The sequence below is a fragment of the Equus asinus genome, chromosome 10 (assembly GCF_041296235.1).
Source record: "Equus asinus isolate D_3611 breed Donkey chromosome 10, EquAss-T2T_v2, whole genome shotgun sequence".
Taxonomy (NCBI): domain Eukaryota; kingdom Metazoa; phylum Chordata; class Mammalia; order Perissodactyla; family Equidae; genus Equus; species Equus asinus.
Window position 1 is genome coordinate 37519159 of NC_091799.1, and position 144179 is coordinate 37663337.

Consider the following 144179-nt stretch of genomic DNA (forward strand, 5'->3'; position numbering starts at 1 on the left):
TGGGGGCCCAAGGGTCAGAGGTCAAACACTCAGGAGCCAAGAGATGCTAGACCTGGTTCTGGAAGGTCCCAGGCAATGGTCAGGGGCCTGGCATATTCCATCCCCCGGAGGAGAGGGAAGTACCAACGGGCATTAAGTACAGTACCTGGGTTCTAACCAAATTGACTGAGGTTCAGGGAGAGGCTTCCCTCCAAAGGTGGGACTGAAGAATTAAGAAGGGCAACTAGTAAAGTACAAGACAAAGAACTAAGGCAGAAACTAGTCCCGTGGATGGAGGCCAAAGGGCTGGTTATGTGCAGAGACTCAGTTCCATGAGTTTGCTTCCCAGGAAATGTTGCCCTCAGCTGCCCTCTCCTCTCTGCTCAGCCCCTGACTGCATTAAAATCTCTTCTTTGTTTTCATAGAATTCTGCGCTTCCCTCTAGTTTAGCCTTTATTATATGATAATGTAATTGTTCCCTTACTTTTTCATCTCCTTCAGAGGGCTTGGGAGACAGCCATTCTGAGAGCAAGGTTTTAGTAAATGTTCATGAGTGAAGGAGTGAATGAGTGAATGAAGAGCTGCGTAGGTCCCTTGAACTAGCTCCTGGTGGTGTGTAGGTCCAAAACAGGGTTAGCACCAAACAGACATTAGCAGGCGGGTTGGGAGATGGGTCAAGACGAGACAAAGAATGGTGGCTAGCTGGTGGAGCCTGCTTCTGGGGTAGAGGCTGAATTCCTTTTAAGAACTGTGTGGTTAAGGGAAAGGAGTACAGGAGCTTTCTCAATCATGATAAGCTCAGGACTTGAGGAAGGAGAGATCTTCTAGGTAGAAGATGTCAGGGAAACCAGTGGGAAGTTGCTGAGGAAGGTAGAGCTCAGGGAAACAAGATGGCATCTGATATTGTGGTCTTTCTAGAGTGTTTCACAACTGACCCTAGAGTGTTTGCAGTATAGGGGCCATAACAATGCCACTACATCTTCGGTATTAAATAACACAAGGATAACCATTTGTCAATGGTGCCCGGCACTGTGGCACTACATCTTGTAGGTAGAGGAATCACATCCAAGGGGCAATGATCCAGTTTCTACTGAATCCAGTTCCCACTGAATTACAGCGACAGAAGAATAATGTCATTTGGGAACATATGCTAAGAACACCTTCCCAATAAAATTCTTTAAATTAAGAGGCAGTGTTTAAATCAGAGCGAGCATATCAATATCAATGAGATGCTATTGAGTCCCACATTAAAATCCATATTACCATGTGCATCCATATCACCGTAGAAAGCAAAGCTGGACAGAAAAGGGGAGAATGGTCAGACATCACACCCAACATAATTTCAGATCTCTGAGCCCCATGCCAAGATTCTGCCAAACCTTATGGCTTCCAAGAGATGGGAGTTAGATAGAAAAAGCATATGGCTAGGGTGGGAGGGGGCTGGGAGGAATTGCACAAGAAACAGACTTGCTTTTCCAGAGGAGGTCTGCTTTAGCATCAGACTGTTGAGATGAAAATATGCTGTTTGAAACAAAAAAAAATGTCCTTGGTATTGCCTTTGGACACCAGGAATTGTGTCCTAGGGGGTAGGCTGTATCCGACCTATACCTTGCACACACACAAAGTGCAGACATGTGGGCGGGTGTACACAGAGAGCATAATTCCCAGGAATCTAGACCTTCTTGGGTGCTGTCAGAGGCATCTGGCAGACATAACTTGATTATTTGATTCAAGACCCACACTGTATGTTTTGCAAGTATAATTTTTTTTATTATTTCTTAGGGGGTAAAAAAAAGTACACACAAAATTAAGTTTTGGCATATTTTTAGTGTTTTTGCCAACTGTTACATGGGGGAAGGGTGTCAGCTTTGGTTCTTTAAATTATGTATAAAAAACAAGTGGTCATAAGTAATTTGAAAAGAAAAAAGGGGAAAAAAAAACCTACCACAGAAAGCCGAAAGGCAATTATTACTGGGTAAGGAAAAGCCATTCTAGGAATTTCAAAAGTAGATGAATATGGGGCTCAGAGAGAACTGGGTCAAGCATAGCATAGCCAAGCAGCAGCCTGTCCTTCCGTATTTAACACGAGAGTGGGCCATAAACCTAACAATAGTTAGACACTGTGCCCAAAGGCATTCCTTGATTTGATAAGATATGTGACATTGAGCAAGTCACCCTCTCTCAAAAGTAATTAAGAGTTCTGGAGGCCCTACAATATGTCCACTACTATGCTAAATTTCATAATCATGCCCTTTTTAAAATCCTCACCACAACCTTGAGGATGTAGTCATGGTTATTCCCGACTTCCAAGTGAGAAAACTCAGAAAGAAAAACTTTATAACCTTCCCAATGTCTCACAGCATCCCAGCACATCAGATCGGCCAGGGGATGGAGTGTCTGAATTGGGAAGAGTAGTGCCAAGCCAGGAAACGAGCAGAGATAAGAGAGGAATCAGGGCAGGTGAACAGCAAAGACATGTACTGTTCTGCCCAATCTGGCCTCATTTTCACCTCATCCACCTGTTCAGCTGACTTCCTCCAAGGTAACTTGAGAATTCTGAAAAGCTTCTGACACTCAGGAAAGCTGATTCAGGATTCAAATGCAGGTAGGGATGATGATGGTGGTGATGACGAGGATGAAGACTGATGATGATATTATAATGATGGTAATGATCAATTATGAGGATGATGAGGATGGTGATGATACATAAAGCATTACCATCTATTGATGTACTAGGCATTGTTAGGTACTTTAAATCCTTTATCTCATCTTATTCTCACTATCACCTTGTGAGATAGAGATGATCATTATCCTCCAAGTTATAGATGAAGAAACTGAGGCTCAGATGGAAATGAGCTCCCCAAGGTAACACAGCTAGTAGGTGGGTAGTAAAGCTAAAATCCAAACTCAGGCCTAGAGACTCAGAAGGCCGTGCCCTTAACCAGTCCACTTGAGGGCCTACCCATAGCAAGTCAGCCACAAGGCCAGTAGGGATCCAATGTCCCACGCTGCGCCTCAACAGAAATTTACCCAAAGTAATTCCTAAGGTTCCACGCAGAAATGAAATGCTATGACCATGACTTTATCATTATCATTACAAATACATTCAAAGTACGTTTGCCTTTTAAATTTTGGTTATTTTTGTTCTTGGCCAGAAGTTTTTTATTTGATGAGCCAAAACTTGGAACTCTTTCTCTTATGATTATTTTTCCATGACTTCAATGCTTAGTAAGGTATTCTGCTGTAGGAAAAAAAAAATAACGACTCTATTTTACTTTAGTCTGTTTTCTGGCTGGACATTCCTTTAAGTCTTGAATCCATCTGGAATTCATTTTGATGTATGGGAGTAATCAAATTTTAGATCCACTGGTCTAGCTAACACTATTTCTGACAAAAGCCTCTTTATTGCCTCTTCCGGCAATTACCATCACAAGATAAGGCATTCTTCTCTCAAAGCTAAAGTTTTCCAAATGCTTTCCAATTATTTGAACTCCTATGGATACATCTATGAGTCTCAATCTTCCTACACTACGTATAGGTAATTCAACATTAAACATTTTAGCAAATCAATTTGAACAGAAAGTGTTCTGAGGTGGTGACATTGATAGCAGACATTTGATGTCCCCACTCCCAAATTTCCATGAAAATGGCAAACAAACTTTAGTTAACACTCCATTAGTAATTTGTAGATTGATGGGCACTGTAGACCACTATGATTAGCATTACCCCAGGGCATGTAGGATTTAGCAAACAGCTGATTGGTGCTAAGTCACGGAGGTGCGAATATCCCAAGGGAAGAAATGGAGTAAAATCACCACATCTATGAAATAAGAAATAAAGCTACAGATCAGAGGAAGAAAAGGAAATCCTAAAAAAAGAAAGAAATGCTTTTATGAAATAGATTCATCCCAAGAAGAAAGAGAAATTTGGAAGCATTTATGAGTCATATTCCCAGCAAGATTTATGGATATATTGCATCTATGAAACCAAAGCAAAGAGTCATGAAGAAATAACAATTTAACGTCAAGAAAGATTGGAGAAAGATGAAAATCTGTAGTGCTAAAGCTGTAATGGAAGCACAGACCAAAGAAAATCAGATTACCAAAGTGCAAGAGAAACAAGGGATGTAAAACTCTAAGTAGAAAAATAAACCTTTTTTTAAACATAAGACTACATAGTGGGGCCAGCCTGGTGGTGTAATGGTTAAGATGGGCTTGCTCAGCTTTGGCAGCCTGGGTTCACAGGTTCAGATCCCAGGTGTGGACCTACACCACTCATCAGCCATGCTGTGGCAGCAACCCACATATAAAATGGAGGAAGACCAGCACAGATGTTAGCTCAGGGCCAATCTTCCTCAGAAAAAAAAAAGAGTACATGGAGGATTTATTGAGGAGATTCAGGCTATCTATGACACCAGTGTCCACAATACTTTAGCCTTTATAACAGTTTATTGAGATATAATTCACAAGCCACATAATTCACCTATTAAAGGGTATAATTCAATGATTTTTAATATATGTAGAGATGTGCAACCATTATCAAAATCAATTTTAGAATATTTTCATCACCCCAAAGAGAAATTCCATACCTCTAAATTCCTTATCCTCCACCAACCACTAGTATAGGCAACCCATAGCATGCTTTCTGTCTCTATGGATTTGCCTGTTCCAGACTTTTCATATAAATGGAACCATACAATATGTGGTCTTTTGTGTCTGGTTTCTTTCACATAGCATAATATTTTTGAGATTCATTCGTGTAGCATGTACATGTATCAATACTGCATTCCTTTTCATGACCAAATAATGCACATTTGAGTTGTTTTCACCTTTTGGCTATAATGAATAATGCTGCTTGAACATTCATGTACAAGTTTGGCTTTTTGTTTGTTTGTCTTTGGCAGACACGTGTTCATTTATCTTGGGTATGTACCAGGAGTGGAATTGCTGGGTCATATGGTAACTCTATGTTTAACTTTCTAAGGAACTGACAAACTGTTGTCCAAAGCAACTGTATCATTTCACATTCCCACCAGCAGTATATGAGTGTTCTAATTTCTCCACATCCTTGCCAATAATTGTTACTATCTTTTTAATTATAGCCCTCCCAGTGGTATAAATAAATTTCTCTGATGATTGATGATGTTGAGTATCTTTTCATATGCTTATTGGCAATTTATATATCTTTTTTGGAGAAATATTCAGATCCTTTGCCCTTTTTTCTTTTTTTTTTTTGGTGAGCAAGATTGGCCCTGAGTTACATCTGTTGCCAATCTTCCTCATTTTGCTTGAGGAAGACTGTCACAGAGCTAACATCTATGCCAATCTTCCTCCATTTTGCATGTGGGATGCTACCACAGCATGGCGTGATGAGCGGTGTGCAGGTCTGTGCCTGGGATCTGGAACTGCAAACCCTGGGCCGCTGAAGTGGAGCACACAAACTCAACCACTATGCCACTGGGCCTGCCCCTTGACCATTTTTAATTGTGTTGTCTTTTTACTATTGAATTGTAAGAGTTCTTTAAATATTCTAGATATAACTCCTTTGTCAGATACAGGATTTGCAAATATTTTCTTCCATCCTGTGGATTCTCTTTTCACTTTATTGATGGCGTCCTTTGAAAACTTTTGAAGCACAAAAGTTTTGAACTCTGATGAAGTCCAATTTACCTATTTTTTCTTTGGTTCTTGTGCTTCTGTTGCCGCATTTAAGAAACATTGCCAAATCTGAGATCATGAAGATTTATGCCCATGTTTTCTTTAAGAATCCTATTATAGTACCTCTTACATTTAGGTCATTAATCCATCTTGAGTTAATTTTCTTATGCTGTGTACAATAGGGGTTCAATTTCATTCCTCTGCATTTGGATATCCAGTTGTCCCAACACCACTTCTCACCTTTTGAGTCACTGTGTTCTTTAATAGCCAAGAGAAATAACTCAAAACTTCAACCTACATAGCTGTGGGAAGTTTGGAGCCCTCACCACTATTTTTAAGCATTCCTGAAAGGAGAAATGTGTCAGGCTCCACCATCTTTCCTTCTGGACTCTTGCTCCTGGTTTTTTTCTATCACAGATGCTGTATGGCTCAGAAAGTAGATGCCTATGAACTGCACATATTGTGAAAGAAGTCCAAGGAATGCCTTCCAGTGCACTTTCCTCCCGAGAAAAGGGATCCCAAGCAAGTCTTTCCCACAAGCATGCCCCGGCTGGAGCTATAGGTGTCACCTGTACAACCTTGCCACTCAAGCTATGGCTGATGGCACCAGGAAGAAGTTGCAAAGGTACGAAGAAGACCAGGAACTTTCAAGATGGCTTTCTAAAGACACTGCTTAAGAGGGATGCTCCATATAAGTGGGGGCAAACTGATCCAGTCGAATTCTCTATTTTGGGAAGTGTAAATGCTCCCACCAATGTTGAGAGATAAATGGGAACTCTAGATTACGGTAGTTGATCACCACCAAGGATGATTTTGGCTTAAACGGATACCCTTAGTATAATGCTAAGTTTTATAGTAAATGGGTGTATTACTTTATCTTTTTTTAGGGATCTCACTGTGTCTCTATGGATATGATGTCTTACTATATTAAATTCCTAAAAATAATCCTTTCCTTTGTCCTATTTGTTTCTGTTGTGTCGTTTTTCCACTGACTTTTTTTTTTTTTAAGATTTAAGATTCTTAAGAATGGTCTATAGATTTCCTTTTCATCCATCTTTGTTGAGAATATTTAAATGAGACTATTTTTCGATTGGCTTTAAACTCATCAGGTTCCATGTTCTAGAACAGTACAAACGATACAGAAATTTTCCAATTCTTACCAGTTGGGGAAGAATAATCCATAATTACCTCTAGCATAGAGTGTGTTTTTGGTTTTTTTCCTTGAGATTTAATAATTGTATTTCTCTTTTTTTCCTTGATTATCATTCCATTCAGCCTTTCTATTTCTTAGAATCAATTTTGATCTTTTTTTTTCCCAGGAGACCATCCATTTCTAAGTTACTCTGCTGCATTCCTTCATATTATTGACTTTTGATTTTTTAATATTCTGCATGTCTATCATTATATTACCGTCCTGCACTATACTTTTATTTACATATTTTCTCCACTGCCATCTTGATTAAAATTTCCAGAAGTTTGTATTTTTCTAGAGAACCAGTCTGATAATTATTTATACATTCTACTGTTTTCTATTTTTAAGTGTATTTCTTTATAATTGCCCCACTTTTGGGCAATTATAACTTTCTTAAATTTAGCTTTTTATTTTTTTCTAGCTCCTTGGTGTAAAAAAATTAATATTTTTTTCCAAAAACTTTTATCATATATTTTTTCTACCTTGATCTTTATAAATGGATATTTAAAGTCTGTAAACTTATACTAATCTGTGGTTAAATGTAAATATCCCATGGACACTTGAAAGGATATGTTTTCTACTTGTATAGTATTAATATAATGATAATTAAAATATTTAGATAATTTTATCCTTTTTAAAATTACTTCCGTTTAAGATTCATAATCTTGAAATTTGTTATTCTCTTATCTTCTTAATTTCCAATGGCTTTTTGCTGTGTATATTTTGCTGCTTCTCCACAGCACGTAAATTTTCATTACTATTAAATCTCTACTCTCCATTGGTGTTTCTCAGTGACCCGCAGCATCATTCTCACCTGGGAATTTGTTAGATATGCAAATCCGCATGGCCCATCCCAGACTCAAGGAATCAGAAACTCCGTGGGTGGGGCCCAGGGATCTATTTGCTAACAGACCCTCCAGGTGGTTCTGATGCATCTGACGGAGAGGCTGATCTACAGCAGCACTTCCGGCAGGATCAAATGATTCTAAACGACTCCTTTAACAATTACTATAACCAGTCTGCTTTCTTGTTTCTTTGTTTCCCTAACATACGTTGGCCTTTTATCTTATCATTGAACATAGCAAACCACTGAATTTTATTTTATGATCAAATTGGAGAAAGTTTAACTTTTCTTAAACAGGCAATTTTGAACTTTATTCTCATACTTGTTATGCTTGGTCTTTCTAATACCATTTTATGCTTTCTGGTTTTTGTTTCTTTGATTTTCCTTTCTGTTCTAGTTTTCTTTGAGGTTAAACTTATTTTACTCTTCTACAAATATGTGGATTTCTAGTAGTAAATGACATGTAAAGCTTTCAAAAGCACTCTAAAATCTATATTTATTCATCAAATATGAAAACTAATTTTTACTATCTATTGAAAAATATTAAAATTAACACTTGCATTTTTTTATTGCCCTCTATTCTTTCTGCTTTCTTTTATTTCGAGTTCAGATAATATTATTTTCTCTTTTGAATATATATAATATGTATAATTTCTTTAGTCTTTTGCCTTCTGTACATTTATCACTATTACTTGAATTATGTCTATATGTGGAATGTATTCAGTGCTCACAGCAGTGTAATTCACGTCTCAGTGATCTGGAGTGCCTAAGACTAACCTGTTAAGCAGTGTTATATAAGTGGTGTATTCCTTCAGACACCAAACATATCCGACAGAGTTGTCCCATTCTCTTCTCATAGGAACCACAAACTTTCCCAGCAAGTTCTCCATACATCACTGCATTGTCTTCTGGCATTTAGTGTTGCCAAGAATTCTAGCATCAATCTGCTTTTTGCTTATCTGTCAGAAATGAGTTTTTTCCTTTCTTTTCAGGATGCTTGCAGAATTATTTCTTTTTCTTTGAAATCCAAGTTTTTAAATTTGTTGAGACTATTTTAAATCCAGAAATCCTTCTTTCATTTTTTCTTTTGTTTATTGCCTCTACTCCATTGGTTCTGGATTCTTTTTCTAGAGTGGTTGTTACCCATGAAGTTAATTTTTGCTTTCTATCGCTTAATTACAGCTGCCACCTTCTTTGACATTGCTTTAATATCTTTGCCCTTTTCCTCTGCATTCTGAGGATATCTAAAGTTTGTCTTCTATCTCGCTTAATTATTTTTTATGGTATCCTGTCTCCACTTTCTTGATTCCTATATGGATTTTACTTTAGCTACTATATTTGTCATTTCTATGCATTCTTTTTATTTTCTTACTCCCTTCCCTCCCCATGACAGCCTGGTCAGTTTAATAGAAACAAATATCCTTGTGTGTCTTGTTAGGAATTGATATTTTATTTTTTTTAAATGTGTTTTCAGTTTTTCACAGGAAACCTATTTCAGACGAAACTGAATTTGCTTAGTCACAGTACATTATCATGCTTCTCTTGTGCTACAGAATTTTCCCATAAAACCTTACATTGATTTTTCTGTTCTCGTCTTTATGAAGGAGATACACACTCGTCCTGGATTGAAGCATTACCAAGAAAGAATTGCTTTGGGACTAGTCAGAATTTGGGTGAGGGGGTTGTGGAAGAGGGAGCCCTCCCAACTCCTTATTCCAAGGTTCAGATCCAAAGGAGATTGCAAAGGCTATAAATGCAGACATTAAATGGCCTAGAGAGGGGCAGGGCCACCTGGGGAGTCTCTTAACATCTGTAGGAACCACAGACAGGAAAAGGCCTCCTACTGTGCCTTCATGGAAAACATTCCCGGTCCCACAATATTTTAGGGCCAGAAGGAAACTAAGGCCCAGAGAAGTCAAGCCGTCTCCACACCTGTGACATAGTCTACACTTGAATCCAGGTGCCTGACCTCCAACCTCAAGCCATCACCTGCAGCCACACAGGCTGTGCACTGCACATCCAGAGAGTGCCACTTACAGAGCTACACCCCTGGAGTTGCACATTGGGGCAGCCATGATGTAGGAATCATATTTCCAAATCTCATTGCCTCCCCACTTGGTTCCCCTGCTCCTCCAGGGAAAGCTTCATATCTTAGGATTGCTCTTGCCAAGCCTGAAGTACCATGGCTGGAAGGTGGCTTTTTTCTCTCCAGGAAGGAACTTCTGCCTCTTCCACCACAGTCAGCACTGTCCCTTGTTGTGTGTGTGTGTTTTTTTAATCCAGATTTCAGTTCTCTCTCAGGGGTTATTGTTCTAAGAGTAGTTGTAAATTTGTTGTGTCTGTGGGAGGAGGTGAATTCAAAGTCCACCTACGCTGCTATCTTGACGCCATTTCCTATAGTTTTTTTAAAATAAAGAATTTTAAATAGTTTATATGGAAACATGAATTATAAATATATGATATCTATATAAATGTAATTTATAAAATTTTAGAACTTATAGAATATACAATCATATAGAATTTTTATAGATTCTTTATAGAATTAGAACATATAAATATTGATAAAGTGACTGAAGGGTATTGTCAGCTCTCTCAGGATTGTAGCTGAGTGGGGCCAGCCGCAGGCATGGGAACACCTAATTGTTTCAGGCTTTGGAGGGTGGGGCCAATCGCCTATGTGGCTGTTTGATAAGCACAAGTCTGCTGCAGCTGAGCATTACAACCAGCCAGCCAGGGGGACAACCTAGCCTCTCTGGGCACCTGCAGCAAAAGCAAACCTGCCACAACAGAAGGACACATGAAGCCCACACAGGGGCACTTTTGGAACATTTGGAACTGGTGACAAGAAGGAAGCACACTGCTGGGCCTTACTAGGCATCTCTTATATAAGGTTACCTCTCCAAGATCAAGAGATATAGCTGACCTATCTGATACGTATATATAAGCACAGAGAAAGAGGCAAAATGAGGAGACACAGGATTACAGTCCACATAAGGGAACAGGATAAAACTCCATAAAAAGAACTAAATGAAACAGAGATAAACAATCCACCTGACAAAAAATACAAGCTAATAGTCATAAGGATGCTCACTGATCTTAGGAAAAGAATGGATGAACTCAGTGAGAACTTCAACAAAGAACTGGAAAATATAAAAAAGAACCAATCAGAAATCAAGACTGCAATACTGGAAATGAAAAATTCACTAGAGGGACTCAATAGCAGAGTAGATGATACAGAAGAACAGATCAGCAAGCTGGATGAAAGACTAAAGGAAATCACCCAAGCTGAACAGATAAAAGAGAAAAGAATTAAAAAGAATGAGGACCATCTAGGGGCCTCTGGGACAACATCAAGTGCACTAAGATCCGTATTACAGGTGACAAGAAGGAGAAGAGAGAGAGAAAGGGACAGAGAATCTATCTGAAGAAGTAATAGCCAAAAACTCCCCTAACCTAAGGAAGGAAACAGACGTCCAGGTACAGGAAGCATAGAGATCACCACACAAGGAGAACTCAAAGAGGCCAACACCAAGATAGATTATAATTAAAATGTCAAGAGTTAAAGATAAAGAGAATCCTAAAAACTGCAAAAGAAAGGCAACAACTTACATACAAAGGAAACCCCATAAGGCTATCAGCTGACATCTCAGCAGAAACCTTACAGGCTAGGAAGAAATGGCATGATCTATTTAAAGTGCTGAAAGGAAAAAACCTACAGCCAAGAATACTCTACCTAGCAAAGTTATCCTGCAGAATGGAAGGAGAGATAAAGAGTTTCCCAGACAAGCAAAAACTAAAGGAGTTTATCACCAAGAAACCAGGCATACAAGAAATGCTAAAGGGACTTATTTAAGTGGAAAAGAGAAGACCACAAATAGGAATAAGAAAATTATGGGAAAAAAAGGAATAAAATCATGGTAAAGGCAAATATACAGTAAAAGTAGCAGATCAACCACCTATGAAGCTTATATGAAGGTCAAAAGACCAAAATACTAAAATTATCTATTTCCATGATAAAAGGGTAATGGATACACATGCACAAAAAAAGAGGTTAGGTATGATACCAAAAACATAAAATGTGAGAGGAGGGGAGTAAAAGACTAAAACTTTTAGCAAGAAGTCAAACTAAAGAGACTATCAACTTAAGATAGATGTCTATAAACATAGGTTATTATATATGAACCTCATGGTAATCACAAACCAGAAGCCTATAACAAATACACAAAAAATTAGGAGAAAGGAAACCAAACCTAAAACTAAAGAAAGCCGTTAAACCACAAGGAAGACGGAACAGAGAAGAACTACTAAAACTTCCAGAAAAAAGGGGAAAAAACGGCAATAAGAACATTCTTATCAACAGCTACATTAAATGTCAATGGACTAAATGCTCCAATCAAAAGGCATAGGGTGGCTGATTGGATTAAAAACCAAGACCCATATATATGCTACATACAAGAGACACACTTCAGACCTAAAAACACTCACCAACTGAAAGTGAAGGGATGGGAAAAGATACTCCATGAAAATTGTCGTGAGAAGAAAGCTGGGGTAGCAATACTTATATCAGACAAAATAGACTTTAAAACAAAAACTGTAACAACGAACAAAGAAGGGCACCACATAATGATAAAGGGAACAATCCAACAAGAGGATATAACACTTGTAAATATCTATGCACCCAACACAGGAGCACCTAAATATATAAAGCAATTATTAACAGACATAAAAGGAAAAACAGACAGTAACACAATAATAGTAGGGGACTTTAACACTCCACCTACGCCAATAGATAGATCATCCAAATAGAAAACAATAAGGAAACGTTGGCCTTAAATGGCACATTAGATCAGATGAACGAAGTAGATATATACAGAACATTCCATCCGAAAACTACAGAATACATTCTTTTCAAATGCTCATGGAACATTCTCCAAGATTGATCACATATTAGGCCACAAAACAAGTCTCAATAAATTTAAGAAGACTGAAATAATACCAAGCATCTTTTGTGACTACAGTGGCATGAAACTAGAAATCCACCACAGGAACAGAATCAGAAAAGCTGCAAATATGTGGCGATTAAACAAAATGTTACTGAACAATGATTGGGTCAACGAAGAAATCAAAAGAGAAATCAACAAATACCTGGGGACAAATGAAAATGAAAATATGACATGTCAAAATTTATGGGATACAGCAAAAGTGGTCATAAGAGGAAAGTTTATAGCAATATAGGCCTACCTCAACAAACTAGAGAAATCTCAAATAGACAATCAAAGAGTGCATCTAAAGGAACTGGAAAAAGAAGAATAAACAAAGCCCCAAATCAGTAGAAGAAAAGAAATAATAAAAATCAGAGCAGAAATAAATGAAATAGAGACTAAAAAAAAGAAAAAATTAATGAAATTAAGAGCTGGCTCTTTGAAAAGATAAACAAAATTGACAAACTTTTAGCTAGATGCACCAAGAAAAAAGAGAGAAGGCTCAAATAAATAAAATCAGAAATGAAAGAAGAGGAATTACAATGGATACCTCAGAAATACAAAAGATTATGGGCCAGCCTGGTGGTGCAGTGGTTAAGTTCGCACATTCCGCTTCTTGGCAGCCCAGGATTTGCTGGTTCAGATCCCAGGTGCAGACATGGCACCACTTGGCAAAAGCCATGCTGTGGTAGGCATCCCACGTATAAAATAGTGGAAGATGGGCATGGATGTTAGCTCAGGGCCAGTCTTCCTCAGCAAAAAGAGGAAGATTGGCAGTAGTTAGCTCAGGGCTAATCTTCCTCAAAAGAGAAAAAAAGAAATACAAAAGATTATAAAAGGATACTGTGAAAAGCTGTACACCAACAACTTGGATAATCTAGAAGAAATGGTTACATTCTTAGAATCATACAACCTTCCAAAACTGAATGAAGAAGAAATAGAGAATTTGAACAGACCAATCACCAGTAAGGAGATTGAAACAGTAATCAAAAACCTCCCAAAAAATAAAATTCTGGGACCAGATGGCTTCCTTGGTGAATTCTACCAAATATTCAAAGAAGACTTAATACCTATCCTTCTCAAACTCTTCGAAAAAATTGAACAGGAGGGGAAGATTCCTAACTCATTCTATGAAGCCAACATTACCCTGATACCAAAACCAGACAAGGACAACACAAAAAAGAAAATTACAGGCCAATATCACTGATGAACTTCAATGCAAAAATCAATAAAATACTGGAGCTGGCCCCGTGGCCAAGTGGTTAAGTTTGCGCGCTCTGTTGCAGGCAGCCCAGTGTTTCGTTGGTTCGAATCCCGGGCAGGGACATGGCACTGCTCATCAAGCCACGCTGAGGCAGCATCCCACATGCCACAATTAGAAGGACCCACAACAAAAGAATATACAACTATGTACCGGGGGGCTTTGGGAAGAAAAAGGAAAAAATAAAGTCTTTAAAAAAAAAAAGCTATGGTAATCAAAACAATATGGTACTGGCACAAAAACAGACACACAGATCAATGGAACAGAACCGAGAGCCCAGAAATAAACACATACTTCTATGGACAGCTAATTTTCAACAAGGGAGCCACAAACATACAGTGGAGAAAGGAAAAGTCTCTTCAATAAACGATGTTGGGAAAACTGGACAGCCACATGCAAAAGAATGAAAGTAGAACATTATCTTACACCATACACAAAAATCTACTCAAAATGGACTAAGGACTTGATTGTAAGACCTGAAATCGTGAAACTTCTAGGAGAAAACATAAGCTGTACACTCTACACCACTGGTCTTAGCAGCATATTTTCAAGTACCATGTATGACCAGGCAAGGGAAACAATAGAAAAATAAACAAATGGGACTACATCAAACTATAAACTTTCTGCATAGCAAAGGAAACCATCAACAAAATGAAAAGATAACATAAGAATTGGAAAAACATAAAGGGTTAATATATCTGATAAGGGGTTAATATCCAAAATATATAGAGAACTCTCACGTCTCAACAACAAAAACACTAACAACTCAATTAAAAACTGAGCAAAAGATCTGAACAGACATTTTTCCAAAGAAGATATACAGATGGCCAACAGGCACATGAAAAGATATTCAACATCACTAATTATCAGGGAAATGCAAATCAAAACTACAATGAGATATCACCTCATGCCCGTCAGAATGGGTATAATTGAGAAGACAGGAAATAACAAATGTTGGAGAGGATGTGGAGAAAAGAGAACTCTCATACACTGCTGGTGAGAGTGCAAACTGGTGCAGCCACTATGAAAAACCATATGGAGATTCCTCAAAAAATTAAGAACAGAACTACCATACAATCTAGCTATTTCACTGCTGGGTATTTACCCAAAGAACATGAAGACACAAATGCATAAAGATACATGCACCTCTATGTTCACTGCAGCATTATTCACATAGCCAAGACTTGGAAGCAACTTAGGTGCCCATCAAAGGACAAACGGATCAAGAAGATGTGGTATACATACACAACGGAATACTACTCAGCCATAAGAAATGATGAAATCCGGCCATTTGTGACAACATGGATGGACCTTGAGAGTATTATGCTGAGTGAAATAAGTCAGAGGGAGAAAGTCAAATACCATATGACCTCACTCATAAATAGAAGATAAAAACAACAATAAACACATAGAAACAAAGATTGGATTGGTGGTTACCAGGGGGGAAAGGGAGAGGGAGGAAGACGAAAGGGGTAATTAGGCTCATGTGTGTGGTCATGGATTATAATTAGTGTTTAGGTGGTGAACATAATGTAATCTACACAGAAATTGAAATATAATGATGTATACCCGAAATTTATGTAATGTTACAAATCAATAGTATCACAATAAAAATAATTACAAAATAAAAAAAGTACTATATACTATTTCATAATGATAAAAGAATGTTTTAAGAGGGTGTTGGAAAAATATACTTATCAGAACAGCACTTTATAACTCTGTCCCAAAAATTCTGTGACTATGTATGGTGATTGGTGTTAGTTAGACTTACTGCCGTGATCATTTTGCAAGATATACAGATCAAATCGTTATGTCGTACACCTGAAACTAATATAATCTCGTATGTCAATTATGCCTCAATGAAAAAATACATTTTTAAAAATAATAATTAAAAAACTGAAACTCTGTCCCAGGAAGACCTGAGGTTTAGCAGAGGTGGCTCAAGGATAAAAGAGGAGGATGAGGGAACAGCCTCCCAGTGTCCCTGCCCTACTTCAGAAAGAGTACTGCCACTTTTATCTATTTCATATGTTTGGGGTTTTATATAAGATTTCATCTGGAAAATGATCACCACTGCCTAAAAAACTGAAACACATTGTATTAGAGGCTTTATATTTGGTTTAGTCAGGGCTACTGTGATTTATAATAAGTCTGTTGTTTATTTAATAATCACTAAAGAGTTGGCTGCTTGTAACAGTTGGAATCTATTTTCCTTTCTTGAAACTTCCCCCCCCCTTGAATGCATCACAGGTTTCTCCTGCCACCTGGTGGCAACATATGTCTATTGCAGGGGCAATTTCTAAATTTAGCAGGTATCTGCTGAAGTTGCAAATACAACTCACAAAGTGATGAAGATTTGTAGGGGGATTTTTAAATATCCATTACAAGTTACAAGACATCTCTGCATCCATTATCTCATTTTATCTTCCCACCAGCTTTGGCAGGTGGGTATTCATAGTCTCTCCCATTTTCAGCAGAGGAAAAAGCTCTCAAAAGCTAAGGAACTTAGGTGATAGCCAGAAAATTATGGGACTTGGAGTCTAATAGTTATAAGAGAGAGATAGCTTTGTGACAATCTAAAGAGTCTTAAATCTAGAGAGATATTTGGGCTGGAAGCACAAAATTGGTATCCATCAGAATAGAGGTTAGTGTTTGAAGTTACCAGGTGATCAAAACTTGGAGCCATGGGAAATCACACATGGGATTCTAACGAACAAACTGAGATGGTATGGCTTGGTAATGGCTGATAAAAAACAAACAAGGAAGCTTATACGGTTGGCAGTCTGAGGTCACAATCTGAAGAATGGAAATCTTTGTCTATTGCGTGAAAATACATAGCAAGAAGAAGAAAGAGGAAGAGGACACATTAAGAGCTCCACTCTAAACAGTCCAGATCAAACCTAAAATTCAGGTCCCTGTTTGAAACTCAGATGTGACAAAGAAAAATAATAAAGTGTGACTATCACAGCCCTTTCCCTCTTACCTCTCACTCCCAAAAGGATTCTTTCTTGCCCAATTACCCAATCAGTCCCTAGGCGTTTCTGTGAATAGTAGGGTAATCAACAAGAGAGACAACACAGGAAGAGGGAGAAGACACCAGCATTGAAAAGAGAAAGGGAGAGAACTAAGGACAAAAGGAGAAGAATTTACGCAGAGAGGAAGAGAGACCTTATGGGCTGGGGTTAGAAGAGAATATGTGGAGTTTGGAGTGGGAGAGAAAGGAGACTTTGGTACGGTTGCCTTGTATGGGACACTGGTGGAGAGAGAGGAAACAGAACTGGGCACAGCCTCAGACAGGCCATGACGTAGAGATGAGCACTCACAGGAGCAAGGGTTAGAGGACGGAGCACGTCACGAATCCGGGCAGATGACAAGAGGTGTAGAAAGGGCCACAGGTCAAAAATCCTGAGAAAGAGCATGATTCCAAGGCAATGTCTGTGCCATCCATGATTTGCCTACCAAGACAGAAACCAAATCCTCAGCATGGACGGGTCTTGGCCAATAGATGCCAGAGAGAAAGGGCCACATTCCACTGAATAAAGGAGAGAAAGGAGAGGCTGGCAAAAAAATCTTCTGACAGACTCAGGTGCAATAAAAGAGAAATCTGTCCATGCCTAAGAGCCATTTTCTAATTGCCATTTTCTAACTAGTGACCCTGGAAAATTCCTCCCCTCTCTGGGCTTCCATGCCATCCTCTGGATAATGAGGAGATGTGGCTGGGAGATCTCTGAAGGCTCTTCTGACTCTGACCCTCTGCCTCAGGGCCTCAGCATCCCATTTGGCTGCAGGCCCAGTAGCTGGCTCCTTCCCCCAGAACAGGTAGGACTGAGAGCAGGTCCTCTTTTACTGCTGTGGCTGTTGCCACTGGGAGTCCCCCCCCAAACTCCCAACCTAGCCTGCAGCTTTCTCATCACCATGCCCTTCACAATTGCCCCCACCTGCCTTTGGGGCATAACCTCCAGTCACCCTCTCTCACACACCAGGCTCCAATCACACTCTGTTCCTCAGTGTCCCCCTTGCTCAGCTGTGGACCTCTGCCCCTGCTCTGTCCCTGTCCACACAGAATACCTGCCAAACACTTCTTTATGTTTTTCAACAGATTCTATAACGCAAAGACGCCAATTCCTCCCTTTCCAATGTTACCTTCTCTGTTGCTTAAACTCCTAGAATTCTGGAACAGGATGGGCTTATAACTATTTGTCTTCCATTTCAGATTGTCATCTCTGTGAGGACTCAATAAATATTCATTAAACTGTTTATTAAATGATTTATTAAATTAAATAATTAATGAACAAATGGATGTGTAACGCTAACAAATCCACACATTTCCCACTGTGCTCACTGCCACCATCTTTATCTGTCATCTGGATTTTTCTAACAATTCTCACCTGTTCTCCTTGTACCTGCCTCTCCTTCCATCTTTCCAAAACCTTTTAAAACTTAAGTCATATTTAAGTCATATTTATCGCTCCTCTGCTCAGAGCCCTCTGGAGGAAATGCCAAAGGCTTTATAAATGGCTTACCAACTCCTGTCTGATCAAGGCTCTGACCTCATCTACCACACTTTGCCTCACTCACCCCAGCCACATGGCCTACTTGCTGTTGCACAAACTTGCCTTCACACTAACGCCTCAGGGACTTTGCCCAAGATATCTGCCTGGCTCACCCCCCTCACAGCCTTCGAATCTTTGTTCCCATGTCACTTTCTCATGGAGGATTTCCCTGACCACCATATTTAAAATTTTCAACATGTTCCTCCCTGAGAATTCCCTAGCTCCCTCTCCTGCTTCATTTTTTCCATAGTACTTACCATGTTACAACATATAACATAATTTATTTATTTACTTTACTTTCTCTCTCTTCCAATAAATTCCATGAGAAAGAGTTTCTGGTTTGTTTTATTCACGGCTGTATCCCCAGTCGTTGGCACAGAATATTTGTTGAATGAAATCCCTGATTCTCAAGTAGTTCAATTCCAGCACGGTGTCTCATTCAAGTAAACTAATCCAGCAGCCAAAACTAATTCAAAACTTTTATTGTGCTCTTAAAAACCACTAAAGAAGATTGCAATCACCGTCCAAGCAAAACTTCTTAAATTTCCTTTCCATCCTTCTTTGATCCTTAGATTCCAGCAACTGCTTCCTTTAAACCCTTCGCTTCCACATCTCTCCCTGGGTGCCCTGTCCGTGGAGGTTCTTTACTTCTCCTTCCTCGTGAGCCAGCCCCCTCACATCCTCCCAGAGGTCACTGCCAGGACTTCTGCTCCCACCGCTGAGCCACTGGGATGGCCAGAGACTCCCCCTTGCTCCCCACAGAGGGAAGTGGGCCGAGTCTTCCAAGAAGCAAGGTTCTCTCATTCTGAGTGCTTTTCTCAAGGTAACTGTAATAAAGGTTTCTGGGAATAATTTTGTCCATTTGTTACAAATGCAACCTCAGGGAGCAAACAGGCGAGGGGTCCCAATAGTTCCCCAGGGAGTTGTATGCGTTTGCTAATTGAGGCTCTTGTACCGTTATTGTTAACTTACCTGTGACCAGTGGGTGGAGGTTAGAGACTTCCCTTCCCGCTAAGCTCTGGTTTGAGAACCTGGACCTTTGTGGGAATTTGGAGGTTGGCAGACTGGAACATTATGGGTCACTCTAGAAGAGAAACTGAGTCACACCCTGACTGCCTCGCCCCCACACTCAGTGAGAGGGAGGTCTGGCTAGCTAGAGAAGCACAATCCAGGGAGCGGCCAGGCTAACGAGCTCTCAGTTCCAGGAACCTGATCATCTCAGCTGGTGCCCAAGACTCTGGAGTTAGGAGAATAGGCATTTATCTGGAGAATCACTCAAGGTGACAGGATCCCAGAGCTCCTGCTCTTGAATCAGAGGGAGTAAAGAGCAGGGACCAGAATTACCATGCGAGCCATGACCAGAGGGGAGAGGGAAGAGCTAGGACCAAAAATGAGCCAAGCACCCAGGAATTCCCTTGGGAGCAAGTCTTCTACAGCAAAAAAGACTTAGGGAGCAATGATGGGATCAGCCAACGGGTCATGATGGGGTCACTTGGTCCCAGGCAGGCCTGAGGGTCCTGACACTAAGCACATGAGGCACAGACAGCAAAGATACTGATAAAATTCCTCCCTTGCTCGAAATGGACGTAGATCTGGAGTAGAATGAAGCCTACAAGTGGAGCCACCAGAGGACAGGGAGCAGCCAGGAAATTCATTCATTCACCCAACAAATGTTTACTGAGTACCTACTATTGCCAGGCACTCTTCCTCTTGGAGCCGGCCTCCTCGTCAAACAGACAAACCTCTATCTGAGACAAGTCACTACCAAGAATGCCCCCAGTGACCGCTCTCACTGGGCTCCTCAATCCACACTGTGGTTAACTCCGAAAACAAACTTCATGGAGTAGAGGCTGCTTGCACTAGATATATATTTTAACCCCAGAAAAAGTTTAACAAGCAAACCAAAATCAGAGTACCGTGAAAAAGAAAAGAATGTCCATGGCTGATTTTATTACCGTTATTTCCTAGAACTCTTGGCAGCCTACTCAGGATTCCAGGATTCCACAGAGCACAATTTAAAATCCTCTGTCTTCAGTCAGGCTGACCTTCCAAAAGAGAGGTAGGCGCGCTCTCCATCCCCCAAGCAGCAGTAGCGGTGAGATATATCAAAGCAGAGCGGTCCAGGCTTCACTACCGGAGCTCGGAGGCCCGAACCGGGCCTCACAGAGGGTCCATGTGGACTTGTAAATAGATGCACTAAAAGAGTAAATAATGAATTTGTGCAATTGGAGGAAAAGGCTCCCAAGCAGTTCTGGTGATGCAGAGACAACCTTTTAAAACAGAGAGCCTGTGCGTGCATCTCCCCCAGCAGAGGTAATGGCTTCATATACATTCATGAGCTCTAGTCCCCCAACTCTTCCTCGTTCTCCATCACAATCATAAAACACAAAGGAAAAGTGAGACAGAGAAAGACAGATAAACTTCAAGGGTCCGAATTGCAAACACAACCTACAGTCTGTAAATTGCTTGGAGACCTTTGGAGGGAGAATCGAGGAAATGAAAAGTAGAACATACAGGAATATTGCTGTTTAGGGGAAAGTCTCTGCTTTGGGCATAAAATCTTGTCTGGAGAACGGTGGAGAGGCGCTATACCGACTAAATGTGAGATTGCTTTGTATAAAGGACGAGCCGCGTTCTTACTCCGCATTCCTCCGCCTGTCTCCGGTGGCCACCTCCAAGGTCATTTACTTGCGGAAGCTCCAAGGCTCTATGGTTTTAGTTATATTAAAACCAGGAGCCCAGGAGTCCCGGCTGTGTTTGTTGGGCTCTGCTAACCCCACCCCTCCGAGATCCCACCCCTCCGAGGTGGATCCTCCGAGAGCCCAGCCTGCCACAGAGTCAGAGGGTCTCAGAGCTCAGACCCCAGAGTCAGACTGTGTGAGTTTACATCCCAGCTCAGCCACATGTTGTGTAACCTGCACCGTCTTCCAGAAAGGACTTAGGGCCATCTGCAAAACGGCTTTGCAATTTTGTGCATTTGTGCATGCGTTGCCTGGTAATTTGGGGAGGGGGATTTATCCTTTTTAGAGATAAACATAAGCGCACACACACACAAGGTGAGGAAATTGGCCGCCAGGAACCTGAGGTCAAGTTATTGTTACATGCTGCGGTCTTGTGTCCTCAAAGGCAAGTGCGCTTTGCTAACTTCAGCTGGAAGGAATGCAGCAGGGTGGCGGAAAAGAATGAAAGAAAGATCACAGGCCAGCTTCCGCTCCCACACCAGGCTGTATGTTCAGACCAAAGGCGGCCAAGAGCCAAGCAGCCAGCTCGGCCGGGTCACGAGGCTCAGCTGCCCCTTCCCTGTGAGTGAGGCTGACCCCAAGCCCCCGCAAGCTGTTAGGGGGCTCCTGGCTGCCAGAGGAGCAGCTCTTCAGAAGGGATGCGAGCTGAAGGTCGTACCCATTTGTGCTTAGCCCTGGCCTCGCCGCAGCGCTCAGAATCGTTGGCCCAGGGCCAGCTTGGATAATTACATTTCACCTGCCCAAACTCGCCCGTGGTCTCCCCTGAGAGACGTCTTCCTCTTCCATGGCTGCCGTGATCCCGAACATAAATACTCTCTCAAAGGCAGTATTCTATGCCTGAGCAGCTCAGGTTTGTTCCTGAAAAAAATCCTCTTGTAACAACGCACTTACTCTCATTCCTTCCTTCCTTGGGCAAACAGTTATTAAGCAACGACTTAATGAGTGCGGAGCACTGTCCTGAGTGCCGGAGGAGCAAAGACGAATGAGGCAATAAATTTTCGGCCTGTGAGAAGCTTGCAGTCCAGCAGGAAAACCATCAATATGAGTAGTAAATGCCTTTAGAAATGGAGTATGGCTGGAGAACCAAAAAGAGAGATTCTAAATCTCCTTAGAAAAGTCAAGGAAGGTTCCCAGGGTCCGTGATGTTGGAGCCGAGCTGTTAAAGAGAACCTCAATAGGCAGATACTGAAGAAGAGCATGCAAGGCAGGGAACAAATACATATGCAGAGCAAAGGGGTATGAAAGAGCCTGGAGCGGGCAGAATTAAAGGGGAGTGGCAGGAGTATATGGCGTGAGAGAAAGGGGCCTGAAGAAGGGAGGCTGGAAACGGAGTCTCTGGGTAGGCTGTGGAGAGCCCGGAATATCACAATAAGGAATTTGCTTGTAGCGTTTGAAGATTTTTAAGCAATGAAACGACTGATCCATCTGTGTTTTAGTAAAGACAGTCTGTGGCAGTGTGGAGAGAAGAGTGGGGAGACTAAAGAAATAAAGGTCAGAAATAAAAATGTGGCACTATTCTCCTCGACCCAATGAGAGGTATTGGGGGCCTGAATGAAGGCAGAGGCAGCGGGAGAGAAGCAGACAGACACAGGCGTTCAGGAAGGGAAATCAACAGGTTCTCAGGGCCTGGTTGGATGAAAAGTGAGAGAGTAGAAGAATCTAGAAGAGTGGGCAACTGGACGGATGGTGGGACTATTAACCAAGACGCCACAGGAGGAAGCAGAGTAGGGGAAATGAAGGGTTCCTGCAGAGATTACAGAAGACAGCTAGAAATGTAGGTCTGGGTTCATTAACTTCCATAAGTTCCCTGCAATGACATTTATCAATTTTATCAACAAAATTTATTTCTGGAGGCTCTACACCGGTGGTCCTCAAATCTGAGTTTAAGAATCACCTAGTGGGTTTGTTAAAACACAGCTTGCTAGGCTCCACCCTCAGAGTTTCAGATTTAGCAGGTCTGGGGTACCCAGCCCAAGAATTTGTATTTCTACCAAGTTCCCTGTGATGCTGAAGCGACTGACCTGGGAGCCCCCACTGTGAAAACCTCTGCTCTAGATTTTTGTTTGGGCTGCTTTCCCCACGATCTGAAATTTTCTCTGAGTAGGTAACTAAAAGGGCTGATTCAGGTGGAGATGATCAAAAATGTTCCCTTTTACCAGCAGACTTTCAAGGATTCAGTTCTAACCACTAAAAACAAGGGTTTGAGTTTGGTGGCTGACTAATCTCTCATTTCTTCTTACACAAATGACAGGCTTTAAAAAAAACCTTAGCATGTAGAAGTCGGTAGCATTTTTTGAGTGCCTACTATATGCCAAGGATTGTGCTAAGCACTTTCCATACATTGTCTCATTTAGTTCTATCAGTAACCCCATGGAAGTGAATACTATTCTAATCCCCATTTCTCAGATGAGGAAACTGAGGCACTGAAGTGGTTAAAGTTAGCCCAAGGTCAAGTTGCCAGGAAATGGCAGATTTACTACAGAGTATATGCTCAAATACTATAAAATATTGCCTTTGTTATCATCCCATATTTTGTTCTATGAAATAGGCTAGCTTACTCCAAGACCAGAATCTTCCACATCCTATTATGTCATTAACCCACAGTGGTTTCCTGAATCTGTTTTCAAAACTCTGCCAGCACATTGCTGGCAGCCACGATGGAGTATAATCATCATCTTTCAGCTTCTTAATAACCCTTGTGCATTGAACAATCAGGAGAACGGAAGGGTCAAGTGGAAGGCAACGCCCTGTGGTGCTATGAATGTGTGTGAGGATTTTCTGCGATAACGCCTTGGGGATACATGGGCATTCTCAGCATTCTAGAGTGTAAGAGCCTCTCACAACATCTGTTCCAACAACCTCTCTAGACAGTACACACAGTATCATCCTTAAAAGACAATTTTCAGAGAGCCCTAAACAGTTGTTAAGATTCTTTGGCCATCTCCAAAGAGAAAAGCAAACAAAGTGAGCAATTCACGCACCAGCTCTCTATATAGAATCTACTGGCCTTTCAGCCCCTAGGTTACATGACTAACCTGTGAGACAGAATGCATCCTATGAGACCACAGGACATCAGAAATTTGTGACCTGTGTCCCAGTGTTATTTTAACATAATTCCTAAAATCTGAGGAGTGTGAGTCTGGCTGCTTGAGGAAGCCACGGGTACCAGGATACCTCTCTTCTGAGGAGATTAACCTCTTTGAAGGGCACAGGTGAATGCCCTTCTGGAAAAGACAGTGCTAAAGAAAATTTCAGGAGGACCATCCCAAACTATCCCAGGGCCATGCCTGGCCCAAACAGTCCCTGGCCCACCAGCAGGGGAGACCTGGAATTAAGTCTTGCTGTCACAGGCCAAGAATCTCCAAGGCAAAGCCCTCACATGTAAGCCTTCTCCCAAATCTCTGTCTGTATCACTGGCCTTCAATGCCACAACTAGAACCTGAACTTGAATCTTAGTTCTTAGCTCAGGTCCCAGAATCCCATCCTGCTTGATTCTTGGAACCCCGTCTTCCCAGGGTCTGGACTCAAGCATCCATAACACTCCTACCACCAAAACCATCTCCATACCTGCAGCTCGCTAATGTCTTACTCCCAACTGGGCAGAACAGTTCAAACAGAATGCTTCCTCCTATCTGAATTGCAGCAAAATCTTGGCTTTAGCTCCTGCTACCCTGCTCCAGATACCACATCACTGTCCCTTGGATATAGATGCTCTGTCAGGCAATGCTAGTCCTCACCAAATTCATTTCCTCTTCTTCTGGGGCTCATAGCCCAGTCTCTTTTGCAGTTATGTGTGGCCATATGATTCAATTCTACCAAAGGAAAGTGAGAAGTGACATCCAGGTCTGGCCCATAAAAACCTCATGCGTGTCTCTTTCCCCTTCCAGGGGCTGAGTGTTGATTTCCAGGCAACCTTGGAAGCCTGGAAACTAAAGGTGGCAAAGCCTATCAGCCTGAATCCCTGAATACCTGTGCAGAGCATAGTTCCCAACCAACTGGAAATGTATGGACTATTCATGAGAGTGAAAATAAAGTTGAGTGCATTTGAGCCATCATACATTCTAGGGATTTTGGTTAATGCAGTTGGCCTATCCAACTAATACAAGTGGATCAAGTCCCAATTCACTAATTCACTTTAGAGAATCTTCCACGAAGACCCTCCTCATTGATGAGTTAACCTCCCTGGCCCTATACTCAGCCCTAGCTTGCTGGGTTTTCCTACCTTGAATGGCTGAGATCCTATCATTTTATCTGCCAATCCCATCTAAGTAAGCATAGCACCCTATTGGTTCAGAGATGGGAAAAGCTAGATTTATGGCAAGAAGATGAGGCAGTGAACACATGCACAGCCCTGAGCCTGTTTCTCTCGGTCTGCTCAACCAGAGATGGCTTGACTGGTATACATCAGTGAGGAAGAATGTAAGTCTGTAACTTCAGCGTCACTCTCTGAAAAGATGAGAGGATCCAAAAGAATGCCAATATATTACTGACTTCCTTTACTTTTCTAGTGTAGATTTTTTAAGTTGATTCTTGTGGTAGGAGAAGTGAAAATTGCCTTCTTTCAGGTAATTAGGAACTCCTGAAACCAGATGGACCTTCTGTTAACCCAGTTTTAAAACATTGTTAGGGGTGTTCTTGGGCCCTATTCAATATATGTTCTTCTTATAATGCTTAGGAGAGGCTTAGAACTTGAGTCCCTGAACAGCAGAGGGCGGAGATGAGACAGAAGAGAGAAACATGGGGAACACGGTAAGATCAGTGAGTTCCCATGAGCATGGGCCACTGCTGCACTTCCTTTGCTTTGAAGGGAGTTCCTTGATCAGCAGCAATGCTATGATGTAGATTACTGTGATGGTATATAAGGCATTCTGTAATCCCAAGGATGATAGTTTTGGCAGAAGCATTGCATGCAGGGAAATCAAATCCATGTCCAAAGTGTCTCTTCCAGTAAGAACAAAATGTCGCACCATCCATGATGGAAGCAGTCTAGTGTAATCAGACTGGTGCCATATTGGGGCTCTGTGTTGGACTCTACTGCTGGCAGATTGGGCACTCAGCAGTGGCTGTAGCTAGGTTGGCTGTGGTGAGTAGACGTTCATGTTGTTGAACTCATACATAACCTCCATATGAATTTAGCATCAGCCTTTCCATCTTTGTGAAAAAGATTGCTGGAATGTTGATAGGGATTGCACTGAATCAGTAGATCACTGTAGGACATACTGCCACCTTAACAATATTCAGTCTTCTAATGCATGAACACAGGATATCTTTCCATTTATTTAGGTCTCCTTTAATTTCTTTCAGCAATGTTTTGTATAGTCTTGAATTTGTTGAGACTTGTTTTGTGGCCTAACGTATGATCTATCCTGGAGAATGTTCCATGTGCTCTTGAGAAGAATGTGTATTCTGCTACTGTTAGATAGAATATTCTGTATATATCTGTTAAGTCCATTTGGTCTATAGGATTATTCAGATGCACTGTTTCTTTATTGATTTTCTGTCTGTAATGATCTATGCATTGTTGAAAGTGGAGGATTGAAGACCCCAATTGTTGTATTGTTGTCTTTCTTTCCCTTCAGATCTGTTAGTATTGCTTAATATATTTAGGTGCTCTGATGTTGGGTGCATATATATTTATGATTGTTATATCCTATTGATGAATTGACCCTTTTGTCACTATATAATAACCTTATTTATCTCTTGTTACTATTTTTGGCTTAACGTCTATTTTGTTTGCTATACAGGCAAACTCATTTTATTGCATTTTGCTTTATTGCACTTCACAGATATCAAGTATTTTACAAACTGAAGGTTTGTGGAATCCCCACATTGAGCAAGTCTCTTGGCACTGAAGGCTCAGGTGATGGTTGACCTTTTTTCACAATAAAGTATTTTTTAATTAAGGTATGTACATTTTTTTTAGACATAATGTTATTGCACACATAATAGACTACAACATAGTGTAAACATAACTTTTACATGCACTGAGAAACAAAAAAATTCATGTGACTCGCTTTATTGCGATATTTGCTTTATTGTGGCGGTCTGGAACCAAACTTGCACTATCTCCAAGGTATGCCTGTAAGCGGAGCTACCCCTGCTCTCTTTTGGTTTCCACGTCATGGAATGTCTATTTCCATCTCTTCACTTTCAACCTATGTGTATCCTTAAAGTTTAAATGAATCTCTTGTAGGAAGCATATAATTGGGTCCTGTTTTTTTAATCCATCTAGCCACTCTATGACTTTTCATTGGAGAATTTAATCCATTTACATTTAGAGTAATTATTGATAGGTAGGTAAGGACTTACTAAGAACATCTTATTGTTTTCTGGCTGTTTTGTAGTTCCCTTATTCCTTTCTTCCTCTCTTGCTTCCTTTCTTTGTGAACTGATGTTTTTCCATATCGGTATACTTTGATTCTCTTCTTTTTATCTTTTGTGTATCTAGCGTAGGTTTTTGCTTTGTGGTTACCATGAGACTACATAAAGTATTTTATAGATGTAACAGTCTATTTTATGCTGATAACAACTTACCTTAATCACATAGAAAAAGTCTACCATTTTACTTCCCCCCCTTTATGCTTTTGATATCACAATTTACCACTTTTTATATTGTATTCATAACAAATTGTTGTAGCCACGGTTATTTTTAATACTTTTGTCCTTTAACCTTTATACTAGAGTTAGGTGATTAACACACCACCATATTGTAGTATAAGAGTATTCTAATCTTGACTATATATTTACCTTTACCAGTATGTTGTATATTTTCATGTTACTAATTAGTATCTTTTCATTTCCGCTTGAAGAACTCCTTTCAGCATTTCTTGCAAGGCAGTTCTGGGAGTGATCAACTCTCTCAGCCTTTGTCTGTCTGGGAAAGTGTTAATATCTCCTTCATTTCTGAAAGACAACTTTGTCAGTTAAAGTGTTGTTGGTTGGCAGTTTTTTCTTCCAGCCCTTTGAATATATCATCCCACTCGCTCCTGGCCTACAAGGTTTCTGCTGAGAAATCCACTGACAGGCTTATGGGAATTCCCTTAGAATTTCAAGCTTCTTTTCTCTTTCGGCTTTTAAGATTCTTTTTTTGTCTTTGACTTTTGGCAGTTTTATTATAACGTGTCTTGGTGAATACCCCTTTAAGTTGAGATCTTTTGGTGACCTATAAGCATCATGATGTTAGATATCTAAGTCTCTCCCCAGATTTGGGAAGTTCTCAGCCATTACATCTTTAAATAATCTTTCCATCCCCTTCTACTTCTCTTCTCCTTCTGGGACTCCAATAATTCACAGATTGTTTCTTTTTATGTTTAAATTTGGTGAATTTCAGCTCTTAGCACAGTAGCAGCTTCCCATCCTCCAGCCCCAGCCCTGTGGCAGGCAGCTGTGCACGTGTTTCAGGAACAACCTGCACTCAACTTGCAGAAGCCGGAGTTGGCAAACAGGTCCCTGTCCTCCAAATATCAGGAATCTGTGCTTTGATCACCGGTTGCTGCTTCTGACCACAAAGATGCAGAAAAAGTAGAGGGCAGCCATTGTGTTGCACCACCCTCATTGTAGCAAGTGCCTCCTCCTCTGGGTGAAGTGACTTTCAGGGGTTTTAAAGGGCCAGGGCCCTTTTCCTTCTTTGTTTTTCTCTTTTTTCCCCTTTTAGAAAGCAGGCATTAAAGACTAGAACATTCAAAAGCAATGCATCTATGGGGAAAATTAGAAAGTGACTGTGCATGCCTAGGAAAAGGCAAAGGCTGGGAGTAGACCAGAGAAGACCTTAAACATATACCTCACACTGATCCTTGGCACAAAAACAGCCAGAAACAAACAAAAAACTGAAACAATTTTAAAAAGCAAAGCCTAGGGAAGGGGAAGAATCTGATTTGCAGTTACCACATTATTGGATTCAAATGTCCAGTTGTCAACAAGAATCATGAAAAAACAGGAAAATGTGGCCCACTCAAAGAAAAGAAATAAACAGAAACTCTCCCTGAAAAAGACCTGAGAGCAGATCTACTAGATAAAGACTTTTAAAAAACTGTCTTGAAGATGCTCAAAGAACTAAAGGAAGATGTGGAGAAAGTCAAGAAAACAATGTGGGAAAAAATAGAAATATCAATAAAGAGATGGGAAACCTAAAAAGAAATATGAAAGAAATCCTGAAGTAGAAAAGTACAATGACTGAAATAAAAACTTCACTAGAGGGATTCAAAGGCAGATTTGAGCAGGCAGAAGAGAGAATCAGCAAAACTGAACATAGGACAATGGAAATTATCGAGTCAGAGGAATGGAAAAAAAGATTGAAGTGAACAGAGCCTAAGACACTTGTGGACTACTTCTCTAGTGGACCACCACATGCATTGTGGGAGTCCCAGAAGAAAAAGAGTCAGAAAGGGGACGAGAGAATATTTGAAGAAATAATGGATGGAAACTTTACAAATTTGGTGAAAGACATAAATATAAACATACAAGAAGCTCAATGAACTCCAAGTAAGATTAACTTAAAGAGACTCACCCCAAGACACATTATAATCAAACTTTCTAAAGACAGACAAAAGAGAGTATCTTGAAAGCAGCAGGAGAGAAGTGACTCATCACCTATAATGGATACATAATAATGCTATCAGCAGATTTCTCACCAGAAACTTTGGAGGCCAGAAGGATGTAGGCCAATATATTGAAAGTGTTAAAAGAGAAAAAAACTGTCAACCAAGAATTCTATATCCAGCAAAACCATCCTTCAAAAGTGAGGGAGAAATTAAAACATCCCCAGATAAACAAAAGTTGAGAGAGTTCATTACCATTAAATCTGCCCTAAAAGAAGTGTTCAAGGAAGTTGCAGTATGAAGTGAAAGGACATTAGATAACAACTTGAAGCTGTATAAAGAAATAAAGATCTCAATAAAGGTAAATACATGTGAAATTATAAAAGCTAACATGATTTTTACAATAATTTATAACTACATTTTGTTTTCTACATGATTTAAAAGACTAATATTTTTCACTAAACAATTATTAGTCTAAAAGCTGGTAGTAAGGTTTGTAACTCCACATTTTGTTTTCTACATAATTTAAGAGATGAATTCATTTTTAAAAATTATTAGTACATGTTTTGGGGCACACAATGTATAAAGATGTAATTTTGTGACATCAACAACCAAAAGGGGTGTGGACAGAGCTGTTAAAGGAGGAGTTTTTGTATGTTACTAAAGTGAAGATGGTATAAGTAAAATTAGTGTGATAACTTTAAATGTAATCCTGATAATAATCAGAAAGAAAATAGCTATAGAATATATACAAAAGGAAGTGAGAAAGGAATTTAAACATTTCACTACAAAAGATCAACTAAACTCAAAAGAAAACAGTGAAGCAGGAAATAAGGCACAAAAAAGCTATATGGCATATAGAAAACAAATAGAATGATGACAGAAGTTCCTCCACATCAGTAAATTATTTTAAATGTAAATGGGTTAAACTTCCCAATCAAAAGACAAAGATTGGCAGAATAGATTTAAAAAACGATGCAACCATATGCTGTCTACAATAGATTCACTTTAGATCCAAAGACACAAAATGATTGAAAGTGAAAGGATGGAAACAAGATACGCCATGAAAAGAGTAGCCAAAAGAGAATGTGGTTGGCTATGCTAATATCAGACAAAATAGACTTTAAATTAGAAAATTTGAGACAAAACAGGATATTGTATATTAATAAAATATTCAATACCACAAGAAGATACAACAATAATAAACACTTACACACCTAATAGCACACCACCAAAATATATGAAGTAAAAACTGACAAAACTGGGGCTGGCCCCATGGCCAAGTGGTTAAGTATGCGCACTCTGCTTTGACAGCCCAAGGTTTCACCAGTTCAGATCCTGGGCATGGACATGGCACCACTCATCAGGCCATGCTGAGGCAGCATCCCACACAGCACAACCAGAAGGACCTACGGCTAGAATACACAACTATGTACTGGGGGCTTTGGGAAGAAGAAAGAAGAAGAAGGAGAAGGAGAAAAGGAAGAAGGAGAAGGAGGAGGAGAAGGAGGAGGAGGAGGACGGGGAGGGGGAGGAGGAGGAGGGGGAGGGGAGGGGGAGGGGGAGGGGGAGGAGGAGGAGGAGAAGAAGAAGAAGAAGAAGAAGAAGAAAAGATTGGCAACAGATGTTAGCTCAGGTGCCAATCTTTAAAAAAAAAACTCACAAAATTGAAGGCAGAAATAGTTCTTCAATAATATTTGGAAACTTGAATACCCTACTCTCCATAACAGATATAACAACCAAACAGAAGATCAGAAGACAAACAACACCATTACCCAACTAGATCTAACAGACATATATAGAATACTTCACCTAACAACCACAAACACATTCATCTCAAGTGCACATGGGACATTTTCCAGGATAGACTATATGTTAGGTCACAAATTAAGTCTCAATAGATTTAAAAAGGTAGATATCATACGATGTACCTTCTCTGACCACAACAGGATGAAGTTAGAAATCAATAACAGTAGTAAAATTGAAAATTTCACAGATTTGTGGAAATTAAACAACACGCTCAAACAACCAATAGATCGAAGACTAAATCACAAGGGAAATTAGAAAATACTTAGAGATGAATGAAAATAAAAACACAATATACCAAAACTTATGGGATGCAATGAAAGCCATGCAAAGGGGGAAATTTATAGCTATAAAGGCTTATGTATTAAAAATAAGAAAGATCTCAAATCAACGATCTCACTTTACAACTTTGTTGTTTAGTTGTTAGTGCTATTGAGTCTATTCTGACTCCTAACAACCCTGTATACGGCAGAGCAGAACCCTGCCAGGTCTTTTTGTGACATCCTCTCATCTTCCAACACCATATCAGACAATGCTCTGCTGCTATTCATAGGGTTTTCACAACAAATTTTTTCGGAAAGAGGTGACCAGGTCCTGCTTCCTAGTCTGTCTTAGTCTGGAAGCTCCACTGAAACCTGTCCCCCATAGGGGACCATGCTGGTATTTGAAATACCAGTGGCATAGCTTTCAGCATCACAGCAACACGCAACTGCTACAGTATGACAACCAACAGATGGGTGGTGTGGTTCCCTGCCTGGAAAAGAAACCCAGGCCATAGCAGCAAGAGCACCAGCTCTCAACCTCCAGACCACTGGGGCTGGCAACTTTACAACTTAAGGAACTATAAAAAGAAGAGAAAACTAAACCCAAAGCTGGTAGAAGAAAGGAAATAATAAAAGTTACAGCAGAGATAAATGAAATAGAAAAATAATAGAGAAAAGCAATGAAAACAAACTGACAAAACTTTAGCTAGATGGATTAAGAAATAAAGAGAAGACTCAGATTACTAAAATCAGAAATGAAAGTAGGGACATTACTACCAATTCTAAAGAAATCTAAAAATTTATGAGAGTACTATTAACAACTCTATACCAACAAATTGGAAAATCTAGATGAAATGGACAAATTTCTAGAAACACAAAACCTACCAAGACTAAATCATAAAGAAATAGAAAATCTAGGGGCCGGCTCTGTGGCTGAGTGGTTAAGTTCACGCGCCCCGCTGCAGCGGCCCAGGGTTCGGATCCTGGGCACGGACATGGCACCACTCATCAGGCCACGTTGAGGCGGCGTCCCACATCCCACAACTAGAAGGACGTGCAACTAAGATATACAACTGTGTACAGGGTGGGTTTGGGGAGATAAAGCAGAAAAAAAAAAAGATTGGCAACAGTTGTTAGCCCAGGTGCCAACCTTTTAAAAAAATAAAAAAGAAACATTGTTTACTATATTAAAACAGAAATTAAAAGAAAATCTAAGAAGACTTATAACTAGTAAGGAATAATAAAACATCTCTCAAAAAGGAAAAGCCCTGGACCCAATCTAATGAATTATTCATTGATGAATTGTGTCAAACACTTTAAAAAGAACTAGTACCAATCCTTCTCAGACTTTTCCAAAAATTGAAGAGGAAGGAACATTTTCTAACTCATTCTATGAGGCTAGCATTAGCCTCATACCAAAGCTAGACATTAACACCACAAGAAAAAAATACTACAGACCAATATCCTTTCTGAACATCGATGCAAAAATCCTCAACAAAATACTCCCAAAGTTTAACAGCATACTAAGATGATTATACACCATGCCCAAGTGGGATTTATTCTTGGAATGCAAAGAAGTTCCAGTATATGAAAACTGATCAATGTAACACACCACATTAACAGAACGAAGGGAAAAAAAACACATGATCATCTCAATAGATGCAGGAAAAGCATGTGATGGAATTCAACACACTTTCATGATAAAAACACTCAATTAACTAGGAATAGAAGGAAACTACCTCAACATTATAAAAGCCATATATGAAAAACCCACAGAGAATATCATACTTAATCATAAAAGACTGAAAGTTTTTCCTCAAAGATCAGGAACAAGAAAAAGATGCCTACTTTTGCCACTTCTACTCAACATAATACTGGAAGTCCTGGTCAGAGCAATTAGGCAAGAAAAAGAAATAAAAGTCACTCAAATTGGAAAGGAAAAGGTAAAATTATCTGTTTGCAGATGATCTTATATGTAGGAAACCCTAAATAGTCCCCCAAAAGCAGTTAAAAATAATAAATAAATTCATCAAAGCAGCAAGATACAGTGAAAACACATAAAAATCAGTAGCATTTCTATACATCAACAATAAACAATCTGAAAAAGGAATTACAAGAACCATTCCATTTACAATAGCATCAAAAAGAATAAAATACTTAGGAATTAACTATAGAGATGAAAGATTTGCACAATAAAAACTACAATAAATTACTGAAAGAAGTTAAAGAAGACATAAGTAAATGAAAACACATCTCATGTTCATGGATTGAAAGTCTTAATATTGTTAAGATGTCAATACTACCCAAAGTGATCAATAGATTCAGTGCAATACCTATCAAAACCTCAGTGATTTTTTTCTTTTTTGCAGAAAGAGAAAAACCCATCCTAAAATTTATATGGAATTTCAAGCTACCCTAAACAGCCAAAACAATCTTGAAAAAGGACAAAGCTAGAGGACTTACACTTCTTGATTTCAAAACTTGTTACAAAGCTACTGTAATCAAAATAGTGTGGTATTGGCATAAAGATAGATATATAGACAATTGGATAGAATAGAGAGCCCAGAAACAAAACCTCACATATATGGTCACATGATTTTTGACAAGGGTGTCAAGACCATTCAGGGAAGGGACAATCTTTTCAATAAATGATGCTAGGAAAACTGAATGGCCACAAACAAAAGAAAAAAGTTGGACCCTTACCTAACACTGTATACAAAAATTACTCAAAATGGATTAAGACCTAAATGTAATGCCTAAAACTATAAAATTCTTAGAAGAAAACATAAGGCAAAAACTTACAACACTGGATTTGGCAATGATTTCTTGGATATGACACCAAAGGCAAAGGCAACAAAAGAAATAATAAACAAAATGGACTTCATGAATATTAAAAAATTTTGTGCATCAAAAGATAATATCAACAGAGTAAAAAGGCAATGCATAGAATGAGATGAAATATTTGCAAGTCATATACCTGATAAAGAATAATATCCAGAATATATAAAGAACGCCTAAAACTCAACAACAAAAAAGAACAACCAAATTAAGAAATGGACAAAAAACTTGAATAAATATTTCTCCAAAGAAGATATACAAATGGCCAATAAGCTCATGAAAAGATGCTCAACATCACTAATCATTTGGGAAATGCAAATGAAAACTACAATGAGCTATTACCTCACACTGATTAGGATGTGGAGAAATTGGAACCCTTACCCACCATTGTTGGGAATATAAAATGGTACAGCCACTGTGGAAAACAGTGTGGCAGATCCTCAAAAAATTAAAAATAGAATTACTATATGATCCAGCAATCCCACTTCTGAGTATATACCCAAAAGAATTGAGAATAGGGTCTCAGAGAGATATCTGTACACCCATGTTCATAGTAGCATTATTCACAATATCTAAAATGTGAAAGAAACACAAGTGTCCACTGACAGATGAATGGATAAGCAAAATGTGGTATATACACACAACAGAATATTATTCAGCCCTAAAAAAGAAGGAAATTCTGACATATACTTCAACATGGATGAATCTTGAGAACATTATGCTAAGTGAAATAAGCCAGTCACAAAAAGACAAATACAGCATGATTCCAATTATATAAGGTGCTTAGAGTAGTCAAATTCACAGAGACAGAAAGTAGAATGGCAGTTGCCAGGGGCTGCAGAAGGGGAAAATAAGTAGTTATTGTTCAATGGATATATAGAGTTTCAGTTTTACAAGATGAAAACAGTTATGGAGATGGATGGTGATGACAGTTGCACAACATTATGAATGGATTTAATACCACTGATCTGTACAATTAAAAATGGTTAAGAGGGTAAATATGTTTTGTGTATTTACCACAATTTTTTAAAAAAGCAGGGAGTTCCGATTTCCAGTTCCACATGAACGAGCTTGGAAGTCGCTGCCCTGTCCCAACAACAAGTACAAAAGCTGGAAAAACTGAAAAATCAACAACTCTTCTTGGATCGGTAAGAGAGGGGAGGACATAGGGTAAACCAATTGCAGAGACAGGCGAATAGAGGGAGTCACAGTTGACAGGAGCAGAGACTCACCAGCGAAACCACCAACAAAACCAGGCCCAGGTCAAAAAATCTGAACCGCACTTGACAAATTGCTGAAGGCTCAGCATGGACAACTCTGAGTTAAAAACTGCAGGGGAACCCAGTCATAAGCGTGCCCCTACAATAATTGTGAGATTTACTGCAGGAGTTCAACTAGATTCCCATAGTAAATACCACAGAAAAATCCCCTTGGACTTCCAGCAGGGGGAGAGGAAAAGGAACCATTTTGAAATGAGTCAGAGCGCTCTGTTCTTAGCAAGGCCTGCCCTAAGGGGAATCTATAACCAGAGCCTAAACTGCTGGGGTATCATCAGAGCCTAACTGACCTGGGGAAGGGAAAAGCCCACATTTGGTCCACTCTAGCCATCCTGTCCTACCTACAGGTCGGAGAAAAAACTGAGAAACACTTGTGAAGTTCACAGTCCAGAGGCACAGGCTCACTAAAAGACTAAGACCTAATCATGGGGCTATACCATGCTCCCTCTCCCCACACCTCACCACCATGTTATGAAAGGCCTATTTACAACAGCTTCTTTTACCTGATACATCATGTCTGGCTTTTGAGAAAAAATTAGAAGGCATACCAAAAGTCAAAAACACAATTTGAAGAGACAGAGCAAGCATCAAAACCAGACATGGCAGGGATGTTGAAATTATTACACCAGGAATTTATGACTAATATGCTAAGGGCGATAATGGATAGACAACACGTTAAGAAAAGATGGTCAGCAATGTAAGCAGGGAGATGGAAAACATCAGAAAGAACCAAAAAGAAATGCTAGAGATCAAAAACACCATAACAGAAATGAGGAATGCCTTTGATGAGCTTATTTCCACTGGGCACAGCTAAGGAAAGAATCTCTGAGCTAGAGGATACATGAACAAAAACCTAAAAGCAAAGAAAATAAAGACTGAAAAACAAGGAATAAAATATCCAAGGACTGTGGGGAAACCACAAAAGGTATAACATACATGTAGTGGCAATATGAGAAGGAGAAGAAAGAAAGAAATAGAGGAAACATTTGAAATAATAATGACTGAGAATTTCCCCCACATTAATGTCAAATAGCAACCCACAGATCCCAGAAGCTCAGAGAACACCAAGCAGGATAAATGCCAAAAAACAAGTAGGCAAATCATTTTTCAATTGCAGAAAATCAAAGATAAAGAAAGAATACTGAAAGAAGCCAGAGGAAAAAAAGACCTCACCTATAGAGGAAGAAAGATAAAAATTACATCTGACTTAGAAACTATGCAAGCAAGAAGAGTGGAGTGAAATATTTAAATGTTGAGAGAAAAAGACCACCAATCTTGACTGCTGTACCCTGCAAAATTACCCTTCAAAAGTGAAGAAATAAAGAATTTCTCAGATGAACCAAAATTGAGGGAAATTGTAGATCTGCCTTGCAAGAAATATTAAAAGAACTTCTTTAGAGAGAAGGGGATAGTGTGTCAGAAACTCAGATCTACATAAAGAAAGCAAGAGCATTCAAGGAGGAGTAAGTGACAGTAAAATTAAAATCCCAATCAATTTTTTTAAATCACAATTTTAAAAACCTCAATAAATATTCCAGTAAGTTATTTTTGTGGAAATTGACAAGATAATTCCAAAATTTGTATGGAAGCAAACAGGACCAAGGACAGATAAGAAAATTCTGAAGAAGAAAAAGATCAAAGTAGGAGGATTTATTCTACCAGATATGAAGATTAAACAGCCACTGTAGTTAAGACAATGCATATATAGCATACAAGCACACCTCGTTTTATTGTGCTTTTTTCCTTGTGTTTTTTTACAAATTGAAGGTTTGCGGCAACCCTGAGGTGTGCAAGTCTATAGGCGCTGTTTTTCCAAGTGCATTTGCTCACTTTGCGTCTGTGTCAATTTTGGTAATTCTCACAATATTTCAAACTTTTTCATTATACTTGTTATGGTGATCAGTGATGAGTGATCTTTGATGTTACTATTATAATTGTTTTGGAGTTCCATGAACCGCACCCATATAAGGCGACGAACTTAATAAATTGTGTGTATTCTGACTGCTCTACCAACTGACTGTTCTCCCTCTCCTCGGGCCTCCCTACTCCCTAAGACACGAAAGTATTGAAAATAGGCCAATTAATAACCCTACAATGGCCTCCAAGTGTTCAAGTGAAAGGAAGAGTTGCACATCTCTCACTTTAAATGAAAAGCTAGAAATGATTAAGCTTAGTGAGCAAAGCATGTTGAAAGCTGAGATAGGCCCAAAGCTAGGCCTCTTGTGCCAAACAGTTAGCCAAGCTATGAAGGCAAAGGAAAAGTTCTGGAAGGAAATTAAAAGTGCTACTCCAGTGAACACATGAATGATAAGAAAGTGAAATAACCTTATTGCTAATATGGAGCAGGTTTTAGTGGTCTGCATAGAAGAACAAACCAGCCAGAATATTCCCTTAAGCCAAAGTCTAATCCAGAGCAAGTCCCTAACTCTCTTCGATTCTATGAAGGCTGAGAGAGGTGAGGAAGCTGGAGAAGAAAAGTTTGAAACTAGCAGAGGTTGGTTCACGATGTTTAAGGAAGGAAGCTGTCTGCATAACATAAAGGTGCAAGGGGAAGCAGCAAGCGCTGATCTAGAAGCTGCAACAAGTTATCCAGAAGATCTACCTAAGATAATTAATCATGGAGGCTACATTAAAGATTTTCAGTGTAGATGACACAGCTTTATATTGGAAGATGACGCCATCTAGGACTTTCATAACTAGAGAGGAGAAGTCAATACCTGGCTTCAAAGCTTCAAAGGACAGGCTGACTCTCACTAGGGGCTAATGCAACTATTGACTTTTAAGTTGAAGCCAGTGCTTATTTACCATTCCAAAAACCCTAGGGCCTTTAAGAATTATGCTAAATCTACTCTGCCTGTGCTCTATAAATGGAACAACAAAGTCTGGATGACATCTGTTTACAACATGGTTTACTGAATATTTTAAGCCCATTGCTGATACCTGCTGCTCAGCAAAAAAGATTCAAAATATGATGCTCAACCTAGTCACCCAAGAGCTCTGATGGAGATGGACAAGATTAACGTTGTTTTCGCGCCTACTAACACATCTATTCTGCAGCCCATGGGTCAAGGAGTAATTTTTACTTTTAAGTCTTATTATTTAAGAAATACATTTCACAAGGCTATAGCTGCCACAGAGATAGATAGCTGCCAACCTCTGATGGATCTGGGCAAAGTCAATTGAAAATCTGGAAAGGATTCATCATTCTAGATGCTATTAAGGACATTCATGATTCACAGGAAGAAGTCAAAATATTAACATTTACAGGAGTTTGGAAGAAATTGATTCCAACTCTCATGGATGACTTTGAGAGGTTCAAGACTTCAGTGGAGGAAGTAACTGCATGATCCAGCATTTCACTCCTAAAAATATACAGAACAAAAATGTGTTCACATGTGCACCAAAAGATATGCAAAAGAATATTTATAGCTGAAAACTAAAAACAATCTGAATTTCCATCAACACAATGGCTTGGATACATAAATTGAGGTATAGTCATAGAATACAATATTAGCAATGAAAATGAGTAAACCACAAGCTACATAAAGTAACACAGATGAATCTCACAAACAACATGCACAAAATAAGTCAGATACACCACGATAAATACAGTCTAATTCCATTTATGTAAAATTCAAAGAGTCAAACGAACATCCAGGACTAAAAGTCAGGACATTGGTTACCTTTGAGAAGGGAAGAGTATTGATTAGAAAACAGAGATGCTAATAATGTTTCATTTCTTGACCTGGGTTGTGGTTACATGGGTATGTTCTCATTGTGATCATTTAACAAGACACACATTTATGATTTGTGCACTTTTCTGAATGTTATACGTCAATTAAAAACTTTAAATCTGATGTTATTTTGAAGAAATGTTACCATTTCTAATACAGATCACTTGTCTTGCCAGTTTCCTCTCATCCTTTTTTTTTTTCGGATGTACATCATAGTATATTTCAAATTCTGTGTAGATTACATCATGTTCACCACCTGAAAACTAATTATAGTCCATTCCCTCACATGAAAGCCTAATAACCCCTTTTGCCCTCCCCCCACTTCCCCTATGGTAACCACCAATCCAATCTCCAATGCTATGTTTGTTTGTTGTTGTTTTTATCTTCTACTTATGAGTGAGATCATATGGTATTTGACTTTCTTCCTCTGTCTTATTTCACTCAGCATAATACCCTCAAGGTCCATCCATGTTGTCACAAATGGCCGGATTTCATCATTTCTTATGGCCAAGTAGTAATCCATCGTGTATAAATACCACATCTTCTTTATCCATTCGTCCCTTGATGGGCACTAGATTGCTTCCAAGTCTTGGCTATTGTGTATAATGCTTCAATGAACATAGGGGTGCAAGTATCTTTATGCCTTTCTGTTTTCAAGTTCTCTGGATAAATACCCAGCAGTGGGAGAGCTGGATCATATGGTAGACCTAGCCTTAATTTTCTGAGGAATCTCCATACTGCTTTCCATAGTGCCTGCACCAGTGTGCACTCTCACCAGCAGTGAACAAGTGTTCCCTTCTCTCCACATCCTCTCTAACATTTGTTGTTTCCTGTCTGACCGGGCAAGGGAAACAAAAGACAAAATGAACAAATGGGACTACATCAAACTAAAAAGCTTCTGTACAGCAAAGGAAACCATCAACAAAATGAAAAGACAACCTAACAATTGGGAGAAGATATTTGCAAACCATATATCGGATAAGGGGTTAATATCCAAAATATACAAAGAACTCATACAGCTCAACAACAAAGAAACCAACAATCCAATTAAAAAATGGGCAAAAGATCTGAACAGAGATTTCTCCAAAGAAGATATACAGATGGCCAACAGGCACATGAAAAGATGCTCAACATCATTAGCTATCAGGGAAACGCAAATCAAAACTACAATGAGGTGTCACCTCAGTCCTCTCATCCTTAACAGAACTGAACTTATCTGTCTCCTGTAGGGAGTGCAGTGCCTTCTGAGGGGAGTCCCCTCAGAGTCCAAATGATTTTCATTTCTCTTCTCCAGTGAGTTGTCAGCTGCATTTTGATATGGTCAAGAACTAAGAGTCACCTCGAAGCAGATCTTCCTTTTTCTGCAAAGAACCTTGTGAGTGGGTTCCTGACTTCGGAGAGAGGCTTAGCAAAAAAATGGCCCTAAGTATGATTTCTTGTGGAAGTAGTTACTCATCAAGGAGGAATTAGGAATAACCATTATAGATTTGTGAGCTGGAAGGTAGTGTTGAGTGAAACAAAGAGAATCAATTGCTAGGAGGTCTACTAGGAAATTAAGACGCCCCAAATGCATCATGACCCGGGGTGATTGTCCTCCTTTAAACAACTGCTGTGAAAGAACTTCACCTTGGCAGCCTTGATGGCAGCTAAAGCAGAAGATCTGGCCTCTGCCATCTTATCCTTGTCCCCCCTGGAGCCTTTCTGAGGAGTCTCATATTTTCCCAGGAAATTCTCAACCTTGTTGCTGCTGCCCACACCTTCTGCACATTTCTCAACTACTCTGCCCCACTATCATTGACTCAAATCACTGCCACCTATGGGGAGTGACCATCGACTAAATTTGTGCCATTCCCACTGCCCTGGGGTGACCTAGCATCCCACAGATTTAGTTCAGAGAGGGAATAGAAATTACTTTAAAGATTCTGGATAGTTTGGCTTCAAGTCTCCTTTACTAAGAGTAACATTAATAACATTGCTCAAAATAAAGAGGCAGGACCAAATCTGAAGCCCCTTGAACACACAACCACAAAGGGTGAAAGACTGGAGGAAGAAAGAAGGGACTTGAAGATTGTGTTCAAATGGATTTAATTAACACAAAATTTATCATAAGTCTGCAATCACAGGGAAGAATAATGTGAGCTTTTGAGGACTTCTGAGAATATGCAAGATCAGACATAGACTGAACGTGAATGTGATAACTGGTATAGTAGTGCAGTGATGGAAATGATAGAATTGTTTAAATGCATGAGTCAGGATGCCATCTACAGTGACTCAGCTCCTCCATAATACCATTACATCACGACAGCATCATAACCATAACAATGAAACATAACAACAGTACAATGAGGAGAATGGACTTCTGAACTTTCTGTCTTACTGGCTTGTGGGATTCAAGTATTATACATGGGAAATGACTGGGGCACATTCATTGTATTCCAAACTACGTACAACTCTGGTTTTATCCATAAATTAACTAGACTCTTCTCTGTGAATATTGTTTAAAAACACTTTCACATACATTATCTTATTTTCAAAACAGTCCTTTAAGGTAAGCAGTCGTGGCAAAGACTGTAACTCGTCCTCTAACATGAATTTCTCTCTCTTCCTCAATATAACCCCCAAAATGTCAGGCTGCTCAAAATAAAGACAACATGCTAATGTTTCATTACTTTTTATTATTCAACATTACAAAATTCATGCATATTTCTTTAGGTTTGGGTCTTACATAATTCTTCCCTGCTATATACTTACGTTTTAAGTCACACCATTTTCCAAGCATAACTATTATCCTTTGAATTCTTCCTGTCGTCACAGGTTTTCTTAACACCTAAGGTCCTTTGCAAATTTAACTAAGATGCTATGTGCTTTCTCTCACAGCTCATTAAGATGTCAAATATAAATGCTGTTTATAAGGCACTGTAGCAGACTCATTTCATTTTGTATTATTCTCAAGGAAGGTTTCTGTCTATAGTCTATTTTTATTGAGAGCAGGCTGAATTTTTATGTCAAACATGCATGATTACTACAATTTTACAGGGGTAAAAATATATCTGAAGTTAAATTAGTCTGGCAGGAGTCCCTCCTGCCTCTCCCCCCACCAAACCATTGTTTGCTGATAATAATTCCACCATGTGAATTGCTTAATTTCTTCTTGATCCCAACTAAGTCTTAAATCTCTTTATTAAATGTAGAAGAAAGTAATAGTTCTCATTTTAGTTATGTGCGCCACAAAATTTTGTATTATCATGGATCATCTCACAGTCTGCCATGTAAATTAATCTAAGGTCTACGGATTTTCATACCAGATCATTGGGCCACATTCTGTCACCACAAATATGCACTTAGATTATATATTTCAATATGGACCACTACCTCCTCAACTAATCACATACCTACAACTGAGCTTAGGGGATTTTTTATTTCATTTTTTTTAACTTTTTATAAAGATTATGATAGTTTACAACCTTGTGAAATTTCAGTTGTACATTATTGTTAGTCTATTTCATTTTTAAATATTTTGTATTATCACATTCTTATTCACCAGCTCTTCTAAACATTAGTTATGATGCAGCAAGGTCAAACCTGCCCACAGAAAGTCCCTAGACATAGACAGAAAAGTCCTAAATTCCTGTAATGCATAACCTATAGCACAAGCACAGAAAAAGCGACCACATATGTAAAGTGTACAATGACTTTCAAGAAGCAGAACCAAAAATGAGGGCTGAGAGACTTGCTAAGTAACAGAATTATTACTTTACATAATAGCATAAAGTGTTTCTCTTTTAAGCATTTCTCAGAATAAAGACTGGGTACTCCTTTGTTTGGGTGCCTGAGATGGGCAAACATTTCATGACGTGGAGGCAGGCAAAAGTTTCTTATGGCACAGAAAACAACTATAACATACAAGGAAATTAGACTTCAAAATTAAAAACTTCTGCTCATTAAGACATCATCAAAAAAATAAGTAGGTAAGCCACATATCAGAAATATGTGCAAAATACATATTTGACAAAGGATCAGTATCTGCAATATATGAACTCCTACAACTTAATAATAAAAAGACAAATCCAACAAAATATGGGCAAAAGATCTGAACAGACACTTCACAGAAGAAGATACACAAATGGCCAGTAAGTACACAAAACAGTGCTCTATGTCATTAATCATCAGGGAAATGTCAATAAAAACCACAAACCACCCACTGGAAATAGACAAATTGTAAGTGTTTGAACCTAATCCTCGGTAAGGATGTAGAGCAACTGGAACTGTCATAGATAGCTGTGGAGTATAAAATGGTACCACTACTTTGGAAAAAAGGTCCAGCAGTTTTTTATAAAACTAAATGTAATTCTGTTCCTAGGTATTTGCTCAAAAGAAATAAAAACTTATGTTCACCAAAAGACTTGTACAAAAATGTTCGTGGTAGCTTATTCAGAACATCCCAAACTAGAAACAGCCCTGATGTGCAACAGGATAAACAAAATCCGTCCTATTCATCTAGTAGAATGCTACTAAGCAACTAAAAAAGATGCAACACAAACACAACAAGATGAATTTCAAAATTTCAAAAACGTTATGCAGAGTTTGAAAGAAGTCCTATGCAAAAGAGAATATACTGCATGATTCTGTTTATATTCTATTTAGAGGAGGAGTGGGCGGATTAAGTGGAAAGAAACTTCCTGAGGTGCTGGTAATTCTGTACACCTTGGTAGTTTAGGCTACATAGTTTCACGCATTTGTCAAAAGTTTTTAAATGTACACTTAGAATTTGTTCATTTCACTGTATGCAGATTTTACCACAAAAGAGGAAACAACTGTAAAAAGAAAAATAAATTCTACTAAAGAAATGTCTGAAAAAAACAAGAGTGAAGTTTTACTTAGTAAGAAAAATAGATCCAATAATTTTTGAAAAAAATATATAATCTAACCCAAGTGTAAGAAGAAACAGAATGACTCTTGCACTTACCCAGATGTCCCTGCCTGGCCTGCTCCTTCACATACTCAGGTCTCTGTTAAAACGCAATTTTAACAGAAAGGCCTTCTCTAACAATCCTGTTTTAACATACACACCCCCACCATTTTCTATCCATGTGTCCTGCTTAGTATTTATTCATAACCTCTACTATCACCACAAGAACATCTTTGTTTATTACTGTCTCCCCACAAGCGGAATGTAAACTCCAAGGGAGCAGTGGCAGGAGGGAGAGCATTCTTGAGCACATTATTCCATTTCCAACATATCACTCAATTGCAATCAACTTGTGCTTTGAGGTAGATTTTAATGGAATGGTGTCTGCTCTTAAAGGAACAGACAAAAAATACAATAGAGAGACAGTAAATGTCTCCCCTCTTCTCTCATCTCTCCACTCTTTGGTCTCTGCCCACAGGGAAGCTGGATTTCCACTGAAATCTATCTACTCCAAATATCTGCTCCCTCTCCAGCCTTACTCCCTCAGTGAGGAAAAGTGACTAATCTGAAAAATCAGAGTTTGATATTAATTTGGCCACATTTTACTAGAGGATGAGATCACTGAGTTAAGCCAGACCATGTTTTTGCCAGCTTCTTGTCTCCTTTTATAAGGAGATCTATCAGGTGTTGACTTTCTCAGTGCCACCTCTGACTGTCCGTGTGAAGCAGGCCCACAGGCCTCATTCAAGCTACCTGTTGGGCAAGGAGTCTAACAACCCGCTTCGCAAATCCAGCTGCGTCTCCGTAGGAAGCATGCGTAGATTCAGTGGGGGTTCAAGCCTAAGCCATATTCTCCAATACAGCTTTTTCCTAAGAATCTTGAATTGAACGTTACAAGATGCTTGCCTAGATTAATAAAGTTTGTACCAATGTCCCATTTGAACAGTAATCATTGAATATCTATCAGTCAAAATGTCTTGATTATATATCACTCAAAATGCCAAAATAGAAAAGAAGAAACATTAAAATAATGTAATACTCCATTGGTGCTAGATAACTTATTTTAATAAATTTGTCTTTAATACAAGTGTAAAACAAGATTCCTACCATTTCAACTATAGTTAAACCCAAACTTCAAAACTGTCAACAATTAGTAACATTAATTTTGAAAAGTTTTTAACTACAAGAGTATCAAATATAATACAGAACTCTTAAATATTTAATGCATTTTGTCACAATATTAAAAATAAACTTCTTAGCATCTCAAGGCTACAAAGCTCCTCCCCCTAAAAATCTTTTGTTTTAACTAGTAACTGCTGGTGTATTTGTTAAAAATTTTTAAAAACAAAAACTTCTAACTTCAATGTGATTTGAGTACTTCTAGGACATCCCAAAACGCCTGGAACATAACTCTTTGTAGGTAGCAGGTTTATGGTCTTGGTAGAAGAAATCATATTAGTCAGAGTTCTAAAGTTATAACTGGCCTTTTAAACTATAAAATAAAGCAAGAAAATTTAACACTATTTGGTACTTCTTTTCTTTTTGTCAATAAGGAATCAGATTTAATGTCATCATTCTTCATTCAAATGAACTACCATATGAGATTTTAGTTTCTGTTTCTTCTTGGTTAGCTGGTTACTATCAAATGTCAAAGGACAACTCTCATTAGGGCTGAGCATTTTCATAAGGGTAATTAGTTTCAATTTAAAATAAAAATAATACATGTACATGTAGATTAAAATATAAACATATGCAAACAAGCAAGAGACATTCAACTAGAGAATGAAGGAATTCCGCTAGAAAAGAGACATAAAGGGGAAATTTTTAAAGTGAAATAATACTTTTGTTGAATCATTAAGATGATACCATCATCAACGTATCCAGACCAACTAGGATCAGAAAGAAGATGTGAAATGCTGAGAAGAATAATTTCTCCTACAGTTAAAATGAATGTGTTTTAAGAAGAGACAAAAAAATAAACTCCTAAAATGAAACTTACAAAGCAAAACATGGGCTTAAGGATTTATTAAAAATTACACCCGATATTCTTTTGAGAAAAGAAACAATATAAACAAGGACATGAAATAAACTTCAGATTAAGACTCATACAAATATTCTCTTCTCACTGAAAAATACTACTAACAAAATTTAAAATAAAATTTCATATATTTTCCATTTAATGTGGGTAATAAATACAATGTTTAGGTGCCAGCCCAGTTGTGTGGCGGTTAGGTTTGTGCTCTCCACTCTGGGGGCCCAGACTTCAGGAGTTTGGATCCCAGGTATGGACCTACACACTGATCATCAAGCCTGGCTGAGATGGCATCCCACATACAAAATAGAGGAAGATTGGCACAGATGTTAGCTCAGCAACAATCTCCTCAAGCAAAAAGAGGAAGATTGGCAACTTTAATTCAGGGCCAATCTTCCTCACAAAAATTAAAAAATAAAAAAACGAAAATAAATTAAAAAACACAATGTTTATATCTGAGATATAAACTAGTAATTTATTTTCATTCATAATATAAACTGATTTAGGTAAAGTTTACTCTTCCCACTGCTCAAAATTAAACAGGAATTGTTTTCCATGTCTAGGAACTATAATGTTAATGTGAAGTAAAAGTTTAATTTTCCTGAACTAAAGCTCAAATAGATTCAAATAAAAAATATATACGAAAATACCTAAATAAAACAAAAAGGCTTTAATATTTTTCAATGATAGTAAGTTTACTTTTTCTAACATTAAAAACATCTAGCCTTCTTTTATCAATCTAAAACTATTAGTCACAATAGAATCTTTTATATATAACTTAGAAAAACAATTTCACATGATACTCTCTTAACACTCAAGAATTACAATCCGAAAAAGGATAGTCTCCCTGAAACAGAAAGAAGTTTTCTTTTTGTCACCTCCATTCCTTATATATAATCTTTATTTCATATCATTTACATAGAAATATTTACCACAACCTGAGAGGAAATAAGAAAAATTTTTTTGCCTTCTAGAGTTCATCAAGTAAATTTACTCAGTCTTCTTAGCATGTTTCTTTTTCATTTTATCTGAAGCATCAGCTGTAGGCTTTGAGGTGGATGAACCAGTGCCATTAAAAGATGACTTCGTTTCACTTTTCTTTCCAGATGGTGAGAACTGCTGCTGCCAGCCAAACAGCATCCGGCTCAGCATGTCCTCAAAAGGGGCGAAAGACACAGTAGGGGTCTCTGTGAGCATCATGGTTATCTGTAAAAAAAGTTCAATTTGGAATTTAAATACAAATATTTTCTGTTTCTCAAAACTGAGAGGAGAAAGTAAATCAAAAAACAAAGATTCGAAATGCATTCTTTTTTTTCCCCACTCTTTTTTTAAATTAAAAATAAATTTATTGAGGTATAATTGACAGATAACATTATATTAGCTTCAGGCGTACAACATAATGATTCGAGACTTGTATATATTGCAAAATGATCACAATAGGTCATGACACACAGTTACAAATTTTTTATTCTTGTGATAGGAACTTTTAACAACTATTCTCTTAACAACTTTCAAAGACGAAATACACTAGTATTAACTATAGTCACTGTGCTGTACATTACATCCCCATGACTTTATTTTAGAACTGCAAGTTAGTACCTTTTGACTTTTTTCATCTATTTCACCCATTCCCCATCCAACCCCTCACCCCCATCTCTGGCAACCACCAATCTGTTCTCTGTATCTGTGAGCTTAGTTTTCTGTTAGTTTGTTTTGGATTCCACATATAAGAGAAATCATATGATATGTGCCCTTCTACATCTGACTTATTTCGCTTAGCATAATGCCTCGAGGTCCATCCATGTTGTCACAAATAGCAAGATTTCATTCTTTTCATGGCTAAATAATATTCCACTGTATATACATAGACAGACAGATAGATAGATAGATAAATAGACAGACCACATTTTCTTTATCTGTTCATCCATCAATGGACACTTAGGTTGTTTCCACATCTTAGCTACTGTAAATGATGCTGCAATGAACATAGAGGTGTATATACCTTTTCGAGTTAGTGTTTCCATTTTCTTCAGATAAATACCCAGAGTAGAACTGCTAGGTCATATGGTAGTTCTATTTTTAATTTTTTGAGGACCCTCCATACTGTTTTCCATAGTGGCTTCACCAATTTACAATCCCACCAACAGTGCACAAGGGTTCCCTTTTTCCCACATCCTTGCCAAAACTTATTTCTTGTCTTTTTGCTAATAGCCATTCTGATAGGTGTAAGGTGATATCTCCTTGTGGTTTTGATTTACATTTCTCTGATGATTAGTGATGCTGAGCATCTTTTCATGTATGTGTTGGCCATCTGTACATCTTCTTTGGGAAAATGTCTATTCAGATCTTCTGCCCATTTTTTAATTGGATTGTTTGTTGTTTTTGCCATTGAGTCATATGAGGTGTTTATATATTTTGACTATTGAACCCTTATCAGATATATGATTTGCAAATATTTTCTCACATCAGTAAGTTGCCTTTTCCTTTGCTCTTCAGAGCTTTTTGGTTTGATACAGTCCACGTGTTTATTTTTGCTTTTGTTCCCTGTGCTTTTGGTGTCAGATATAAAAAATCACTGCCAAGACTGATGGCAAGGAGCTTACTGCCAATGTTTTCTTCCGGGAGTTTTATGGGTTCAGATCTTACATTCAAGTCTTTAATCTGCTTTGAGTTAATTTTTGTGTACAGTATCAGATAGTGGTCCAGTTTCATTCTTTTGCATGTGGCTGTCCAGTTTTCCCAACACCATTTATTGAAGAGACTATCGCTTCCCCATCGTATATTCTTGGCTCCTGTGTAGTAAATTAATTGACCATATATACATGGGTTTCTGGGCTAAAATGCATTCTTAATGTGATCTTCAGAAGAAGTAAACTAAGCTAGGATCTGGGAAATCTCTTTTCTCTACAAGCTTATACTTAATGGAAAAGAACATCACTCATTAACAATAACTATGGTACAAGGTACCATACTTTTAGGTGCCAAATGAGCAGTATAACCACAAAAACACATTATTCAAAGTGAAATATCATCTATAGTCTACACCAAACAATAACAGCTATCATTACTATGCACTTAACATACACCAGAACTGTGATAAGTGTTCTGCATTACCTTATTCTTCTTAAATTTCATCCAACTACTCTATTATCACTCTCATCATAGAGATGTGGAACTAAGGCTCTGACAGGTTGAGTAACTTGACCAAAGGCACAGAGCTGATAAGTGGTATAACAGTTTAGAACACTCAGATTTTGGGTTCAATCACTAAATACACAGCATTCTATCATTATCTAGTCACAGACTTTCAGAATTACAGAATACTGCCCGTAGGAGAGACTGTAGAAAATCTCTATCATCCAATTTTTTCCATATATATATATATATTTGTATAAAAGGAACTGAGACATTGATAGGTGGAATGGAGAATGCTACCAAATCTTTATCTGGCAAAATGCAGTGTTCAGAGATGTTTAGATTTGCTCAAGAAATCAGACTGGTGCCAAAATGGATCTGGGCTGAGGAGAGAACTTTAAGGACTGGAATGGTTCCAAAAGCCCATGATTTTCAAAGCGTCAATTCCTCCAGCAGATCTCAGATAATAAATCAAACTAGAAATTTGGGGAATCAAATTTCCACAAGAGGCCCCTACCTAATCCACTTGTTTGAGGGAAAGGGAGTCAAGAGTCAATCTTATTAACTGTAATATAGTCTAGGTAGTGGGGAGCTGGAGACAAAGTAAGTGTCCGTCACAAGAAGAACGGACAAATGAAATGCATACTGTGCAACGGTTAAAAGTAATAAATAGAAAAGTAACACAGAAAAATCCTTAAAACACACTGTTAGGTGAAAATGAGACAAAGAACAAGAGCTATAGTGTACTATCATTTATATAAATTAAAAATGTGATGCACACAATACACTGTGAATGTACTAAATGCCATTGAATTGTATACTTTGAATAGTTGATTTTCTTATGTGAATTTGACCTCAAAAAAAAAATAAACAACAGGCCAGCCCAGTGGTGTAGTGGTTAAGCTCATGCGCTCCGCTTCAGCAGTCCAGGGTTCTCTGGTTTGGATCCCAGGCGCAGATCCACATACTGCTCATCAAGCCATGCTGTGGAGGCATCCCACGTACAATATAGAGAAAGACGGCCACAGACGTTAGCTCTGTGTCAATCTTCCTCAAGCAACAAGAGGAAGATTGGCAACGGATGGTAACTCAGGGCCAATCTTCCTCACCAAAAAAATAAATAAACTTTTTTTTAAATGCACACACATGGGCTTCAGGCCAGCCACGACTAAATACCTTATATCAGACTCAGTCTCTCACCAAAATCAATATAAAAGATAGAAATACATAAAACAACTGTTAAAAAGCACTGGAGAACAATCAATATAGGCAGAACTTGATGGCAGAACCTTATGATTCCTAAGAGAAAGGAAACTGAGCATGGTGAGCTCCACATTCGCCCTGGCAGTTTCTTTTAATGATAGATGTCAATCTGCAGCATAGGGGAACAGCAAGTCACCAAATGGGCTAAGGAGACAGAGGCTGCATTCTGAGGTCAAAGCATCTAGGACTTGAGGGCAAGACAGCTCAAAGAGGAGGCAACCACGTGGAAGTGAGCCCAAAAATCCATGAGCAATCTGCCCTGGAGGAATTTACCAACCCTAAACTGTGCAAATATAGAAAGAGATTTCCAAAACCTAGCAGAGAGCAACAGCTGGGAAGCCAGGAGCTGAGCAGACACTTGAGCAGCCAGCTGCTTGGTGCCAGGAGGACAGGTTGGCGTTCAAGGCCAGCCAAGGTAGAACTGCCTAGGCATATACTTCAGGCTTAAGTTGAGACCCAAAGACGGTCACACTGTAGAAGGGCAGACCTGAAACAGAACATCACTAATGAAACCTAAAACCAACCATCAACGTGATTAAAATAATCTGCTTGTGCTTCACCTGGCTGCCAGAAGAATGCTGAACGCAGTCCCTGCCCTCAAGGACTTCACAGACTAGTCAGAGACAGGCAAGTAAATAAGTAATTACAGAACAGCAGAGTACACGCAGTAACAGAGGTCTGCCCAGCAACCCTGAAGTAAGGAATATAGATTTGGAAGTCATTGCCACGTAAGTACAAGGTAAAGGTATGAATATGAATGTGGTCACCTGGAGAGAGAAGACAGAGTGAGAAGAGTCTAAACATAACGTTAACCTCCAAGTTTAGGCCATTACTGGGTAGGATCTAAGAAGAACTTCCTTATATTAAATTATTCTTTAGAATAAATAGTTACAATGAAATGTACCAGCATAATTATCTTGGTCATAGCTTGACTTCACGGACTGCCAATAAAAGATAAAAGAATTCTGGGGCCAGCCCTGTAGCAAAGTGATTAAGTTCGGCATACTCCAGTTTAGTGGCCCAGGTTCGCAGGTTCAGATCCCGGGTGCAGACCTACACCACTCATCAGGCATGTTGTGGCTGCATCCACATACAAAGTGCAGGAAGACTCATACAGATGTTAGCTGAGGGCTAATCTTCCTCAAACAAAAAAGGAGGAAGATTGGCAACAGATGTTAGCTCAGGGCTAACCTTCCTCAGGGGAAAAACAAATATGACTCAGCTATCCACTACTGACTTAACAACTTAAAATCAACAATTCAAAGTGACCTATGTACCCCTATGTTCATTGTAGCACTATTCGCAATAGCCAAGACATGGAAGCAATCCAAGTGTCCATGAACCAACGATTGGATAAAGAAGATGTGGTATATATATACAATGGAATACTACTCAGTCAGAAAAAAAGGACAAATTCATCCCATTTGCAACAACATGGATGGACCCGGAAGGAATTATGTTAAGCAAAATAAACCAGACTGAGAAATACAAACACCAGATGATTTCATTCATATGTGGATGATAAACGTGCGGACAAAGAGAACAGTTGAGTGGTTAGCAGGGGAAGGTGGGTAGGGGGTAAGCACAGGGATGAAGGGGAGCACTTACATGGGGATGGACAAGAAATAACGTACAACTGAAACTTCACAATGAAGTAAACCATTATGAACTCAATAAAAAAAATTAAAATTAAAAAAAAGATAAAAGAATTCAGATAAAAACACTGGTCCACTGTCAGGAAAACAGCAATGTGTTTTTACAAAATCCAAAAGAGAAGAGTGTCAGGATCTAAAGTATCTCCTGAGAACATGAACTATGGCATTTTTCAAAGTTGAGTGTTTTAATAGACTCTCCTCTCTGAGTAGACTCATCACTCAGCTGAGGACTATTGCTGGCATCAGAAATTATTGCTGGGACAGACTTACGAGGTTCAAGGACAGACTTCTCTGAATTCAGCCTCTTATCAGGCCCTGATTCAGCAAGGTGACACAAATATAATGGTGACAAATAGAATGAACCCTTATTCTTTTACAAATAAAATATAAAACTGTCTCTATATTTAGCAAACTATTAAAAGAAAAAGCATATTACCTAAATTAAATAGCATTTGACTTAATGGTCTCTTGCTTAAAAAGGGAAGGAAACAAAAGAAAGCAGAAGTCTCAAGGATAATCTCATATTTAAAACATATCCTAAAATATAAATTTATTCAGCTAAAGAAATTGCTTAAAGCTCTGCCACATTCTTTACATAATATCTCATGTTATACTACTTCAAAAATACCCAGAAAAATGTGACTTACAAAATAAGTTCTTTAAGGGCAAAAATAGTACCTAAGTAGTTTAATATCCTCTATATTGCCTAGCACTGACTAAACATAACTTCTACCTCACATGAATAATTCAAACACTATTACAATATATGTATATAAGCAAAATTTACATAATTAATCTCTCTCTACCCAGAACATGCTTCTTCCTGAATCTACCTGCCCAAATCCAGACAATCCTTTGCAGTGCAACTCAAGTATCTACTCCATTAACCTTCCTTGATGCCCTCCAATGAAAGTCACTTTGCCCTGTAATGAACTCCTGATGGCATGTGGCATATCCAACCAGGTTTTCTAGTCATCTATGCTTTCTTCATTGGTGATATCACCCACTCAGACATCCATAATCATTAACCTGAATGACTGTCAAATAAATTATAATCTTAAGATTTCCATTTTTATAAATGTCCTTTCCAATAAGGTGGAAAAACGAATTATTCATTTCTGGTAGTAGAACTTTAGATAAATAAATACAGGAGAATTAAATACAGAGAGACCTGTGAAAGAGCATTTTGGTCATTTATCAGTCAGTCAACAAATATATATTAAAAATCTACTACATATACCAGACAGAGTGCTAGGGATGGAGTGATGCATAAAACAAACCTAGTCCTTATTCTCATCAAGTTTAAAAGTATAGTGTATATGTATCATATTTCTTTTTAGACAATAACATCTTGAGGACACAGTTTGGGTCTTATTCAAAGTTATTACGCCCATTTGTATCCCCCAAAGAGCCTAATAACATTGCCCTTCATTCATGTATTCAACAATCTACTATCTGAATACACCTCTCAACAGCATTCAGCACAACTGACCAGTCCATCCTTCTTAAAACCATCTCCTGGTTTTCATCAGCCACTTTCTTTCCAGATTCCCATTCTGAATCTTCCTTGTCTAAATATTAGAGAATCTCATGGCTCTGTCCTCACTCCTGTCTCACTCTATGCTTTTCTCCCTATGTAAATAACTGCCTAATTTATAAATGTAATACAATCTCAATAAAAATAAGTTTTTTTATGGAATTAGACAAATTGCTATTAAAGTTCATATCAAAGTGCAAAAGCAGTTGGGAAAGAAACTGAAAAGAAAAATGAACATGCAAGAATGTCCAGAAAACACTGAAAACAAAAAATTGCAAGTGCCTGGTTCTTCACAGTCTCATAAATAGAATATGTAACAAGACTTTTAATTTTTGCCAGCCTGATAAGAAATAGTATCTGAGTGTAATTTTAAATACTATTTCTCAAATTATGAGTGAGTTTCACATTTCCTCATATGTTTGAGAGACATCTTCCTATCTTTTCTGTGTGAATTGTCTGTTGATAACTTCCTTTTAATTTTTCTTTCAGGTTTTTGGTCCTTTATCCCTTAACTTTTAAGAGGTTGTTATATATTAGGAATACAAGCTCTTTGTGATACATGTTGCAAGTATTTTATCACAGTTTGACGTGTATTTTTAGTTTGTCCATGACGTTTTTTGTCAAGCAACTTTAAAAACAATGTTATGGAGTCAAACTTAACCTTTTATTTATAGAAAAAGAATGAAGTAAGCCTAAAGTAAGTACAAGGAAGGAAATAATATAGACCTGAAATTAGTGAAATATAAAACAGAAAACAATGAAACCAAAGGCTGGGTCTTTCAAACATATCAATGAAACTGATAAACATCTAGCTAGACAGATTTAAAGAGAAAGAGAAGACAGAAATGACCAACACCAGGAATGAAAGTGGAGACATTACTACAAATTCTACAGATATTAAAAGGGTAACAGAGAATACTATAAACAATTTCATACCAAAAAAATCCAAAACTTAAATGAAATGGCAGATTTCTTGAAAAACGCAACTTACCAAAATGAACACAAATAAAACAGAAAATCTGAACACTCCTATAACAAATATTTAACCAAGAAATAATATCAAACCTACATAAACTCTTTCAGAGTAGAGAATCAAACACTTCTCAACTTATTTAATGAGCTCAGTGTTAACGCTGACACAAAAACCAGAGAAAGAAATTACAAAGAAAACCATAAAACAATATCCTTCATAAACACATCAGGGAAAAAAAATCTTTGAAAAATACTAGCAAATTGAATCTAGCAATATATAAAAAGGATACACCATGCTTTAGTGAGGTTTATCACAGAAATGAAAGACTGATATAACACTTAAAAAAATCATGCAATCCACTATATTAACAGAATATAGTGCATTGCAGTCATATTCAATCAATGCAGAACAAAGCATTTAACAAAATTCCACACCAATGCACTATAAAAATTCTCAGCAAACTAGGAACAGAAGGGAATTTCTTCAACCTGATAAAGGGCATCTGTAAGCCACTTATAGTTAACATCATACTTAATGTAAAAGGCTAAATCTTTTCCCACTAAGGTGAGGAAGAAAACAAAAATGTCCAGTCTCACCATTTCTATTCACCATTGTACTGGAGGTTCTAGGCAGGAAAACAGGCAAGAAAAAGAAAAAAATAGCATCCAGATTAAAAAGGAAAAGTGAAAGTATCTTTATTATTTATTATAGACAACAAGATCGTGCATGTAGACAATGCTTAAAATCTACACAACAGATACCAGAACCAACAGGTAAATTTAGCAAGGCCATAGGACAGGAGAATAATATACAAGAATCAACTGTAAATCTACATACAAGCAATACAAAACTCAAAATTGAAAATTTTAAAATTACTACATAAAGGCATCCAAAAATGTGAACTACTTCAGTATAAATTTAAATTTAACAAATTCTATGTACAACAATGAAAACTACAAAACATTACTATGAGAAATCTTAAAAAACCTAAATAAATACATATATCATAGTCATGGATTGGTAGGCTCAATATTAAGATGTCATTTTTCCCGAATAGATCTATAGACATAACACAAGCTCAATCACAATCCCAGAAGCCTTTTTTTTTAGTAGAAAGTGACACCTTAATCATATTATTTTAATGGAAATGTAAAAGACCTAGAATATCCAAAGAAATCTTGAAAAAGAACAAAGTTGAAATACTTATACTACTTGATTTCAAGACTTACTATAAAGTTACAGTTATTAAGACAGTTTGGTATCGGCTAAGGACAGACATGTAAATCAATGGGACAGAATATGGTTCAGAAATAGACCAAAATAGACTAAGGCCAACTGATTTTCAACAAAGGCGCCAAGATAATTCAATGAGGGAAAGGATAATCTTTCCAAAACATGGTGCCAGAACAAGTTCATTTTCTTATGGGAAGAATAAACCTGACCCTTAATTCATTACCAATCATAAAACTTAATTTTTATTCCACAAATTAGGCCTTAAACAAAAACTGATCCTTGTAATTCAAAAATTTAGCACATATCAGTACTACTTATTCTTACGAAACCCACAATACATGTTCATTTTCTTTAAAGTTAGAAACTCTCAAAAGTTATACAGCTCCCATCACTCCTTCATAAAACACTCAACAAATCAACAGTAGAAAGGAACTAACTGCTTCAATCTGATAAAGGACATCTCTGAAAGACCTACAGTTAATATCATACTTAACAGTGAAAAACTGACTACCTTTTCCCTAAGATCAGGAAGAAGAAAAGGATGTTCATTCTATTTATTCAACACTGTACTGGAGGTTCTAGCCAGGGCAACTGGGAAAGAAAATTAGATAGAAGTCTTTCCAATAAATAATGCTAGGACAACTAGATATCCACATGTAAAAGAATGACATTGGACCCTTCCTCATATTATACACAAAAATTAACTCAAAATAGATCATAGAGTTAAATATAGGAGCTAAAACTATAAAACTCTTAGAAGAAAACATAGAGGTAATCTTTTTGACCCTGGATGTGGTAATGACTTCCTAGACATGACACCAAAAGCACACACACCAAGGAGAAGATACATAAACTGGAATTCACCAAAATTTTTAAAATTTTGTGCTTCCAAGGACACCACCAAGAAAGTGAAAAGTCAACCCACAGAATGGGAAAAAAACATTCAGAAATCAGAAATCTAATAAGGGTCTAGTATCCAGAATACATAAAGAATTCTTGCAACTCAACATTAAAAAAGACAAATGACAATCAAAAATGGGCAAATGATCTGAATAGACATTTCTCCAAAGATATACAAACGGCCAATAAGTACATGAAAAGGTGCTCAACACCATCAGTCATCAGGGAAATGTAAATCAAAATCTCAATGAGATGCCACTTCACACCCACGAGGATGGCTCTAATAAAAAAGACAAGCATTGGTGATGGTGTGGCAAAATGAGAATTCTCATACATTGCTGGTGGAAATGTAAAATGAAGCTGCTTTGGAACACGGTCTGTTGGTCTCCCAACAAGTTAAACAGAGAATTACTATATGATCTAGTAATTCCATCCCCACACAATAAACCCAAGAGAAATGAAACATATGTCCACAAAAAACTTGTATGTGAATATTCATAGCTCATTATTCATATTAGCCAAAAAGTAAAACAACCCAAATATCCAGCAACCAATGGATAAATAAAATGTGGTATACCCATACAATGGAATATTATTTGGCAGTAAAAAGGAGTAACATTCTGACATGTACAACAACAGGGATGAACCTCAAAAATATACTAAGTGAAAAACAACAGTCACAAGGCCACATATTATATGACTCCATGTACATGAAATGTCAGAATAGGCAAATTTAGAGAGATGGAAAATAGATTAGTGGGTGCCTACAGTTGGAGGGATTGAGGGAAAATGTGAAGCGACTGTTAAAAGATATGAGGTTTCTTTTTGGGGGTGATAAAAGTGTTCTAACATTGATTGTGGTGATAGCTGCACAACTCTGTGAATATACTAGAAACCACTGACCTGTACACTTAAATGGATTAATTGTATGGTATGTAAAATATATCTCAATAAAGCTGTTACAGAAAAATACATTACAGCTTAAAATTTGAGAACTAGAAGAGGAGGGCCCATGTGAGGAGATTTTGCCTCAGATATTTAAAATAACTTGAATTGCAGCCACAGACCACCTCCTCTGCAGAGACTACGCCAACAAAAGGAAATGATCCCTACAGTGACTTCGTTCTTTCTAAGACATAAATTTATATAATATATACAGTTTTCCTTTTAAGAATCCCATGGATAAGCTTTTAGTCAAAAATATCTAGGCTGAGACAGAGTCAGCTATAAAATTTTCTACACTTAAAAACAATCTTACTTTAAAATCAACTGTCTACCTGTGAAGAGGGAACAATGTCTAATAATGGTAAGAATAATAATAATCAGGACTAGCCTCATGATACAGCTACAAATAAAATTCATAACATGTGTCAGACACAGTGACAGAATGACATGTATCAGCTCCAATCTTCTCAACGCTTGTACAATGAAGACGAAGAAATCGAGATCCATAGACTTACCTCTTCAAGGATGAGATAGCAAAGCTGGGATTTGAATTTAAGACTGCTCGTCTCTAAAACCTATAATCTTATACCATACTACCTCCTATCAAGAGAGAATAAAGCTTCCAACCAGGAAATAATAATATAGACTGAGCACAAACATGTCCTAATGTAAAATTTTGAAATTTTAGACCTCAAAGGCACCTCAGAGAACATCTACCCCAAGTCTCTCCTTTTACAAATGAGACAACACTGTCTTTGCAGTCTCGGATCAGCTTTGGCTATTTCCACTACTCTCTAGCCTCCAATACACTATTAGACTATCTGCAAACTCTTCCTGATAGCCTGGACTAAATCAAACGAGGAAACATAGAAGAGCTGTGTTTCAGAAAATCATAGACGTGCTGAACAAAGTCCACCAAATTTATCTTTTTAGACTATAATAACAGTAAAAAATAAATGTTCCTTTTACTTGCCTAGTGAGCAGAATTCTGGTTATACAGAATTTGTAATACTGATTTATAGCTACTTTGAACTCTTACCTTTGTGGTCACAATAAACATGGTATAAAGGAACATAAGATTATGCCTTGATATTGCCAGATGCTTGGTGTGCTGGAACGTGAAGATAACTGACCCCAGCAGGGTAACCTTGGCCGCACTGAAAATCAAACACATTTTAAGTTAGTAGGTAATAAACATGGTCTATCTCTATATATCTCAAAGAGTACTCTACAAAATATCAATTTAATGAGTTATTACACAGACAAAAATGAGTTCTGTGAATATACTTATAAAGTTTTATAAGTGCTAAGTTATATAAAGTTAAATACGTTTCTTTACAGCATAAAGTATCAGAAACTTTAGAATGTTCATACATATTGTGACTCTGATAAAGAGATTGCATTTCTATATGCTAATATTTCTGAAACACATTTGACTATATAAAACCTTTTCAAAAAGATTTGGAAGTTTGACGTTCCATAAGGTGATTTGGAAAAAACAGATCAGTCCTGAAAAACTTTAGTGCTAAACAAGCTCCTTGGTGGGGGTGGGGCGGGAAAAGAAAGCTCTGATTTGTAGTGTCTTCCCATTTCCATGGTGTAAATACTCCCATCACAGCCAATTTCAGGCTGCTGTGGAATGGAGAAGGGATACACAAATCAGCTCTCATAAAACAGTATAAGCCACCTCCAGCACATTACTTAGCTAACTCCAGCACAGAATATTAGCGTTAACTAATACCTAAATAAATTAATGCCGAAATTTTAAAGTCTATAGTAAGATATTAATCTACAAGTAAGCATTACTTTTATACTATATATTTGCCACATAATTAACGTCTATCTCAGTAACAGATCATTATCCAGCTCTTTATGCTTACAACTAGAAAAAGAAAAATGATAAATTCTTAGAATGCCACATTGCAAAATATGACAAAATTTAAAAGCCCCTATAAGCCATTTTATGAAAAATTAGTTATTAAAGTATTACAAGCTAAGGACTGAGTTCAAAAGAGAGTTAGGTTTGGGCAACAGGGATTTGGACTTCGCTTAACAATATGACTGGGCAACATTCATGTTCTGGAACAGTGCTATCTACACTTTTTGACTGTGCATCCCTATTGGTAAAAAAAGACACTCCCTAGTATGGGTTTATCAATTAATTTATAAGCTATATACATGTACAGCTGTATTATAAAACATACACCAAATTGACATTTTAAAAAGATAAGATAAAAAACACATGTCTTAGGTTTGTCTTAATGTCATTTTGCTACTCTTTGTTTCTAATAGTTTGGTTTCTGCACCATAGTGCCTCATCATGGGCATCTCCTTAGCATACTCACATTCCTTTTTGGATTGCATTCTCTTCAAGCATAAATTCAGAAGTTTTGAATCTAAGGAGCAAAGATTTTGTAGACAATAAATTGGGGCAAGGCATTTCTAGTTTCCTGAGAAACTAGAAAATAAGCTTATATCTGCTTCCCAAATGCAACGGTGGAATAGCACAGGGTAACAGTTGCAGACATTCCCATACCAAACAGGAGAAACGGAAGGAAGAAAGGGGTCACTAATCCTATGCAATTTCAAAATCCAGCAGGGCAAATTCCACTAGGTTTCGAGACCTGGGGACAATCCTCTGTGGCTTCAGGCTCCATCCTCTGAGTCTGCAGCCCCAACTCCTGCACTCATGACTCTGGCCTTTGCACCTGCAACTCCAGCCTGTGGGCCTGGCCTCAGGCCTCGAGGCCCACAGCTCCCAGCTGAAAGTCATTCTTCCTTTTCCCTGAAAGGTAGTTACACGCTTGCAGCAGAGCAGTTTTATCAGCCTGTTTCCTGCCTACAGAGTTCTGGGAGTCTGACAGTCTTCTTTTATTTCATCTTGTCTCTGTCCCTTTCAGTCCAAGCTGGTAGTGTTTCTGCTGACATAACATTTTCAAAAACCTTGTGGGTCTCCTGTGTAAGACAGAGGAATCCATGCCATTAGTCAGGATGGTCCTCCACCTAACTTTCCTGAATAATCTCATCTCTATTGCTGGCTTCTGCTGTGACAGCTGAATGGACCCATGAGTCCCACACCTAATCTGCTTAACACTAGCAGAAGTTGCCTAGCCACATCTTTGACCTTCTCTCCATAGCAGGTTGTCCTAAAAATGAATCTCCATATTTTATCCTCTTTTGCAATATGGATAGCCTGAGAATTCCCTAAATCATTAAATCTTGGTTTCTTCACTTAGCGGTTATTTGTTCAATTCAACTCTTTCCTCTCACACTTTACCATAAGCAACAAGAAGAAACCAGTCCAGACTTTCAACACTTTGCTTCAAAATCTCCTCAAGTAAATATCCAAGTTCATTGCTTATGAGTTATGCTTTCCACACAACTGTGGCACACAATTCAGCAGTTTTCTGTCACTATAAAACTCTATCACTTCTTCTCCAGTTTCCAACATCATGTTTCTCATTTCCTTTGGAGCATTCACCAGAACCTTTACCGTTCATATTTCTACCAATATTCTATTTATGATAAAAAACGTATTCTAAGACCATATAGGCTTTCTCTACTATACAAAAGTATTTGGTAACAGGTAAATGAAACCTTACATATATACACACATACACAAACTATCCTAATGTACCAGTGATCTATCTTGCCTGACCAATTGTTGATAATTAATTCATTCAGCTAATATTTATCAAGTGTCTAATATGTGGTAGGTGCTTGGGATACAAGAGCAACCAAAAAAGACAATAATCCCTGTCCTTGACATCTTGTATTCTTTGAAGGGTGGGGCAAAGCCAAGGAGAGAAGAAAATAAACATAATATCATATTCTAGAATATGATAAATGCTGTGGGGGGGGGGGAACAGGGGGAGGTATTGCAATTTTAAGCATAGGAGTCCTCATTAAGAAGGTAAGTTTTGGGTCGGCCCAGTGGCGTAGTGAAGTTCGTGTGCTCCACTTCGGTGGCCCAGGGTTCACAAGTTCGGAGCACGGACCTAGCACTGCTCATCAAACCATGCTGTGGTGGCATCCCACATACAAAATAGAGGAAGACTGGCACAGATGTTAGCTCAGCAACAATTCCTCAAGCAAAAAGGGGAAGATTGGGAACAGACGTTAGCTCAGGGCCAATGTTCCTCACAAAGAAAAAGAAGGTAAGCTTTGAGAAAATACTTTGAGCAAAGCCAATAAGGGAGTTAGCCACCTGAGGAAAAAGATTCTAGGCAGAGAGAAAAGCTAGCGTTAAACCAGACCACATCTAGCTCATTCAAAGACAGAGCAGAGTGAGCCACGGAGAGATAGTAAGAGATGAAGTCAAGGCAAATAGGGTGTGGCAGATAGGCAGATCTTGGAGGGTCTCTTTTTTTTGTTTGTTTAAAGATTGGCACCTGAGCTAACATCTGTTGTCAATCTTTTTTTTTTAATTCTTGTTCTCCCCACAGCCCTCCAGTACATAGTTGCATATTCTAGCTGTAGGTCCTTCTGGTTGTTTAGAGGGTCTTATATAGACCATCTGGGGGAGTTACCGCAAGGGTTTAAACAGAGGAGAGAGACAATTTGATTTAGGTTATAAAAGCCCCAAGAAATGTTTTATGGAATGTACATTTCAAGCATATACTCAAAATGGGAAAAATTTCCCCTGAATATCACTAATGCTTTATTTATAACTTATTATCAATCAAAACCTCCTTTATTCTATTTCTAAACTACCTCATTCAAGCTTTAAGGCGTACTTTAAGGCGTATCCTGGAATTTGCTGATTCACACAAACAGATACTTCACCATTCATACTGCTTCTCAACCTTCATTTTTAATCCACTCTAATAAGCTTATTTTCACATAAGGTCTTTCCTCACCCTACTTATAGCCACTGTTCACTAGTCTTTTCCTTCTTGAGTTGTGGAAACAGTAACTCTTATTTCTCTATTTCATTTTCAGGTGCATCAGGGACATTTGTGACATTTAAGATTGAGTCTATCTTTAGAGAACATCTAATGATTACATGGATGCAAAAGGTAGTTTGCATTGTACAAGTACACAGTGAGTTATTTCCTCTAATCTTTTTCTTATTTTTATATGGAATTAAGCTCAACTCTCATTCTTAAAGCAACTAACAGGGCTTTATGATAATGTATTGATTTGTTCCTATAAGCCTGACATTTTACTAGCAGAACTATGTATAATTTGAAATCTGGGTGATGCAGTCATTAATGAAAATTTCAAGAGCCTGCAACTGATTCACTTCCATACAGAGAAGTCTGTTCCTGGGTCATTCTCACTCCATAAACACACTCTTCCCACAATTCTTCAACCATCCAGAAGTTTTGTTTGGTTTTATTTTCTAAGAGGAGAAACCCAAAGAGAAAGAAATCTATATTGATTTGAAAAACTACGTTTGAGAGAGCACACTTTTTGAAAGGGTAACTTTCCTATTTATTTTTTTAGCTACATTTCATGCACATTTAGAGTCCCCCAAATGTTCTTAAAAAGAAATATGGTAAGATCTCAGGACAAAAAGCCGGGTCTCAGTACAGTTTATACCAACTCACTAGGACATCTTCATCCATTTGTCAGCTTCTGGTTTCCAATCTCCTTTCACCAATCGTTCAAAATTTGTGACAATGCTACCACCTGCACCTAAAAATAAGATAATAAAACAATAATATTTATTCAAATTTTCTAGAGAAAATATTTGAAATGAAGCCATAATTCTATCCCCTGACTTAAAATGCCAAAGAAGATCCCCAAAATATAATTCTTGGGAGGAAGAAAAAAGTTGCCTTGTACATTTATGATACTGAAACAACTGCAAGTCTTCTCTTTCACCAGCACGGCAACTGTCTATTGTACCATAATTAAGGTTAAAATTGGGACCTCAGGCACAGAGATGTGGCTAGAGGTTTCAGACCCAAAAAATAAAATCCTCTGCTTTATCATTTCCTTCCCTGATATTAGCTTTAGGTGCAGTATACTATAACAAGAGATTAGAGAAATTTGTTCAATTCCTACGTACAAAAGAACTCAACAATGAATGTAAGCAACACAGAGTGAACATGAACCCATAATCAATCATATTTATTATTTCTAGTTATTCAGGATGAAAAAAAGACAAGAAAACAGAGCAATGTTTCTTTTATCTACATGTACCACATAATTTCTTATGTAAACTTGTTTTATCTATACTGGCACTACACCTTAATTAACTATGAATTTCTCTGGTTTGGGGGATGCTAATCAAGCCAATCATAAAAATTTTATATTATAAGACAGGCTCAAAATAATAGATGATGACTAATAATAGTGAAAAGTGCTAGTTTTGATTAACTTTACTAGCCAACAGAAACAAGGCTTCCATCCTCCAAAAAAGATTCTGTTATTAAAGTATGTGGTCCCCTGTAATGTAATTAGAGAGTTACTCGGTAGTCGCAGTTCACCAATAACAGAACATTTATGAATACATATCGTTAATATTACCTCGGGCCCATCCAATAGCTATCATGACTATCCAGCCATTTTTGTAATAGCTATCAGCATGTGTGACTCCACCTACTATTTTCCAAGTTCTGGTTACTTCCTTCATTCCGGCAGCCAAGACTTCAACAGGTAGGAAAGAATAGCCCTGGGAAACTAGGTCATATGGGCAAAAAAATATAATATACCTGAAATTAAAATTCAAATATTTTAATATAAAAATGGAGTCAGAAAAACAAAATTAAAATCCAGCATATCAGCAATAACAATTTGGCAAATCCAACAAATGGAATTATCCATATAAACATGAAATTTGACTTCAAGAAGACCACAGATTGGGTCAATTTTTTTAAATTTCATGAAGCACATAAAAGTCATGATCAAAGGAGAATGTAAATTTTGGACTTCTGAATACTCTATGCAAAAAGTATTTACTGAGTTCCTAATTTGCGCCTATACTGTTCTAAAAGCTAACTGCTGAATCCACCAACTAAATAAAGCAAAATGTACAATCACTTCTCAGGCAGGGACTTCTCTAGCTAGAATGTCTTTGTCCTGCAAGAAAAGGAATTAGAAAAGGGCCCTGGTAGCTGAGCAAGGGCTACATTTTAACCCCACTTACATCTTCACCTGTGCCCCTTTGCGCAGCACATAAACTGCAACCTACGCAAAGAAAGGTTAGAGCACTCAAGGAGACACATTTGTGTTAAGGAAAAACATGTTTTCACACAGCTGAAAGAATATGGAGCTTCTTTCTCAATTTAGGTGAGTAAGCTTAAGTTTTAACCAATTAAATTGTGACATTACTTTAATAATAATTCACTCCTTGTGGTCTGCTCTGGCCATAGGTGCTAACACAGTTTTTTGCTGTTTTCTGCAGTTAAGCACAGTGGAAATATCACCTTTGACAAAACTCTCAACACTGCCCGACAGATGTGACACCAGTCCTTGGCCAGAGAACTCTCTGGAACCACTACACAGATCCTGGGGACTGCCCAGTCTGTGGCCCGCAATGTTAATGGCCACCACACTCATGACATCATCGATGACATCAAGAGTGGTGTGGTGGTATGCCTGGCTAGTTAAGACACACCGAGGACAATACTTCAATAAAGGATCACTTGGAAACGGAAAAAACAAAACAAACAAATAATAATAATAATTCACTCCTCCTCAGGTGAATTATTTTCTGAAGTTTCATTTGTCCTAAGCATCTGTTCAAACAATTTAGCAGTACTGTTAATTGAAAAACACACTAGTTTTCTCTCCCCCACTCCTAAAATACTCTCTGGTAGACAATTTCGCGCTTAAAGCAGAATATATTTTCTTCCTAATGGAGTGCTATGGTATACACTGCATGAAAGAAGTATTATATCTCTTCTAAAAGAAGTTGTTAATCTTATTGCAATTCATGATTCATAAAGTCAGAATTCCCAAAAGCATTCATGGAATATGAAATCTATTTGCCAAAATACGGCTTCAGAGACCAATACAAGATGCAATGGTTTGTTCAGCCCGCAGCACCTTTTCTTCTTCATCTCCACTTACCAATTCGTTCTTATTCTTCAATGTCCCGCTCAAATACTACCATATACATTGACTTTGGGAGTTTTGTTTTATTTAATATTCTCTGTTCAAACTAAATTCTGACGGCTCTGTACAACTAAAACATTTGGTTCCTATGCCCCAACATAGCTCTTTATACATTTTTCTTTATAATATACAAAGGCTGTAATGCTCATAACAAATTATAATAGTCCTTAGACAGCAGGACTCACTCATCTTGTCACCCCGTCACCTAAAGCCCAGCACGATGAAAAGCGGCCCTGAATTAAGTCATTTATTAGCAGTCAATGTGGGGGCAAATTACAAAATATACCAAATCAAAGAACCACTTGATAATTAAAGAGTTTGAGAGAAAAAAAATTATCTGAGAGTAGTAAAAACCTTTATGAAAATAACTGGCATGATTTTAAAACTTTACATGTTCATATAATATTTTGAAAGCCTCCATACACTTCTATCTTTAAATATAGACTAAATCTCCAGGAAGCCAATTATGTATTGGGGGGGGAGGGGAGTTACACTTCAATGAGTAATTTGAAAATGTATTTTTAAATAAAACAAAAATGTGTTGGTATCCACTGTAAATTAAGAAAGGAGGATTTGGTTTCACTTGAGCAGTAATGAATGCTCAAAAGCAAAAACACTCAAACAAAAAGAAAACAAATGATCCATTTTCATTCTCTACACCAAAACTATCTTCAACATGAGTTAAAAATTTATACTAGTGGCAGAGCAATCTTAGACTTTTCATATTCAACTCTGTGACATTATGGCATACAGTCTAAAATTTATAATTATTGCTGTTTTTGAATTAAAAAGTCTTTAATCAGATATTTCTAAAGCATCTCCATAATAAGCTAACATTTTAAACAGAAAACAGTTCTTGGTTCAAGTGTTAAATAGCCACAGGGCAAAAGGACAATTGTTGATTGTGCTCAGTAGACTTAAAAGTAAACATATCAGATCAATGGCTCCCCAAACAACCATTCCTGCTTATAATCCAAGGGAGCTTTTTAAATTCCTTTAATGAATCACTCAACCAACGCTCATTAAGCAATCATCATGTCTTTCCTTCTGTAAAGATTATAATTCTACCTTTAACTAAAACTGTCACTCCTAAGCAACTTTTAACTTGTAAAATGCTTAAAGAAAACATATTGGAAAAGAAGAAGAAATGGGGCATATTGACAAGAAATGGAAGGAAAAGACGATTTCTTATACATTTTTAAGTCAATTAGGTTAATGGAGAAACGAAAACAACAGAGAATAGTGCCAAATAATAGAAGTTAATCTAAAACAGGGTACAAACAGGATGCTAGGCCACTGACAACTGAAAGCTAAACCAGTTTAAGTAGGAAAGGTGAAAGTAGAATTTAGGTTAATATCAAGAGTTGAGCAGAGAGAAGCTTCCTACAGTTAGTCACTGAGAACTCTGTTTTCACCCTGCTATTAATTCTACTCCTCTATCAAAGATAGTATTATTTAACTAAGCCAAAACAGAACGATAAACTAAATACAGTTCATATTAGTCCAATATGACAGCTTTGCTCTTACTCTTATTACTCTAACAAATTAATAATTTTATGTATATGTTTTGAAAAAGACTATTGCTGAACGACAGAACTATAAAACTATATCTTGTCTTTTTCCTCATAAAAATGCCGTCTCAGTTACGCAAATGTGCAATACATAATAACTGATACTTGTAAGTTTAAGGAAAATAAACTGGGACATAAAAATCAATACACAGAAAAATTACAAAATATTTATCTCCCCCAAAAACAGTTTTCAACAAGAAAAATCCTATGAAAGTGTCTGCTGTCTTCCAAACAATACTAATACTACACCACGACATGCCCAGTTATTGTTTCCCTCTGCCAGTAGATGGTGCTGATCTCCAGAGTGAGCACGATGAGCTACCGTGCCAAAGACGACCTTTCCGACAAGCGCACGCACAGAAGCCCTTAGTTTAGCTTGCTGGAGATTAAAGTAATTCCAAACGCCATTTTATGTCCCAGAATAAAATCAAATAAAGCAAAGATTACAAATTTCTTCTCAACATTAAAATTTTAAAAAGGGAAACAGTAAAATATTCTGTGTCTTAAAGACAAATATCATTTTTCATATTTAAGGGTCTGTGAGAACAGAGACAATGTTTGTATTCCAGAGTTGAAAACAACACACTGCACAAGAGCAGATTAAAGGATTAGACAGCCTGGGTTCGAATCCTGGCTCCAACTACTGGAAATTGGTGATACCTTGGGCAAGTTAATTAATTTAACCGTTCTTACCTCAGTTATATCATCTGTTAAATGAGAATAAAACAGCACCTACCTTACAGGGTTCTTGTGAGGTTTAAGTGAAATAATATAGGCAAAGCACTTAGAAAAGTGTCTGGGAACACAGCAAATACTACAGCAGTGCTATCGTTGTTGCTGTTTTATAATGCCCAACAAAACAACTAGAACCAGTAAAAATGCTCATCAACAGAAGGATAAATAAAATATAGATACTAATATAATGGATTATATAGCAGTGAGAAGGAACGTACTATAGCTACGTGCAAAAACACAGATGAATCTTAGTAACATAATGTTGAGTGAAAAAAACAAGTTCCAGAGAACAATATACAGTATGATACCCCATTATAAAATAGGGCTGAAAACAAATAAAACTAAATATCTATTATTTAGATATTCATACATACGATACATCTTTTTTTTAAAGGTAAGATAAACACAAACAGGATAGAGGTTATCTGTGGGAAAAGTAACGAGAGATGAGGGAGGGGAAGAGATACATGAGTATATGTAGGTTATTGGTAAAGTCCAGTTCTCGGGTTGGGTGCAATGAAGTAAAAATGTAAATTAGCATAACCACTTTGGAAGTGATTTGACATTATCTAGTAGAGTTTAAAAATCACTTTCCCTGACTTACAACTAGGATATACAACTATGTACTGGGGCTTTAGGGAGGGAAAAAAAAGAGGAAGACTGGCAACAGATGTTAGTTCACGGCCAATCTTCCTCAAAAGAAAAAAGAAGGGGGAGCTGGCTGAATACTGCAATGGTTAAGTTCACACGCTCTGCTTCAGCAGCCCAGGTTTCGCAGGTTCAGATCCTGGGCGCAGACTTAGGCACTGCTCATCAAGCCATGCTGTGGTGGCATCCCACATACAAAACAAAGAGAGAATGGCACAGATGTTAGATCAGGGACAATCTTCCTCAAGCCAAAAAAAAAAAAAACAGGACGACTGACAATGGATGTTAGCTCAGGGACAATCTTCCTCACAAAAAAAAAAAAAGGGAAGAGTATAGTATGTAATAGCTGTAACTATGATAGTGTAGAATAGTATATCTATTTTAAAAATGAGAAGAGGATCAGAAGAGGTATGCAAAAAAATTAATGTTTCAGTAATCATACGGTAGTAGTTTTAGTACGGTTACTCTAAAACTATTGTGTATTGCGTGCATAATAGAGAATAAAACAAACGCGTAATGTTGGAATATTCTAATTCTATCACGTCTTGTGCCCTTAAGTACTAAAATTCTTAGAGTGGAAAAAAGGAGATACATATGTAACAGAGAGAGGTTAAATAAAAGCTCAAGGGTCTTGAATGCATTACAAATATCAATATGAACCCGCGTTATTTTATCCTTATTTTTCCCTAACTCTGTCCCCTAAAAAGGCCTAGAAACAATAATCAATCCACCAATAATGAACATCTCTAGTGCTCAGAATGTGGTCTTGAAATGCTATTTCTCACTAAAAGAAACCAGAGCTTCTTAGAGAAATGAGTGATTCCAGAAGAAAAGTACAAGATGAATCTTATATTAAGTAGCAGGGAAGCTAATCAAAATCCCAGGAGCCAGTCTGAAGAAGCTCCCACTGGCCAAAAATGAAACAACTTGAGCTTCAATAATGACAATAATTGCAATTTATTGAACCCTATGAAAACGCTTGAATGCACTCATAATTATTTTTAAAAAAAACCAAACTGGTCACCTCTTGAGGATGACAGGAGACCAATTCTTATCTTAAAAACTGGTAAGTAGGGGCCAGCCCCACGGCCTAAGTGGTTAGGTTTGGCATGCTCTGCTTCAGCAGCCCGAGTTCAGTTCCCGGGTGTAGACCTACACCACTCGTCAGTGGCCATGCTGTGGCAGCATCCCAGATACAAAATAGAGGAGGACTGGCACAGATGTTAGCTCAGGCAGAATCTTCCTCAGCAGGTAAATAAACAAACAAACTGGTAAATAAAGGGAAAGAATCAAGTATTTATCCTGCCTTTCCTATATGAATTGTACAACTGGGTAACCAAATAAGAGATGATTAGTGAGAAGTATCTATTTACAATTCTATTCCAACTAACACATAAGGAGAAAAGACAGAATTAGACTATTAACATTTTGCTATTTCCAATTAATTGATACAGTCATTAAGTATAAAAGGGTGCTAATGTCAACAAAAAGAGAACTAATCAGCCATTTGGGGCCTCTTATGGTCTTGCTAAAGGAATCTAACCTGAATCTGATTTGGATTCTGGATCAATCTGCCAATTTTCAGGCAACACAGAGAATAAAGGAATATAATGATCTGCACTTATGAGAATGCGATCAGCAAACTCCAGACTATGGAAAACTCTACGTGTCAAATGGTACTGGTTCTTCAAGAGATAAATTATAAGGAAAAAAAAAGAATGGAGGGGGGACCCATAAAGTAAAAAAGACTTAAGAGACATCAAATTTTTTAATGGACATGACTAAATTATAGTGTCCAGGGACAAACATTTGGATGACAAAATTATAAAAATAAGCAAGAAGTGATTACCATAAAAGTCACGATAATGGTGTGTTATTGTAAGGGTTACCTAAGGCAGGACGTTGTGATTGAACAGGACACACAGAAGGGACTTCTAAGATGGATGACAAAGCCGTATTTCTTGATTTGGGTAGTGATTTCAAGGATACACTTTACAATAATCCATTAGGCCATATATTTGTTTTTTGTGGTTTTCTGAATTTTCACTTTATAAGAAAAAGATTTCTTTAAGTGGTAATTTTTGTCTTACTCTAAATGATAGATATACAAGTTTTCATTATATCACAATTATTTATACTTTGCATATATTTTATAAATATTTTTTGTACCTGTTCAATACAAAGTAAAAAATTTTTAAAAGAGAAGGACTTTCTTTTTCTTCTTTCTTTTTTTTTTTTTGCTGAGGGAGATTTGCCCTGAGCTAACATCTGTTGCCAATCTTCCTCTTTTTGTATGTGGGCTGCTGTCATAGCATGGCCACTGACAGACGAGTTGTGTAGGTCCACACCCGGGAACTGAACCTGAGCCGCCAAAGTGGAGTGCACCAAACTTGACCACTAGGCCACTGGGGCTGGCCCTAAACTAAAATTTTTTAATTGAAAAACATTGTTCTTAATGAAAACTCTTCTTGGTTAAGATCACAGTCTAAATGCTGAATTGAAATCCAGACCCCACCATTTACCAACTTTCTAAGCCTCAATTTCCTCTTATCTAAAATGGGGATAATCAGGGGGCTGGCCCCGTGGCTGAGTGGTTAAGTTCGTGTGCTCCGCTGTAGGCGGCCCAGTGTTTCGTTGGTTCGAATCCTGGGCGCGGACATGATACTGCTCATCAAAACCACGCTGAGGCAGCGTCCCACATGCCACAACTAGAAGGACCCACAACGAAGAATATACAACTATGTACTGGGGGCTTTGGGGAGAAAAAAGGAAATAAAATCTTAAAAAAAAATAAATAAATAAAAAATAAAAAATAAAATGGGGATAATCAGGGCCAGCCCAGTGGCATAGTGGTTAAGTTCGTGTGCTCTACTTTGGCGACCCAGTGTTCACAGGTTCAGATGCTGGGCACAGATCTACACACCACTCATCAAGCCATGCTGTGGCAGTGTCCCACATACAAAATAGAGGAAGATTGGAATAGATGTTAGCTCAGCAACAATCTTCTTCAAGCAAAAGGAGGAAGATTGGCAACAGATGTTAGCTCAGGGCCAACCTTCCTCACCAAAAAAAATATAAATAAATAAAAAGAGGATAATAAAAGATATGAGGTTAATAAAAATCAAATACTAATACTACTAATTCACTATATAAAAATGTACTTCTCATTTTCCATTTCTAATCAAGATTTATAATTCCTTGCTACTCAATTACAGAAATCCCTTATAATATGACAATACATAGCAGTCTATTCCTTTAGCAATGTATTTACTGAGCCTAGAACAGTACTTGGCACATGGTTAACAAAGTCCCTGTTCTGATAGGGTGTTATTCTAGTGGAGTGAGACAGACCAACATAAAAAGAAATAAACAGATAATATGCCAGGTAATAATAAGTCTAAGAAGAAAAATAAGGAAAGATGTGTGATAGTCATGGGAGAGGAGGTGCTATTTTAGTCAGGGAAGACTTCTCTAAAAAAAGAAAATATGAGCCTCAGGGGAAAGGACATTATAGAGAAAAGACAGCAAGCACAAAGGCCCAGAGGTAGAAGAACACTTTATGTGTTCAAGAAATGGCAAAGCCAATGTGACTACAGGAGACTGAACAGGAGTAGAGTGGAAAAGACATTACATCAAAGAGAGTGGAAGGGAAGATTTCCTAGGGTTTCATAGGCCACGGTAAGAGTTTTGTATTTTGTTCTTAAGATAAGAAACTACAGAGCATAGGAATATTATGTTCTAACTTATTTTACAATAATCCCTTCGTCTGCTACATGAAGAATAGCCTCGGGTATAATGAAAGAAGCAGCTAGACCCCTTAGGAAGCTACTGCAATTGTCATGCAAGAAACAGTGGTGGTTGGTCTACAGGAGTAGAAGAAGTAATGGAAACTGTCAGATTCTCCATATCCTACTCTTTACATAGTTTCAGTAGCTACACACATAAAAACATTATCCAAAATGCTAAAATCTTTTAAAAATATTGTTACAGAAATAAAAGTCCTTAAGAAAGTCTTTCAAAACACATAGCACCTGGAAGACTATACTTTAAGAGATGGTTAAACAAATCTATGAGAGAAGTGGCTGGTCAGTGTCAAGGCTCTAAAGTCAAACTTCCTGGTTTTGATCCTAGCTCAATCACTTACTAAATACGAAAATTTTAGCAAAGTTTCACTATGCCTCAGTTTTGTTATTTGTCAATTGGGAATACTACTAATAATAGCTACCTCAAAGGAATTGTGATTAAATATGAAAAATGAATATAATGAATTTAGCTGACATACAGTAATAATTCAACAAATATTAGCTATCAAATTTATTATTCTACTCCTACTAGTTTCCACTGCCACAGGTTCCCACTATTACTTTTTCCCATTGCCACTACTATTTATAATATTTCCTTTTATGACTGGTTATATATTCATTTAAAAATTATCCCAATAAAAATGAACTTTAAGTGTTCCTAACATGTTATATATTTCATTGATAGAGTTTTTTAATGAAAAGCATAGTTTTTGCTATAGATATAACAAGTACTGTGATTTGTATTATGCTTCTGTTTAACTTGATGGATCAATCCTTAAGGATACCTGAATTTGGGTGTGCAAAACTCCAAAGTAATTCCTAACATTTTTTCTTCACTTCAAAACTAAATTCAAAACAAAATTAATGTTAAATTTCATAAAGTTCTGACAGATCCAACAAAGAGTATGACAGGAATAATTATTGCATATGAATCATAATCAATTAGACTTCATGTGGTTGGTCACATTCTTGATTTTATCCTGTTGTATATCTGCATGTATGGGTTAGGTTCACAAGATAAACTGTTTGGGGCCAAATATTTGATGCTCTTTCATGTTTGAATGCCTCCACTACAGATACATTAGATAATGGTAATAACTGTCTCTGGGAGGGCAAGGGAGAAGGGTTAGAAAGAGACATACTTTACACTTAAAACCTTTGGCATTTGGGTTCTTCCCTTGCACATGCATTAACTTTCAAGAAGATAAAATATTTTTTAAAGCAAAAAGTTCCATTTACTAATAATTTACAAAACAATTTTTAAAATGACTCATAGTTCACCACAATGGCAGCTTACCAGATTGCAGATGCCAGTAATATATTAGTGTTGTTTGCAAGAAACCTCAATACAGGCTCGCCAAGCAGCACACAGGATAAGATTCCTCCACCAAAGCAGTGGAGCATCGCAGTAAACCAGCTTGAAAAAGGGTTCTTCCGGGCCTCTGCTGCTGCTCCTGAAACGGTAAAGTAAAAACGTGGTCTGACAGCTGTACACGAAACAAGTCTCAGGTATCAGTGGCACTAAAGAAACAAACTTCTTAACTTCATAACTTTCAGGAACTTAACATTACTCATAGGTGTGACAATCACAATCATCAAAAACCATACCTTTTGTTCTTTAGATCAAGCTAGAAACATTTTGTTAAGACATGGATGATTGGGCACCTTTAAAATACTCCGTTCAGGCTCTTATTGCCAGTTTCTTACTAGTAGATTATTATAAACAATCTCCCCATTTACTGTCTCCTTTCATTCCCAATCCTACTGTAAGTACTCCTAGTCAGTATGTCAAAGCAATACATTAAGAAAAATTTATAATCTTAAGTACTTCAAAAATAAAAGGTGAGATAAATAAAATAAGCCTTCAACATGGACAGGCTAGAAAGCAAACAATAAAACAAACCCAGAGGTGAAAGGCTGATGAGGAATAGAAATTTACATCATCTCAAAACGCTGCCTAAGAAATTACTTATTAATTACAGAAGGAAATAACTTCAGTGGAGAAATCGTGCAGACGTCACTGTAAACAAACAACATCGGGTGACTCCTGATATGACGCACTAAGAACGTATCATCACTTCTGTGGTATTTCTACCAAAAATGTATAACCTGAACTAATCTAAGCAGACACACCCAAATTGAGGGCTATTCTAAATAAATTTTTAAAAACAAAGACAAAGGGGGTGGCCTGGTGGCACAGCAGTTAAGTGCGCATGTTCCGATTCAGCAGCCCGGGGTTAGCCAGTTCGGATCCGGGGTGCGGACATGGCACCGCTTGGCAAGCCATGCTGTGGTAGGCATCCCACATATAAAAGTAGAGGAAGATGGGCATGGATGTTAGCTCAGGGCCAATCTTCCTCAGCAAAAGGAGGAGGATTGGCGGCAGATGTTAGCTCAGGGCTAATCTTCCTCAAAAAAGAAGAAAAGAATAAAAGAGAAAAAAGCCTGGCCTATACTTTAACAATGTAAAGGTCAAGAAACACAAGAAAAGGCTGATGAAATGTTCCAGATTAAATGACATTAAAGAGACAACAACTAAATGCAGTGCATATCCTAGATCATATACTGGAGTAGAAAGAATATTTATAAAAGAACTTTTTGGACAACTGATGAAATTTAAATATGGATTGTGGCTTAGATAACAGCATTGTATCACTGTTAAATTTCCTGATTTTGATAACTGTACCATGGTTCTTAAAATTAGCACACTTAAGTAATCAGAAGAAACTGCGTAAAATGCCTCCAATTTACATTCAAGTGGTTCTGAAAAAGTAATATGCATAAATAAAAACATTGAGAGAGAAAATGCTAAAGTACAAGCTTCCAGTTATAAGAACAAGTTCCGGTGATCTAATGTACAGCATAGTGACTATAGTTAATAATACTGTACTGTATACTTGGAATTTGCTAAGACTAGATCTTAAGTGTTATCACTCCCTCCCCCAAAAAAAGGTAACTATGTGAGGTGATGAAGGCGCTAACTGACTTGATTGTGGTAATCACTTCACAATGTATATGTATATCAAATCACCACACTGTATATTTTAAATACATATCGTTTTTGCAATTATACCTCAATAAAGTTGGGAAAAAAAATAAATTGGGCAAAATGTAAGTAGTTGGTGAACCTAGGTAGAGTATATGGGAGTTCCTTGACCTACTCTGGCAACTTTTCTCTAAGTTTGAAATTATCAAAGGAAAAAGTACACAAAAATAAACTCAGCTAGAGAAATAGTAGCAATTTATAAAAATAAAAGTAGAAACTAATTAAATAGATGCTAAAATTGGGAGGTAGAGATGGGCAATCAATAAAGCCAACACAAAGCAGTTGTTGGAAAGGACCAATAAAACAGATCATTGCTCAGTAAGTTTCAGAAGGGGAGAGGGCATGCAAATAATGCTAACATTAGAAAGAAATTATTTTAGTCAGAGATTTTTTTAATTATAGGAAAATAACTTGTATTTAACCTAGTAAATGTGAAGGTATAGTTGAAATGGACAGTTTTCTAAGAAACTATAAATTAGCAAAATTCTCTTAAGAACAGATAGAAATCTGACCATACAAATAACTATGGAAAAAAACTACAGGGCAGTCAAAGATCTATCCTAAGAAAGCTGCCAGACTCAGATAAATTCATAGAAAACATTTACCGAATTGTTTTGGATTACTCATTTTTATGCTATATAACCATTATAGAATTTAGCAAAGGAGAAAAATTTAAATCATTCCATGAAACACATAAGGCCAACATCAAAAGTTATAAAGAAAGGAAAAAAGAGAGAATCAGTGAGAAAGAAGGAAGGGAAAGAGACACGGAGGGAGGGAGGAAGAGAGGGACGGAGGAAGGAAAAAAGAGAGAAACACTATAATTCTAACTTATGAGTATAATGCACAAATATATTAATAAAAAGTTGAAATCAGTAGTTTTTTGAAAGGATAATAAATCATAACCAAGTAGATTTTACCAAAAGAATTTAAGGAGGGTTCAATATTCAGAAATTCATGAAAATCATTCACTATACTAACAAATTATTATGATCACTCCCTTGGTCAGACAGTAAAAGGTCACTTGATAAAAATTTCACATTATTGATTTTTAAAAAAAATCCAGCAATCTGAGAACAGAAAGATAAGTTCTTAACCTGAATAAAGCCATGAAGGAGAAGATTTCAAATTTGACTTCATCAAAATTTAAAACTTCTATATTACAAAAGACTGGGACAGAATGTTTTTTCAATACACATAAGGCAAATTCCAACAAATCAACAGAAAAAGACAATCAACACAATAGAAAAATCGGCAAGTCACAAAGCAGCAACTATAAATGACTAATAAACATACCAAAAAAAGGAAAGTCCTCAACTCATCAGTGATCAAGGGAAAACGAGAGGCTATTTCACACACATCTAATTGGCAAAAAAAAAAAAAAACCCTACAGCTTAATATTAATAAATTGGCAAAGATGTGAAGCAATTCATATACTCTTGTGAAAGTATAAACAGGTAAACCATCTTGAAGAACAATTTGGCAATATCAACTAAAATTTTAAATTTAAAATTGACTCAAGTGCCCAAGAAGTTCCATAAATATTAAAGCCATGCTGCTTATAATGCTGTGAAAAAATGATAACAATCTAAGTGACCATCATCAGAGGATCAGTTAAACAAACCATGATCACTTATACTATACAGGAGCAACTCAAGAATGTGGTAGATCAATACCAACATGGGAAGAGCCCCAAGACATGCTGTTGAGTAAAAACAAAAAACCAAATACAATCATGTTGGACAACAGTATTACAGCATGGAATCATTACAGGCGAAAATGCAAAGATCACACATTTCTATAGGCACATACATATACATGGAATGCACAGAAAAGGGTCTGCAATACACCAAAATGTTAACTGTTATTATCTCTTGAGACAAGCCTGGAATTAGGAAAGATGGTCAAAGGGGCTTTAAATGTACTTAATTATATTCATCATATTATTTAACTATATTTAAATTCTTTAAAATAAAATGTCCATTTATTAATTGTATAATTAAACAAAATCTTAACAAATTAGGTCACATCCAATCTGAGGAATACAACACATTTATTCAAAAACAGGTGGCAGCTTTACATGCACTGACCTGACAAAAAAGGCAACCATATGTATATAAACAGTATGTACAGTAAAAAATCACTTAAAGGGGAAAAACAGAAAACTAGATATTTCTCTAGGTACATACACATGCAGGTAATGCATAAAATAAAGTCTGCACGAACCTACAAACAAACTGTTAACTGTTGTTACCTCTTAGGAAGAGGCCCACTCATGCAAAAACAAACAACAAAAAAACAACTACGCAAATGTATGCGGGGGTTCAGCAGAGTAACACATCATACTTTTATTAACATGGAAATTCATCTATATGTGCTCAGAAAAAAAAAAAAGGAGGTAAAAATTTAAATAGCACAACCCATCATTCCACACAACAAAATGTGCCCAGGAGTGAACATGAGTTGGCAGACGTGAATTTTCTGTGGTGTACACATCCTGTCAAGTGAAGTGACGCCAAGGTTTAATGATAAGCATCTGGTGATAACTCAAGAAATGGTGACCTGTTCCAATCTGGAAGAAAAATTAGTTATGAGAAACTTACTAAAAGAAAGGATGTCAATCTCCAGTGCAGCATCTTCCCCTAAATCTAAGAATTTTCAAGTTATTTTGATGATACATGGTCATAGTCTTTAGAGCCAAATCTCTATGTAAGATGCGACACCACTATGTCTCTAGCACACATATATTGTTATCTATCTAAGTATGTGTATAGGCTCTGTTCACTATTGCCCCATACGATGTACCCCATACAGGTGATTGATTATAACACTGGTCAGTCAGCGCAGTTAATGAGTATGATCTTTTTTTGGTCAGTGGACACTAGCTGCCATAATGAGCCATCCTCATGTTGAAAGGCAACGTAGAGTGCTTAATAGTGTGGACTGTAGAGCTTAATTGCCCAGGTATAAATCCTGGCTCCAGCACTTTGCTTTCCTACATCTTTAAAATAGATAAAGATATAGATATAGATATACGGACAGAGATATACATACAGATCTAGATACACAGATAAAAGAGGAACAGGGAAAAAATATCCTACCTCATAGCAAGGTAGGCCTGTAAGGACTGACTACAGGTGGGTACATTTAAAGCACTCAGAATAAATGCCTGGCACATAATAAGCAATAAATATTAGCTATCACTATGACTACAGAAGAAAATAGAAATAAAAAGCAAAATTACTTTTTCCTCTCTACTTCTACCATTCAATCACACTCCTCTCCTGAGGAGTGACACTTTCATATTTTTTTCTATGCTTATTTACACATACACACTCCTTTTGCCCCTTGTCTTTTCTCTCCCCCAACCCCACTCCATGTGTGTTTGCGTGTGTGTGTCTCTCTCTCACAGGCATGCCCTGGTTAGCTCTGGGGACACAGTCTGCAAATGGGAGGGAGCTCTAACCATATAAGAGCTATAATGCGTCCATCACAGCAGTCACTATGAAGACACATTCCTAGGTAACTGATTACTTCTGATAAATATACAATACGGGAATACTGGCTCATGTCTCTATCCTCTATATTCCTTAGTACTGTTCTAATGGAAGATTTAGAGTTATTTTCATCTGATTAGCAGACATTTGGTCCTATTCAAAACATCCATAAGACATCTGATCCATACCAAAAGGTCCTTAACATTTGGTCCTGTCCAAAACATCCATAAGACATTTGGTCCATGCCAAAAGGTCCTTCATATTTGGTCCTGTCCAAAACCATTCGGTAAAACTCCTGGACATTTCATACAGGACCAAATGTCCTACAAGGCTTTCATCCATCTGACACTCACCACTCACTGGCTTAGCCAAATTCAAATATATCCAGGTTTTCCTTGACCACTAAAACACTTCAAATCAAATTTACTAAATCGTTTCACACAAATTACTAACTCACGAAATATTCATTTCTAATTAAGTCTGTCAAAATAACTTTCCTTTTCTCTCAACTTTCTCATTGTCTTATTCTTTCCTCTTAAGACATATCACATTCTAGATTTTGTTCACAAGTATTAGCTCCATTATAAGATTGTTACCCCTTGAGACTTGAAGAGACTTTGGCATAAAGTGGGTGCTCTATAAATGTTTATTGTATCACAGAAAAATACATGTACAATATTTCAGGAGTTTATGTATTACAAGTTTTGTTTTGTTTTTTTTTTGAGGAAGATTAGCCCTGAGCTAACTACTGCCAGTCCTCCTCCTTTTGCTGAGGAAGCCTGGCCCTGAGGTAACATCCGTGCCCATCTTCCTCTACTTTATATGTGGGACGCCCACCACAGCATGGCATGCCAAGTGGTGCCATGTCCACACCCAGGATCCAAACCAGTGAACCCCGGGCCACTGGGAAGCAGAGCGTGTGAACTTAACCACTGCACCACCGGGCCGGCCCCATAAGTATTACAAGTTTTTTTTCCACTAATTTCCCTTAGTATTGCAGTGAGTCAGAGAGGCAGTTGTGATTGCATACCAGTTTTGTGACCTCTTCGGAGGACCTTAACTTATCTTGACTTAAATTTCAACTTTCATAAAATGGGAATTATATAACAGACAAGGATTTAAAATGAGAGAATACACATAAAAACACACAGCACACACTACACACGGTAGACACTGTTGATTTATCTGCTGAGTGGATTGATGACTAACAGCAGAGAAAATAAACAGGCAAAGTGCAACCCCTGGGCTGCTTCTGACTCAATTCTCTGAGCCCAAGATATAATTCTTTTGAGTTCTCATTGCAATGCTAGGATGAGAACACCACATATGGTACTGAAAAAGCACTCATAACTCCAACAGTCTTAAATCAATAAAACTAAGATTTTATTAGACCAAAAAAAAGAACAGAGTTAAAGGGAGGATCTCCCTTACATAAGTCTTTTCACTTAATTTTCAAAATTATGTCAGTCAGAAGAACTTCTGTAACTCAAATATGCCTTTCTATAAAGCTCTTTTCAGTACACACACGATGGTAATACAGTTTACTTTATGAGGCAATCTTATGACAAAGTTCTTTTGGGTGTTATGTTCCTTTGTATGAATCACGCTAGTAGCAGAATTAGTTTAATGTGAAGTTAAACTATGAAAATATATAAAGTTAACCAGAAACAGCTGGTATATCTTTAGGGAATATAAATAACTTTTAGTTGGAAAAAATAGCTAATACATCTTTAATTTATTTTCAATTTTAAAACAAAGATGTATTCCTTTTAGCTAGAGAAAAAGTTGTGTCATAAATTAGGATACATTATTTTATTTTTAATATACTAAGATTTAAAAGAGAAAAAAATATTCTCTATACTACCTAGAGTTAAGATGTTTGTGATGTGCTATTGATAGATTTTCCCCAAAACCCTTAGCAAAATTTGTTGCATTGAGACCTAAATCTAATTCAAAGTATAAGATGTTTAAAGTACTTTAACATCAAAATATTTTCACTATGAAATGAAGACTAAAAAATAAAAGTCACATTCTACCCCCACAAATTCACTTAAAATCCCGTCTACAAAATAATTCCAGGAGAGTGACATCAGCAACATGGCAGAGTGAGCTGTTCCCTTTGTCTCTCTCCCTTTTGAACTACAACTAAATGGACATTCATTGACCAATGGAGGAAGCCCACACAGCACGACAGGATGCCTGAGAGACACACACAGCTCTACATCTGAGGGTGCATAGACTGGCCCTCCAGGAAGTAGTGGACATAGGTGAGCACTCCCTGCCCTCCCCCAGTGCCCTATGCACACATAGGAAAGCTTTCCAGCCTGGCAGGAGCACCCCAAAAGTGGGAACATGTGTGGGGCAACCATAGGAAGAGGTGGCAGCAGCCCTTAGCTCGCTTATGATCACTTTCCTGGCAGGGGGTGGGGGGAGTGCACTGTGCCCCTGCAGCCCCAAGGAGTGGCCCAATCTCGGTCTCAGGAGGAAGCCCTCCTCTCCAAGCACAGTCCATACAAGCCACTGAGCTTCCCAGGGCAGCACAAGTGCCAACAGTACCCCAATAGCTTCCAGCAGACGGGGGGGAGCAGAAACTCTGCTCCTGCTTCCTCTTAGTGGTAGAAGACGTAATCTGTGAACTAACACTGCCACAAAAACCCTGACAAAAGATTAGTTCATCAAACACCATGAGAAACTGCAGCAACAATTCAGACCAGAAGGAACATGACAATTCTCCAGAAACCAACCCTGAAGGCACAGAAATTTACAACCTAAATGACAGAGAACACAAAACAGCTGTCATAAAGAAACCCAACAACTTACAAGAGAACACAGAAAGAGAGTTCAATGAGCTCAGGAATAAAATTAATCTCTTCACCAAAGAGGTTGAAACTATAAAAAAAATCAAGCAGAAACTGTGGATAGGAAAACCACAATTAATGAAATAAAAAATAATCTAAAGTCCTTAAGAAATAGAGCTAATGTTATAGATGAAAGAATTAGTGATTTAGAAGACAAAAATATAGCCATTCTAGAAGTGAAGGAGGAGAAGAACTAAAATTTTTTTTAAATGAAGGAATTCTTTGAGAAATATCTGACTCAACTAGGAAAAGCAAGCTAGGGATTGTAGGTATTACAAAAGGAGAAGAGAGGCGGAAAGGAGCAGAAAGCTCATTCAAAGAAATAATAGCCGAGGACTTCACAAACCTGGGGAAGGAACCAGATTTACAAATACACAAAGCTAATAGAAGGCCTAATTACATGAATCCTAAAAGACCTTCTCCAAGGCATGTAATAGTAAAACTAGCAAAAGCCAAGGACAAAGAAAAAATATTAAGGGCAGCAAGGCACAAGAAAATAACCTACAAAGGACAGCTTATCAGGCTTTCAGCAGACTCCTTGGCAGAAACTCTATGGACTAGGAGAAAACAGAATAATATATTCAAAATACTGAAAGACAAAAACTTTCGGCCAAGAATACTCTATCCAGTGAAACTTTTCTTCAGATGCAATGGAGAAATAAAAGCTTTCCCAGATAAACAAAAGCTAAGGGGTTCATTGCCACAAGACCTCCCCTAAAAGAAATAATTAAAGATGCCCTCACAACGGAAAGAAAAAGGCAAAGGTCTACAAAGCTTTCAGCAAGGAAATAAATAGACAGACATAATCAGAAAAGCACAGCTCTCTATCAGAATAGGGAGGTAAATAATTATAACTTAAAACATAAATGGAAAGAAAGCATCAAAAGTGACTATAGACACTTCGACTTAGTCACAAACTCACAACATTAGACACAATAATTTGTAACAGCAGGAACTCAGAAGGGGAAGAGGAAAGGGATGGAACTTGCTGAGGTTAACAGAATAAGAGGCTATGAGAAAATGGACTATTTTATCCATGAGATCTTTTATACAAACCCCACATAACCACTAAACAACAAATTAGAGCAGAGACACAATTCACAAAAAGAGAGAAAATCTCATCAGAAAACCACCAATATGAAATGGCAGTCAGAAGTACAAAGGAAGAGAAACACTGAAAACAGAAAAAACAGAAAACAACAGATAAAATGGCAGTATTAAGCTCTCATATATCAATAATCACTCTAAATGTGAATGGATTTAATTCTCCAATCAAAAGACACACAGTAGCTGGATGGATTTTTAAAAAGATCCAACAATATTCTGCCTCCAGGAAACACATCTCAGCTCTAAAGACAAAAACAGGCTCACAGTGAAGAGATGGAAGACAATATTCCAAGTTAATGGCAAACAAAAGAAAGCAGGTGTTGCCATATACGTATATCAGACAAAATAGACTTCAAGTTAAAAAAAGACAATGAGAGACAAAGAGGAGCAGTATGTAATTATTGATAAAAGGAACATTCTACCAAGAGGACATAACATTTATTAATATATGCACCTAATACACAAGCAGCAAAGTACATAAAGCAATTATTAACAGACCTAAAGGGAGAAATTAACAACAACACAATAACAGTAGGGGATCTCAACATCCCACTTACATCAATGGACAGACCATCCAGAAGAAGTCAACAAGGAAATAGTAGATTTAAATGAAACACTTGATCAGATGGACTTAATAGATATACAGAGAACATTCCATCCAAAGACAGCAGAATACGCATTCTTCTCAAGTGCACATGGATCATTCTCGAAGATAGACCATATGTTGGGAAACAAGACAAGCCTCAATAAATTTAAGAAGATTAAAAACATCTCAATCATCTTTTCCAACCACAATGCTATGAAACTAGAAATCAACTACAAGAAAAACACTGGGAAAGTCAGAAATATGAGGAGACTAAACAACATGCTACTGAACAACCACTGGATCAATGAAGAAATCAAAGAGGAAATTAAAAAATACCTGGAGATAAATGAAAATGAAAACACAACATAACAACTCTTATGGGACACAGCAAGAGTGGTCATAAGAGGGAAATTCACAGAAATACAGGCCACCCCAACAACAAAAACATCAAGTAAGTAATCTTAAACTGCACCTAACTAAACTAGAAAAAGAAGAACAAAAGCCAAAGTCAACAGAAGGAGGGAAATAAAAATCAGAGCAGAAATAAATGAAATAGAAACTAAAAAACAGAAGAAAGGATTCACAAAACTAAGAGCTGGTTCTTTGAAAAGATAAACAAAACTGACAAACTCTTAGCCAGACTCACCAAGAAAAAAAGAGAGAAGGCTCAAATAAATAAAATTAAAAATGAAAGAGGAGAAATTACAACAGATACTGCAAAAATACAAAGGATTATAAAAGAATACTATGAAAAACCATATGCCCATAAATTGGACAATCTAGAAAAAATGGATAAATTTTTAGACTCATACAACCTCCCAAAACTGAATCATGAAGAAATAGAGAATCTGAATAGAACAATCACAAGTAAAGAGATTGAAACAGTAATCAAAAACCTCCCAAAAAACATAAGTCCAGGACCAGATGACTTCTCTGGAGAATTCTACAAAACATTCAAAGAAGATTTAATATCTACCCTTTTCAAACTATTCCAAAAAATTGAAGAACATGGAATGCTTCCTAAATCATACTATGAGGCCAACATTACCCTGATACCAAAACCAGACAAGGACAACACAAAGAAGGAAAATTATAGGCGAATATCACTGATGAACATAGATGCAAAAATGCTCAACAAAATATCGGCAAACCAAATACAGCAATACATTAAAAGGATTATACACCATGATAAAGTGGGATTTACACAAGGGACACAGAGACGGTTCAACATCCACAAATCAATCAATGTGATACACCACATTAACAAAATGAGGAATAAGAATTACATGATCATCTCAACAGAAGCAGAGAAAGCATTTGACAAGATCCAACATCAATTTATCATTAAAACTCTCTTAACAAAATAGGTATAGAAGGAAAGTACCTTAACATAGTAAAGGCGATATATGACAAACCCACAGCCAACAACATACTTAATGGTGAAAAACTGAAAGCCATCCCTCTGAGAACAGGGACAAGACAACAGTGCCCACTCTTACCCTTCCTATTCAACATAGTACTGTAGGTTCTGGCCATCTGGCCAGAGCAATTAGGTAAGAAAAAGAAAGAAAAGGAATCCAAATTGGAAAGGAAGAAGTGAAACTCTTGCTGTTGGTGACATATGATTCTATATATAGAAAACCCTAAAGAATCCATCAGAAAACTATTAGAAATAACCAAAAACTACAGCAAAATTGCAGGGTACAAGACCAATTTTAAGAAATTAGTTCCATTTCTATACACTAATAATGAAATGGCAGAAAAGGAAATCAAGAATACAATCCTATTTACAATTGCAACAAAAAGAATAAAATATCGAGGAATAAACTTAACCAAAGAAGTGAAAGATCTATACACTGGAAACTGTAAGACATTATTGAAAGAAATTTAAGACAATATAAAGAAATGGAAAGATATTGCATGCTCATGGGTCGGAAGAATAAACATAGTTAAAATGTCCATACTACCTAAAGCAAGCTACAGATTCAATGCAATCCTAATCAGAATCCCAATAACATGCTTCATAGAAATAGAAGAAAGAATTCCAAAATTTATATGGAACAACAGAAGGCCCCAAATAGCCAAAGCAATCCTGAGAAAAAAGAACAAAGCTGGAGACATCACAATCCCTGACTTCAAAATATATTACAAAGCTATAGTAATCAGAACAGCATGGGGGTCGGCCCCATGGCTGAGTGGTTAAGTTCGCGTGCTCTGCTGTCGTGGCCCAGGGTTTCGCCAGTTCAAATCCTGGGTGCAGACATGGCACCACACGTCAGGCCATGCTGAGGTGGCACCCCACATGCCACAACTAGAAGGACCCACAACTCAGAATACACAACTCTGTACCAGGGGGCTTCGGGGAGAAAAAGGAAAAAAATAAAATATTTAAAAAAACAGCATGGTACTAGCACAAAAACAAACACACAGATCACTGGAATAGAATTGAAATCCCAGAAATAAGACCACACATCTATGGACAGTTACCTTCAACAAAGGAGCCAAGAACATACAATGGAGAAAGGAAAGTCTCTTCAACAAATGGCGTTATGAAAACTGGACAACCACATGCAAAAGAATGAAAGTAGACCATTATTTTTCACCATAATCAAAAATAAACTCAAAATAGACTAAAGATTTGAATGTAAGACCCGAAACCATAAAACTCCTAGAAGAAAATATAGGCAGTACACTATTTGACATTGGTCTTAGCAGGATTTTTCAAATACCATTTCTATTCAGGCAAAAGAATCAAAAGTAAAAGCTAACAAATGGGACTACATCAGACTAAAAAGCTTCTGCAAAACAAAGGAAACCATGGACAGAATGAAAAGACAACCCACCAACTGGGAGAAAATATTTGCAAATCATTTATCCCACAAGGGGTTCATCTCCAAAATATATAAAAAACTCAACAACAAAAAAACAACCCGATTGAAAAATGGGCAGAGGATATGAACAGACACTTTTCCAAAGAAGATATACAGATGGCCAAGAGACACGTGAAAGAATGTTCAACATCACTAATTATTAGGGAAATACCAATCAAAACTGTAAGATATCACCTTACACGGGTCGGAATGGCTATAATTACTAAGACAAAAAACAACAAAAGTTGGAGAGGATGTGGAGAAAAAGGAACCCTCATACACTGCTGGTGGAAATGCAAACTGGTGCAGCCACTATGGAAAACAGTATGGAGATTTCTTAAAAAATTAAAAATATAAATAGCATATAATCCAGCTATCCCACTACTGGGTATTTATCAAAAGAACTTGAAATCAATGATCCAAAGAGATTTATGCACCCCTATGATCACTGCAGCATTATTCACAATAGCCAAGACATGGAAGCAACCTTAGTGCCTTTCTATGGATGAATGGATAAAGAAGATGTGGTATATATATATATATATATACAATGGAATACTACTCAGCCATAAGAAAAGACAAAATCATCCCATTTGCAACAACATGGAGGGACCTTACGGATATTATGTTAAGCAAAATAAGCAAGACATAGAAAGACGTACACTGCATGATTTCACTCATATGTGGAAGATAACAAACACATGGATAAAGAGAACAGATTAGTAGTCTCTAGAGGGGAAGGGGTTGAGGCGGGTGAAAAGGCTAAAGGAGCACATATGTACAGTGATGGATAAAATTTACACTACTAGTGGTGAGCATAATGAAGTCTATTAAGAAACTGATAAATAATAATGTACACCTAAAATTATGCAATGTTACAAACCATTATGATCTCAATAAAATTACTGGAAAAAAAAATAAGAATAATTTCACACTCTGGCCAAAATGAGTCATTAAACGATGTTTCAAATAGTTGCGTTGACTTGGTTATAACAAAGGTTGGAAAGATATCTTTTGATGTACTGCATACACGACTTCTTTATTTTGATGCACTTAGTCTATTTTAGTTCTGCAGTGTGTCCCTATTTTTAAGAACTAGTTACACTGTAGCTATTTTCAAAACAGTTAACATTCAGCTTGCTGGCAGTAGATATGACTTCCAGAAAGCAGCAGAGGAATGTTCTAGCCTTCTAAAAGTTAAAGTATTTTTAAATCCCACACAGTCATGTGTCGTTAACCATGGGGATACGTTCTGAGAAATGTGTCGTTAGGCAATTTTGTTGTTGTGCAAACATCACAGAGTGTACTTACCAAAATCTAGATGGTATAGCCTACTACACACCTAGGCTATATGGTACTAATCTTATGGGACCACCATCGTATACACAGTCTGTCGTTGACCTAAGTGTCATTATGCAGCACGCGACTGTATTAGTAAAACTTTGCCCTAGTATTGCCCATTATAGATTTATCTCCTTAAAAAGAAAAAGAGAAAAATTAACAACATATCTATCTTATATGCCTCAAGTATGCTTTTTCATCAAAATTATTAAAAAATAATCATGTAGGCAACAGAGGCTTAGAGATTATCTGTGACATAATTCAGGGAGCTTTGGATCAAGTTTGAATCACAGTGGGCCAAGTAAATCTAAGACCCACTCTGTGGTTATTTCCCCAGTTCCTTAACGTATAACTAGAACAGACACTTCTGACAACTGGCATAATCCCCATTTTGATTCTCTGATCCATGAAGTAAGGGTCATTCTGGTAGGAATGGTCAAGTAGAAGCCCCTAGAGTTTCTTCTCCTCACTAAGACATTTTTAAAATGCAATACCACAGAAACGGGTGCCATAACCAAAAACACGAAAGATGAAAAGGTGGTGATGGTTATCACATCCCATTTAACTTTCCTGTTTGGTCTATACATAGGCAGATGGATCTTGGAGACTGTGGGTTATCATAAATGTAGACTGGTAATGATTCCAATTGCAGCTGGTATTGAAGACACCATATTTTTACTGGAACAAATCAACAGAACCCCTGTAACTTGGTAAGCAAATGCTTTTTTCTCCATATTAATTTGCAAAGAATCCCAGAAACACTTTGATCGTACTTGGCAAGGTTAACAGTATACTATCACCGTCTTGCCTCAGATCTATGTCAATTCTCCTGCTCTCCAAAAAGGCCACAAAGATTTTGATCCTACTGAGTCCACACAAGATCACACTGGCCCACTACACTGGAGACATTATACTGACAGGATCTATGGGCAGGAAGTAGCCAGAACTTTAGCTATCTTAATATGACACATGCAAACTAGAAAGAGAAATTAAACCCCACTTGTTGGTTTCTGTACCAGTCAGAGTTGTCAGGTAACAGAAAATACATAATTATTTTAACAGAGAGAATTTAATATAGAGAAGTAAGTAGGTATAAAACTGTTAATTGTTGAAAAGGTAAAAAGTAAATACTATGCTATCACAGAGGTATCAACTGCAGAAAGCAATTACCACAGCTGGAGGAACAAAAGATAGGCTGAAATTATTTAAACTTAGAAGCTTGGAGGAAAAGCTCTTTAGAGCCAAAACTGAGACTCCTGAGGAGGGGACACTGCTCAGCTGGAGTTCTAATCCAGCTCACTTCCTGCACAAATAAAATATTGAGATTTAAGTTCTTATCCTAAACCACCCAGGCAGTGGTAGAGTTTGAACTAAACACTGGTCTCCTGACTTTATGAGCTCTTTCTCTCACACTACGCTCCCTGACCAATATTTTACGTCAAGCCACTCAATATTCTAACTTTCCTTTCACTTAAAAAAATATTAGAACCAGCACTGATGGTTAAAGTTCAGCATACTCTGCTTCAGTGGCCCAGGTTCAGTTCTGGCTGCAGAACCACACCACTCATCTGTCAGTAGCCATGCTGTTGCAGCGACTCACATAGAAGAACTAGAAGGACTTACAACCAGAATACACAACTATTTAGTGGGACTTTGGGGAGAAAAAATTTATATATATATTTATTTATTTATATATATATATATATATATATATATATATATACACACACACACACACACAAGATATTTAAATAAGATTCCCTAAACTCACAGTAGTAAATTACAGATTGTCATTTCTGAGATATCTTTTCCATCCCACACTGGGCAGAACCTGTTCTGGATTTTTAAAGCATCATATAACATAGGGGGCTTTTGGGGTATCATGAATGTTCTATTTTTATCCAGATGTCGATTACATAGATGTATTCATTCTGAAAATGTATTGAGCTGTACATTTATAATTTTTTACTTTTCCATATGTTTTTATGTGGGGATTCAGAAAGACAGCAAAACTATACTGCCACCTTTCCAGAATCCCCAGAACTGATAAATTCCTGACTTACTAATCCTTTCATCTCCCACAAATTAGAGGAAGGAATATGACAAACTTTATTGCTGGATTTAATTCCTGAAAGCAAAGGAGAAACTGATTGGTGATATGGAAAAGACAGAAATCATGAGGGAAAATAACCATGTCAAATGACAACTTATTGAAAAATTACTAAACACTGAGAAACTAGGAACATTAAATGGACCTACAAAGAGAGAGCACAGAATAGTTGAGAACTTTGCAATTAATCCAAGAACTTGCCCCATAATTTATGAAACTATGTGACTTAACAAAGGTTATTTTATTCCTGTAAGACTATTCCTGATCTGTAAAATGAGTTCAATAATACCTACCTTAAAAGGATTTGTGAGGATCAGAATTAAGATACTGATGCATGCATCTGAAATCTGAAACGAATGAATATTATTATTGTGCAGGAAAGGTAGTGCAACCTGATGTGACACTACCAAAACAAACAAAAAACAGCACAGTTGAGTTTCCTTAGGGCTGTAACAGTATCTTTCATCTTGGTATCCTCAACATATGCAGTAGAGTGTCAATGAATATTTTATTAATTGAACTACACGTGATTTGAGAGAGGTTAGCAAGATAGTGGTGGGAGAATTAAGAGCAAAATAACAGATTTTGTGTATAAAAATCAAGTAGAAATAATTGTAGATTAAATTTTCAGAAAGTTTTCCAGAAAAAAACAATTGGATATGAATGTAGGATTGAAGAAATGTGTTTATCTTAACAAAGATTTAAATAGAAAAGAGACAGAGCAGACTGATTTAAAATGTTAAGATAAGAGAGATTAAAATTGATGATGTAAATTTTCTGCTAAAATGGTTTCTAACAGCTCTGAAAGCAGCATTTTCCAATTTCCTAACAAAATGCCCAAGAAAGAAGGGGAAAAACCCTGCATTACTAGCCAAAACTAAAAACTATAGATAATCAGATGTCAGGGTTCTGGAGAAACTAAAGCTTATTATAAGACAAATGGAGGTAAACTAAGAAATAAAAAACAATCCAACTTATTAAATACCCTGATGCCTTTGCTTAAGAAAAACAAGTCACATGGAAAAGGGAAGGGATAGGGCAGACCATCATCTTTCCTGAGATTTGAAGGCCTACAACCTAAACCAAACAAAAAAGGGATGCTATCTTTATCCAGACCAAAGAGAGAATCAATTTCCTTCACCCTCTTGCCTCCACTGGCATGTTTTAAGATCTAGACAAAGACCACAAATCACAAGACGTAAGTGGTGGGAGAGCAGGAATGAGGTATTGACAGTGGTAGGGTACATTCCAAAAGTCAGAGTCTCAAGGAGTAACATGTTTGAAAGGAAAAGACAAGAACCCTGGTCACAGTACATAGATGAATTGCAGTTTTATTGTACTACACATCTGAGTTTCAGAGAATCAGTCACTGGGGGGGCACAGAAAAGTTGCCAATTAGGTAAAAATGTATATAAAGTCTTGATATCAGCCCTGATATCAGTTCCCCTACATTAAACCCAGCATATATGGGGTTAAAATCAAAACACTCACCCCCTTTCTCTACTTACTCCTCGGCTTCCTGGCACCAGAATCCACCATCCACCATGGAGGCAGAAAACCCAGGACATCCACCTGCGGATTCCCGTATCTTGCTATTCTCCTCCCTGAAAGCAGCCTCACAAGGCCAAATGCAGGCTGGCAGGAAAACGCCAGCTAGCAAGGCAACAGGCTCCCCTCTCCCTCCAAGCAGCCATTCCTTGTAAGATTTAAAACCCCTGGCCTCCCATCTTTCAGGGAGATGAGACGAATTTGAGGGCTCACTCTCGTCTCCCAGGTGATATCACCCAAAACAGAAAACCCCTTCCTTGACATAAGCCTGGTGTTCCAGTTTTATTTGGCCCCTCTTGTGTGGCAGGTAAAGAATGTATGTATGTGGCAGGTAACAGTATTGGCAAATCAAAATCCCTAATGATTTAAAATAATACATCAAACAAGTAGAGCTTATTCCAAGAATACAAGGATGATTCATCATTTTTAAAAATGTATTACATTTTAAATAGGAAAAACAATATGATCAACTCAACAGATTTATAGGAGTAAAAACACAAATGTACAAATGGCCAATAAACTTAAGCACAAACTCCTTAGTAACCATGACAGATGCAAATGAAAACTATGTTTTCTGATTATTAGAATGACAAGATATTTAAGACCAATAACAGCCAATACTGGCAAAGGAAACAGGGAGTCTAACACACTTGTGGTAAAAGCTTAAATAGGTACACTCTTTCATGTAAATTCTATCATTTTTACCTATTTACAAGTACTGGTACTGGAATGTAAAATATTTTTCACACCATGTGTATTAGCATTCAATTAGTTCAGTGGTTCTCAAATATTTTGGTCTCAGGACTCCTCTGCATCCCTAAAAATTAGTGAGCTAGGGGCTGGGGGAGGGCTGTCTACAAAGAGGCAAGAGGGAATACGGGGTGGGTGATGAAATTGTTCTATATCTTGATTGTGGTGGTAGTTACATGACTGTATGTGTTTGTTCAAACTCACAGAACTTTATATTTGAACAGGGTGAATATAATGTATGCATGTAAATTAAACCTTTAAAAAGCTCGACTTAAAAAAAATTCATGACTCTGAAGAGTTTTTGTTTCTATGGGTTACATGTATCAATACTTAGCATGTTAGAAATCATAACTGAGAAAACTTTAAAAGTTATTTATGTATTCATTTTAAAAACAATAAATGCTCAGGAAGCAATCAGAAATGATCAACGATTACAGCAAAGTTGCAGAGTACAAAATCAACTTACAAAATTCAGCTGCTTTTCTATACTCTAATAAACAAACTAACGGAAAGAGAACTCATGAACACAATCCCATGCACAATCACAATAAAAGGAATAAAATATCTTGAAATAAATTTAACCAAGGAAGAGAAAGACCAATACAATGAAAGACTACAAGACTTTGCTGAAAGAAATTGACAGATTCAATGCAATCCTAATCAGAATCCCAATGACATCCTTCACAGAACTGGAAGAAAGAATCCTAAAATTTATATGGAACAACAAAAGGCCCCAAATAGCCAAGGCAATCCTGAGAAAAAAGAACAAAGCTGGAGGCATCACAATCCCTGATTTCAAAACATACTACAAAGCTACAGTAATCAAAACAGCATGGGACTGGTACAAAAACAGGCACACAGATCAACGTAAACAGAATTGAAAGCCCAGAAATAAAACCACACATCTACGGACAGTTAACCTTCAAAAAAGAAGCCAAGAACATACAATGGAGAAAGGAAAGTCTCTTCAGTAAACGGTGTTGGGAAAACTGGACAGCCACATGTAAAAGAAGGAAAGTAGACCATTCTCTTACACCATTCACAAAAATAAACTCAAAATGGATCAAAGACTTGAAGGTAAGACCTGAAACAATAAAACTTCTAAAAGAAAATATAGGAAGTATACTCTGACATCAGTCTTAAAAGGATATTTTCAGACACTATGTCTTCTCGGACAAAGGAAACAAAAGAAAAAATAACAAGTGGGACTTTATCAGACTAAAGAGCTTTACAAGGCAAGGGAAACCAGGACGGAAACGAAAAGACAACCTATCAACTGGGAAAAAATATTTGCAAACCATATATCCAACAACGGGTTAATCTCCATAGTATATAAAGAACTCATACATCTCAACAACAAAAAAATCAAACAACCTGATCAAAAAATGGGCAGAGGATATGAACAGACATTTTTCCAAAGAAGATATACAGATGGCCAAGAGGCACATGAAAAGATGTTCAACATCACTGATCATCAGGGAAATGCAAATCAAAACTACCCTAAGATACCACCTTACACCCGTTAGAATGGCTATAATCACCAAGACAAAAAATAAGTGTTGGAGAGGTTGTAGAGAAAAAGGAACCCTCATACACAGCTGGCGGGAATGCAAACTGGTTCAGCCACTATGGAAAACAGTATGGCGATTTCTCAAAAAAGTAAAAATAGAAATAACATATGACCCAGCTATCCTACTACTGCGTATCTACCCAAACAACTTGAAATCAGCAATTCAAAGAGACTTACGCACCCCTGTGTTCATTGCAGCATTACTCACAATAGCCAAGACGTGGAAGCAACCTAAGCGCCCACAGACTGATGACTGGATAAAGAAGATGTGGTATATATATACAATGGAATACTACTCAGCCATAAAAAAATGACAAAATCATCCCATTCACAAGAACATGGATGGATCTTGAGGGTATTATGTTAAGCAAAATAAATCAGATAACGACAAATACCGTACGATTTCACTCATATGTGGAACATAAACACACAGACAAAGAGAACTATTTAGTAGTTACCAGGAGGAAAGGGAGTTGGGGGTTGGGCACAAAAGGTGAAGAGGTGCACCTATACAGTGACTGACAAATAATAATGCAACTGAAATTTCACAATGTTGTAAAATATCATAACCTCAATAAAAAAATAATAAATGCACTAAATGTTAACAAAAACAACGTATTTTTATGAAAAATAGTTAATTTTCCCAAGCAAAAAACACTTAGTGAGAAAAGTCACACTTTTCTATTTTAGCAAATCTCTTTAACATCTGGCTTCAAACAGAAAACCGGTGGATTCTCATATCTGCTTCTGCATTCAATCTGTTACAGTATCGCAGGTCACGTAGCCTCTGGAAAACTCCACCACACACTTGTGAGAAAATGAGTGTGAAAAAGACAAACAACCTCTGCACATTATTATGAAAACAATTTTGACCTGCAAGTGTCAGGAACCCCGGGGTTCCTGGATCACACTTTGAGAACATCTGATTGAGCCTATACAAGAAAATCAAATACTGAATATGGCATAATAATAAAATATACTTGTTTTCAAATCAAGGAAGCTGCATGTTATGCAGATTACCTGTCCTGATTTAATACAATAATATTCTCCTTATCCAGGTCAAAACTTCTACCAAACAATAATTGAGACTGACTTACAAACTTGCAATGTAAACGAAAAATATTTCTGAGGGCCAAGGGTTTAAAAGACCAGTAGTCCATAGAGGTACGGTAGCAGCCTCCAGCCCTCACTCATTAGCTCTGCGCAGGACCAGGCGGATTAAAGGCAGCACGAACACACAGAAAGTAGACAAAGAAAATGCCTGACTTCCGAGAAAGAGGAGACCCATAAAACTACAGGCGGGGAAAAGAACTGCAAAAGTAAAGCAATATAGCGCAAACATATCTTGAACGGGAAATACAAGTCTTGCTGGTTGATCGCATACGTAAAAGAACCCACGACGCTGTATACGACTAGACCCCCAACCAGAGAGTGAAACTGCCCCACGACTCTTGCACAGTGTCACCCGCAGGACGGAAAACGGGAAGCCACTCTCTTCTCAACAATCATTCTGTCGACCGTGCGAAGCAAGGTGACAGAACAGGCGTTGAGGGGAAGACTGGTGGGTCGCCTGGAGGCATTTTGCTTAAGCGTTTATACAATTTTCCTAAGCGGACAGCAGTCCACGGCCATTCACGACCCCACGCGCCCGAGTCAAACTCGCGTCTCAGGGACCTCTGTTCCCAGGTGACTTAACTACTTTCCAAGGAAGCGCTGGCACCGCCAGGAGACCGCGCAAATCCTGGCGGGCACCGGCCTCCCTGTCCCCTGTCCCGGGGGCCTTCCCGTGGCTGCAGGGCAGGACCCCACCCCCCGAGGCGGCGTCGCGGACCCCAGGTCGCGCCTCCTTTGACGAGTACCCGGACCACCTCCCTCCCGGCCTCGGTTTCCCCATCTGTCCTCGAGGGGTCGGACGAGCTGTATCTCTGGGCGCCCCTCCAGCTCGGCGGTCACCCGGCGTCGCCGTCCTCGCCCGGAGCGGGGACCTCCGAGGGGCCAGTCCCGGCGCCGCACTCACCTGGCTGACGCTTCATCACCATCACCGACACCAGGTAATGGGCGATGTCAAAAAAGGGGAACATAGACGTGCGAGAAAAGGCAAGGGTCAGCCTCTCCCACTCGGACTCCATGACGACGAGCCACCACAGCGGCCCAGGAAGCCGCGACGACTGGCTCCCGGCGAGAGCCGACAGCGGCGGAGGCGGAGGCGGAGGCAACCGCGGCCGCGCGCCCTCCGGCGCGGCCTGGAGGAGGCTGCGCATGCGCCCTAGCTCCTGGGGCCCGGCGCGCCGAGGGGCGGGGCCGCGAGCCTGGGAGCCGCAGGCGCGCGGGCGGTTGGCAGGTAGGCGGGGCGAGCGAGTTCCCGGCTGTCCTCTGCTTCTCCTGATAAGGGTCCGGCGCCAACTCCGTGCTCGCAGCTGTGCCAGACCCGGGAGAAGGGGCGGATGAAGGAAACATAAATCATGAATAAAAAATACATTATTTATGTTAACATGTAGTGCATTTATTATTTTTAAAACGAATACATAAAAAGTATTTTAAATTTTTCTCAGTTATAATTTCTAATATGCTAAGTATTGATACATGTAACCCACATAAGTCTGGAGGACGCTCTGGGAGTCCTCAAGAAATTTTGTGTCGGCTTTTTTAAAGGTTTAATTTACATACATTTTATTGCCCCTTTGTAATGTAAAGTTATGTGATGTTGGATAAACACACTCAGTCTGGAAGGGGAGACGCTCAGTATCAGATTTATTTCTGTAAATTGATGTCATTCACCTAACATTTCTCCAGCAACCACAGTGTGCAAATCAAACCATGACTCATTGAAGATAGAAAAAAGAATACGATAATATCCTGCCCTCAAGAAACTTGTATTTTCCGAGGAGAGAGTAAAATCTTTTTTTAAAAGGACGTACAGTTTGTACAAAGCAGGTAGTGAACACTGTAGGCGCCGTGCCAAGGCATTTCCGAGGAGAAAACTATTTCCGGGAAGCGATAAGGTGAACTGGCCTTTAAAAGCTGTGTGAGAGATGGAGGGAGGTATTTGGGCTAGACTAGGAAGTGAGAAATGAAGTTGGAAAAGAAGTCTTTGGCAGACCATAAACCAGGCGGTTTGGCTCTAGAATCTAACCTCTTGATTACTACCGGTTGCTCAGGCAAATCAGAACCAGAATCCACTCTTTTAACCATGCATTATGCTACGCTGGGTTTTTGTTTTTGAGGGGGATTTGGGAGAAGGTGCAATCAAGCAACAAGATTAGGAACAGATTGGTGAGAAGAGAAGACTAGAGACAGGGAAATCAGACCGTATTCACTGGTCCAAGCAAAAGGTAGTGCAGGCGAGGACAATAGAAGCTGGGACCAGATGGGGAAAGATGCAACAGAAGCAGAATAGGCTGGATGTCAACTCATCCTGTCAAAGGAGGATATGGGGAATAGGTGAGTAGGAGGATTATGGTTGTATTCAGAGAAGTAGCAAACAAGAAGGAGAAGCAGGTTTGGGTGAGAGAAACACAAGTTTAGCTTGGTACACTTTTTATTTGATGTGTCAATACATCATGCTGGCACCAGGAAATTGGAAATACATAAGGAGTTGCTAGATAGGTAAGCGCTATATGGAATACGCACTGCAAAGGGAGACTTTCATTGATTTTTTTATCTGAATATTTATCCATGGATTTTAATTCAGTCAACAAATGTACTTTGGGTGCCTGCTATGTACCAGACATTTCTTGGATGTCAGAGGCCCACCCTAAACACTAAGTGTTCAAAAGGTTGGGAAATTATAGTAAATCTCCACATTTCGTTACTTATCAAGAAAGAATAGACTTGCTAAAATACTCTTCGTATGCGGTTTTCTAAGGAAGCACTTCCTAGTAAAGAAAGGTTTTTAGACCTCTGGCAAAGCTAAAGGAATAAACAACACCTGTGATTATTTATACTTTCACATTTCAGTGGTTCTTTCCATACTTTTTAAACATTCCCTTATTCTTGGAATTATAGAGTTATGAATTTAGAGGCAGAACTTGGATATTATTTCCCAAAAGGCTTTACATTTTAACAATCTTAAATTCCACAAAATATATGTTTTGTCCTTGGACTTAAAAAAATATGAAACATGAAGTAATCTTTACAACATCTCTAAGTCATATGTCTATGCCAGTATCATTCTGGGGTATAAGTAAATTTATTATTAACACCAATAGGGCAATAGTGAAAAGCATCAGAGATTTTTTTTAAAAGGTAAATCAAACATCTTACTTAACCTAAACAGATTAATTCCAGAGAAAGGAATTAATCCTCTCAGACTCTGTAAGTAATCTGAAATTTGTGTCATTTCAAAACTGTAGGAATAAGCTGGGTCCCTATCTACCAAGAGCCTAAAGAAATTAAAAAAAAAAAAAAATCTAAGGTAAATGAAATAGTAACCTCACAAAAACACAAGTTTTATCTGAATTTTAAATGTGCTCACTGTATTTGCCTCTAGTCAGCACTTCAGTTATTTAGTGTGACGAAATGAGCCAAGTAGCAGGAAATGGTGAATGAAAAGAGGGAAGGCTTTGAATTGGTAACAGGGAAAGGCAAGATTTGGGGAAATTACGTGTGAAAATTAAAACTTTTCCTGACTTTTGGAAGCGGTTTACAAAGTTACATAATTATTGCAGATAAAATGAATTCAAATCAGTGCTTATCCATTAGAAAACAAAACTGGTCTGATTTTATGAACATCTAAAAAAGAGTTTTGTCTAAACGTGTTCAAAGCATTGAGTTCAAAAACATGTGAAACTAATTTTTATAAACCAAGTTTCTCAGCAGCAATACTATTGACGTTTTGGGCTGAACAATTCTTTGCTATGGGGGACTGTTTATGCATTATAGGATGTTTAGCAGCATCTCTGGCCTCTACCCATTAGATGCAGTAACACACGCATCCGTATGCATGTGTGCATGCGCACACACACACACACCCCGATTGTGACAACCTAAAATGTCTCCAGATATTGCCAAACGTCCCCCGGGATGGGCAAAAACACCCTTGGTTCAGAACTACTGTCATAAATGAATAAATTATTTTTTCAGCAGCATATGCCTCTATTTGTATAAACATTATGGTCCTGCCACTAATATTAATCATCAAGTTAATTCTAAAACAACTCACATAACCCTTCTTAGTCTCAGCTTGTTCATCCATCCTCTGGTTCAAGTTGGCAATGTCCTGAAACCCAGTGTCGCAAATGCAATCCTAATTATTTCTTCTCTGCAATACTGCTTTCTATCCACTGAATGGCATGCCCTTCACTTTGGGAAATCAATAAGAGTAACTTTTTAAAGGACTGTAAAGAGTCTATGACTAGGAAGTTTCACATTAAAGAGACCAATTACCCCTCTAAGCTTTAGTATTCTCATTAGGCATTTCCATTCTAATGCTATTTTGATAGGTATTTGATAACTAGATCATATTAAATTATAGCTTAACAATATGTGACATTTAAGAAAAGTATGTTTAATTTGAATTCAACTTTTTAAATGTTCAGCTTTATCAAAGAGAATTAACTAGAGAGCAGCAATTGCCCTCAAAAAACCCACTGAATTCAATCAGTGCAATGAGATGCTGGTGCATGGATTTAAGTGATAAACAAATTCAAGTGTACAGTCAACTCTTTAGACTCAGTGTGTATCTAATAAGAGTGCCTTCGATATGGTGACTTGCAAAATCTCACTTGACTCACTTATTTCTTGAACTGGAAACTAAGCTCCTTTTCAATAAACATCACTTATACCTGTACTATAAACTGTTAAACCAAAAATGTTTTCCATGTGTAACAAGTGCAAATTTACCTAATTAAAAATCTGATGTTATTAATTGGAATATGTCTGGTATTCATCAGTGTCAGGACTGCCCCAACTGCCGTCGCTCACCAGTGCCATAGCTGTCAAGTGTCTGTGGTTAGCAACACTCAAGGTTACAATTCATCTCTGTTCAAGAGTAACAGGCACCATTAAATCAAAGAATAATAGAATTGTGGACATTGAATGGACCCTTTTAAAAAAAGTGTCATGGATTGCACATCATAGAAAACTGTTCTTGGCAGCTTAAGCAATGTGAGGGATTTACTGAAAGATTCTTGGGGAATCTCGTGAAAGCCAAGGGAGAGTTGAGCCCCCAAGGCCCAAGAGCAAGAAACCGGGCATTTCTGGGGCCAGCAGCAGCCGGTGAGTGTGGGCTGCTCTCAGTCACTAATAATAGTCACTGTCAACATTGTTCAGTCTCTGTGTCCCCCATTCCCTACAGCCAGGAAATAGAGCCTGCCCTGGCCTGGGCTAGATGTCCTCTCCTGGTTACTCAGCTCTGGCACCCACAGCACATGGACCCACAGCATCCCTTGGTATCAGAGGCAATGTCCTGAGAAAGGAGGGAGCCAGGCAGCCATTACAAGATGTGTCTATTACAATCATTTTCTTTAGCCTGTTTAATTCAGAGGAGGAAACTCAGGGCTAGAGAGGTCACGAAGGCAGTCAGTGACAGGCCAGGATTTGCTATTATCCTGTTACAATCACTCTCCCCTAAGTACTCCTGCTGGGCTTTCTCCTGTCCCTCAGACCACAAATACTTCTAAAGTTGTACTTTACTGACAGATCCCGCATCCCTACAGCAATGGAAAGGCCACCAGATGAGAGCCGAGAAGACCCACTAGGAGTCAGCTATGGGTCAACAGTCAGGATTAAAGGAATGTGTAGTGTCCAGTATAACCAGTTTGCTGAAGGGGCTGAGCTCAGTGAGGTACAATCAAGAAGTGGATTTGTCTTCCTGTAGACAAAGCCCCCAACATGATCCTATGTCAGATCTCCCCTTCTCATCCTTTAACATTATCTCAGCAGATGCCATTTAAGATCCCACCAGCTTCCCCATCGTTTAAGATACTAAAAACAAAGCTAAATAAAAAATTAAAAGTACAGTCCAGTTAAAATGTCAGTCTTACATCTAATTCAGAGCTTCTCCCCTTTCATCAATCCAGATCTGCCTAGTCCAGAGACTTGCAATGGGGGAAAGGGGCATGGCGTGGTCTTTCAACCTCTCCTCATTTTTCTGCACCTTCCATCTTCTATGTCCTGAAGAGTCAAAACAGTAGGCAGAGAAATTAAAGAAGAGGAACAAAAAGCCTTCTAGTTAGCAAGTGTTGGTTAGGGTTTCTGCTTTTGTTTTGACTATTGATATTCTTTACTATGGCAAGTCCAGTGCTGAATCATTCATAGGGTACCTTTGTGGGTACCACGATGATGTCATGGACCTCTGGATAGCAACATTTCCCCACATCTACAGTTATGGCAGATACCATCAAATGGCTAACCCAATGAGGATATCCAACTCTGCCTGTTGAGTTAAAACATTAAATACGGTTTTTCCAGCCTCTCAGCACAGGGTGGTCATGTGAATATTGGCAAATGACACTAAAGAAATCTGTTTACGTGTTTCTGAAAACAAAGTGAAGAACAAAGTTGGAGGTCTGACACTACTCGACTTCAAGACTTACTTTACAACTATGGTAATCAATACAGTGTGGTATAGGCAAAAAGAATAGACAAGTCAATGAAAACAACGTGGCTTCCTTGGTAAAAGGGACCTATGCCCTTGTGATAAGCCCTTCTCCTTTTCGTTCTGGCTTGAGCTGGGGCAGCCATCTTGCGACTAGGGGAGAAAGGTCAAGAAAAGTGCAGGTAACTGAAAGTATCGGCTGTCTCTCTCGGACTTCCTGTTATGTGAGAAAAAAATCCTTTATCTGTTTAAATAGAGTCTGAATTGGCTTGGGGAAGGGAAGCACCTCCTTCCTCATAAAAGGAAGCAAAACATTCTCTTTGAATTCCTTTCTATGAATTTCCTTTCAAATTTTTGACCTCTTGGGCTGTTGGGAGAGAAGGTCTCTAGACCAGTTGTTATCTTTAATCAAGTCCCACTTAGACTATCTAGGTCCTTTCTTTAGAATGTGGGAGTAACATCTTTTGTCCTATGAGCTCTAGCTGGAATTCCAAGATAATAAGTCCCAATTCACACCTTGTCACACCAGAAGACAGGCAAGGGAGAGAGATGAGAAAATGAAGTTGGTGAGTGAGGTTTAAAAGAAAACGCACATAGCTAAGGCTAGGAACTCACAAAATGTCAGTGATCTGTGTAGACGGGTTGATCAAATCAAAACTTTAGCAACAAGAACACAGTGTACACCTGATGCTTGAGCAAACAAAAGGAATCCTACCTAGAGATTCATAAATGCATCCAAATAACAGGAGGGTCCAGAAGTACAAAGGGAGGGGAATGCAGGCACAGGTGGCTTCTGACCTGTAACCATTACAAAGGGAAATCATTCCAACGTAAAGTTGTCCTTTTACAATGATTGACCATAAATACATACTCCATTCTTGAGCCCAAAGTTGTCTAGCTTTCATAAACAATGTGTCTATGTTTCATATCTCTTGGGTTTATTTATAAAGTCAATGTTCAATTAGTAGAATTGTATACGCATGGATGGATGGAACGTATATTCCAGGGACTGCTCCAATCACTGTATGTTCTTTAAATATGTGTAAGTCATGTAAGATGTAAAATCTGTAAAATATAAAAATCTTCTCACATTTATTATCCATGGTGCTGGGTAGTCTTAGAGTTTTGCATTCAAAAATTAGTAATAAGTTTCCTTAGTCTGAAAAAAAAAAGCTAAAGAGAATGCTTTTAATAACAGCACAACATCTTTTAGGCATTATGATTATCTAGGAAGGGATAATTTCCCAAAGTAGTTTCCAAAATATGGAAATCTGTTTTTCTCCCTCCATGCAATACATGAAAGTGGAAATCCAGCTTGGAGAACCCCGTATAAAGCTTTTCCTATCTCCACCATAGTCAGCTGGACTATCAGGTTCTATGTGGTTATTATTAGGCTATTTTAGGTTTACTATTTATAATCTTCATTCATACAATAAATATGTATCTCATCTTTCAGATAGGGCCATCAGATCGTAATAGCAAAGCCTTTCCCTCTACTTCTTTAGCTACCTCTGTTAGGTTTAGCCAGCCAGTAGCAGCAATCAAATTGCATTCTTGACTTTACACCAAGGAGTTCACTTGGCAAATTATCTCATCTTGGGAGACAGTGTATCATGGTTATAACATAGAAGACAGTCTCTAGAGTCAGACAGTCTTTTTACTTTGTAACGTTATAGAAAGCAGTTGCTAAATCTCTATAAGACTGTGTTTTCATCTTTAACTGAGGACTAACAGTACCTACTTCACAATTTAGTTTTCAAAATTAGGAGAGCATGCATATCATTTGCTTAGCATAGTATCTGACACGTGGTACTTGCTTGAAAAATCTTAGTTATTACTCTTCTCCTACAATATTCAGATCTCCTTGAAGGAATTTACAAGTTCCTTTCCTACTGCTTTCTTAACCACTGTAGTTATTTACATTATACTACTTTTAGAAGCATAGTGATTAAGAGTATGGATGCTGAAGCCAGATGTCCTGGGTCAAATCCTGGCTCTGCCCCCTAACCTGGGAAAGTTTCTCTGTGCCTCAGTTTTCTCATTTCTAAAATGGTGAAAATAATCCTCTGGACAACATGGGTCTTTGTGAGGATTAAATATGTTAATGTTTGTAAAGAACAGTGCCTAGCACATAGAAGGCCCTGAATAAATGTCAGTTATTATTACTCAGAATTTACTTACCCAATGTTACAAGGACTTTAATAGTTTTCTCTTATCAAGAATAGAATTCAACTTGAACCTAATTTCATATAAAATGCCTACTACATAAAACCACCCAAATATGTGTTCTAGTGTGTTGGCCTAAATAATGAACAGAATGATCAGTGTACTATAACAAAGGACGCTAAGGTAAGAGACTTTAGGACTTCAGCAAAATTGTCTTTAGCATTCCAAGAAAAGGCTTAGGCATTTCTCCTTTATTTTCCTCCCTTTTGGTTTTATGTTTTGTTTTTTATTCTTATTTTCTTCTCTTTAGTGTTATACTTCGTAATAGTAATGTGTACTCAAATAGAAATGACAATGAAGCTTCCTTAGTATATGAAGATGATGCTATTGCTTTAACTAATGGCATGTTCTTGAGTATTTCTAGGAGTTCTTTCATCACATTCTCTCAGCTAGAAGTCATCTACACAGAAATCTACTAGTTCAGTTTGGAAAAGTCTTTAACAGGGGCCTCCAATCCTCTGAATTCGACAACTTTGAGATGCCAAAGTACAAAAATGGTAAGCCAGAAGGGTTGGGAACATTTCCAGTTAGACCAAGGTTAGGACAGCTGGGCTAACAGTTGTTGCAAATCCATGACCAGGAGACAGGCTGAGATAAAATTAGATATAGGGATGTTGAGAGTCACTAATTAGAGTGGATAATGGGCAAGTACGGTAAGTCAGATCATAGCTGAGACTAAGAAATCCAACCTGAGGACCAGATGAGGTTTAGTAGCTGGCTTAAGCAGGAACAAAGTCAAACATTACCAGACCAAAAATGTCAGGTGAAAAAAGTCAGGACAATGAAGCAAGAAACACCTCAATGACAAGGTGTGGATGACGAGCCATAGTAAAACTGCCAGTGCTAACACCTGGCAGGAGGAGGATTTCTCCTAGACAGGTGAAGAGTTGCAGTAAAAAAAGATTTACTATCCAAAAGACATCTTCTACAAAAAGCTCTAACCATAAAAGAAAAAATTGATAAAGAGGATTACATCAATATTAAGAACTTCCAATTATCAAAAGCCACTCTTAAGAGAATAAAAAGGCAAGCACAAAGTGGATGAAGATACTTGCCATATGTATATATCTCCAACAAAGGAATCTTACCCAGAAAAATATAAAGAACTCATGTAAGTTAATAAGGAAAAGACAGCCAGTTTTTTTTTTTTAAAGTTCAATAGAAAACTGAGCAAAACTTGAACAGGTACTTCACAAAAGAGGTTACCCAAATAACCAATAAACATATGAAGAGGTGCTCAACTTCAATAGTCATCATGGAAATGCAAATTAAAACTACAATAAGATACTACCATGTGCTCTTTAAAATGGCTAAAATTAAAAAGAGAGACAATACCAAGTACTGATGATGACGTGAAGCAACTTGAACAGCCTCACACTGCTGGTAAGAACACAAATTGATAGAACCACTTTGGAAAACTGGTGGTATCTGCTAACAGTAGACATAGAGATCTTCTCAGACCCAGAAATTCCATTTCTTTGAGAATGTAGATTCATCAAAAGACAAAAGAAATGGTCATAGCAGCATTATTTATAATAGCCCAAAACTGACAGCAACCCAAGTGTTCATCTGAAGTAACATAGATGAATAAATTGTGGGGGGCTGGCCCCACGGCCAAGTGGTTAAATTTGCACACTTTGCTTCGGTGGCCCAGTTTGGATCCTGGGCACAGACATGGCACCACTTATTGGGTCACTATGAGATGATGTCCCACATAGCACAACCAGAAGGACCTACAACTAGAATATACAACTATGTGTTGGGGGGCTTTGGGGAGAACAAGAAGGAAAAAAAAAGATTGGCAACAGATGTTAGCTCAGGTGCCAATCTTTAAAAATATAAAATAAAATAAATAAATTGTGGTATGCACTTGCAATTTGTTTACAATATTCTATAGAGCAATGAAAATGAATGAAGTACTGCTACCTGCATCAACATCAATGAATCTGAAACATGACGTTTCAGATATGAGAGAAAGAAGCCAGAGATGTTTAAAAAAGAGAGAGAGAGTACCTTCTGCATGATTCTGTTTATGTGGAGTTCAAAAACAGGCAAAACTAGTAGTGACAACAGCATCATGGGGGAGTGAGGTCTTCCCTTAGACTCTTCCCATTAAGATACATTGAAAAGAACATTCATAAACCAACACAGGGATTCACACAACACAATAGACATCTGAGAGCAATATACGTCCAAGCAGCCATACATCTGAAGGTGGAGGTGCTGGACCCCCAAGGAAGAAGTGGAAGGAGATAAGGGGATCTCCTCTCCCTCCCCAGCAGAAAACTAGGATGCAGGACTGCATGAGGCTCTGAGAAGAGAGGGGGAGGGGTGGCTCTCTGCAGGAATGCCTTCACTCTCTGAATTGCCTCCCAGCCATGAGAAAGTTCCACACAGAGGAGGCTAAGCTATTATGGTGGGGTCTTCATCAAGCCAGCACCTCAGGAGGGCAGATAGCGAGGGCAGAGCTAGAATGACCCTGGGATTGTGCACGTGAAAGAAAGTGCCCCTCGCCCCTGCCTGGCACACCAGCTTGGCTAGTCAGCCAGAGCAAGGGACCACAGCCAAGGTGCCTGTGCATATGTTAGTAAAGCAGCAGCTGTGAGCAGGCAATCGCAGACAGGCCCTGTCAACATAGATTCCAAAGGATGGGCACAGACACCAGTGGGCTCAGCATACACAGCTCCTGTCCCCCACCCCAGTGGTGGCAGGTGGAATCTGTGACCAGATATTACCAATATGTGAAGGCATAAATCCACCCCATCAAATAATATGAAGAGGCATATTAATAATCCAGACCAGAAGGAAAATGACAAACACCCAGAAATCAATTCTGAAGGCAGAAATATTTACAATCTAAATGACAGAGAATTGAAAATATCTATGATAAAAAAAACTCAAGAAGTTACAAGAAAATTCAGAGACAGTTCAATGAAATCAGGAATAAAATTAATGAACAGAGGGAATTCTTCACAAAAGAGATTGAAGCTATAAAGAAAAGCCAATCAAAAATGTTGGAGATGAAAAACACAATGATAGAGATAAAGAAAATTCTAGAGTCTTTGAATAACAGAGTTGATATTATGGAGGTCAGAATTAGCAGTTTGGAGGACCGAAATATAGAAATGCTTTGGATGGAGAAGAAAGAGCTAAGACTAAAAGAAATGAAGAAATTCTCTGAGAAATACTCTACTCAATTAGGAAATGCAACATAAGGATTATAGGTATTCGAGAGAGAAGAGAGGGCGAAAGGAGCAGAAAGGTTGTTCAAACAAATAATAGCTGAGAACTTCCCAAACCTGGGGAAGGGGCTGGAATTACATGTAAATGAAACTAGTAGAACTCCTAATTACATCAATGTAAAATGGTCTTCTCCAAGGCATATAGGAGTAAAACTGGAAAAGTCAATGACAAAGAAAAAAGATTAAGGGCAGTAAGGCGGAAGAAAATAACTTACAAAGGAACCCCTATCAGGCTTTCAATGAATTTCTCAGCAGAAACCTTACAGGCTAGGAGAGAGTGGAATGATATATTCAAAATTCTGAAAGACAAAAACTTTGAACCAAAAATACTCTATCCAGTGGAAATGTCCTTCAGATATGATGGAGAAATAAAAACTTTCCCAGATAAAGAAAAGCTGAGGGAGTTCATCACCACAAGATCTTCCCTACAGGAAATGATCAAGACAACCCTCATATCTGAAAAAAAAAAAAAAAAAAAAGAAGAAGAAGAAGAAAGGAAAGGGTTTACAAAACCTCAAGAAAGGAGATAAATAGGCAGACAAAATCAGAAAATTGCAGCTGCCTATCAGAACAGGTTAGCACTTTATTATAATGTTAAAGAAAAAGGGAAGGAAAACACCAAAAATAACTATAATCTTGTCATTTTAACCACAAAGTCAGAACACAAAACAGAATAAATTATGACAACAACAACTTAGAAGAGGAACAGGAAAGGGATGGAACTAAGGAAATAAGAGAAATAAGAGGCTATCAGAAATCTCATCTACAAGGTTTTTTATACAAACCTCATGGTAACAACTAAACAAATAATCATAACAGAGATGCAAATGATAAAAAAAAAAAGAGAGAGAAAATTGAGAAAACCATCCTAGAGAACTACCAAACTGAATTGGCAGCCTGAAATACATGGGATGAGAAACAAGGGAAATATAGAACAACTGGAAAACAAGTGATAAAATGGCAACATTAAGCCCTCATATATCAATAATCACTCTAAATGGAAATGGATTGAATTCTCCAATCAAGAGACACAGAGTGACTGGATGGATTAAAAAAAAACAAGACCCAACAATATGCTGACTCCAGGAAACACATCTCAGTTCTAAAGACAAACACAGGCTCAGAAGTGAAGGGATGAAAGACAATATTCCCAGCTAATGGCAAACAAAAGAAAGTAGGCATTGCCATACTTATATCATACAAAGTAGACTTCAAGATAAAAAAGGCAATGAAAGACAAAGAGGGGCAGTATATGATGACAAAAGGGACATTCCACTAAAAAGACATAGCACTTATAAATATGTATGCACCCAAACCAAGAGCACCAAAGTACGTAAAGCAACTATTAACAAACCTAAAAGGAGATATTAACAACAATACAATAATAGCAGAGGACCTTAACACCCCACTTACATCAGTGGACAGATCATCCAGACAGAAAGTCAATGAGGAAATAATGGAATTAAACAAAAAACTAGAACAGATGAACTTAGATATATATAGAACACTCCATCCAAACACAGCAGAAGACACATTCTTCTCAAGAGCACATGCAACATCCTCAAGGATAGACCATATGTTGGGAAAGAAGGAAAGCCTCAATAAATTTAAGAAGATTAAAATCATCTCAATCATCTTTTCTGACCATAATGCTATGAAACTAGAAATCAAATGCAAGAAAAAAGCTGGGGAAGGGACAAAGATGTGGAGATTAACAACATGCTACTGAACAACCAAGGAATCATTGAAGAAATTAAAGGAGAAATCAAAAAATATCTGGAGACAAATGAAAATACACCATACCAACTCATACAGGATACAGCAAAAGTGGTACTAAGAGGGAAATTCATAGCAATACAGATCCACCTTAACAAGTAAGAAAAATCTCAAATAAACAATCTTAAACTACACCTAACAGAATTAGAAAAAGAAGAACAAATAAAGCCCAAAGTCAGCAGAAGGAGGGAAATAATAAAAATTAGAGAAGAAATAAATGAAATTGAATCCAAAAAACCAGTAGAAAGGATCAGAAAAACTGAGATCTGTCTCTTTCAGAAGACAGACAAAACTGACAAACCCTTAGACAGACTCATCAAGAAAAAAAGAAAGAAGGCTCAAATAAATAAAATTGGAAAAGAAAGAGGAGAAATTACAACAGATATCATTGAAATACAAAGGACTATAAGAGAATACCATGAAACACTATATGCTTACAAATTGGACAATCTAGAAGAAATGAATAAATTCTTAGACTCATATAACCTCCCAAAATGGAATCAAGAAGAAATAGAGAATCTGAATAGACCAATCACGAGTAAAGAGATTAAAACAATAATCAAAAACCTCCCAAAAAATAAAAGTCCAAGACCAGATGACTTCTCTGGAGAATTCTACCAAACATTCAAAGAAGATTTAACACCTATCCTTCTCAAACTATTCCAAAAAACTGAATAAGATGGAACAATTCCTAACACATTTTAACAGGCCAACATCACCCCGATCTCAAAGCCAGACAAGCACAACACAAAGAAGGAAAATTACAGACAATATCACTGATGAATATAGATGCAAAAATCCTTAACAAAATATCAGCAAACTAAATACTACAGCACCTTAAAAGGATCATACACTGTCATTGTGTGGAATTTACACCAGGGACACAGGGATGGTTCAACATCTGCAAATCAATCAATGTGGTAAACCACATTAACAAAATGAGGAATAAAAACTACGTGATCATCTTAATAAAAACAGAGAAAATATTTGACAAGATCCAACATCAATTTATGATAAAACTTCTCAATAAAATGGGTATATAAGGAAAGTACCTCAAGATAATAAAGGCCATATATGACAAACCCACAGCCAACACCATACTCAATGGGGAAAAACTGGAAGCCATCCCTCTGAGAACAGGAACAAGACAAGGATGCTCACTCTCACCACTCTTATTCAACATAGTACTGGAGGTTTTGGCCAGAGCAATTAGGCAAGAAAAAGAAATCCAGAGTATCCAAATTGGCAATGAAGAAGTGAAACCCTCACTATTTGCAGATGACATGATTTCATATATAGAAAACCCTAAAGAATCCATCAGAAAACTATTAGAAATAACCAACAACCACAGCAAAGTTGCAGGGTACAAAATCAGCATACAGAAATCAGTTGCATTTCCATACTCTAATGAAGAACCAATAGAAAGAGAACTCAAGAATATAATCCAATTTACAATCACAACAAAAAGAATAAAATCTCTAGGAATAAATTTAACCAAGGAGGCAAAAGACCTATACAATGAAAACTATACGATGTTATTGAAAGAAATAGATGATGACATAAAGAAATGGAAAAATATTCCATGCATGAATTGGAAGAATAAACATAGTTAAAATGCCCATAGTACCTAAAGTAAACTACAGATTCAATGCAATTGCGATCAGAATCCAAATGACATTCTTCACAGAAACAGAACAAAGAATCCTAAAATTCATATGGGGCAACAAGGACCCCAAATAGCTAAAGCAATCCTGAGGAAAAAAAACGAAGCTGGAGGGGCCGGCCCAGTGGCAGCGTGGTTAAGAGTGCACGTTCTGCTTTGGTGGCCCCAGGTCCACCGGTTTGGAACCCAGGTGCGGACATGGCACTGCTCATCAAGCCATGCTGTGGCAGGTGTCCCACATATAAAGTAGAGGAAGATGGGCACAGATGTTAGTTCAGGGCTAGTCTTCCTCAGCAAAAAAAGGAGGATTGGCAGATGTTAGCTCAGGGCTGATCTTCCTCAAAACAAACAAACAAAGAACAAAGCTGGAGGCATCACAATCCCTGACTTGAAAATATACTACAAAGCTATAGTAATCAAAACAGCATGGTACTGGTACAAATAGGCACACAGATCAATGGAACAGAATTGAAAGCCCAGAAATAAAACCACCCATCTATGGGAAGCTAATCTTTGATAAAGGAGCCAAGAACATACAATGGAGAAAGGAAAGTCTCTTCAATAAATGGTATTGGAAAAACTGGACAGCTACATGCAAAAGAATGAAAGTAGGCCATTATCTTTCCCCATACACAAAAATTAACTCAAAATGGATCAAAGACTTGAAGATATGAAACCATAAAACTCCCAGAAGAAAATATAGGCAGTACACTCTTGAACATCAGTCTTAGAAGGATCTTTTCGAACACCATGTCTACTTGGGCAAGGGAAAGAAAAGAAAAAATAAACAAGTGGGACTTTATCAAACTAAAAAGCTCCCGCAAGGCAGAGGAAACCATGAGCAAGGGAAACAAAAGAAAAAATAAACAAGTGGGACTTTATCAAACTAAAAAGCTCCCACAAGGCAGAGGAACCATGAGCAAAACAAAAAGCCCACAACTGGGAGAAAATATTTGTAAATCATATATCCAACAAGAAGTTAATCTTCAAAATATATAAGATCTCACACAACTCAACAACAACAACAAAAACAACCCGATCAAAAAATGGGTAGAGGTGGGGTTGGCCCCGTGGCCAAGTGGTTAAGTTCCCGCGCTCCACTACGGGAGCCCAGGGTTTCGCCAGTTCAGATCCTGAGCGTGGACATGGCACCATTTGTCAGGCCATGCTGAGGCAGCATCCCACATGCCACAACTAGAAGGACCCACAACTAAAAATACACAACTATGTAGTGGGGGGCTTTGGGGAGAAAAAGGAAAAATAAAATCTTTAACAAAAAAAAAAATAGGCAGAGGATATGGACAGACATTTTTCCAAAGAAGATATACAGATGGCCAATAGGCACAAGAAAAGACGTTTAACATCACTAGTCATCAGGTAAATGCAAATCAAAACAACACAGAAATATCACCTTACACTGTTAGAATGGCTATAATCACCAAGACAAAAAATAACAAATGTTGGAGAGGGTGTGGAGAAAAGGGAATCCTCATACACTGCTGGTGGGAAAAAGTGGTTCAGCCACTATGGAAAACAGTATGGAGAGTTCTAAAAAAAAATTAAAATAGAAACACCATGCAACCCAATAAAATTTAACCTCAATAAACCTCCATAACCTCAATAAAATTTAAAAATCATAATTTTAATACAAAACAACAGGCAAAAGGGAAATATGAAGTTAGAAGTCAGAATAGTCGATGCTCTTGGAGTCAGGAGGAGGGGGGTTCTGGAGTTTGGGTCTTGTTTTGTGATGCTGGTGCATTCACTTTGTGAAAATTCATACAGTTGCACTTTTATGATTTGTGCACTTTTTGATATGTATTTTATACTTCAAAAAATTTCAGTTAAAGAGGAGGAATGACATCTTCTAACAAACTTACTAGGCAGCTCCGGGCTGGGTAGGCAGACTGACTCTGCATAGGTTTTCTGTCTCTCCAAACGAAGCCCAGTCTGTGTGGGAGGAACATGGTGAGCCGAGGTATAAAGCCTATCCTAAATCATGTTTAGGTTTTTGTAGTCCAATCAAGGGCATTGTTATGTTATCAGCTCAGCCAGAGGTTTCTTCCAGAACCCTGAGACACGATAGCTAAGCTGCATGCAGTTTCCTTAGTTCCACACCCCCTTCAGTCTGTTTCTTTAAGAATTTCCTCCAGAGAAGGTGAAGTTAATAATAATCCATGCTGGAGTTAATCTTTAGGCACCAGTAATCTTGGGTCTTAGTAATGATCGGCTCTTTATATCATTTACTGTATTTTTATATTCAGGGGCAGAGGTGCTTAAAACGTAGGGAAGGGGGATTAAATGCCAAGTTCGCTGTGGCCTCCCTCAATTATAAGCCTCTGTATATTACAAGGGCTCTTTCCTCCTTCCTGAAAGGGAAGTAATTTCAGCTAGGTAGGGGTAAGATTCTTGTCTTGTGTTGTTGCTTGAAAAAGCATACAGTTTGGACTCCAGACATGCAAATTTTATTGGGCACTTTCAACTCAGAGTTGGGTGGCAAGGGTACCTGAAGTCAGGCTCAAAATTCATTAAGCAGCTATTCTCCACCAGGCTGCTAGATCATGAAAGCCAGTGAGGGTGGAGATAAGAACACATCAACTCCCCTAAAGATTGCCATTCAGAAGTGGGATGGTGAATGGTTCAATACTTAGATGAAAAATCACCACCAACATCACTGCCTACATTGGACTCTTCTAAGATATTTGTGAGGAAATTCCAACAGGCTGGTTCATGCATCTAACCAACTTTGTGTGTAGATGAAGAACACCTCCAGGCTCTTGAGAGCTTTGCTCTAGTGGCTCACAGACAAATGAGCAAAGATTGTATAGCATGATAAGTACCATAAGAGCAGGAAGCACAAGGTACTGCAAGAGGCCTTGGGGGATGAGCTCCTAACCCAAACTTGAGAGGTTAAGGAAGTCTGGGAAATAGATGTTTAGCAAATGCTCTGGAGTCATAACCCCATTTTGTACACCACAGCGTTTTGCCTGCCATGCCCTGGCTATGAAGCAGGAGATTTCTTTCAGAAGGCTCCTAGCCAATCACATGGCAGCAAATTAGGCCACTGAATAGCAGACAGTCTGCCAGATCTTAATTCACAATGTGTCCAGCTTGCAACTAAGACAAGAGACCTGGAACTTTACCAGGACTCTGGTCTACAAGTGTAAAATTTGTAACAGCTGTCTCCTAGAAGCCCAAATACAAGTTTATGAACTGATTTGACAATTTCTGTTTAAAGTAGGTGGAAGAACGTTGTCCTTCAGGCAAGTCAGCCACTATTTGTTTGATGGACTATTTTGTAGAACAACCTACTTCTCATGCTCCTGCTTCTATACCCAACCAGAGAAGCATGGACAAGCATTCCACATATGCCCCCTCCCCTCCCCAGCATCATCTTAAGTGGTCTCTAAGGCCCACTGCTATGTCTATTGGTACCTCAGGTGGCCCATCTTCCATGAAATATTCATCCAACAAAGACCAGGCTCAAGAAACTGACAATCTGTTGCATCCTTCAGAATAGCAAAGAGCTCAAGGACTCCCACTGGTGTCGGGGCAATTGCAGCATCTGATGAATGGGGATCAGGAGTTGGGAAAATGGTCAAAGAGTGAAACTGAAAACTTGCTGCCAACTTCTACAATACTTCAAACATATGACACCTTTCCACTACAACCTTCTCACAAAGTACAAAGACTAGCCACTACTTGGACTGGAGAGCTGGCATAGTTGTAGGAAATAACACCATGGTGGGAAGCTAGTGTCACATACCAGTCCAGAGAGTTGCGTCTTTATGAATAATGAAAGACAGTCACAGGGATGAGACTCCATATTTTTATAAGAAGCCTCAACACAACAAACCATTAGATGTGATAACCATTTGGTCTTTCCTATTTTTTAGGAAACCACAGAGGTATGATTGACATACAAAAAGCTGTACATATTTAGTGTATACAGCTTGGTGAGTTTGGAGATAAGTATACACCCATGAAACCATCGCTACAATCAATTCCATAAACATATCCATCACCTCCAAAAGTTTCCTCCCATCCTCTTTATTTATTATTAGTATTTATGTGTGTGTGTGTGTGTGTGTGTGTGTGTGTGTTTGTGTGATAAGAACGCTTAACATAAGATCTACCTCTTAGGAGAGAAAGAAAACCACCTCCTCTCTGCCCCAAGAAAAGTAATACCATGTGATTCAGCTATCCAACTACTGGATGTTTATCCAAAGAACATGAAATCAATAATTCAAAAAGATTTATGCATCCCTATGTTTATGACAGTATCAAGACAGGGAAGCAACCAAGTGCCCATCAATGGATGAATGGATAGAGAAGATGTGGTGCATATATATACAATGGAATACCACTCAGCCATTAAAAAAGACAAAATCGTGATATTTGCAACAACATGGATGGACCTTGAGAGTACTATGCTAAGCAAAATAAGTCAGACAGAGAAAGATAAATACCGTATGATTTCACTTATAGGTGGAAGATAAACATACACACAGACAGGGAGGACAGATTGGTGGTTACCAAAGGAGAAGGGGGTGAGGGCAGGGTGAAAGGGATAAAGCGGCACATATGTATGGTGACAAATAAAAACTGGACTATTGGTGGTGAACACAATGCAGTCCACAGATAAACTGATATATAATAATGTACACCTGAAATTTACAGAATGTTATAAGCCAATATGGCCTCAATAGAATAAAAAATAAAAAGATCTACCCTCTTAGCAAATTTTTAAGTATATAATACAATATTTTTAACTATAGTCTCTAAGGTATACAGTAGATCTCTAGGACTTATTCATCTTGTATAAGTGAAACTTTGTACCCTCTGACTAATACCCCTTTGTTTCCCCCTACCTCCAGGTCCTGGAAACCACCATTCTACTCTCTGCTCCTATGAGTTTGACTATTTTAAATTCCTTATGTTAACAATATCATGTAGTATTTGTCCTTGTGTGTCTGGTTTATTTCATTTAGCATAATGTTGTCAAGGTTCATCCACGTTGTAGCAAATGGCAAGATTTCTTTCTTTTTAAAGCCTGAATAATATTCCATTGTACATATATGCCACATTTTCTTTATTCATTCATCTGTTGATGAATGGGAAGTTTTCAGCCATTATTCTTTAAATAAACTTTCTGCTCCTTTCTCTTTCTTGTCCTTCTGGGACTTTCACAATGGTTATCTTAAAGATATGCCCTAAGTCCTATAGGCTTTCTTCACTCTTTTCTTTTCTTTTTTCTTTTGTCCCTCCAACTGAATAATTTCCAGTGACATGTGCTTGAGTTTGCTGATTCTTTCTTCTGCTTGATCTAGTCTGCTGTTGAAACTCTCTATTGAAATTATCAGTTCAGTCACTGTATTCTTCAACTCTAGAATTCGTTTGATTCTTTTTATGATTTCTATCTCCTTGTTGAGCTTCTAGTTTTGTTCATGTATTGTTTTCCAGATTTTGTTTAGTTGCCTTTCAGTGTTCTCTTGTGCTCACTGAGTTTCTTTAAGATTATTATTGTGAATTCTTTGTCAGGCAATTCATAAATCTCCATTTCTTTAGGGTCATTTACTAGAGCTTTATTTTGTTCCTTTGGTAGTGTTTGTTTCCCTGGTTCTTCATAATCCTTGTAGCCTGCATTGGTGTCTGCACATTTGAAGAAGTAGCCACTTTCTCTGGTCTTTACCAACTGGCTTCATCAAGGAAAGCCCTCCACCAGTCAGCCCAGCCAGAGATTCTGTGTGGGCTGGCTGATACGGTCCATAGGTGGGCTAGCTGGTGGGGTCCACAGGTGTGCCTGCTGCCAGGGTTCACAGGCAGATGGGCCTGGTCACAGAGGGCAAGGGAATTCTGCTACTGGGGTTTGCAGGTCAACTCTTGAGATCTGTGCAGTGGTTGGTGAGAAGCCCCACCTCTTTTCTTTGTTCTTAGCTACTCCTTGGTGATCTAGCCTTGCTAATTTTCTCAGTGTTTTGGGTGAAGTGTAACAGAAGGGGGCTCACAAGTAGCATCCTGAAAGGCAGGGGAAGTCACATGCTTACTTTGCTTTCTCTTTCCCCCATGGAGAACTCAGGAGCCAAGGGGATGTCTTTCAGCATTGTGCTATGCTGGCTTGGAGAAGTGACGTGCATAAAGTGAAACTGTTCTTACATTTTCATTGCATCTTTTCTCATTTCTGTGCTCCATTGGGGTGCCATAACCTCTCACCTCCAGAGATTCCAGAGCTCTAATGAATGTATTTTCATCCATGGATGGTTGTTAAATCACTGTCTCTTTGGAGGGGATGAGGGCTAGAACCTCCTATTCTGCCCTCTTGGTAGTGTTGCTCCTCTGATCTTTTCTATTTGTTAACTTTCTCTGGCTTTCATCCCAGATGTGACAATGGACTTTGACTCTTATGTTGCTTTTACATTTGGTAATTTCCATTGTCCTAGATACTGATCCCAGGTAAAATACCCAAAGGTATTTGGACTTTGTTTTGGTATCCTGTCTATTCTAACCTGATATATAACTCCTTTACCATTCTTTGTTTTGTCTTTAGGATGCTCGCCTCAATAGTAGCATCTCTTAGAGCCTCCACTGTGCTGTATAACTGAAGTGGGGAGGATCATTCATATGGTATTCTATACTCAAAGATTTGCTGGGTTCTGGCTTTGGAAAATCCTGGGGTCTACACAACACCTAGGGGAAAAACTGCCAGAAGGAATCAGTAATAAATTTTCCAGCATAATAATAAAGTACAGTAGTATATCTTATGAAATATCTAATTTTATATGATACAAGCATTTTTTATTCATCAAGATTATTTTTTGCTTTTTGTTTTTGCTGAGGAAGATTCACCCTGAGCTAACATCCACTGCCAATCTTCCTCTTTTTGTGTGTGAGCTGCTGCCATAGCATGGCCACTGACAGACCATTGGTGTAGGTCCACACCTGGGAGCCAAACCCAGGCCACTGAAGTGGAGCATGCCAAATTTAACCACTAGGCCATTGGGGCTGGCCCTCATCAAGTATTTTTTAATGTTAGCCAAATTTTTTAATCTTCTAGATTTAAAAACGTCTATTTCACTACAATTTTCATAAAGAAGTCATCTTTTTCATAGAGCTATATCTATGACACTTGATTTGAATGAGGTCAAGGCAGTTAGCTTGGCAAAGTCCTAAGACTTCAGCCCGTATCCACCTTAACCCCTAGCCCTAGTTCATTATGAGAACTTGACAAAAGATGGATGAAGCACTAAAAATCCAATAGGGCATCATTACAATGGGAAAAGAAGGCCATTTGCAGCAAAATTAACACCAAGGTTAAGGTGTTTAAATATTCATTATTGTTTAGATTGCTGAGTATTAAACTATCAGCAAAAGCAAGGCCGGGGGGCCAGCCCCATGGTGTAGTGGTTAAGTTTGCATGCGCTGCTTTGGCAGCCAGGGCTTCACATGTTTGGATCCTGGGCACAGACCTACACACTGCTCACCAAGCCATGCTGTGGTGGCATTCCACATACAAAATAGAGGAAGATTGGCAAAGACGTTAGTTCAGAGACAGTCTTCCTCAAGCAAAAAGAGGAAGATTGGCAACAGATGTTAGCTCAGGACCAATCTTCCTCACCAAAAAAAAAAAAAAGGCAAGTGTAAAATTGGCCTATAATATTCAATTTTTTAAGGAAATTGATTTAAAACTACTGGTGGAAACTTTCCAGACAAAAAATTCTTAAATCAATTGTAAGTTGAGTAAAAATAACATTTTCGTGTTAAGAAATTATTCATTTAAACACATCTGAAAACTTCCACCTCTAACCCTCTGCCCTTCTACTCTCTAATCAGGGCCTGAGGCTTTGAGATTATAAGAATAAATCTTTAGCTTCTAAAAAAAAGTAGGGAGAGGGACAGACAGCAAAGACGAAATACGCCTTTCTTTTCTACTTTTGATGGGAATTGATTATTGCTGCATATTTAGGCTATTTTAGGGGTGGTGGAGAAAAAGACGTGGTGAAGTGAGCATGTGAACGGAGGAGGCCTCAGTCATTCATTACTTTCAGGAGAGGCAATCTTTTCAGCTCCGTAAATGAACTGTGAATTACAAGTCTCTCAGATCAGATACAGGAACTCAGTGTGATATCCCAGAGCAGTGAGGGCTTTGGAATAAGAGAAAGACGTGTTCCTTTTCAAGTTGTGACAGAGACAGGTACATGGCAATCTCCAGGGAAGATACCTGCACTTGTTGGGCTCCCTCAGCCAAGGTATAACCAGCTTAGAAACCAATTAGCAAAAGTGCTGAGTGAGTGCTAACCACCCAGGGTAGCAAGAACCTGATGAGTGAAAGGGTCAGACCCCAGAATCGGTGGGAGAGACCAATTCAGGGAGTATTTGTTGATGTCTTGATTAAGAAAGGAAGAAACTGAACAGTATAAATACACAAGAAGAGTAACAGGCAAGTTAAAGGCTAAAAATGAGCTGAAGTGGATCAAAAACGCTCGTCTAGATTATTCCAGTTGAACAATTTCACTTACCCGTTTGAAAACTCAAATTAGTTTCCCCAGCTCCACGAGGCATGAAGGCTTTTTTAAAGCTTTATGTCAAATATTAACATTTTGTGTACAGTCTTACTCATATGCCATAGAATGAAGCAGTTGGCCTCCTAAGGTTCCTTCAGCCCACATGAGGGAGCATGAGGGGGGCGGGGCTGGGGGATGACACTAGATTTGGAATCAGAAGCTCCATTATTAACTGGAAGTTTCTTCTTGGATGAGCCATTTAACATCTCTTAAGTCTCCATTTCAACATCTGAAAATGGAGTTGAAAATACCAGTGTTATTTATCTCGCAGTCTGTTATGAAGATGAAGTTACATACTTATGTTATACATTTTGATAAAACATAAAGCTTTATATGAACATAAGTTATTTTTTAAAATCATCCGTGGAAGATTGCAGACAAGGACGAGCAGGGTCAGCAAATATGAGGCAGAGAGCAAACAGAGGAACCGCAATCGCCTCATTGAGGCGTTGTCTCATTTCTGTACCTAGAATGTCTTCCCCTATGAGAGTGTAAATTCTAAAGGGCCAGAACCAAGTCGTTGACACCTTTGTGCATGCAGCCCACAGACCGGCCATCATCCTTAACGGGCAGCAGGTTCCAATAAATGTTTGTTGACTTGTACCACGTGGCTTCCAAATTTATATATTGATTAGCCAAGAGGTAAATGTGAGTAAGCTGGGAAAGAGGAAGAAGAGGAATCTGATTTAGATGCCAGGGAAAACAGCCTGTCATTGTGGTCCTCATTGGACCTTCGCCGAGCTGCCTTTTCCGTTCTGAACCCAGACGGCCCTGCGCGCTCGAAATTGTCAAGAGCTCTGTGGGCTGCCCAGAGTAGCAGCTTTTTGTGGCTAAACACAGGACGTACTTTCTTTTTGCACTTTTTGGGGGTAGGTTTATTGAGAAAGTCGTAGCCCCTCTCCTCCTGGCTTTAGCCTCTGCAGATCTAGTTACGCTGTTTAGGTTCATGAAGTACAATTAGCATAATCCGATTAGATTAGCTGCTGGGGGGCGTCTTTGGACTGAAAAGCAGAGAAAAGAAGTGTCTCACAAAGAGGGGAGCCTGGAGCTTGGAAGGTGGGGGCCCAATTGCTCCTGTGCTGCCGGCCTGAAAGCTTGCACCTGCACAAGCCCTCTTGTAAATAAGGACTCTTAGATGGTATTAAACAGGGGGCTGAGGAGTCCGGGGGAGCTCGGGGAGGTAAGCGTGGGGAAGAGAAAGGCAGGACAGCAGCTCTGCATCCCATTAATTGATTTATCTGGATTGGCAAAGCGCGGGTGGCTGACAGAAGAGAGAGAATGCCCATTTGATTCCTACTCAGCATTGAGAGTGGGTCAGCCCCATACTCTGCTCTATCGAGATAAGTGTTTCAGAATCGCTGCAGGAGACAGATAAGGGGTTTACTTGTAGGGAACAAAGTTCACTGGACGTTTGATTTCAGTACTTGCTGAATTGGACTTCTGTCTCTTTCCTTTATTTCTGGAAAAGAAAACAAAAGTTAGATGGTGGTAGTCGTTTTAGGCCTTTGGGTAATGTCTGTTTAGAAACCACAAAAGAAAAACTCAACAATCAACTTGCTATTATAGGCGAAGCCAAGGAAATTTCGACTGAGTGCACCTTCCTCCGCTATAGACAGTTGATGGGTATAACTGAAGGTCTCATGTTTTTAAAGAAAAGGGCCTTAATCTATGTGTGCAGTCAGTGTTGAGTTTCAGGCAAGTGATTTCTTCTAGCCTTCTTACATGGAAGAAAGATTTTTCCCCCCAAAGATGAAGGAGTCCTGACACGAAGTCCCTGTACTTGCTGGGGACTGAGGACCATCTGCACCAGTTTACACAATTCTCAGAGAACCTCTAAAAGTGTCTAACTCCATGGGACTAAAAGGAAGCCTAGTGTAAGCGCGCCCTGTGATGCGCTGAACATCTGAGGCCAGGCAGGGAAGGCTCGTTTCTGTCGGTACATCTTGTGCAGTGCCGTTCAACCTAATCTACATGCAATGAGGGAGCCCCATCACTTCTTTCGGATGATTTTTCCTTTATCAAAGTCTTCTGGATAGAAAACCCAGATCACCAAACAAATTACTCTGCTTTCTTCTTTTTTTTTCTTTATCTCAATCATTGCCTACCTGCAATGAGCATTTCTTCATGAGAGGTTGATATTCTTCAAGGCAGAAGGACATAGTGAAAGAAATTTGGCGTATGAGGAAAGGCAGACGGGGATTCAGAGACTTGCCTTGCTGCTAGTTCGATCTCAAGTTTGTGTCTTAGATTCTTTTAAGCCCCAATTTCCCAACTGTAAACTGGAGCAAATACCTCCATTAAGTGGTTGTTAGAAGTATTTAAGACGGCGCTTATAAAATGCCTTATAAAATGCACACAACAAGCTCTCAGCGAGTATCAATAACCCTTCCCTGAAGAATATTCAGGCAGTATTCAACTTGTGTGTTCAGGTCTGTTTATGTCGTATGTCCAAGCGGGTGTACATGATCCTCAAACACAGTGCAGAGTTTACTAGTCCCAGGAGAGTTATCTTTTCTCTGCTTTATCTCCCCTGTCTTTTCAGTACATCTATCCTTCTCAATTTCTGTGATGGAGCATCTTTCCTCCTGGAGCCTAGAGCCATTCAGCCTCTCAGAGAGGGCCAAAGGAGACACTGCGAGGTTGTTTTCAGAAGCTCTGAAGATTAGGGAAGAAATTTAGTCTGGGGAGGCAGGTAGGAAAATCATTTCTAACTGCAAGAAGTCTAAGTGGGCATGCAGAACACCTTAAGTGTGAGATGGAGATCTGGAGGCTGATATCCAACCAAGAGGGTCAGAAGCAGATGAGGAGAAGGCTATGTCTCCCTTGGGCTGTGGGCTGAAACAGCTGCATTTCATATATCCTCTTACACAGGCAGAGCGGTTGAGTGGCGTAAGAGGAAGCGGTGCAAGGTGTCCTTAGTCAGACAAGATGCTCTGCCTTCCCTCGAAAATTTTAGTGAAGGTTCCTTTTGAAAAAGTCTGACTTTTTCAGAGATGTTTTACATTATGGTCAAGGTATAGATGGGGAACATAATTTGACAGTATATGAAAATACAATTACACCATAACCAAGTAAAGATTTATCCAAACAATGCAAGGAAATATATTAATATCCTCTATCCCATACCCATCTCAATACATATCAAAAAACCTTTCATTAAAATGTATTACCTGGTCCTTATGTCAGGGAGAGGTCAGTGAAAACTCTGTTCTGCTCTATGCCCCAAGAGGCGGGCCTATGCAAACGCCATCACTCTGGCCTGCCTACTCTCTTGGGCTTCTGGCTGGGTTCATCAACGGAAGGGAGCGGCAGAAGAGAGGGTAGGAGGAGAAAAAGTGGTCAGAGTATTTATCCCTGCTCCCCTTTCTGTGCAACCACAGCTCCTGTCAGGCAGCCTCTCTTCGTGGCCACACGTTTGCTGGGTTCCAGTGACACTGGGGATACCTGGAGGCGACGGAAGACTGATCCCACCTCCACCCAGCTGTCCCTTTCTCGGATCCTAAATTTTTAGAAAGTTGTTCATGTGAACTTTCATTTCTTGTTTTCATTTTTTCCTTCCTGCCTTCTGGATGTTTTTTCTTCCAGTCCAGGAGTGTGTGTCCTCTTAGCTCTGCCAGGTCAGCATGGCGGATGCTGATCTATTTTAGACCTCATGGGCCCGGGGTTCCCCATGTCCTTGTGTCAGAGTTCCAGGGAGCGAGTTGTTGAAACTTCTCTTTATTACAGCCAAATTTAGAATTTGGTGAGGGAGCGATTTTTATCTGTTTGAATTTATTTGAAATATGTAATTTTCAACTTCTTAATAAGTCCTTCTTTTTAAAGGGGAGGCAATATTCAGCAGCCCCTCCCACCACTTCTTGCCCCAGAAACCTCAAAGATGGGGTCTCACAGCAAGATTTTAAGCTGAATCCAAAAAGAGAAACCTCATCATGAAGGAGGCCTTTCTAACTGTGACTCAAAATCCAGAACCGCAAAATTGATCATTCTACTACCTAAAAGTCAAATTCTTATACACAGCAAACAAACACTGTAAGCAAAGTCATAGACAAACGAAAAAGTGGAGGGGAAATATGTGTACCTCATATCACAGAAAAAGGGTTGATCTCCTTCATGGATAAAGAGCTTTTAGAAACTGGGAAGGAAAAGCCCAAATCAACAGGAAAAAAGGCAAAAAATATCTACAGACAGTCCACAGAAACAGAAATATAAATGACTCATAAACATATGATGTCAGCCTCACTCATAAAAAGAAAAATGCAAATTAAAACCACGTGGGGGGGGAGAAAGGGGTAAAGGGGCACATATGTGTAGTGATGGATAAAAAGTAGACTGCTGGCGGTGAACACGGCACAGTCTACACGGAAGCCAAAATATAATCATGTGCACCTGAAATTTACACAATGTTATAAGCCAATTTGACCTCAATAAGATAATTTTTTTAAAAAAACCACATTGAGATAACATTTTCACCTAAGAGATTGGCAAGTATGCCAGCAATTGTCAACGTACTCTGCAGGTGAATCTACGGGGCAATAAGAATTCCCATGTGTTGCTGCTAAAAGCACCTATCCTACAGATACATCGCGAACTTGGGAAATCGTGTGTGTGGAAGGCTATTCATTGAGGCATTGTCAGTAGCTGCAGAAGAGTGGAAAGACCCCAGAGGTCCTCAGTAAGATACTGGCTCAGGTACATCATACGATATAAGACATGCAGATGTTAAAAAGAATGAGGAAGTCCTCTCTGGTGTGGAAAGATCTCCAGGATATAGTGTTAAGAGGAAAAAGCACAGTGGTATAAGAAAGGAGGAAGTGAGGATATATAGTTGTATTTGCACAAGGACACACTGAAAGATAACCAGGCTTCACTCTTGGTGTTGTACATTCTGAATTTCTATAAACGTATAATCACGTGTATCCATCATTATAATATGATACAGAGTATTTTCACTGCCCTGAAGATCCTCTGTGTTCTGCCTGTTCATCCCTCCTTCTCCTACCTCTGGCAACACTCATCTTTTTATTCTCTCCATAGTGTTGCCTTTTCCAGCATGTCATATAGCTGGAATCATACAGTACATGGCCATTTCAGATTGGCTTCTTTCACTTAGTAATAGGCATTTAAGTTTCCTCCATATGTTTTCATGGCTTGGCAGCTCATTTCTTTTTAGTGCTGAATAATATTCCATAGTCTGGATGTACCACAGTCTGTCCATTCACCTACTGAAGGACATCTTGTTTGCTTCCAAGTTTTGGCAATTATGAATAAAGCTGCTATAAACATCCACATGCAGATTTTTTGTGTATAGTTAAGTTTTTAACTCCTTTGTGTAAATACTAAGGAGCACATTGCTGGAGCAATTTATGGGGCATCTGGAAGAATATTTTTAATTTTGTAAGAAACTGCCAAACTGCCTTCCATGCTGGCAGTACCATTTTGCATTCCCACCAGCAATGAATGAGAATTCCCGTTGCTCCTCATCCTCTCCAGCATTTGGTGTTGTCAGTATTCGGGATATCAGCCTTCTAATAGGCGTGTGGTGGTATCTCACTGTAATTTGCAATTCCCTGATGACATATGACATGGAGCATTTGTCCATATGCTTATTTGCCAACTGTATGTCATCTTTGGAGAGGTGTCTGTTAAGGTCTTTGGCCCACTTTTTAATGGACTTTTTGTTGAGTGTTAAGAGTTCTTTGTATATTTTGGATAACAGTCCTTTATTTTTTGCAAATATTTTCTCCCTCTGTGGCTTATCTTCACGTTCTCTTGATATTGTCTTTTGCACAGCTCAAAAATATTTTTAAAAGAAAAAATACTACTGTTGCTAACCCCACTCCCACTTTCCAATTTTCTTCTTTAAAAATAGCCTTGGGGGCTCTGGCCCCGTGGCAGAGTGGTTAAGTTTGCACACTCCACTGCAGGTGGCCCAGTGTTTCATTGGTTCGAATCCTGGGTGCACACATGACACTGCTCATCAAACCATGCTGAGGCAGCATCCCACATGCCACAACTAGAAGGACCCACAACTAAGAATATACAACTATGTACCGGGGGGCTTTGGGGAGAAAAAGGAAAACAAAAATAAAATCTTTAAAAAAAATAAATAAATAAAAGAAAATCCTTGAAAAAAAAAAGTTAAAGTTTCACACACTCTGCTTCAGTGGCCTGGGTTCACATGTTCGGATCCCAGGCACAGACCTACTCCATTCATAGGCCATGCCGTTCAGGCATCCCAGGCACAAAGTAGAGGAAGATTGGCATGAATGTTAGCTCAGGGCTAATATACCTCGAGCAACAAAAAAAAATGAGGAAGACTGGTAATGGATGTTAGCTCAGGACAAATCTTCCTCTCCAAAAAAAAAAAAAGCCTTGGAAAATAACTTTTTGATAATCATTTTCTGGGTATATTACCATATCCCCATATTAGCTCAATCATATCTTTAAAAACATTACTTTGGAAATTCAAAAACAATAGATTTTAAAACACTTTATCAATTTATAAGACATGGCAGTTGAATTGAGACCATTTTAATTTAGCATACTTATAACCACAAATGATAAAATGCATAGCTTTTTAACTTTTTACACATTTAGCCCATACACTTAGACATTTTACGTGACCAGGTAACACTTACACATTTATTTTTTTAAACAGAAGTACTTAGGAAAAATAAAGATGTTCATACCTCGGGAATTTTGTGCTTTTAAAGTTTTGCTTAGAAAGGCCTCTTTTCAAGTATATATGTGGCTATCTGCTGAAAACTAACTTTTCCACCCAAGTCTTTTATAACATATTTGCCCACATTAGGGCTCAAAGGCAAAAGCTAATTTTCAGAGGCCATGGGTCCCAATCTGGCCAACACTTGTGTTTGCTCCTTGTTTACTTGGTAGTCTTGCCCTCAGCAGTCCTCTGCCCTCTTCCTTTTAAGTCTACTCATCCAGGGAGAGAGAAGTCAGGGAACTTTACAGCATTTTTGGCTCTACTCTCACATCCTGCTTAAAAGCTGAGCATGTATCCAGTTTTTGCCCAGAAAGTCACTGATCCTCAGTCTAGCAGGTGCTGAGGAGGGGGCATCTCTGGGCCCTGTCTCATCCAGAATATTACCAAAGCATGTGATCAGACTGGGGACATCCTCAGGACACTGGGCACAGCCCTCACCCCAGGTTCCTCCTATGGGATGTAGGTCATTTTGTAGCTCTATGACCTCTACCTCCTCGGCTAGAATGTTAAAAAGAAGCCAAGAAACTGGATCTCAGACCAGTTGATCCTCAGCTGGAACCTTCCCTAGTTATTCATTGGTCCAAACCAAAAGGAATGAGAGGAATGCTGGTAGATTTCACTGACATGACAACTCTCATCCCCAACTTCTCTTAGAGACCCAACAATCTCATGTACCAGACTACCCAGTCCCCTTCCAGGTATTTTCCAGTTCCTGTTCTCTTGCTTTGAAATCTCTCAAAATCTCTTCTTTGTGCAGTGCCTATACGAGGCAGGAGGGGGTCTGTGTTTCCTCAGTTCTGACACAATTGTACACTCTCAGGTGTACTGTGGGTTAGTGGAAAGAGAACATGTGCACAGACAGACACTTATGTGCATACACATACACACACCATAAGGTAAAATTAAGTCTTGGTTTATTTAGTGAAAGATATTGTAGGGGAGGAAGACATTTCCTCTACCCTCTCTGGGTTTGTCTGGCCAGAGAGTGAATTAAATTCACATGAGACAGAATAGCAGGAGAAAATTAAACAAAGCTTTATAACATGTATACGTGGGAGAGGCTCAGGCAAGCTGAGCAACTCGCCAAAATGGCTGAAGCCCCCACCTTGAATATCATATCCAGCTAACGACAAAGGAGGATGTTGGGGGTGGAGGGGGTCAGTTACAGGAGGTTACCAGAAACAGGAATAAGATTATTATGCAGATTCAAGTCCTCGCCTTTGGCATTGATTAAGAGTTTCTAGAGATAAGGTCATCCCCCTCTTCTTCCTGGTACAGAGAGGGAGGGACCTTTACAGATGGAGATTTCCTTTACAATGTAAATGTCTCTTAACAAAAGGCAAGCAAGTTCCACTCCTCAGAGCCTCCTTTGCTGTCCCAGTTTATCAAAAGCAACCAGCCCCATAATCCTCATGCCAAAGAGACATATCTTGGCGTGGCCAAGACCAGTCCCCCACAATATCAACAACAACTGAAGTGATCTGGCTACTGGAGCAGATACAAAATACACAGCACAGTACTCCACTCCTCACACAGTGGGAGGGGATCACGGGGAAGAAAGCACTGTGTCCATTTCCTCAGACCATCCCTCCTCCTCAACTCCAGAGGAGCTAAACCCAGAAAGAGGACAGGTAGGGGGTGTGGAGGAGCAGAGATCCCACCCTCATGAGGACAAAACACACAGACACACAAGTGCCAACACCCTGAGCCACACGTCCTGCTTGAGCCAGGGTGGGGGTGGAGGTGGGAAGGAAATGAGATGGGCTTTCGAATTGGCCTGAACTGGTCTTTTTATTCCTGAAAGACTGGAGAAGCATGGGCTCTACCTGATGATGTGGGCTCGGTGAGTCAAGGAGTCAAAAGAAAGATTTGTTGGACTCTCAAGGTCTGGCAATAGTGCTCTTTTATTCAGAGAATAGCATGGAGTAGTATGGGGACAGGACCCATGGGCAGTAAGAACTGCAATGTGTTGAGGGTTAAAGCTAAATTTATAAGGCATAGGTATGTGAGTTATTTCTTTACCAGACAAAGGGAAGATCATGAAAAAAATCGTTAAAGTGGTGTCAGTGCAGGTGGGGTCTGGTTATTGGGTAGTCCTATAACTTTAGACGAGAATTGGATCAGATTAAGTCAGGATGTCCTATGCTTCCCAGAGGATGATACAGATCAGTAGGTAGGGCAGGACACCTTGGGCTTCTCCCTGGGGCAGCCTTGATCCTCATCACCTGACATCATTTATAGCATGGGAAAGGGAGATTAGGCAGAGCACGGGTGAAGGCAGTAACTGGAAAAAATTAAATGTATCTCATGTTGGCACCTCCCCCAAGCCCAGACAGTGGAACAAACCAGTCGCATCCTCAGGCTCACATTCACACGGGCCCCTGAGGGACAGTCTACTCACCGTGTCTCACGTGGTAGCAGCCCCAGCTCGGTGCTTCTAAACAGGAGGCTTTTTAAGGGCAGGGGGCAGTGTTTGTTCACCCAATAGAGTTATGGGCTAACATGCGTGGTCCATGAGGTTCCAAGGTGGTTAGGATCAAAAAGAATTAAGAGGGTTGGGGCCGGCCCTGTGGCTGAGTGGTTAAGTTCGCCCGCTCTGATTCGGCGGCCCAGGGTTTCACCTGTTTGGATCCTGGGCGCAGACATGGCACCGCTCATCAGGACAGGCTGAGGCGGCATCCCACATGCCACAACTAGAAGGGCCCACAACTAAAAATACACAACTATGTACCAGGGGGCTTTGGGGAGAAAAAGGAAAAATCAAATCTTTGAAAAAAAATTTAAAACAAAAAAAGAATTAAGAGCTCTGATGCAAAAAAACCTGCCTGTGAAAAGCAGTGATTTTGAGTAAAAATGACTGAGGGTTCAATTCTGACTCTCAGAAGGAAACTTGGGCAAGTTAATCTCCTACGCTGCAGTTTCCTTATCTGTGAAGCGAGAACAATACATATAATTAACATAATATTAACAATAGCATTGTTGTGGAGATTAGGTGCGCTGAACATGGGTAACTCTTGGCACAGTCCCTGGCATATAGCAAGCACTCAGAGAATTTTAGCTTTACTCTTATTATTATAATTTTATTTTATTTGCATTGTAAATAATTCTGAAATAGATATCCATGTACATAATTCTTTGACCATAATTCTGATTATTTCTTTATGATGGGTTCCTAGAAGGAATATTATTTAGGTTCAAGTGTAGGAACATGTTGAATAATCCTGTTTTTTAAAGTGATCCAGAAAAGGCATGTCAACAGCTTGCTTCATTCTACTACCAGGAAATTCTTGAGCTCTGGGAATTAAATTTTTAGCATTATTTAGTAGATTACAAACAGAACTAAGGTTTATGTAAAAATCTAGTGCTCTTTAAAATCTCTTTGTGATAGGTCATTAGCAATAGAGAGAAAATAAAAGGGCAAGTTCCCTGTTCTAAAAAGCTCCAGCAGCCACAGAAGGGAAAGGTTTGGAGTCCTGGGCCCGGCTTTCTGTAATCCTTGAGCGGCACCCATTCTCTGCATTCCTTCCTAACACCTGCCACTTTAATTAAGTCCCTCACTTTGCATTGCCATTGAGCTTTTAGTCTCCCTCCTTAGCTCTGACCTTTTTAAGGATGTGACTTTTAACTAACCTCTGGCCTGGAGTCAGCAGTTAAGCTGTCCATTCTCCCAGACCCCTTTCATCTTTTGCCTTTTTAAGGACAAAGCCTGCTGTGCATAACTTATACATGTGTTGGTCGTCTCAACCCTTTCTTAGGTGATGAAACCTCAGAAGGCAGGTGCAGCCAGGACTGCGTTGAATGGATATTATGAGAAATGAACTTTTAAGAAGAGCTTTAGCCTTTGGGCTCCTCAGGAAAATTCAGCCTGTTCAAGTCTCACTTCAACGCCATCTTTTAGGGGAGACTAGAGGAGTATTCCTAACGGAGCCAGTCTTGATATAGTTTCCTCATTTTGAAAGTGAGGTCACTTGCAAGGCTGTTGTGAGAATTAAATGTTAGAAAATGTCCTGTCCTCAAGGAGATCTTAGCTTTCGGGGGCGGGGTGGAGAGAGGTGGGACAGAATATACACAGATGTCTGTAACCCAGGGTAGAGGACGTCAGGGTCATGAAGCACATGGGATTCTAAGAAAGGAGAGATGAGGTTGAATGGTAAAAACCTAGGAGGATTTCATGTAAGAGATGGTGTTTAAGAAGAGTCATGAGGGGCTCTGGCCCCGTGGCCGAGTGGTTAAGTTCACGCGCTCCGCTGCAGGCGGCCCAGTGTTTCGTCGGTTCGAATCCTGGGCGTGGACACGGCCCTGCTCATCGAGCCACGCTGAGGCAGCGTCCCACATGCCACAACTAGACCACAACTAGAAGGACTCACAATGAAGAATATACAACTATGTACCAGGGGGCTTTGGGGAGAAAAAGGAAAAAATAAAATTAAAAAAATCTTTAAAAAAAAAAAAAAGAAGAGTCATGAGGATTTTAGCAAGTGGAATTTGTGGCAGATGGAGGGGTGAGTAGAACCAGCGAGAATGGAAACATTCATGTGTAGAAACGGAGTCACCAGAGTAAAGTCAGAGGTATTAAGGAGTGGGGCATGTTTGGGGACCATCGAATGAGGCAGTTTCATTAGCATGTACAACATACGAGGGGACTGTGGAAGGTGAAGGGAAGGGTGCACGGGGGCCAGGATGCAGAGGGCCTGGCTTGCTGGGGTATGGCGTTTGTCTCGGTCTGGTGGACAAGACACTTAAGGATCGATAGCAGGGGGGGTGATTGACCACAGCTGTGATTTGAAAAGGACAATTAGGGAGCTGTGTGAAAGGTGAGGTGAAGGGAGATCTAGAGGGGGGGAGGGGGGAGGGGGGAGGGAGGGGGGAGGGAGGGGGGAGGGAGAGACTAACCAGGTGATGCTAGATTTGCTCGAGACTAAAGACAATGGTGGCAGAGGTTGTGGGGGGTTTGTCTTAGCCAGGACAGTGGCTGGTGAGGATGGAAAGAATGGGTAGATGTGCTTAGTAGACTTAGGAAATTCTTTCTAAAAAGAAAAAAAAGAACAATTTCTTTTCTTAAATAATTTATTTTCAATAAATTAATAGTTAAATAGCAAATCATAATCAATGGTTAAAAACACATCAACAAATAAACTCTTTGGTTGATACATCTAATCACATTCTACAAGGCAAAATAATTCAATTTCCATAAAATGCATATGAAGAAGATTACTGAACGCTATCGAAAAGAAATCAGCATAATAATAAGGTGCTTGTCCATTTTCAATCCTAAAACACTTAGTGACTGAACAGGGCTGTAGAAAGGCTGGAGACAGAGTCAGGAGGTCAGGCACTGTGTCCTGGGTTTCCACTAATTTCCATGTGACCTCTGGAAAGTCGCTCCAAAACCCTCTGGAACTGTTTTCTCCTCTGTAAAATGAGGAGTAGAATTAGCCACTCTAATGATCTGTATAAATCAATGGACTTGTTTATATCTGGTTTCCAGAGGTTTCCAGTGGTGTCCACAGCAGACCAAACCCTTTTTTTCAAGTAACAGAGTAGCATAGATATATAATCTCTGTAAACTTTTCTGTTGGGTTCAAGTGATCCATAAAGAGACATAACATCAGGGAACTACAATGTGTCTGAGCCATAAATTCTTCCTGCTGCAACCCCCAAGCCCTCACGATAGACACCAAGGAGGAGAGTAGAGTGATTTTTGAACTGGCCTCCAGTCTCATGGATACCTCACCAAGGTTTTGGTCGACATGTACCTATAATTCCTTTCAACCGTCACTTTAACCTAACACAACTTGGTATACCACAATCCAAGCTTGCAAAAGAAATAATTTAAGAGGTGAATTACATAAAGTAATATTTTAAATGTCTAGTCATTTATCAGAGGAATTTCCTGCAGGGCTTCTTTAAATAATTATCCCTCTCGTATAGTGCAATGATAACTCAATCTCCTCCTGACCTTTCAGGATCCCTCCCTTACATTTCAGTGGAAAGGCCCTCTGCACACACACACGGCCCCAACAGCAGAAAAGTGTACTCATTCTGAGAAGAGCAACGAAATCCTGCATTCAGGCAGAGAGGTCCTCTGTGCCTTCCTTGGCAACACATCAAAATGAAGCGAATATAAAAATACCATCAAAGTGTTATTTTGATCTAATGCCAGATGAGAGAGTAAGTAGGGTTGCTCAACTGAGAACTATCATCAAAGCTTTGAGATGTATTATCACCTGGTAGTTTGGGAACAAACTTAAGTGCACAAAAGCTCATGAAGAAGAGATGTACACTGGGGGGATTCCCTGGTCTCTGAGCTTATGTGTTTCCCTGGACTATTCTGGGTCTGTAGGGAAGTTTACTGAATGCAATTTAAAGAAAGACCTAGAAGGAAAATATATTGCTCTCGATAAACACGTTGTGTTACAGGCATGAATGCTGTATAGAATTGAACGACATTATGACCTTGCCATTTTGGGGGAATGAGATTTTGAGGTGTTGAGGGAGCCTCATCCAGCTTTCTTCTGATCCCCAAAGCAAAGAGGCTCATTTCAACTTTTCATAGGTCAAATATCTTTTCTAGAGTGGCAGGAAATGTAAATTCCTCTATCTTGTATGCAGTGGAAATCCATACTCTCAAATCCACCAATTTCCTACCTGTGGTTCAGAAGGTTTTAAAACCAAGGTACCGTCAAGAACTTTGGGGAAATAAAATGTCCCAGGGACAATCAAATGGCATTATTTGTATTCTAGGCTCAACTATGGGATGCATCTTTGAATCCACGTATCATCAGACTGGCACATGGCCGTGAGTTCTGCCAGATCCACGCTCTTTCATTAACTTGTGGGGACCACCCCCCTAGCAAAAGATGGAGCTAATGCTCCATAGCAGGGAAGACAAATCACAAATTCATTAATTCATTCGAGTCTGGTATTACATTCCTATTGTCTACTCTAAATCTTGCTTAAACTAAGGTCTCTGTTAAATGAATCATTAAATAGTAATGTTTGGATTTTCATAATTATGTTTGAATTTTATACATCTTAAATCAGCAGAAACTCAGACTGAATTAAAAGTTTTAATACGTCACGTGAAATTAAGGGGTCAGATAAGCTATTTTAGCTGTTTTTCATAAGAAAACTATAAACTCTAATTGATAAATTATAAAGTCCTTTCCTCTCACAGATATAACCCACCTGTTGGCTTTAGAGATAACATATATACATATAAGTGGCTCAGTGCAAGTAACACCTCAGATTTCCACAGAGATGGGGATGCAGAGCTCTTCCACATTGTATCTCCTGTGTTCCTGTAATCCTCGCGTCAAGAGGGGTTCTTTCCCACAGATTTTCCCACAAGTCTCCAGGCTGTTTTCTGCCTCTTTCCATTCATCAAGCTTAAGATTTATTTTGTTCATCCTTGATCAAATGTGCCTCCTTCTGAGGGAAGCATCTTTGACTCATCCATCTGAGGTTCATTATGAGAAAACTTTCTTATAACTGAAAACATACTGAACACAACAGTGGTTTAAAAACCTATTTTTAACCTATGATTTTTTTTTCAAACATCTTAAGCAGATCCCGGATAAATAAAACAGACAGACAGGCTGCTCTGCCCAAAGCCCCAGGGGTGGCAGACTCCCAAGTCACATTCTTCACGGCCTCCTTTCGGCTCTCTGCTGCTGACCATGAGCCACCTCCTGGGAAGCTTAAATTCATCCCTCACAAATTATTCACCAAGCTGACTCTGGAACATGCAAAGGGCTGTCGACAGCCAGTGACTTCTGAACAAGTGCTGCCCAGGGCGGTGACAGCCAGAGCCACACTACGGAATGTGGTGGCTTGGGCCAGGTAAAGGAACCTGGTAGTCACTGAGAAGCGTCCTGTCTGGCAGGTGGGGTCCTTGGTGGAAGAGTCCCAGAATGTTTCCCTGAGCGGCCACGGCCGTTGGCTGCAGGCTTTGCTCTCGCAAGACCTTGACCAAGAAGTTGATATACCTCATCGCCAGGCGAAGTGTTTCATTTTTGCTCAGCTTTTTGTCTGGAGGGTGAGTGGGGATGAGCTTCCTCAACTTGGCAAAGGCACTGTTGACATTCTGCTGTCTGCACCGCTCCCTGGTGTTTGTGAAGATCTTCCTGGTCATGTCTGAGTTCCTGGGATGGGAAAGAGAAAGGGCCCTGAGGGCCAAGACCTTGTAAGAGGCCTGGTGGATACCACAGGTCCTGCCAAGAACTTGAGATGTCAGATCTTCTCCACCCAGATGTTAGAAAATTCATTTCCTCATTTTCGGGTTTTTTTGCATCTTCCTTTTGGTAAGGGAAGAAAATGTGGCAGAAGAAAGGGCTGGGCAGGAACACCACCTTTCAGCTGTTTTTCTCCCAGTTTTGATTGAAGCCTCCAGTTGCAAGGCTGTTTATCCCAGCACCCCCATTCTTTTATAACCAATTCTTCCTAATTGTTCAGACGATTGAGTACATGTGTGAACAAAACATGTATTTAGCAGGAGGGAGTTGAATATGGATTCTCAAAGGAAAAAAAGCTGTGGTCCTAGGTCTCGTTAGGAAGATAACACTTGGACTGAAGAAGAGAGAGCGCAGCCCTCCTCTGCACTGTCAGACCTCACCTGGAGGGCTGGCCCCCCGTGCACGAGCTGAAACATCCAGACCGGACCACATTTACAGGAGGACAGAGTGACGCAGAGTCTTGAAACCCTGTTGTATGAAGAACAGAAGTGAGTGTTTAGTGTGACAAAAGAAGAAAAGACAAGGGGCAGGGGGGGTGATGATCTGGCAGGGGTGCTGGAGGTTTTCAGGCGTCCCTGACTGGGTGACCTTGCCAACCCTGAGAGGTGATCATCATCATCTATTGCCAAGTCTCATCGCACCATTTGTAACTCTTGGAGGCGTGGGTCCCTTTGTCAGGCGGCTTGGATTAACACACATTACTGGAACAGTTCACGATGCATCAGCAGAGAAGCCAAAGCCCAGTGCCCGACAGTTTGGGGCTCTTGGCTCACCCCCGCCTGCTCTAGCCTCAGCTCCCCCGCACAGTGGGCCCCATCCTGTTCCCCCAAAAGAGTCAAAGAGTAGTAAATATTCCTGACGGCATCCGTTTGCACATGCCATTCTCTGTTCCTTGAATTCCCTCCTCACTCTCTCGAGACTTGCCTATTTCTACACATTCTTTGAAAGGCAGCTCAAAGCCTCCTTTTCTATGAAACCTTCCAGCCATTCCAGTGCCCCCCCTGCCCTCCCCTCAGTGAACCCCTGCAGCCCTTGGTGGGAGACAAAGGCTGTTGGGAGGATTAAATAAGTTCATGTTTGTAAATAAGTTATAACAGTGCCTGACACTTAGTAATTGCTATAATAGTGTTAATAAATATAACAAAATAATAAATATATTTATAAATAAAAACGTGTGGGGTGTTGACTATCCCTCGGGGGTGATATCTTGTTTTTCTATAACCGAGCCTGCTACAATCTCTTGGTTCTTGGTGCCTCTGTTCTTTTATTTTAACCCGTAATGTAGACCTACTCTGCGCCAGGCCCTGTGCTATGAGCTGGGATTGTGGACATGGTTGGGTGAGAACCTTGTTGGATGGTCTGGTGGAGGAGGCAGCACATACATAAGTACTTAAAAAATCACAGCACAGGGTCCGGCAGGGTGGCATAGTGGTTAACTTTGCAAGCTGTGCTTCAGTGGCCTGGGATTCATGGGTTCGGATCCCAGGCATGAACCTACACACTGCTCATCAAGCCATGCTGTGGCAGCATCCCACATACAAGACAGAGGAAGATGGGCAACAGACGTTAGCTCAGGACCAATCCTCCTCACGAAAAATAAATAAATAAGTAAAATCACAGCACAAAGTCCCACATGCTGAGGGCCAAATCCAGATCAACAACTGATGACTAGAGAAAGGTGTAAAAGAATTATGCCAAGACCAAAATGACTAGGTCAATAACATTGAACTTTTCCCTAAATTCTACCTCCCTTTTATTTTTACTTGGGTTTCTATAAGGATGTGAACTTGTGGGTAAACACCCCACATATCTGGAATAAGTTATATAAACCATCATGCGGGTTGCCAGGAACTCTTTAGGGACCCCTCAAAATGCCAGCTTCCTTCCACGCCTGTCGTTTATGTGAACAGCCCACACTGCAGGATGAGCTGGGGGGTTAAGCATTGGCATGTATGGTAGGAAAGAGTGGGCCCATTTTATTTGAAATTAATCTAAAGAAGTGATTCGTTGAGGCTCTGGGGGGTAACTGTGAAAAAGCGGTCCTTTGCTAATTTAAAACACGTGGAACTTCTGCTGCTCAACTTTTCTTCTCTTCCGGTGGCTCTCAACTTGAGCTGCTCATTGGAATCACCCGGGCTGCACCCCAGGCCAATTAAATGAAAATCTCTGAGGGCATCGGTATTTTTAGATTCCTCAGGCAGATCGGCTGGATCCTCCAGGAAGCAGACGCTGAGCTGGAGTTGGGGGTTAATGCCTATGACAGATAAAAAGGGAAGAACGAACGGGACGAAGAACACCTGCAGAGGGCAACGCACAGCTGGCACCTGGGAAAGGAAGGCAGGAAGGAAGCAGGACCGCCCCGAAGATTCCTTTGGGCAGAAACAGCCAGATCCAGTGCCCTGCCTTTCTCACTCGTCGCCTGGGCGCCCGGGAAGACCGGGGGCGAGGAAGGCGCGGCCCTGAGGGCTGGGGGCGCTGAGCTCCTGCCGCCGAGCCGCAAGCTCCCTCTTGCAGGGACCTCCCGGCGCGCCTCCCTGTGACCTCAGAGGGCGGTCGCGAGGAGCACCAGCGCGCTACTCTCCAAACGGGAAGGCTCCACCCTCAGCAAAACCGTGTTTAAGAAGGAGGCGGGACCCTGCCGTCCTGGAGGAAGGGGCAGGAGTACACAGAATAGGGGAGGGGCCACCCTTGCCCTCGGGTGGTGTGTGTTCTCTTCACAGCACCAAACACGAACCAGCCAGGAGCTGCTGCATAAGTCGCCTCACCCACCCGAGCCTCAGTTCTCAGCTGTACTCAGGTGTGATGATACCGTTCCCGCCTCACAGGGTGGTTGTCCAGAGTAAATGAAGTGCTGCATGGGAAAGCATTCTGTGAACTAGAAAGTCAGGAAGATGGGAGCAAACAGCACTTTGTGCCAGGCACTGTTTTCGTGAATTAACTCCGCCTAGATGTGTCTGTAAGTGGTGCTGGTTGCAGTGACAATATTGTAGATATTGCTGGGATCCGCCTCGGGACGCCAACATGCTCCAGGAGTCATTTCCCTCTACAGTGTATTGGTATCTCTGCGATTCTGTGGGAATCAAACGATGATCCCAGTTAACTGGAACAGCCCCTCTTACCACCACTGACTGTATGGAAGTTCGCCAAAAGTGGAGGCATCTGTGTGGTGGTTAAGAGCACAGCCTCCAGAGCCAGAACCCTGGCTTGGCTTTTGGCTCTATTCCTCCTAGCTGTGTGACTTTGAGCAATCTACGTAACCTCTCTGTGCATCAAAAGCCTCATAAGTAAAGGGTGACTCAGGCTACTACCTGCGAGGACACATAAAACGATACACATAAAGCACCTCAGCACAGCGTCTGGTGCACACTACATGCTCAATAAATGTCAAATGATTACAATTATTATCTCCACAAATAAAATAGAGGAAAGTAAATGTTCACTGTCATTTATAATTTTTTTTCTGATGAAGAAGCTACAGTGCCGTAGAAAGGTCCAAGCTTTATTCATGTGTGAGTCTGTTTCACCCTCTAGGGGGCTGTGGACAGATACGTGTGTACAGACAGAAGAAACATCTGGAAGCATTCAGGCCAAGCTGCGGACAGTGGTTCCTTGAGGGAGGCAGTGGGTTGGGGAAGAGAGAAAAAGGAGATGTATGTGTTTTATTCAATATACTTTGGTATTGTTTTACATTTTTATAACAAAGTATTCATATATTATTTGCTTCATAATAGAAATTAAGAAAGTTTACGGGTTTAGTGTAGAAAGACCTGGCTTTGAATCTCAGCTCCCAATTTCCTAGTTATATGATTCTGGGAAAATCCATGAACTTCTTTAAGCCTCAGTTTTCTTCTCTGAAAAATGGATATAAAGCCATCTCCATGCTTCTTGTGAGGATTAAATGAAACACTATATAAAGTATTTTAACATATAAATGAGACACTATGTCACCAGCACATGGGTGCTTAATAAATACAAGGGTCCTCTTGCCCATACAGACGAGAAGTATTATTATCCCAAGAATAGCATTTTTCAGTCGTCTGTATGCTCCCAGGACATTTCTCCGTCCCAGTTCTCATTGCCTTTCCTGCTTCTGTCTGAGCTGGAGAGGCCAGAGCTGCGGTAAGTGCAGCCCAAGTTCACTGTCGGGCTTCAGCCTTCCTCCAGCGGTCACGGAGCTCCACCTCCTCTCTGTGTGGAGACACTCCTAGTGGGACCCATGATCCAGTTACAATCATATGCTCTCCAAGCTTTGGTACCAACACTTCCTGATGCTATGTGCCAGATACTCTGCTGGCTTCCAGATACTGAGGAGCCCGCTGCCTTGTGACATGGAGAGGGAAGAACAGGGGCTGTAGGAGCAGAGAAATAGCACCTAACCCAGCAGTCTAGAGGGCTTCCAGACAGAACGTGGATCCCTCCAAACCGAGGGGGTGCGCCAAGGCCTCTCTGCTCTGAAATGCCATGGTGCCCTGCCTATGGCCTTGTATGGAACTTAAGTCATTTCTAAACAACCTGGCCTTCAGATGTACCATGAATCTATGAGTGTTGTCAGGACTGTGCCCGACTATACCTAAAATATGAAAGTTTGAACCTAAATCAAGGGAATTTTAAGATAGAAAACTATCCAGTTTTGCTGATACTGGGGCTGGCTGCTTGGCAGCCAGGACTGTGGAAGCAAAGTTACATTTAAGCTTCTCTTGTCACAAGAGGGTTTAGCTCACTCACTAAGTCAACTCCAGTCCCATGGGGGGTCTTTTTCAAGCTGGGAAGAAAAAGATTAGGCAGGATAAACTAACTGGTGTGCTCTTCTAAGAGGGCTCGAGCCTATTGTGCTAGGAGCAGACAGAGGAAATGAGAGAATAGAAGATGGGCTTCTGAAGGTGCCCTGCTGTCCTGGGAGGTGCTTTATAATTCCTTGTTGATTTATCTCAAGTGTGTTTCTCTCTTCTCCACAGGGGGAACAGAAATCAGGGATTAACAAGCTGGAAAAACTCAAAGGAGAGGTCACTGGAAAATTACTAAGGTGCTTATTAAATCAAAGGAAGACTGCATTTATGTTCTTCCGGTTTCGAGGACTGATTGCTGCTAATCTTGATTTCAGAGTAACTCAAGAGCTTAAAAAATACGCCAGATGCCACAGAATCAGAGAACACCTGACAGATGTCGAAACGGGTGAAGCGCTTTGCCCAGGTCACCCCCCCAGCTTGGGTGTTTATGCATCTATGTCACCACTGACTCCTGCTGGGTCAGGGTTCATGCCCTTGTCTGTGCCATGGACCCTTCTGGCAATCTGGGGAAGCCTAGCGACGGATTCCATCTCAGAACGATGATTTCAAATACATGAAGTAAAAAGCTTTAGTTCCCTTCTCAGAATAGTGATTTTAAATGCATGAATTAAAATACATAGACACATGAAATAACCAATTCTACTTGAGTTATTAAAATAATTTAAAAATACAAAACAGTAATACGTGCTTCATTTTTAACATATTAAACAATTAAATTTATTACCATAATTTCTAAGTAGTGATATGTAAATTGTTTTTTCAAAAGATCTGCAAGATCTGTAACATGAGATGAAGGTACCTACGATTTCTATTGATCACAAAGTCACCAGTACTGCTAAGACCACTGTAGTTTATTACCCACATTCACAAATAAAGGAAATGCTAAATTTAGATTAAAGGTTGGTGGAGATAAAGATGTAATTTTTTTCCAGTCCAAATATATAGAACCCCTGAATTCTATCTACACACCCCTGGATGGCTATGTCAGGGACCCCAGGTTAAGAATGCCTGTGCAGGAGGAATGTCACGGTAAACAGAACAGGAATATAGGTGTGCACAAACTTCTATTTATATCGTTACCACTGAAGGTAATAGGTTAGCAGAGGAAAGAATGACAATTAAGCCCCTAGAGAAGGTGACCAATGCCCCCAGTAGGAGCTGCTGCTTTTTCGTGGGGGTGGTTCCAGGACACAGAGCCAAGGTCAACCAGCAAGGATGCCCACAGGTTCAGGGCTAACATTCCCCCCCGGGGCCTGGCCCAGGCATTCAGACTCATAGACTCTTTTTTCCTAAGACTTACGTTTCTCTTCCTGGCATTCGGTCCCGTGTATGGTCTTTTCTTTCATCTTTCTCTTGAAAGTGAGTGAAAACACTCTCCAGAAAAAGGGAGGTGCTTCCTACAGCTGGGTTAGGGAAAGGCACCTGACCTCAAACACAGGGCACAGCTTTGCCTTTTGAAATTATTATACAAGTAACACATGCTCATTTAAGGGGAAAAAATTAAGCAGTACACAAGTGCATAAAGTAAAAACTAAAAGGCTATCTGTCTACCTAGTCAATCTTATTCCCCAGCAGTAGCCAATTTGGTGTGAATATGTATAATATTTATATATCCTTCGTATCTTATATCCTTTAAAAATCAGAATACATACTATTACGCTAGTTACTTTTCTCATTAGACAACTGTGCTTGATGATGATGTTCTAAATAAGGACATTTACTTGAATGCCAGTCTTCAGGTGGCACCCCGCGCGCCCGCCGGGAGAGCCGCCTGTTCCAGGATGCGCTCAACACGCGCGCCTCCTGCACAGCCCGCACACCCCGTTGCCCTGCCCGCCTCACCTCCCGGCTTGTCCCTGTTGCCCTCGATATCCTTTGCTCCCCGGCCTGCAGTGCCCTGCCTTATTGACTAAGTAGTTCAGGAAAGCATCACTTGCTAAAGTGTCGCACCTGCCAGATGTCCGGGAGTCGCTCACTGCGACGCAGGAGCCACCTAAAGGGCCCTCGGAGATGCTCCGGAGAGTCCCCGGCACCGCGGATCAAGGCGCAGCGGCCCCGCCATCACGCGCTAGGGGACCGGCCCCCGCCCCTGCCCCGCGGAAAGCCCCCGGGGCTTCTCACCGAGTCGCCTTGGTGGCTGCTACCAAGTCCCCGCCACACCCCTGCTCACCAGGGCGGGTGCGGCTTGGATTCAGGGGGCCGCGCGGAGACCCTGGCCCTTGAGCCCGAGCCCGGCCCCGGGGCGCCCACGTCCCCCCGAGGCGACGCACCTCCTCACCCAGAGCCGGAGCCCGCGCCGTCGTGGTCGCCGTCGCCGGCCGTGTGCGCCCTCCCCTGGACGCCGCCGCCGCCGCCTTTATAGGACCCCGCCCTTTGTTAGCTGGGCCCAGGGGGCCTCTTCCCGCCCTGGACCCCCGCCCGGCCCTGCCCACTCCCCGCGCCCCGCCTCCCTGAGCCCTGGAAAGGGGCCGGGAGGAAGGAGAACCGCGCTGTGTGTCAGGTGCGGGGCCGAGGGGTCCTGCCCCCCATCGGCCTGCGGCCAGAGGCCGGCTCGGGGCTCACCGACCCTCTTCTCCAGCGTCGACGAACCGCGCAAAGTCCGGGCCTCGTTCATTCATCAGATGTCAATTATTTAAGCCAATGTAATCCAAGACGCACGGGCTTCAGGATCACGGGTGAGGGGAGACACATCTCCACACCCACAACCCGGACCCAACAGATCAGGTTTTCTGGCAGTGGGATCCCAAATCTGCGTTTTTCACCCCAAGAGACTAAGATGCACAACCAAGTTTAACAGCCACTGCCCCGGACAGATTCCCGGGGTGTTCATCTCAGTTCCCACAGCGTCCAGCACAGGATTTGCTTCTTCCAGAGGCCTCCAGCTCGGTCTTCCTGCTTCTGCATTGCCTCTTTCCTCTACTCCAGTATCACCCAGAATGATCCTGTGAAAACCCAAGTCAGAGTCCCGCCACTTCTCTGCTCAAACCCTCCGGTGGCTCTGCATTTCACTCAGTTACAACGGCCCCCGAGACCCCCTTTACCTGACCTGTTCCTTCTCTCCCGGGGTTTACTCAGCTCTAGCCACTCTGTTGTTTCAGGAACTCGCCCTCCTGCCTCTGGCCTCTGCGATGTGTTCTCTGTCTGAAGCACTCTGCTCTCAAGTTATCTACCTAGTTCCTTCCCTCACCTCCTCTCGTTCATTTGACAAATTATTATTGAATGCGTACTGTGGGCCAGTGCCTAATCTAGGCACTGAAGTTGGGGACACAACTTCAAACCAAACAGACTCGAATCGCTGCCCTCAAGCTGCTGACGTTCTTCAGGTCTTTGCTCAAATGTCACCTTCCCAATGAAGATTCTCTGACCACAATATCTGAAATTGCACTTTCACACACAAGGACTCTTCCTCCTCCTGCCCTGCTTTATTCTTCTCCTCAGCACTCATCCCCGTGTAATATTTTACTCGTTCATCTTGGCTGTCTCCTCCGCAGCTCCAGTGAATAGGCGTTCATCGAATGCTGGTTGATTAATGAATGGTTGAGGAATGAATTTCTAGGCATCCCACTCTCTGAAGGACCCAGCATAGGATGGAGCACGGTAAATTCACAAACGCATTACAGCTTAGTGGACGAGAGCAGAGGCCTCTGGAGTTGCATTACCCAGGTTGAAATCCCTAGTTTACCCACTTACGTGACCCCAGGCAAATTATGTAAATTCTCCCTGCCTCAGTTGCCTCATCTGTAAAATGGGGACAATAAGAGGATTGTGAGGATTAAATGAGAAAAACAAAACAAGTCAAGCATTAGCACTGTGCCTAGCGCTCAGTCAGAACACCGTAAATTTTATTGTGATAGATTGTATTATTGTTATAGCTACTGGCTCCCTTCTGTGAGAGGACTATGTAGCCCCGCCCACTGCCACGTGACTGGCAGTGCCTCCCTGTAGGTGGAGGGAGAGGACTTCCCGGCCGCCTTTAAGGCTTGGCCATGAGACTCGCAGCAGCCAATGGAATATGAGCGGACCTGACATCTGGCGATGGAGCCCAAGCTTCGAGAGTGATTGCTGGTTGGGCTCAGTCATGAGAACGTCGTGTTCCGGGTTGGTCTTTCAGCCTCTAAGCCATGGAGCAAACCCATAGCCAACCACAGCCCTTGTGTAACATGACTGAGGAATAAATCTTTGCTGTTGTAAGCCACGAAGACTTTGGGGATGTTTGTCCCCCTCCTCAAAAAAAAAAAAAAAATGAATACAGTTCCTATTATAAATAAAAAATCTGTTGCATGAATTGCTAGGTTAGGGGGTGGGGGTGGCACAGGAAGATGAAGAAAACTATCTGTCTTCAAGGAGTGCACAACCTTTGGGAGGGGGAAGACATGACAAAAATGACTAAATACAAGCTAGGCGGTCCTGAGTGCCAGAGTGTGAAATTGGTGTTAGGGAGGCAAAGGATTCTAGCTGCACCAGACATCGCTCGTGGGAGGGACAGCATTTAAACTAGGCCTTGAGGCAGGCTGCCTCTGACATTTGTGGGGCCCAGGACAAGGGTACAAATGGCTCCTGACCCATCCCTCCCCATCCTTTTCCCATCCCTCAGCTCTGTCCTGCTCTGTGAAGGGCCTTATGTATATGATGTGGACTCCCAGCCCACATGGACCTCAGGAAGAGCTCTGTGCAGGCTCTGAAAATGGGCCCAGGTCCTGGATACCCAGAATGTGGTCTAGAATGTGGGAAATGGGCACCAGGGGGCACTGGAGTGGGGCTAGAGCAGGGCCATCTAAAGCACAGAACCCACGGCAGGGGTCCCGGTTGCCTGGTGCCTGGGCGCCTGGAAAGAAGGGTGGAAAGGCTGGGCAGGAATTCCAGATGGAGAGCGGAAGAGAGAGCAGTCATGTGAAGGCAACTGTGTGCCTCGAACATGGGAGAAATGTTTAGATTTACAGTTACAAGGCTCATTGTGGTGGCAGTGCAAAAGATGGATTGGCGAGTGGGTTGGAGAGAATTAATTGGTTAGTTCCTACATAGGCACAAAGGGGCCTTTGGAAACATAACCTAATATTTGCAGTAAATTTGTCCTCT

General features: G+C 39.3%; 2 protein-coding genes across 4 annotated transcripts; both read right to left on the reverse strand.

Annotated features, from left to right (window-relative positions):
- Positions 1-45631: 45631 nt before the first annotated feature.
- On the reverse strand, positions 45632-96638 carry TMEM38B (transmembrane protein 38B). Its single transcript, XM_014834489.3, has 6 exons — positions 96371-96638; positions 74368-74524; positions 64724-64908; positions 63799-63886; positions 59286-59403; positions 45632-47811 (listed from the first exon to the last, which is right to left on the reverse strand). Exons 1-6 carry the CDS (start codon positions 96612-96614, stop codon positions 47596-47598), a joined length of 1008 nt encoding a protein of 335 aa, XP_014689975.2. The 5' UTR covers positions 96615-96638; the 3' UTR covers positions 45632-47595.
- A 34519-nt stretch (positions 96639-131157) lies between these two features.
- Positions 131158-141507, reverse strand: TAL2 (TAL bHLH transcription factor 2). Of its 3 annotated transcripts, none has more exons than XM_070519926.1 (2): positions 141374-141507; positions 131158-134784 (listed from the first exon to the last, which is right to left on the reverse strand). In XM_070519926.1, exon 2 carries the CDS (start codon positions 134214-134216, stop codon positions 133899-133901), a length of 318 nt encoding a protein of 105 aa, XP_070376027.1. In that variant the 5' UTR covers positions 134217-134784; positions 141374-141507; the 3' UTR covers positions 131158-133898. The 3 variants fall into 3 exon arrangements, with proteins under 3 accessions (XP_070376027.1, XP_070376029.1, XP_070376028.1); XM_070519928.1 differs by having other exon boundaries at positions 141382-141463; XM_070519927.1 differs by having other exon boundaries at positions 141274-141391.
- Positions 141508-144179: the final 2672 nt, after the last annotated feature.

Coding starts and splice junctions, on each gene's coding strand:
- TMEM38B (XM_014834489.3), bottom strand. CDS start 96,614: ATGCGCAGCCTCCTCCAGGCCGCGCCGGAGGGCGCGCGGCCGCGGTTG. Junction 74,525..96,370: donor GGTGATGAAGCGTCAGCCAG/GTGAGTGCGGCG, acceptor TTACCGTTTCAG/GAGCAGCAGCAGAGGCCCGG. Junction 59,404..63,798: donor AAATGGATGAAGATGTCCTA/GTGAGTTGGTAT, acceptor TTTGATTTTCAG/TGCGGCCAAGGTTACCCTGC.
- TAL2 (XM_070519926.1), bottom strand. CDS start 134,216: ATGACCAGGAAGATCTTCACAAACACCAGGGAGCGGTGCAGACAGCAG.